The 133244-nt window shown below is 29.6% G+C and overlaps 13 protein-coding genes and 6 long non-coding RNA genes across 21 annotated transcripts; 3 read left to right on the top strand and 16 right to left on the bottom strand.

The window, feature by feature from the left end:
* Window positions 1-2118: 2118 nt before the first annotated feature.
* On the top strand, window positions 2119-2724 carry LOC126265658 (uncharacterized). The gene is made up of 2 exons (XR_007548157.1): window positions 2119-2512; window positions 2568-2724. It is a non-coding gene; the product is annotated as an uncharacterized LOC126265658 (long non-coding RNA).
* Window positions 2725-4858: 2134 nt separating this feature from the next.
* Window positions 4859-9657, bottom strand: LOC126265659 (uncharacterized). The gene is made up of 2 exons (XR_007548158.1): window positions 5827-9657; window positions 4859-5584 (listed from the first exon to the last, which is right to left on the bottom strand). It is a non-coding gene; the product is annotated as an uncharacterized LOC126265659 (long non-coding RNA).
* A 14118-nt stretch (window positions 9658-23775) lies between these two features.
* On the bottom strand, window positions 23776-29137 carry LOC109603441 (nose resistant to fluoxetine protein 6). Its single transcript, XM_049967385.1, has 13 exons — window positions 29050-29137; window positions 26460-26652; window positions 26230-26402; window positions 25987-26177; window positions 25857-25933; window positions 25447-25804; window positions 25232-25397; window positions 24985-25178; window positions 24601-24751; window positions 24368-24548; window positions 24167-24309; window positions 24003-24105; window positions 23776-23955 (listed from the first exon to the last, which is right to left on the bottom strand). The coding sequence occupies exons 2-13, from the start codon at window positions 26611-26613 to the stop codon at window positions 23909-23911; spliced, it is 1938 nt and encodes a 645-aa protein (XP_049823342.1). The 5' UTR covers window positions 26614-26652; window positions 29050-29137; the 3' UTR covers window positions 23776-23908.
* On the top strand, window positions 28363-36287 carry LOC109603442 (uncharacterized). Its single transcript, XM_049967384.1, has 24 exons — window positions 28363-28546; window positions 28599-28765; window positions 28821-29011; window positions 29063-29142; window positions 29208-29559; window positions 29609-29774; window positions 29834-30169; window positions 30221-30404; window positions 30453-30595; window positions 30647-30749; window positions 30805-30845; window positions 30954-31093; window positions 33583-33779; window positions 33827-33990; window positions 34042-34208; window positions 34262-34338; window positions 34395-34746; window positions 34799-34964; window positions 35019-35212; window positions 35291-35432; window positions 35490-35673; window positions 35784-35926; window positions 35980-36086; window positions 36175-36287. Exons 1-24 carry the CDS (start codon window positions 28378-28380, stop codon window positions 36200-36202), a joined length of 3993 nt encoding a protein of 1330 aa, XP_049823341.1. The 5' UTR covers window positions 28363-28377; the 3' UTR covers window positions 36203-36287.
* A 706-nt stretch (window positions 36288-36993) lies between these two features.
* Window positions 36994-41273, bottom strand: LOC109603438 (nose resistant to fluoxetine protein 6). The gene is made up of 12 exons (XM_020019935.2): window positions 41210-41273; window positions 39542-39693; window positions 39296-39489; window positions 39161-39237; window positions 38752-39106; window positions 38535-38697; window positions 38286-38479; window positions 38084-38228; window positions 37854-38034; window positions 37553-37695; window positions 37392-37494; window positions 36994-37337 (listed from the first exon to the last, which is right to left on the bottom strand). The coding sequence occupies exons 1-12, from the start codon at window positions 41271-41273 to the stop codon at window positions 37291-37293; spliced, it is 1818 nt and encodes a 605-aa protein (XP_019875494.2). The 3' UTR covers window positions 36994-37290.
* LOC126265602 (nose resistant to fluoxetine protein 6-like) lies at window positions 38453-39044 on the bottom strand. The gene is made up of 2 exons (XM_049967559.1): window positions 38752-39044; window positions 38453-38697 (listed from the first exon to the last, which is right to left on the bottom strand). Exons 1-2 carry the CDS (start codon window positions 38988-38990, stop codon window positions 38529-38531), a joined length of 408 nt encoding a protein of 135 aa, XP_049823516.1. The 5' UTR covers window positions 38991-39044; the 3' UTR covers window positions 38453-38528.
* A 532-nt stretch (window positions 41274-41805) lies between the features above and the next one.
* LOC109603443 (nose resistant to fluoxetine protein 6) lies at window positions 41806-44361 on the bottom strand. The gene is given in 10 exon segments (XM_020019941.2): window positions 41806-41972; window positions 42028-42276; window positions 42337-42520; window positions 42572-42913; window positions 42964-43129; window positions 43186-43515; window positions 43518-43664; window positions 43718-43905; window positions 43966-44129; window positions 44184-44361. Coding segments are annotated over 10 exon segments (1986 nt in total). The 3' UTR covers window positions 41806-41934.
* A 1719-nt stretch (window positions 44362-46080) lies between these two features.
* LOC109603434 (nose resistant to fluoxetine protein 6-like) lies at window positions 46081-48139 on the bottom strand (the record flags this gene model as incomplete). Its single annotated transcript, XM_020019933.2, has 7 exons — window positions 46081-46355; window positions 46413-46515; window positions 46566-46708; window positions 46936-47116; window positions 47165-47309; window positions 47370-47563; window positions 47618-48139. Coding segments are annotated over 7 exons (1335 nt in total), but the record flags the coding sequence as incomplete, so codon positions are not given.
* Window positions 48087-48952, bottom strand: LOC126265671 (uncharacterized). Its single transcript, XM_049967916.1, has 4 exons — window positions 48748-48952; window positions 48545-48696; window positions 48312-48493; window positions 48087-48262 (listed from the first exon to the last, which is right to left on the bottom strand). Exons 1-4 carry the CDS (start codon window positions 48926-48928, stop codon window positions 48142-48144), a joined length of 636 nt encoding a protein of 211 aa, XP_049823873.1. The 5' UTR covers window positions 48929-48952; the 3' UTR covers window positions 48087-48141.
* Window positions 48953-51115: 2163 nt separating this feature from the next.
* Window positions 51116-57038, bottom strand: LOC109603433 (uncharacterized). The gene is made up of 21 exons (XM_020019932.2): window positions 56861-57038; window positions 56639-56805; window positions 56392-56579; window positions 56261-56337; window positions 55857-56205; window positions 55639-55804; window positions 55241-55585; window positions 54999-55182; window positions 54691-54939; window positions 54601-54632; window positions 53427-53721; window positions 53205-53371; window positions 52963-53150; window positions 52834-52910; window positions 52430-52778; window positions 52211-52376; window positions 51964-52157; window positions 51763-51913; window positions 51522-51705; window positions 51207-51455; window positions 51116-51153 (listed from the first exon to the last, which is right to left on the bottom strand). The coding sequence occupies exons 1-21, from the start codon at window positions 57036-57038 to the stop codon at window positions 51116-51118; spliced, it is 3993 nt and encodes a 1330-aa protein (XP_019875491.2).
* Window positions 57039-60573: 3535 nt separating this feature from the next.
* Window positions 60574-63115, bottom strand: LOC109603431 (nose resistant to fluoxetine protein 6-like). Its single transcript, XM_020019930.2, has 11 exons — window positions 62938-63115; window positions 62720-62886; window positions 62478-62662; window positions 62347-62423; window positions 61944-62292; window positions 61726-61891; window positions 61478-61671; window positions 61268-61418; window positions 61033-61216; window positions 60727-60975; window positions 60574-60669 (listed from the first exon to the last, which is right to left on the bottom strand). Exons 1-11 carry the CDS (start codon window positions 63113-63115, stop codon window positions 60620-60622), a joined length of 1950 nt encoding a protein of 649 aa, XP_019875489.2. The 3' UTR covers window positions 60574-60619.
* Window positions 63116-67230: 4115 nt separating this feature from the next.
* LOC109603430 (nose resistant to fluoxetine protein 6) lies at window positions 67231-69348 on the bottom strand. The gene is made up of 9 exons (XM_020019929.2): window positions 69167-69348; window positions 69030-69106; window positions 68611-68971; window positions 68394-68559; window positions 68144-68331; window positions 67946-68090; window positions 67707-67890; window positions 67403-67651; window positions 67231-67346 (listed from the first exon to the last, which is right to left on the bottom strand). Exons 1-9 carry the CDS (start codon window positions 69328-69330, stop codon window positions 67291-67293), a joined length of 1590 nt encoding a protein of 529 aa, XP_019875488.2. The 5' UTR covers window positions 69331-69348; the 3' UTR covers window positions 67231-67290.
* Window positions 69349-71437: 2089 nt separating this feature from the next.
* On the bottom strand, window positions 71438-78655 carry LOC109603429 (uncharacterized). Its single transcript, XM_049967383.1, has 20 exons — window positions 78487-78655; window positions 78081-78438; window positions 77933-78009; window positions 77521-77881; window positions 77305-77470; window positions 77071-77249; window positions 76875-77019; window positions 76335-76821; window positions 76244-76281; window positions 73809-74019; window positions 73593-73756; window positions 73357-73541; window positions 73222-73298; window positions 72799-73162; window positions 72582-72747; window positions 72339-72526; window positions 72143-72287; window positions 71907-72090; window positions 71604-71852; window positions 71438-71546 (listed from the first exon to the last, which is right to left on the bottom strand). Exons 1-20 carry the CDS (start codon window positions 78653-78655, stop codon window positions 71491-71493), a joined length of 3969 nt encoding a protein of 1322 aa, XP_049823340.1. The 3' UTR covers window positions 71438-71490.
* Window positions 78656-79874: 1219 nt separating this feature from the next.
* LOC109607881 (nose resistant to fluoxetine protein 6-like) lies at window positions 79875-82178 on the bottom strand. The gene is made up of 11 exons (XM_049967607.1): window positions 82103-82178; window positions 81971-82047; window positions 81720-81913; window positions 81497-81666; window positions 81278-81446; window positions 81028-81218; window positions 80840-80975; window positions 80601-80784; window positions 80401-80543; window positions 80235-80340; window positions 79875-80171 (listed from the first exon to the last, which is right to left on the bottom strand). The coding sequence occupies exons 3-11, from the start codon at window positions 81795-81797 to the stop codon at window positions 80116-80118; spliced, it is 1233 nt and encodes a 410-aa protein (XP_049823564.1). The 5' UTR covers window positions 81798-81913; window positions 81971-82047; window positions 82103-82178; the 3' UTR covers window positions 79875-80115.
* On the bottom strand, window positions 81960-82700 carry LOC126265560 (uncharacterized). The gene is made up of 4 exons (XM_049967382.1): window positions 82514-82700; window positions 82310-82458; window positions 82103-82254; window positions 81960-82047 (listed from the first exon to the last, which is right to left on the bottom strand). The coding sequence occupies exons 1-4, from the start codon at window positions 82698-82700 to the stop codon at window positions 81960-81962; spliced, it is 576 nt and encodes a 191-aa protein (XP_049823339.1).
* Window positions 82701-104630: 21930 nt separating this feature from the next.
* LOC126265670 (uncharacterized) lies at window positions 104631-110547 on the bottom strand. Of its 2 annotated transcripts, none has more exons than XR_007548168.1 (2): window positions 110429-110547; window positions 104631-109742 (listed from the first exon to the last, which is right to left on the bottom strand). It is a non-coding gene; the product is annotated as an uncharacterized LOC126265670 (long non-coding RNA). The 2 variants fall into 2 exon arrangements; XR_007548169.1 differs by having other exon boundaries at window positions 104631-109057.
* A 185-nt stretch (window positions 110548-110732) lies between these two features.
* LOC126265614 (uncharacterized) lies at window positions 110733-112327 on the bottom strand. Its single transcript, XR_007548116.1, has 4 exons — window positions 112064-112327; window positions 111471-111740; window positions 111003-111155; window positions 110733-110909 (listed from the first exon to the last, which is right to left on the bottom strand). It is a non-coding gene; the product is annotated as an uncharacterized LOC126265614 (long non-coding RNA).
* Window positions 112328-112709: 382 nt separating this feature from the next.
* On the bottom strand, window positions 112710-114504 carry LOC126265615 (uncharacterized). Of its 2 annotated transcripts, none has more exons than XR_007548118.1 (3): window positions 114425-114504; window positions 113245-113514; window positions 112710-112921 (listed from the first exon to the last, which is right to left on the bottom strand). It is a non-coding gene; the product is annotated as an uncharacterized LOC126265615 (long non-coding RNA). The 2 variants fall into 2 exon arrangements; XR_007548117.1 differs by lacking the exon at window positions 114425-114504 and adding an exon at window positions 113838-114129.
* A 1837-nt stretch (window positions 114505-116341) lies between these two features.
* On the top strand, window positions 116342-117248 carry LOC126265621 (uncharacterized). Its single transcript, XR_007548124.1, has 3 exons — window positions 116342-116433; window positions 116675-116849; window positions 116978-117248. It is a non-coding gene; the product is annotated as an uncharacterized LOC126265621 (long non-coding RNA).
* Window positions 117249-133244: the final 15996 nt, after the last annotated feature.

The raw sequence follows: 133244 nt of genomic DNA, 5'->3' as shown, positions 1-133244 counted from the left end.
AATATATAATATATAATATATAATATATAATATATAATATATAATATATAATATATATAATATATAATATTAAATATATAATATATAATATATAATATATAATATATAATATATAATATATAATATATAATATATAATATATAATATATAATATATAATATATAATATATAATAATATAATATATAATATATAATATATAATATATAATATATAATATATAATATATAATATATAATATATAATATATAATATATAATATATAATATATAAATATATAATATATAATATATAATATATAATATATAATATATAATATATAATATATAATATATAATATATAATATATAATATGTAATATATATTTATTACAAACAAAATTCTGAAGTATAAAACATATATTTTACATTATATGTCATACCATTTAAGTGTTTAAATTATGTGCCACACATTATAATTGTTTTCTTAGAAATGTTTTTGTTATTTATATGAAAATAATATATAATATGCGTAACTGAATATTTCTGTATATATTTTAATGAAAAATAAAATTAGCATTATTATCATTCTTTACACTTTGAACTATTTAAATACATACCACACACACGCACATTAAAGTACAAACTATTTTTTCATACAGTGAGGTACAAAAATGATCAATCTCATAATTTTATGGGGTTATTTGACTAATATTTATAATAATATGATTATAGAATAAATATAATAGAACAAGATGTGATATAAAACCTTTGTTAAGCAACTATCTGACTAAATATTTCTCAAATATTTTTTTTAATAGAAATGGTTATCTTGTGAATGACCCCATTTAAAAGACATAACTCCCCATTGAATGCTCTTTGCTGTCTAAACTCAGATGAGTAGTTCAAAAATTATATGCAATTCATTTAATGTTTCAAATAAACTCTAAAAAATGGGTATTACAGATTAACATAACAAAAAAGTGTTTTAATTTAGATAATATATATCACAGGGGGTGAAACCTTTTATGGCCTAACTGTGTATAAAAAAGTACAAAGTAATTCCAAATATTTTAATATTGTTAACAATAACTGTAATTATATAAATACACTAAATTATCTACCAAATATGTTTAATAATTATTCATTAATTATCATTAAACAATAAAATTATTATATAACATATTTATTTGAAACTTCACTTAATATTAATAACCAAAAAACCCCGATAGAGTATCTGAAATGCGACATTATCACACACTTAAGCCTTCGAATAAAATTTTAACCAGATTTTCCTGCTATAAATTCCTGCCGGAAATTTTACAAATCGACATAAAAATGAAGCAGTTAGTTTTAGTGGTTTTAATTGCGTGTGTTGTTGGTGTTCACAGTCAGACGCCATGTTTCAAATGTTTGCTGTGTCCAAGGCCCAATTGTGGGCCAAACTTTACGTTGGAATCGTTCGGTACGCTTTTGGGGTGCTGTTGTTACACGTGTGTTCCCAATGCTGGTAAATATTATTTTATTTATTTAATTTATATATTATTTATCGCATTTGTTTTAAAGGTGAAAACTCGAGGTGTGGACGAACGACTATTTTACCCTTTAACACTAATTGTAATTCGGGGTTAACTTGCACAAATGGAATTTGTGTAAGAGCTTAATAAATGAAAAAAAAAAATTCACATAGTATGTAATAAATGATTGTTGTTTATATTATTTGTGTAATTATTTTTCCTTTAATTACTTTATATATTTTTAATCTGTAATTTTGTGTTACTTAATATATAAAAAATAGCTTAATTACCATAAGTAACCATTATATAATTAAATCTATTTATTAATCAATTTTTAACTTTTATTTCGATTGAATTGTTCCTCATTATTTAAAAAAAAATGATGTTACATAAAACACATGAAATTAATAAATTACAAAAAACCAAATCATAAAATAGCTTATTAATATTTATTTATTATGTTATATAAGTAAAACAATTATTGTGTACACGAAATGTTGTTTTACAAAATAACTCAGTAGTGAATATAATTATGTCATTCTTAGTTTATAGAACATTTTATCTGATTATGGTACCATGGTAATCGCAGTAAATAGTACTTTGGTACTTTGGTAACCAAAAAAAAAACAATTTTTTTATTTTAATTGGTTCCTTAACCATTTTTTTTTGATATCTTCCACATTTTTCAGAAATATTTTTAGCCAAGAAAACGTGTAATTAAAACATTTTTCCAACCAAAGTCACCTGATAATATTCAACCAAACATTCCAAAGAAGCTTTCTTACTATATAAATTGGCATATTTCCATAGTGTTGTCATACTATTGTTGTTGTAAAACGACACCAAAATGAAATTGTTGCTCCTCGTTACGTTGATAACTTTCTGCGTTCACATTTACGCTCAGGACCAATGCATCAGTTGTCTGCTCTGCCGGAAACCGAATTGCAGACCGGACACCACCCTCGAATCGTTCGGGACGCCGTTGGGGTGCTGCTGCCATTCCTGCGTACCGAATGCCAGTGAGTGTCGTCGAATTTAACATTCTTTCCTATTTATCAATTGCTTAATTTACAGACGAAAACCAACGGTGTGGAAGGATTACTATTTTGCCGGTCACCACCAACTGTAACAAGGGGTTGGTTTGTAAAAATGGAATTTGTGTAAAATCTTAATTCAAATGGAGTACTATGTGTTTTCGTGTGTGTCAATAAAGGGTATTATTATTTTATAATTTTCTTAATTGTTCTAACGTCCTATTTTATACTTTTTAATATAATTAAAATATTTTTTAACAAAAATAATTAATTAAATCATTATTTTTTACCATTTTCGAATTTAATTTACGTATTTTGTTTCACTGGCAAAATATTTATACATTTATATAAATATTATAAAAGATTTTACTGTATAAAACAAAAAATAATTAAAAATCAATATAATAAATATAATAATAATGAATACTATTATAAATAAATAATAAAGTATTATAAAAATAATATTACTTATAAAATATTTCCTTTTAATACAATTTTCTATATTTTAATAATTAACTTATTTATTTTTATTGTATTTTAATTATTAAATTGATAATTTTCAATTAATGAATTGTTCAAAGTTTTATAAAAATCAATATTTCTGTATTATAATATTAATAATTATATATTAAATATATTTTCTTTATAACAGAAAATTTTATTAAAAATCAATATAATAAATAAATTAAATAAATATAATAATAAACAAATAAATATTAGGTTATTAATAAAATACAAAATGTATTATAACAATTAATATTATTTATAAAATATTCCTTTTAATAAGATTTTATATATTTTAATAATTAAGATTTCTATTTTTATTATATTTCAATTATTAAATTGATAATTTTTAATTAATGAATTGCTCAAAGTTTTATAAAAATAAATATTTCTGTATTATAATATTAATAATTAAATATTGAATAATATTTATTTACTTTTCAATTAATATTGTAACGGGTTACCGATGATAATTCAGTTGGTATAACCAAAGTCTTTTTGAAAGACTCGTTACAACAGGTTAAAGGGAGCGATTTAATTTTACACAAAATATTGATGAGGTTAGACTATACAATTCTTACTCCATAATTAATTTCAATATCACTAACCTTTGTTTTTGTTGAACAGATCTTCTTCAACTAAGGTGATGTATTACACTCAATACTCACACCTTTCACCAAACCGAAATATTAGATAATTTCTACTCACTGTTTTATTGTTCTTTAATTTCTAGTTCGGAATTAATTAAAACTCAATTTTAATTAACCTAACTATATTAACAAAATAAATATAAGAAAAACAAAAACAAATAAATATAAATAGAAAAAAATTGAATAATTTAAATTTACTTAAATTCTTGGCAAAAATGTTGAACTTTGACAAACAGTAAGTAAAAACAACTAAAAGAACTTCGATCTCGACACTTGAAAAATTCGGGTAAAAATCTACCAAAATAAATGAATCCCAGAGTTTTATAAACTCGGATTCTAGGAAGGGGTGAAGTAGGTGGTGACTTAAGACCCTTAAGAATCTGAATGTCTCCAACAACGATCCTACTTCAACCAATCAGATGAACTAAACAAATGTTCCTTTTCTCAACATTGTTGCCAAATTAATTTAAGAGTTTTTCTATATGAAACCCTAATCTAAATAATAATAATGTACTTGGTCTAAAAAACCTTAATGCAATTCAAAATACAATACAATTCATTGTTTCAATAATATTACAATTCTGATGTTATTTGCATAAGGAAAAACCATTGTACTTACAAACATTTTCAATCTTTTTTAAAAATCAATTCATTAACTTAAATAAGACAAAATAAAAGAACAAAGTTACAATTTTCTAAAATTTCCTGTTGGGGTAAATTATTACATTTTCCTTTAATTAATTTAATTTAATTACTGAATAAGTTCTACATAGAAATATCACTATTTAAACTTCGAACCCACTGTGCGACCACACCCTGACACTAGATAAGGGTTCGAAAAGAACACATGTGTTAAAAAAAATCAACGAACGTTTAGATTAAGATAAGTAATTTTTAAAATAAATTTTGTATTTTACGACTATTTTACGATTACGAAATGTAAGATTAATTTTAAGAAAACCCATAAAAATATGAAAAAAATTCGTGAGAATCTAAACAAAGTGGTGGTCTAAAAATTCTCCCACGAAGTCATTTATTAACGGTTTTCTAGCTCTGTTACATTACTCCCCCTTTTAGAGAAAAGCAATTCTTTAAGTGACAACGTTAATGAATTGGTTTTATCAAAACAATAATCAAACTCGACATCTAAACCTAAACATCATTACATACATCTCAATACAATTCAAAACATTATAATTTCAATTACATGACCTAAGAACACATAACATTGACCAACAAAATATCATTCAAAATCTAGACAGCTAGGATTTATTTCGTTAGTTGATGGTCCTTGGTGAATCGTTCCTCTTAAGGTCCTGGTAGCTGATTCTGGTTGTTGCTCCTCATTATTGCTGATGTTTGTGCAATAATAATTATACAAAGAAATCCTTTCCTCTTCCAATGCTCTGGTTATCATTTTTCTGTAGACTCGTTCAGTCGTTGACCCGGTACTTGGCCCCTGGTGATTGGTTCCTGGACATCCGCTTCTTCGTCCTTCGTTTCTCATCCTTAATCATAGGCTCCTTGGTCCTTGATCGTTCGTCCTCAACGATACTCTTGGATAAGTAGTTGGTAACCACTTATACTGCAGGCTTCAAATTACAAAATGTGGTGTAGCAGCAACCACAAGTCGTAAACAACTTCTTGGAAATAAAGAAATCTAAATATTCCTTTTCTTCTGTCTGCCTGGGACCCTCATGAAATAACTGTCCAGAGAAATTTCTTCTTTTTCCTCTCGTGGTATCAAGATTTGTAAACTTCGTTTATCGTATTCATCGTGTTGTTGTGTCTAATTGGAAGTCCTCTTGAAAAATCCTTGAGATCCTGGATCATTGATGTTGATAGATCCGTCATCTCGACACTGATGATTTTTTCAACATTTAAGAAAAACTTGGCAAAATAACTAAAACAGATAATAGTTAATATTGTTCTACGAACACATATTTTAAAATCCTTGGAGTTTATTATCGAATTTTTACAAATTCTTCTTTCAATTCATTTCTTCTTTCAATTGCACATGTACATTTTTTACATTGTTATGATCTTGTAAGCGTTTCCGTATTCCACATTTCAATCCACTTTGATTGAAAAATACCCATGACTCACTTCCTCTTTGAAGTAGTCCGGAATACATATTTACTATACCTCGTCTCATTTCGACTCTAACTTCAGCAATTTCTCCAAAACATCATATCTTTCCACATATTTCCACATATTTCGTAAATCCGGTGCTCTGCGTAGGCTGCTATTCGACTTCCTTTAAGTCCTTTTCATTATACCTCAACCCAACTTACTAATGGGTACCTGTAAACTCTACAACTTTTCCTGCTACTTTGTCTACTTTCATTTCATCAATTCATGAGTAACCACTTTTACTCTCACACTTGCACCACATGTGTACATCTACACATACAACTACACCTACGCTAAAAAACTCAGTTGTGCCACGTGATGGATCACCGTAGTACGACGACTACACAAATACAAAGAGTTGCATATCAACCTCTCACCAAAACATCAATTCCGTATTGTGACTGCCAGGACACGTCACCCACTGCAAAACAAAGAAGTCACATTTTCTGCTCATTCAGACTATGTCTTCACGGATAATCCAACAACTGCAGGTACATCTGGAAACCCCTGGATCCACCAAGATGGGGTCACTCCGCGCGCGCGAAGCATTTACTTTTCTACAAAATTTCTAGTCTTCCACTCAAGACCTAGACCACTTAATACCTCTCCTTACCTTTAAAAGGAGGAACCAACTAACAAACGAACAAGTTACCCGAAAGTGTCAAGTTTTTATTGAAATATGTGATATATGACTGAGGTATTGTAAAATCTTGAAGAAATCTAACAACAGAGAATCTATTATTTCTATTTGTTTTCACTGAACTCGAAAACACAATAGAGCTAATAAGAGGAAGTCTTACTAGAAAAAATTGAGTGGTAATAAATCATAGTATTAAGGAATTTGCGCATAATTACGTTAATACTAAACATTAAAACCTTGAAATTTGCAAAAATAAACTACATCTTCAGATAATCTCACCACATTCGGGTGCTTGGAGCTAAAACCAAACGTACAGGAATCAAGATTGATCAGATCTTTACCAACATGAGAATATAGAAGAAAATTACTAATGCAAAACCTGTTGTTGTTAGATTCTTTTGGGCTATTGTAAATCCATTTTATTTAACTGAGCGACACTTCAGAAGACCATCTAATGTGAAAAGATTTTGACTTGTCTTATCACCGCCAAGCAATGAGGGCACGCCATTACCTGAACAGATCGTCTTCCGGTAAACCACAATGAACTGTGATTCATCGGCGTAACCGGAACGTAAACCTGCAGATTGTTTTATGTACTTTGTAAACCAAATACAACCTATAACCCTTCGTTTCGACTCATCATTTTTCTTTCAACAACTCAAAATTCTTAAAGACACTTATTTTCACTTTTTTTTACTAAAAATTTCATTTTCCTTTATGTTTCTTTCTCGTCTATTTTTCTTTAAGAAATAACAATTTTTCGATGTATGAGTTGTACTGTTGCACATTTTACAATTACTAAAACGACAATTAAGTCTATAATGACCTTTTTGACCACACGTATAACAAAATTGATTCTTTAACTTGCTTTTAATTTTTCGATCATTACTCGCCTTTACTTTTAAAATATGAACTTTACCATTATCTCGAACTCTATCATCTCTTTCACAATTTTCTGTCATTAGACTAGTTTTTTCAAATAAATTTTTATCAAATTCTTTTTTCTCTGGGGTCAGCTTTAATCTAAGAAAAATGTCTTCTTTTTCTGACGCTATACGGAAAGCTTCGTCTAAATTCAAAAATATGCCCTCCGCCCGAACCAAATTTGATAGCCTAGTATCTAAACCATCAACAAATTGCTGAGCGACCAACATATTCACAAATCTCGACAACTCGAATGGATCTGATTCTGTGACCATCTTTTCTGCAATTATTTTAAGTCTACACATAAAAGATCCTAATGATTCAAAATCATCTATGAATGTAAGATTACTGTTCATAGCTAACCTTGACAAGGAATAACACAGTGCTTCCATCAAAGTATTACTGTTGGTATTACGTTTTGATGCTAACTGTTCTCTAGATGTTAAACTCAAACAAGTTTCATCAAAATTATTAACTGAATATTTATTAAAACTTGACTCGTCACGACTCATTTCCACAAACAATTATAAGATATTTTTTATATTACTTAATAGACTTGTATTTAGTTCACAGCGTTTTTGACCTTTTGCCCAAAAACAGTACAAATGGAAAATCAGTACTCTTTGCTCCCGGAATTGATAACTGAGTATACTACTAGAAATTGCTACGAAACCTTACAAATCAATGTACATGCAAATACTTTCTTCCTTTTACATACAAAAAAAAACTACGGAAGACAAACTACTAATCAATAAAAATTAAACTATTTCTCTGAAAGAAAAATCTCAATTAATAAATCTGAAATAAATTCAGCGTTAATAATTCCAAATGGTTATGCGAACTTATAATCTTCCACTTGTATTATTGTCATAAGGAAATTTTGTTAAATTCTTACTTAATTAAATATTTTTTTTTTTTTTTTATGAAATACAATCATTATTATTCTTGAAATGTAAAACTACCTCTTTTTCTTTAACCAACCCCTCATAAATCTCAGTGACACTCACTCAAAAGCTTTACTACCTGCTTTTATTTATAGCTTACAGTCAACCACATTTGTCAAATTATAAGTTCCGTAAGACCATCACACTAAATTATTAGAAATATTGTTTCAATATTAAAGAAATAGGATTTTTACTTATATATAAACAATTATCAACAAAATTTGTACCATTTAAATGAACAATACTATCCAACCAAATATTAAAACAACTTCTAACAATTTATAACGACAAATGACGTGATTTTGTCAATGCCGGAGATTTCACCGATTTCCTGTGTCTTTTCTGTGTTGTTAAAATTTTATTTACTTATTCAATATTTTCCAATTACTATAAATTGAAACTAATCATTTTATTCTCAAATTTGACCTAAACTTCGATTTATTTTACAAAACCAATTTCACAAATATTAGCAATTAAAACAACAACAGACAGGTAAATGATACTAAAAATCAGAATAAAAATATGTATAGTCAACCACAGATCTTGTTTACTCTTGAACTTCTTAACAAATAAATTTTAATTTTCTTCTATCTTCAAATCTTTAAATTAAAACAGTCGACTCCAAAATTATGTGAACATTTTACACAAACTTTATACCATCAAATTTTATGTAACTATAATTAACATCAAATTATGTATTAAATTTACAATTGTACAAGCATAACATCAAACTATGTCTCAATTTTTATTTTTAGGGGAAACATCTGACACCAAATTATGTGTCAATTTTTATTTTTTACTTTTTTTTTTTACCATTAGGAGGCACACCTGACACCAATTTATGTGTCAATTTTTAGGAGACACACCTGACACCAATTTATGTGTCAATTTTTAGGAGACACACCTGACACCAATTTATGTGTCAATTTTTAGGAGACACACCTGACACCAATTTATGTGTCAATTTTTAGGAGACACACCTGACACCAATTTATGTGTCAATTTTTAGGAGACACACCTGACACCAATTTATGTAACGGGTTACCGATGATAATTCAGTTGGTATAACCAAAGTCTTTTTGAAAGACTCGTTACAACAGGTTAAAGGGAGCGATTTAATTTTACACAAAATATTGATGAGGTTAGACTATACAATTCTTACTCCATAATTAATTTCAATATCACTAACCTTTGTTTTTGTTGAACAGATCTTCTTCAACTAAGGTGATGTATTACACTCAATACTCACACCTTTCACCAAACCGAAATATTAGATAATTTCTACTCACTGTTTTATTGTTCTTTAATTTCTAGTTCGGAATTAATTAAAACTCAATTTTAATTAACCTAACTATATTAACAAAATAAATATAAGAAAAACAAAAACAAATAAATATAAATAGAAAAAAATTGAATAATTTAAATTTACTTAAATTCTTGGCAAAAATGTTGAACTTTGACAAACAGTAAGTAAAAACAACTAAAAGAACTTCGATCTCGACACTTGAAAAATTCGGGTAAAAATCTACCAAAATAAATGAATCCCAGAGTTTTATAAACTCGGATTCTAGGAAGGGGTGAAGTAGGTGGTGACTTAAGACCCTTAAGAATCTGAATGTCTCCAACAACGATCCTACTTCAACCAATCAGATGAACTAAACAAATGTTCCTTTTCTCAACATTGTTGCCAAATTAATTTAAGAGTTTTTCTATATGAAACCCTAATCTAAATAATAATAATGTACTTGGTCTAAAAAACCTTAATGCAATTCAAAATACAATACAATTCATTGTTTCAATAATATTACAATTCTGATGTTATTTGCATAAGGAAAAACCATTGTACTTACAAACATTTTCAATCTTTTTTAAAAATCAATTCATTAACTTAAATAAGACAAAATAAAAGAACAAAGTTACAATTTTCTAAAATTTCCTGTTGGGGTAAATTATTACATTTTCCTTTAATTAATTTAATTTAATTACTGAATAAGTTCTACATAGAAATATCACTATTTAAACTTCGAACCCACTGTGCGACCACACCCTGACACTAGATAAGGGTTCGAAAAGAACACATGTGTTAAAAAAAATCAACGAACGTTTAGATTAAGATAAGTAATTTTTAAAATAAATTTTGTATTTTACGACTATTTTACGATTACGAAATGTAAGATTAATTTTAAGAAAACCCATAAAAATATGAAAAAAATTCGTGAGAATCTAAACAAAGTGGTGGTCTAAAAATTCTCCCACGAAGTCATTTATTAACGGTTTTCTAGCTCTGTTACAATATTATGTATAAATTATTCCTTTTAATACGATTTCAAATATTTTAATAATTAAGATTTCTATTTTTATTGTATTTAATTATTAAATTGATAATTTTCAATTAATGAATTGTTCAAAGTTTTATAAAAATCAATATTTCTGTATTATAATATTAATAATTAAATATTAAATAATATTTCTTTACTTTATAACAGAAAATTTATTTAAAAATCACTATAATAAATAAATTAAACAAATATTATAATAAACAAATAAATATTAGATTATTAATGAAACACAAAATGTATTATAACAATTAATAATATATAAATTTTTAAAATTTAATATTTAAATTTTTAAAATTTATTATTTAAATTTATAAAATTTAATATTTAAATTTTTAAAATTTAGTATTTAAATTTTTAAATTTTAAAATTTAAATTTAAATATTATTTATAAAATATTCCTTTTAATAAGATTTTATATATTTTAATAATTAACATTTCTATTTTTATTATATTTTAAATATTTAATTGATAATTTTCAATTAATGAATTGTTTATAATTTTATAAAAATCAATATTTCTGTATTATAATATTAATAATTAAATATTAAATAATATTTCTTTACTTTATAACAGAAAATTTAATTAAAAATTAGTATAATAAATAAATTAAATAAATATAATAAGAAACAAATAAATATTAGATTATTAATAAAATACAAAATGTATTATGACAATTAATATTATTTATAAAATATTCCTTTTAATAAGATTTTATATATTTTAATAATTAAGATTTCTATTTTTATTATATTTTAATTATTAAATTGATAAATTTTAATTAATGAATTGCTCAAAGTTTTATAAAAATAAATATTTCTGTATGAAACATATCAATTAAATTAATATAATAATATTTAAATAAATAATATCATGCAAAAAATAAATTTTAATTAACACATTAAAAGAATATATAAATATTATATAAGGGATATTTTCTGTAAAATTGTACTTATCATTTAATTATAGCTCAAATATTGTATTAATATATTTTTAAAACAGTCTCAATCAATTAATAATCAGCAAAAATATTATTTCTAGAGATTAATTGAATACTAACTGTAAAACGAAATTACAGTAGTGTTACATGAGTGTGAAATATTCATTTTTTGATCTTAAACGAAGGTCTTTCCAATCACCATAACTCATAAATGATCTTTTTACATCTGCAATTAACAAATAAACGTTTTTACTGATGTATTTATCCTTCACATATTCATTTAACTACAAAGATCTGTACCATTCATACCTTCCTGTAAAAAAAGAGTATTAAAGTAATATTTTTATATAATATGTTATGTAATATTAATAAAAGAGAACAGAATTATAAGTTAAAATTAGGAAAAAATCAATAAATTATATTTATTTTTGGAGGTGCCAGAGTTAAGTAAATTATTTTTTTACATAAAACAAGGAATAAATGAGGAAACAAAAGCATGTTTTAGTCATTAAAATGTTTGTATTATCGTTAATAAGGAAAAATATTATGACCTGGCGTTGCTTTCAAACAACATTGATAACATTTCCTGCAAACTTCAAATAACATTCATCGTACGCATGTATACAACAATAGTAAGTGAAAACAATTCATAATAATGAATATTTTATGTATAATTCAAACTTTAATTTACAACGTACAGAGTCAAAACGAATGTGTAAATTGTTTGCTTTGTTGAAAACCAATTTTGAACTCCATTTGTGTTCATTAAATGTAAGTAAAAGTTTTCTGAAACAACACATTAATTAAAAAATATATTTCCAGTTGAAAGCTGTGCACCACTCATCAATAAATAATTGACGAGGTATAAGGTAATAAATATTTAACATAAAAATTAACAAACCCAATTTAATTGTGCCCATAAGCTCATACAATATAAACAGTTTAATCATAACTTCATCTGTTCAGCAGGAACTTTTGAAGAGCATGTTAAATCCGTTTAGCCGACAAATTAACACTTCGTGGCGACGTAAAGCGTTTATTAAATTTTTTATTTAATTAAGGGAAACTTCTTTTTTTTTTAAGTGACTTGTATAACGAGCACAATATTAGGCTTGTGGGAATTTCAATTTGATGAAAGTTTTAATTTAACAATTTGCATGGAAACGGTTATTGTTTGCATGCATTAAATAATTCTTTGGTTTTGTAATAAATGTTCGAATGCATTTAAATTTTAGTAATTAACGCGAGTGCATTTAGTCCATGTTAATTAAAATTGTGCTTAACTAAATTATAGTTATCCGAAAGTTTTACATTCCCATTACCAATTGGGTTACTCTATTATTGACAATAATTAAGTTGGATACAAAAAATAAATATTGAACATGTGACAATGATTTAATTTGATTTTAGTTCGCCACAAAATGGTGCAATGATTTGCAGGATTTGTGTAAATCTCTATGAATTGATTGAGTGTGAAAGTACAATTTATATAACGTCCTTTGACTGTTATTTATACACAGTGGCTTAGGAAAAATTTATAATTTATTGATACAAACAGACAGTTACTTATATTACAAGTACATACAGTTAACATTGAATGTATTGTAAATCATGTCATGTGTCATTTAGGCATTCACATTTTAGAAGTTACCTGACCTGATAAAATTTAAAAGGATCATTGAATAAAATTATACTGAAGTCATGTCGGAATTAAATTTTATTTCGTCAGAAAATTGATTTACATAATTTGTAAATTATGATGTCAATTTTTATGACATAATAAATTGTGTCTTAAAGTCTTACGAAGTATTGTAATTTAATTTTAATCATAAATAAAAATAATTTTATGTAGAATTTAATTTATGAACTTATAAAAAAGTAATTATTAATATGTTTTATATTGGTAAATGTATTTTTGAAAATTACACTATTTATTAATCCATTATTTAAAAGCTTTAAAAAACTTCTAAACTTAAGATAATTAGAAAGAACATAAAAATAAATTTTATGGTGTCATAAACAGAATTTATTAAGAACTTTAGAAAGTTTGAAACTAAAATTTTTGGACAGTATAATAAATTTCATTTATTTATATAATATACTTAAAGTAGTATTATAAATATAAATTGTTTTTATATTAATAAAGACAACCGAAGGAAAAAATATGTATAAATTTTGTCATAGTATAAAAAATGGCAAACTAAATATATAAAAAAATATTTTAAGGGGGTGTTATAAACATAATTTATTATTAACTTAATGATTTGTGAAAGTAATTTGAAAGTAAAATGTTACATATTAATTAAGAGAAACAATGAAAAAACATTTATAAACTTTGGGACAGTATAAAAACATAAAAAAATGAAGAATTTTATTTATAAAATATATATTATATTTAACGCAGTGTTATAAACATAATTTATTATGAACTTAATTATTTGTGAAAATAATTTGAAAGTGAAATTTTATATATTAATAAAGTGGACCATGAAAATCATTTATAAATTTTGGGATAGTATAAAAACATAAAAAGGTTAAAAACTTTATTATGAACATGATGATTTGTGAAAGTAATTTGAAAGTAAAATGTTACATATTAATAAAGAGAAACAATGAAAAAACATTTATAAACTTTGGGACAGTATAAAAACATAAAAAAATGAAGAATTTCATTTATAAAATATATATTATATTTAACGCAGTATTATAAACATAATTTATTATGAACTTAATTATTTGTGAAAGTAATTTGAAAGTAAAATATTACATATTAATAAAGAAAACCAATAAAAAACATTTATACACTTTGGGATAGTATAAAAATATAAAAAAATGAAGAATTTCATTTATAAAATATATATTATATTTAACGCAGTGTTATAAACATAATTTAGTATGAACTTAACGATTTGTGAAAGTAATTTGAAAGTAAAATTATTAAAATTATTATTATTAAAATTATTAATAAAGAGAAACAATGAAAAAACATTTATAAACTTTGGGACGGTATAAAAACATAAAAAATGGAGAACTTCATTTATAAAATATATATTATATTTAACGCAGTGTTATAAACATAATTTATTATGAACTTAATAATTTGTGAAAATAATTTGAAAGTGAAATTTTATATATTAATAAAGAGAAACAATGAAAAAACATTTATAAACTTTGGGGCAGTATAAAAACATAAAAAAATGAAGAATTTCATTTATAAACTTTATATTATATTTAACGCAGTGTTATAAACATAATTTAGTATGAACTTAACGATTTGTGAAAGTAATTTGAAAGTAAAATTATTAAAATTATTATTATTAAAATTATTAATAAAGAGAAACAATGAAAAAACATTAATAAACTTTGGGACGGTATAAAAACATAAAAAATGGAGAACTTCATTTATAAAATATATATTATATTTAACGCAGTGTTATAAACATAATTTATTATGAACTTAATAATTTGTGAAAATAATTTGAAAGTGAAATTTTATATATTAATAAAGTGGACCATGAAAATCATTTATAAATTTTGGGATAGTATAAAAACATAAAGAGGTTAAAAACTTTATTATGAACATGATGATTTGTGAAAGTAATTTGAATGTCAAATTTTACATATTACTAAACAAAACATGGTTAAAATTTAGACGAAGAACTTTTAATGGCATGTCTATTAACAATTATAAATTATTTATGAAAATACACAAATATTTTCATTCATTATATGCATATCAGATTTTGTTCATTGTTGTTTAAATATTAACATTTCATTTTAAATTAAATTCGTTCTCAACAAAGTAAATAAGAATATAATCGAGTATTTATAATTGACCTGATTAATGTTGTTTGAAAAGCTTGATGAGTTTAAAGTAAACATTCTTATTGTCTTTCCTCGAGAAAATCCGTTATTATTAAATATTTTAAATATAAACAATATTTTGGCAACAAAATAACATTAAATATCCTTAAGCATCATTTCTTTATTAAACGTTATTTAGATTTAAATTTAATTCAATTTATTTTAGAAGAAAGTTTCATAAGCTTTGTACAAGTAGTGAAAGTATTAATTTAAAACTTTAATAAAAACATTTCAATGTTATTTTCTGCCAAGACATTTTACTGTCGTGACTTTCAACCTCCACTATTAATTTCCGTGTTTCTTCGTCAGTTAACGTTCACCACATAAAGTAGTGAGTTTATGAACTGAATAACAACCGTTCGTGGTATTAAAACCGCCCTCCCTCCGTACCTACCCTTTAACTCCAGACCGAAAATATTCCTGAAATGTTTCAGCTTCAGCAGGGTTAAATTTACATGTCGTTTTTGGCCTGTTCGTATTTGTACCGCTGATATGTTTGATGTTTCTGTCTGTGGTCATCTTGGGTCAGTCATAATACCCTGATAATTGATTTCGTTGCGACGTTCAAAGGCGACCGGATCCCCCGTCATCAATCAAACGGGCAGAACTCGTCGGTCATTTGTTATTTCATGATAATATATCGTTTTCGGGGTGACACACTTGCTGAAGAAATATTGCCAACTTGTTAAATACTGCGGTGGTGGTGTACTATCACACATTTTATATAAAACCAAAAAACAACCAAATAGATAAATTCATTTTCAATTGGTCTACAAAAACTAGTAATAAAATAAATCGTGAAATATTATTTTTATGATATACCATCAGCAATAACAATTTTGTACCGGAATTTTATTGGCAATTATTTATTCATTGTAAAGTAAAAAAATCTTTAAACTTTATTGCTTTTGGTGGTTTTAATTAATTGTCATTTTTGTAAATAAAATTTATTTTTGTGAACGACATTTTATTGCATTGACTTAAAATTTTATGTTTATTGAATTTGTTTGTGTTTCCTTCGAATAAAACGGAGAACATTATAACCGTATTTGAACGTGAGGTAAGAGATTTTATTGAGAAGCTCCGATAAATTATGATTTAGCAGGGGGACCATTGCAATGAAAAAATAACGTCGTTTTGTTGTTGGAAACCGTATCGCTGGCGATGTTTTTCCCCCGGAATGAAATAAGGCGAAATTTACATTATTTATGAGCTGAGAGTCCGGGAAAACTATAAAGCATTAAGTTCACCGCCACAGAGGGTACTTGTGAGGAGAAATGGATGTATTAATTGTTTAAAACTCATTGAAAAATTTGTTAACATGATAAACGATGAAATGTATTAATTAAATGCTATTTTAACATTAAAATACAACAATTAATTATCAAAAAGTTTCAAATTAAAAAAATTACATACATTTAGAATATGTAGAACATTTAGAACATTTAGAACACTTTAAACATTTTGAATATTTAGAACATTTAGAATATTTTGAAGACTTAGACACGTTTAGAACGTTTAGAATGTTTGTTTAGAATATTTAGAATGTTTATAATGTTTAGAATTTTCGTTTAGAATGTTTCTTATAACCTTTTGAATTTTTAGAACCTTTCTTTAGAATCTTTAGAATCTTTAGAATCTTTAGAATCTTTAGAATCTTTAGAATCTTTAGAATCTTTAGAATCTTTAGAATCTTTAGAATCTTTAGTATCTTTAGAATCTTTAGAATCTTTAGAATCTTTAGAATCTTTAGAATCTTTAGAATCTTTAGAATCTTTAGAATCTTTAGAATCTTTAGAATCTTTAGAATCTTTAGAATCTTTAGAATCTTTAGAATCTTTAGAATCTTTAGAATCTTTAGAATCTTTAGAATCTTTAGAATCTCTAGAATCTTTAGTATCTTTAGAATCTTTAGTATCTTTAGAATCTTTAGAATCTTTAGAATTTTTAGAATCTTTAGAATCTTTAGAATCTTTAGAATCTTTAGAATCTTTAGAATCTTTAGAATCTTTAGAATCTTTAGAATCTTTAGAATCTTTAGAATCTTTAGAATCTTTAGAATCTTTAGTATCTTTAGAATCTTTAGAATCTTTAGAATCTTTAGAATCTTTAGAATCTTTAGAATCTTTAGAATCTTTAGAATCTCTAGAATCTTTAGAATCTTTAGAATCTTTAGAATCTTTAGAATCTTTAGAATCTTTAGAATCTTTAGAATCTTTAGAATCTTTCTTTAGAATCTTTAAAATCTTTAGAATCATTAGAATCTTTCTTTAGAATCTTTAGAATCTTTAGAATCTTTAGAATCTTTAGAATCTTTAGAATCTTTAGAATCTTTAGAATCTTTAGAATCTTTAGAATCTTTAGAATCTTTAGAATCTTTAGAATCTTTAGAATCTTTAGAATCTTTAGAATCTTTAGAATCCTTAGAATCTTTAGAATCTTTAGAATCTTTAGAATTTTTAGAATCTTTAAAATCTTTAGAATCTTTAGAATCTTTAGAATCTTTAGAATCTTTAGAATCTTTAGAATCTTTAGAATCTTTAGAATCTTTAGAATCTTTAGAGTCTTTAGAATCTTTAGAATCTTTAGAATCTTTAGAATCTTTAGAATCTTTAGAATCTTTAGAATCTTTAGAATCTTTAGAATCTTTAGAATCTTTAGAATCTTTAGAATCTTTAGAATCTTTAGAATCTTTAGAATCTTTAGAATCCTTAGAATCTTTAGAATCTTTAGAATCTTTAGAATCTTTAGAATTTTTAGAATCTTTAGAATCTTTAGAATTTTTAGAATCTTTAGAATCTTTAGAATTTTTAGAATCTTTAGAATCTTTAGAATCTTTAGAATCTTTAGAATCTTTAGAATCTTTAGAATCTTTAGAATCTTTAGAATCTATAGAATATTTAGAATCTTTCTTTAGAATATTTCTTTAGAATCTTTCTTTAGAATCTTTAGAACATGTAGAATTTTAGAATCTTTAGACTGTTTAGAATATTTAAAAAATTTAGAACATTTAAAACATTTAGGACATTTAGAATATGTTGAATATTTGCTAGATTTAGAATATTTAGAACGTATAGTACAGTGAGATAGTCATTAATGTCATTAATTGCAGTGCACATTCTTCAATAAACAAATATCTGGTTGGTATTTGATTGGATTTTCAGATCCCTTTGAGCTTATCGGTATTTTGTGAACGCCACATTAATGTAATTTTCGGTTTAGTTGGTACAAAGTTGACAAAGGAAGTGCGCATTATAATATAAAATATTTCGCTGCAATTTCTAGAAAACTGTTTCAAAGTATTCTTCGGATATGTTTTAAAATGATTGTAACATGGAAACGCCATTAAACATATTTAAGATACAGTGGTAACTTTTGATTCAATTTCGCTGTAAGAAAACGAAATTTATCGTTGAACTTGTAAAGGTTTAAACAACATTTACTAAATGGATTTATTGTGTTTTAATTAATCACTTCGCAATAATATTTTTTTAATATTTTATTGTATGTCATTTCTTAATTTTCTAAATAATTTAAATTTTCTAAATAATATATTAATAAACTTTTTAAATTTTTCAACCTTTTTGAATTTTCCATATTTTATAACTTAATGAAAATTTCTAAATAATCTAAACTTGATAAATTTTCTATGAATTATTTTATTTTTCTATGGTTTCTAAATTTTATAATTTAAATCTTCTAAATAATATAAATAAATAAATATTCTAAAATTTTCAAATTATTGCATAGTTTCTAAATTTTTTAGGTTTTCTAAAATTTCTAAAGTTTCTAAAGTTTCTAAAGATTCTAAAGTTTCTAAAGTTTCTAAAGTTTCTACAGTTTCTACAGTTTCTAAAGTTTATAAAGTTCCTAAAGTTTCTAAAGTTTCTAAAATTTTTTAAATTTCTAAAGTCTCTATAGTTTATACAGTTTCTAAAGTTTCTAAATTTTCTAAAGTTTCCAAAGTTCCTACAATTTTTTAAATTTCTATGTCTCTATAGTTTCTAGAGTTTCTAAACTTTCTAAAGTTTCTAAAGTTTCTAAAGTTTCTAAAGTTTCTAAAGTTTCTAAAGTTTCTAAAGTTTCTAAAGTTTCTAAAGTTTCTAAAGTTTCTAAAATTTCTAAAGTTTCTAAAGTGTTTAAAGTTTCTAAAATTTCTAAAGTTTCTGGAGTTTCTAAACTTTCCAAAGCTTCTAGCTTTTTTAGAGTTTATAAATTATTTAAAGTTTCTAATGTTTCTAAAGTTTTTAAAGACTTTAAACTTTGTAGAGTTTCTAAAATTTCTACAGTTTCTAAAATTTATAAAAGTTTCTAAATTTTCTAAGTAATCTAAGCATTAAGTTATTTTCTGAAACTTCCACTTAATATTATACTCCACAATAATGATTTATGTTGTGTTAAACCGTGTCAGTGTTAATGAACGTCTGGAAAGCATAAATATGTCTGGGCTTAGGCCACAATGTTTAATATAATAATTGTATTTAACAAAGATTAATATTTGCACGCAGGTTGTAATGCTCGAAACTCTAATGACGTACACAATATGGTCGCCCCCGTGTTTCGACGTTTCAGAAACAACCGACCATTTATTTGTCGAACGTTTCGTGCAGGGCAAAAAACCCAAATTGAAGGGCGAAACAGAATTAAACCCGAATTGTAAACGAACTTAGATAATTAATGGCTCGTGGTGCTCACCACAATCGCCGCCGCCTTAAAGGACGGCGTCCTTTGGTCGGGAGGACACAAAAATGAATTTCTTATAAATTTATCGCCGAGACGGGGACGTATTTTGCGGGATAGTTTACCGGAAAGTCTCGATTTACGAGCGGTTTCGGCTGACATTCGATTTTCGCCGTGAAAAACTGGAAAAGTCAAACGCAGACGGAGTAACAAGCTGACATGGTCGCAATGTACCGGAAGTTTACGCCACAAATATGATGCGACTCAGCAGGACGCACTGCAACACGTGCCACTCCGACCTAAGATTCATAATTTATATGCTAAATTATTTATTGATATGTGCACACGCCCAGCAGTAATATGAACAATAAGACACATGATCAACATCAAATTTGCATGGAAATCATTTGATCCCTGACGTGGACATTAATGTAAACTGATTCAGATTGTTATCTTGTCTGTTATTGATTATTAATTACAGGTATTGTAAAGTTAACGATGTTTACATCAGTTATGTGACCTTTAGGTATTTTGGAAAAAATCTTACACGGGTTGGAAGATTGCAATCAAATGTTACTGTTTCATCATCCCTTGATATTAATTAAATGCACAAAAACAAGTTATTTATACAAATATTTTAGTTTGCATACTAAAATCTGCCCATGCGCAGCTTAGTTCACCCTTTCCTGCTGCGCAGACTCCTATACAGTGGTTTTGATAACTAATATTAAGAAAGGATGGTTATTTACGGATCAGTGATGGGGATAAATTGATATAAAATTGAAACCACCATAAAATAAGTGAAGTTTCGGGCTCCTGCGGCCGCGATTTCCTGAAATACAAATTAAATATAAACTTTGGCAAAGGACGTCCTTTAAGAAACTTATGGCAATCTAATAATAAAGTTAGAGAGTAGTTTATATTGCCGGAGATCGGAAAAAAAAATTAAATCTAAATTTATTGGGGAGTTTCGGAAAGTTTCTGTCTAGCCTTGTGATGATGTATAATATGCTGTAATGTGAATAAAATCTCTTCTAGAGGGGTGACGAACAGCAAATTAAATTGAATACAAATTGTCTACAGATTGTCTACAGTAACAAATGTAATTTAAGATAATTAAAATTAAATTACGTAATACGTACATACATATAAAAAATATACTGAACAATTTAGATTAGTATTATTCATAATTTATAATAATTGTAATTATATATTTTTTGACATCGTAAAAATTCTTAGAATTGATTGGGGATCAATAAAAATTTAAAATTATAAATATATAAAAAATACTTCATATATTAAAATAAACTGATTTTCTAAATATTTTAAACATTATAAACCCTCTGCACATTCTGAATATTCTAAATGTTCTAAATGTTCTGAATGTTCTAAATGTTCTAGATGTTCTAAATATTGTGAATATTCCAAATAATCTAAACATTTTAAACATTCTAAACTTTCTAAATATTCTAAACATTCCAAATGTTTTAAATGATCTAAATGTTTTGAATATACCAAATATTCTAAATGTTCTAAATGTTCTAAACGTTTTAAATATTCTAAATGTTCTAAATGTTCTAAATATTTTACATATTCTAAATGTTATAAATGTTCTAAACGTTCTAAATGTTCTAAATATTCTAAATGTTTTAAATATTCTAAATGTTCTAAATGTTCTTAAAGTTCTAAATGTTCTAACAGTTCTAAATATTCTAAATGTTCTAAATGTGCTAAATATTCTACATATTCTAAATCTTCTAAATGTTTTAAATATTCTAAATTTTCTAAACATTTTAAATCTTCTAAACGTTTTAAATGTTCTAAATGTTCTAAATGTTCTAAATGTCCTGAATGTCCTGACAGTTCTAAATGTTCCAAATGTTCCAAATGTTCTAAATGTTCCAAATGTAAAGTCTAAATATTCTACATATTCCAAATCTTCTAAACGTTTTAAATGTTCTAAATGTTCTAAATGTTCTAAATGTTTTAAATATTCTAAATGTTCTAAATGTTCTAAATATTTTACATATTCTAAATGTTATAAATGTTCTAAACGTTCTAAATGTTCTAAATATTCTAAATGTTTTAAATATTCTAAATGTTCTTAAAGTTCTAAATGTTCTAACCGTTCTAAATATTCTAAATGTTCTAAATGTGCTAAATATTCTACATATTCTAAATCTTCTAAACGTTTTAAATATTCTAAATTTTCTAAACATTTTAAATCTTCTAAACGTTTTAAATGTTCTAAATGTTCTAAATGTTCTAAATGTTCTAAATGTCCTGAATGTCCTGAATGTCCTGAATGTCCTGAATGTCCTGAATGTTCCATATGTTCCAAATGTTCCAAATGTTCTAAATCTTCCAAATGTAATGTCTAAATATTCTACATATTCCAAATCTAAACGTTTTAAATGTTCTAAATTTTCTAAACATTTTAAATCTTCTAAACGTTTTAAATGTTCTAAATTTTCTAAATTTTCTAAATATTCTAAATGTTCTAAATGTTCTAAATTTTCTAAACGTTTTAAATCTTCTAAACGTTTTAAATGTTCTAAATTTTCTAAATATTCTAAATGTTCTAAATGTTCTAAATGTCCTGAATGTTCTAAATGTTCCAAATGTTCCAAATGTTCTAAATGTTCCAAATGTTCTAAATGTTCTAAATGTTCTAAATATTCTACATATTCTAAATGTTCTAAATATTCTAAACGTTCTAAATGTTCTAAATATTCTAAATTTGAGTTTGTTTAATTGACAGTAAACCTGAAATCCTTAACAACACGTCCACACATGACAGAGTTTATCCAAACGTTCTGTATTATGTGTAAGTGTGTGTAAATCCGCGTGTTTTGTGCCCCCATTAGACTCAAAACAGCGCTTCAAGTGATCTAACCGGAAGTTTCCGAACCGATTACCGCATTTGTAATTCTAATTGTCGGACAGTGTTTCGCCCTTTGCATATTCCCGTTCATCCGCGTTCGTGTATTAATATTTGAATAATATTTAGGATGCGGGGGATGATAGTGAGATGTTCTGTTGTTTAATTGAAATGGTCGAGTGGTGGAAGAAACTATAAATTTAATTTTAATTATTTTTGATGGAAATTTAACTGAGAAAAAAGTACGGTCCTAAATTAAATTTGTGATCAATATATTTTTTTTTTTTGCTAATAAAAAGGTTTATTAAACTTTTTTTTATATGTTTGTAACTTTGTTAATAATAAAGTTGGCTTATTAAAACAGAATATTTGTGTACAAAGTCTAAAATATTAAATCAAAACTGTTTTTATTCATATTTACACAGTTGAGCTTTCCTACAAATGAAAAATATATTTATTTATATCAAAACACTTCTTCAATGAATATTTCATTCGTAAAAAAATATAAATAAATTATTATTAGAGAATATTTATTTTGAATATTTTGAATATTTTGAATATTTAGGATTGATTTTAATAGTTTTTCTAAAACATTTTTATGTAATTATTAGATACTCTGATGTTCTAATAAGTAAAAAAAATACATTTTTATATAAAATATATTCTATACAATAAATATAAAAGTACATGTTAAATTTAGTTCCTCCTCTATATTGTTGATAAAAAGATTTTATTAATTATGTCTTTGGAAGTTGGATATTTTTAAAATTGTAAAACAAGTCAGTGTAATAAGAACAATTAATTAATTGTTTACATTAATTACATCAATTACAATTATTACATCTAAAATAATAAATAAATAAAATAATTTATGTTAAAACTCTTCTAAGTTGAGTTGTTTTTTGATGTTTTATCAGTTTTCTTACGTTTTCCTAAAATAAAAAAATGTTATAATTATCAACCAAATAAAAAATCTTACCAAAAATGTATTTTTCAATAATTATAATAGGTGATTCGAATGTAACACATAAAAGAATAGAGAAGAATATGATTGTCACAAAATCAATCCAAAATCTATTCATCTGCAATATTAATTAATTGATTAATACGATTAATTTAGAATTATTAATGAGGGCAACTTACAACATCGTACCAAGAGTAATGGAAAAGAGTCTTTTTCCTCATCATTCTCACACCAATTACACTATAATGCAGTAAATACATACTGTAAGATATTTTTGACAAAAACTGAAAGGCACCAATTGACAAAAACTTATTAATAGGGCCTAAAATGTTATAAAATATAAAAATGACTTAAACAATCAATAAATTAATAAAAAGAACCTCCATATCCTAAGGAGCAAAGTACAATAACAAGTGACACCAAAACAGCCCAGGCGTTCCTATTAAAACCATTAAAGAAAGCACGTGACAATTTTGATGGAAGCCCTAAAACAACATCTGCACCACCGTACGTGCAGGCGATGACTGCCCACAAAATTAATATCCAAACGCCGGCAAAAGCCTAAAAACAAATAAAATTAATAACTAACTTAAAACTACTTACAAGACCTCACCAAGATTTCATTTCGTTTCAACACCTTCTTACAGTTTTCAGTTCGTTTTAATTTATACAAGACGTAGCCGAAAATCATACCTATCACGTAAGGACCAAATCTGGCGTAACTTTGGTAGTAAAAGTAGATCGAGAATATCCCCAATTTTTCTCTGAAATATAAAACGTTGCAGGATTAAGTCCTGTCCAAGACACACTTGTTAAATTAAATTTATTTCTTTTGTGCAATTCCTTTTGTTTGTTTTACTACTAGGAGAGATTTATGCCTCCAGTAAGCCACCCTTTTTAATTAAAACGTTGGATAAAGAAATTACACATGCAAATCGCACATTTATAATTTTTATTTTCTTAAAATTAATTTAAATAATTCATTATTGTGGCTTACTTTTCTTTTGTGAGGGTGGAAACAGGAAGATCCAACACATAGGTAATTGTAAAAGGTACAATGCACCCCAAAATTGTACAAAACATCAAAATACAAAGACCAGTTTTAGGCCACCTGGATAGGGGGTAAAGAATTAGTGGTGACAAAATGTAATACTGCATGTCAGCAGAAAGGTACCAAGTTGGGGAGTTGCACTAAAAGCAAACTATATAGAATATTGTACTTGTCCAACATTAGTGATAAATACAAAGTGACTTATGTTAACAAAATTTTGAATGTAAAGCAAAGTCGACCACCAATATTTCTGACAGGGTTGAGAGAACTCCCAGACTGCCCCCCAAATTGGGGCTTCTCCTAAATGTCTAATTAAAGTGGCGTTGAATAAAACTGTGGCAGCCAAAGCAGGTGTCAACCTACAAATATATTTTAATTGCCAAAATTGTTACAAGTTTAAGTTTTTACCTTATAAATCTGTGAAGGTAATAAATGACCAAATTGAACTCCTTCCCCTGCTCCAAAGACTTCAGATAAACGTAGACTGACAGTAAGCCACCAATGGCGAAAAACGAGTCGACTGAAAGTTGTGCTGATAAAATGTACATGTTTTCCTTTTGATCAGCAAACTCCAAAAGGCTCTTGTAGTTGTCCACCCCCGAATACAACAAGGTGCTGCTGTACTCGTGGCCGTACATCACCCACATCATGCTTAAAGCCTTCATTCCATGAATGCAAGTCAATTGGTCACCAGTTGATGAAGTTTTGAAGATTTTTCGTCCATTTTCAATGATGGAGAAGCACAGAAGTATTGGGTGTCTAGGTTCTGTACAAAAATAACGTCACTTATTGGTTACGTTAATAAAATGGCTACTTGCTTTGGTTGGTGTAATACAGGTACACTCCATAACTTGTTGATGACACAAGAAGTGCTCCAAAGACTCCAAATACCATCCTGAGGAAGATCAGATCTTGTAACAACTTCTCAAACTGTTTAATTTAACTTACAAAGCTATTATGTCACCCGAGTCATATTTTTGTGGTTTGGCTTGGCTGTAGCAGAAAGTTTCACTAAACTCCATTATTGGATGACGTGCTTTGAAGTCATTGGTGGTGCAACTGTTGGGTAAACAATAACCAAAGTGGTAACCTGGGATTGAATAACCACCAACCATCCTCTTCCTTCTTGAATTCGAAGACTACAATTACAATTTTAATTGATGTAAGGATTTAAAGGCTGTTATTAAGTACGTGGTTTAAAATTTCTGGTAGTTGGTCGAACTGCATGGTGCCCAAACAGTATTTACCGTAAATGTCTTCGTTGTCTAAGTGTTCGAAGATGTTGTAGCACTCATCGAAGTTGCCAAAATCAAAGACGTTTGAGTCCAGAAGACCTGAGGGTACTTTGGCACTTGCATCCAAGACTAGAAAACAATAATAAGCACTAAAATATTTAATTACTAACTAAGTAAGTCACTTACGTTTCAGTCGTGTTTCTTGAGATAATCTGGAAATGTTGCATGTTGGAGTATCAATTTGATTCACTAAATTATATTGAAAGTTTTGGTTTTCAATGGTACAGTCAGCAACAGTTAAACATATAAGTAAGAGAGACACAAGTTTTAAGCTGTCCATCTTCAACCTAAGACGGTATCCAAATCGCACCAGATTATCCTTAAAAATAATAAAAGTTACAATATTTAAAGATAAATAATTGAGATAAGGTCGATGTCACTGACACTATAAAACCATTTATGAATTCGATTAAATAATAGTGTAATAAACTTTTTTATTGTTTGGTTTAACTATTTTAGCAATTTTTAAGGCTGATATTCATGACATAAACAAATTAAAACGATTTAAATTATTAGGTGCTATAATGTAGTTCTTAAGGTAATAAAATCTTTAAGGCAGAGAAGCTGACAAAAATAAATATGTCTAAATTAATAGATCTAACTTATAAATAAAATTGAAATTCTGTTTGTTGAGGCTCAAATTACTGGTTATTGAGAGATTAAGAATATATAATTTTGTCTTTATATTTTAGCTTTAATTTTATTATTTCTTTATTTTGACTGGCTTGGAACTGGTGTATCAGGTGATTCACCAGTGGTGCAACGGTGTAATCTTGGTTGCATCCATAAAATATAATAATATATAATTAAATTGTTTCGTGACTGTATATTTATACAGTATGTCATGCTGGAGACACGAATCTATCTAAAAACAACAACTATTAAAATAAAAAAAATTACTAATATAAATTGATTAATACTTTTTAAAAATATTGAAATGTTTTTGTTTTTAAACAATATCAGATTTTCATTAGAAATGAAAAAAGACATTATTTATACTTAGATAATAAAGATAAGAGCAATGTCATTGACATTATAAAAACCAAATGGAATTTGATTAAATAATGGAGTAATAAACTTTTCTATTGTTTGTTGTCATCAATGTAGCAATTTTTATAATGTTTAATTATACTATTTCAGTCTCAGTAACATCAAAATCAATTTAATTTCTTTTTAAATTAAAAACAGAATATTTTTTACTCATTATTGTATTTATTTATAGTTACTAATTTTAAATTCAGCTACAATGTTGCTGAAAATTAACATTTAGACTTCAAATTTTGTCATTTATAAAAATTATTAAGTAGCCTTGACTCTTGAGTCTAGTAAGAGGTACTTTTTTCACCTACAGGTGCATGATTAACAATAAATTGTTTATTGTGAATTAGACACGACCTTGTTTGGGTGAATGAACCTTTATAATTTATTTATTGACATTAAATTGCCCCAATGTATAATTTTAGCGTATCATCGTGTACGTGATGACTAAATTTTATTAAAGATTGATAAAGTTTAATGAACTATTAGGACAATTGTTTATTAAAAGGATGTAAAGAGAAATGAAGAAGAGATATATAACAGTCAGGAGAAGAACAAAGTGGAAAAGAAGAGGGCAAAATAGAAAATAGGATAAAAGAAATTGGAAAAGACGAGAAATGGAGAAAAGAATAGTTTGAGGAAATATGCCACTGTCATGAAATTTCATGAATAATCCCCCTGAAGGGAAAATAATAAGGCAGAAGACTTCTCCTGCAATATCTTGAACCAGTTCAAAAATACCAAGCAAAGAAATTGCATCATAACAACTTTCTATGAATGAACAACAAATTATAAATTCATCAGTCAGAATTACAATTTTTTTGTGCACATTTCAACCTTGATTGCGAAAATTTATATTGTACTCAGAAAACACAAATATTCCAGGTAATCAAACTAACCTCTCAAAGTTTCAATAACCTTTGTTAATTATCATAATTTTTTTATCGCCTCCAGTAACTCTATAAATAAAAACAAACGTGCATTTAGATTTATTTCAACTTCAATAATGCTATCGATCGTTTTGCTTAGCGTTTTGCTGAATGTCGGTGTTTTCAGCTATGACGAGACGAAGTTTTTGGATCACTCTTTAAACAACTCCCTGAACTTACAATTAAATAATAGTTATGCTTGTGACAGTGCATTAATAAGTTTAACCAGTTTGGAGAAGTTTAACTGTAAGTAAAAATGAATGGTCTAAATAATTTAACAATCATAATTGCTTTTTAGTGTTTGATGCCAGTGCCAAAATTCCAAATGGTATTTTCAGCTTGAACTTATTTGATCTTGGAAGTTTCGATGAGTGTCTGGAGTTTAAAGCTGCCACATTAGAGGATGTTTATGGGAAGTATTGTTTGGGGTCGGTTGTTGTGGATCCCACAAAGTTGTATTCACAGGTGAATTATTAAAAAAAAAAGAATAAAAACTAACTTTAAATTTTGTCGTTTACAGTTTAATAAAACTTTGTATCCCAAACTAAAAGAGGCCACTTCGACATTAGTCTTCAAATTGGGGTACTGCCTTTTGGACGTGTGCAGTACGGAAGACTTTCAAAGAATATTACCTTGGGCAACTTTTACAGACACTTTGTGCTACGCCAAAAGGGATAAAGTCCAATTTGATGCAGTGGATGCAACAGCCATGTAAATAAACTATAATCAACAAGTTTTAAAATACTCACCGTTATCTTACAGATCAATATTTTCCATAATAGCTTCCATTGTCATCCTATCAACGATTTACGACGTTTACTTATTCTATCAGCAACAACAAAGTATGTTCCTTCATCCATTCAGTTTTTATTTTATAATTAGCATTATCTATGGAATTATTATCTAGAACCTTGGCATACATTACTGGTGGCCTTTTCACTTTGGACGAACGGCAGGAAAATATTGCACACCTCCTCCAACTCAAACCAACTAACCTGCATAAGCGGCATAAAGGCTTTGAGCATGGTATGGATAGTTTACGCCCACGTAAACTTATACCTACTCTACTTCGCAGTCGACAACATCAAATACATGTCAGCATTCTCCAAAAGCCGAAACAACATGCACTTAATGTCCGCCACTTTGACCGTCGACACCTTCTTCGCCGTTGGAGGGTTGCTCTTGACCTACACCTTCCTGAAGTCCCAAAAGCTGAAGACGTTCAACGTGGGCATGTTTTATTTCCACAGATACCTGAGGTAGTAGCTGAAAGTGACACAAGGCAAGGTTTTTTTGGTTGCTTTTTAGACTGACTCCACCTTTTGCTGCGGTCGTCTTTTTCCACGCCTCAATTTTTAAGTATATTGGAAGTGGGCCCTTGTGGGGGAGTGTGTATGCTCTTCAGCAGCCCTGCCGCGACTACTGGTGGTCTTCCTTACTCTACATACAAAATTTCATCAACGTTAACAACATGGTACTCCCTTGGTCATTCCACCATTTAGTTGGTTATTAACAAATTAATTATTATTTTAGTGTACTGGACAGTCTTGGTATTTGAACGCTGACATGCAGATATATTTGTTCACTCCAATTATTTTAGTACCCTTGGTAAAATGGCCCAAATATGCCTTGGGTGCTTTATTGGGGTTAGCAGTAGCTGGTGTTGTAGTTCCTTTTGGAATATCTTATGGATTAGACCTGCAATCATCTTTGGCTGCTGAAGACAGGGATAATATGAATGACTACATGGATTACTATTATCTCCAAGCTTACGCCAGGTTTGGGCCTTATGTTATTGGTATGATTTTTGGTTACTTCATCTACTTAGTCAAACATAGGGATGAGAAAACCATAAAATGGAACAGACCAGTAAGCATAGTACCACCTTGTTAGGCACAAACTCACAAAGTTTTATTTTAGCTGGTCATCTTCTCCTGGTTGGTTGCCTTAGGAGGGCTTCTGGCCTGCTCTTACGGTAATGGTGAGATGTTTACAGGCCTAACAACAGACGTATGGTCCAAGTCATTCCACAATGGGCTTAACAGAAATGCCTGGGCTTTAGCCATCTGTATCATAGTTATGCTGTGCAGCTTAGGATATGGAGGTCTGCCATTTAAACATTTTTACCACAACACTGAAGTGTGAGTTCCAGGTCCCATTAATGCCTTCCTGTCGTTGCCACTATTTCAAATAGTTGCCAAACTGTCATATTCTATTTATTTGCTGCACATAACTGTAATAGAATCGAGGCTCATGAATAACAAAATTATTGAACACTTTTCAGAAATGAGTGTTGTAAGTTGAGTCTGAAATTAAGTTGTCAGGATTTTTAGTTTTTGTTTTCAGATTTCAACGTTTTGGGGGGACTTTATGAATACTTTAATCATTTCCTTCTTCCTGAGCACCATTTTTGAGTCTCCAATAATTGTTATAGAAAAAGTCCTCTTTGGTATGTGATAAATGGCTTTTTTATTCTTTCATTGGTAACTCTAATTTAATTTCAGGAAAGAGCAAAAAGAAGGAAGTTGATGGTGATACAATAAAAGCATAGAAATATTTGTGATATTAGATTAAAGCAATAAAAATAAATTTAGTTTAAGTGATTTGCTTTTTTTATTTAGTCAAAGATAAAGAAGTTTTCATTAAGATTCAGCACCAGCTGAAACCGTCAACGAAAAAATGGCACAGTGAACTCCCCTTTTATCGAGAAGCAATAAAAATGTTTTATTTGCCGTTGGCAAAGAAATATTACCGGCTGAGCACGAAGGAAGCAGGAAGCACCGGAGTGTTAACGTAATTAGTCCTGAGTGTGGCACGGGGTTAGGTGCCATGTGCGACCCGGACGGACAAAAGGGTTCTCGGTCATAAACACAATAAATTCCACGGGAAATCGGCCAAGTTTGTCGAAACACCTGCGGGATTTCTATATTTATTAACGTAGATTTGTTTTTACTGCACGTTTTGATTACATGATTCGAAATAAAAGATTTCTGGAGTTTATTGTTATGGCCAGGGGGAGGTTTTATTGTTTCGATATTAATCATTGATAAAGTTTGATGAACTAACTTACACCATGATATCCCACAAATACAATTATGCATTGAGGAAGCCACAACATAATATTATTGGTAGGACACCATGATTATGTAAATTAACATTTCTTGATCAAACAAACACATTAAGCGAAACTAACAGATACATTTCCATCCGATCAATAACCAAATTTATGGCCGGGACTGAATAAAACAGTCCATAGAAAATTATCGGAGAAGTTTTCAGCAGGAAACGATTGGCACTGATACAATTAACTCGATTTTGGTTCCGGTTTTATGGTCAAGTTTGTCGTCTCGCGGGACCTTCAAGAATATTGACTGGTTAGTTGAAACAGATGAGGCGCAAACTACCCCAAAACTTTGTAAGAACGCCAATCTATTCAACTGTGTGTGTGGTGTGAAGTTCACTTTCAGGAAAATATATCCATTGTCACCTTTAATTTATAAATTATGAATTAAGCTTGATATATTTGTATAAAACATTCAACCCTAAGCAAACAATATAAATTTATTTTCCCGTTGACTCCCTCATATCCAAAAATGCATCGCAAAATGGCCTCCCTTATCTTGAAAGTGCATCGCAACTTAAAGCTTCTGTATCAAAGATAAGGCGGACCAAAACGTATCCTGCGTTGCTTTCGAAAAGGAAATAAGCTTTGCGGGTGAAAGGCTGTAAAAAGAGTCGGTATCAAAATTGAATATCATTCGTAATATCGGGTCAGCCTCTTTTTGTGGTGTAATAAAATTTCCCAATGATGTCGAATGTTTTATCAGTCGCAGTGGTTTAATTTTATTACTTGAATGTAATGGGATTAATTATTCATAGATTACTGAAATTTCATATCAAAAAAAGGAGGAACGTTTGTTTTAATTAGACAAATTAACTGAAAATGGGGGAAGTAAAAATGAGAAGAGAAAATAAGTTAAAAGAGAGTAGAGTAGAGAAGAGAAGAGAGGAGAAGAGAAGAGAAAAGAAGAGAAGACAAGAGAAGAAAAGACTAGAGAAAATAAGAGAAAAGAAGAGAAGAGAAGAGGTCAGAAGGAAAGAGAAGAGAGGAGAAGACAAGGGGAGAGAAAAGAAGAGAAGAGAAGAGAAGTGAAGGGAAGGGAAGGGAAGAGAAGAGAAGAGAAGGGAAGAGAAGAGAAGAGAAGGGAAGCGAAGAGAAGAGAAAAGAAGAGAAGACAAGAGAAGATAAGAGAAAAGAACAGAAGAGAAGAGGTCAGAAGGAAAGAGAAGAGAGGAGAAGACAAGGGGAGAGAAAAGAAGAGAAGTGAAGGGAAGAGAAGAGAAGAGAAGAGAAGGGAAGGGAAGAGAAGAGAAGAAAAGAGAAGAGAAGAGAAGAGAAGGGAAGGGAAGAGAAGGGAAGGGAAGGGAAGAGAAGAGAAGAGAAGACAATAAAAAAGGAGAGAAGAGAAGAGAAGAGAAGAGAAGAGAAGAGAAGAGAGGAAATCCTTATAATTCTTTAATGTTATTTCCTATTTTCTACATTAATTTTTATTCAAAACTAATTGTAAGTAAATATAGTGAAAATTAATATAAAATAGATTTGGCTATTTTCTAAAATCGTAACAGAGAAAGTCCTCATAGTTTTCAATTTGCTGTCACTTTTTCAAGTTTAAAACTTTTAAAATAATTCATCCCCCGTGTACTATTTCCTTATAACCCCAGATATTAAGTTGGGGACTCGAACGAAATTAAACATTTCAATGGCATTTCGTGTTTTCTTTTTGTTTGTTTCCTTTGGCTTTATAAAGGGAAACCACTTTATAAAAGGGACCGGTATATGAATATTTAATATGCGACTTGAGGTAAAGAAGTTTCTATTTTTAAATGCGGTTTAAGGAAGCATTATTATATTATAGAAAAATGCTAAAATAACCTTCAGTTTTAATACTGCAGTGTGCACACTAAAAAATAAATCACACTTAACTTATAGTTAAATAAAAACAGTCAGTATACCTTCGAACGTTTCCAAAACCGAGAACAAAAACCACAAACATCGTCACTTCTTATCAATCAACTGCAAATTAAACACTCAGATCCATTGGACTCGTTAATTGTTGTTTTTTGTGTAAATGTCAACCTTGATTTTATTTAGGTATGATTGTGAAAATTTGTTATTGTAATGTCGTTAATATTACCTACTTTTCAGATAACCACACTGTCGAAGTTTCAATAACCTTAGATAATTTTTTTATCAACTGATTTTATAAATGAATCAAATCTAGATTGATCTTAACTTTGATGGGGGTAGATATGAGGATTTTGAATGCTTTCCTTTGCACCTGGCTGAGTGTGGGTGCTTTAAAGTTTGATGGGAAGTTTTTGAATTTCTCATTGGGCAACATAAAAGAGTTACATTTAGACAAAAGATATACGTGTGATAAGACGCTTATAGATCTAAGCGACTTGGAGAGGTTTCAATGTAAATAAAATCGAATGCGTTGAACAATTTAACAATTAAAGTTTCAGTGTTAGATGCAAGTGCCAAAATTCCAAATGGAATATTCAAGGGGAACTTGTATGATTTTGGAAGTTTCGAAGAATGCTTAGATTTTGAAGCTACTTCTGTAAAAAATGTCCAAGGAAAATATTGTTTGGGATCGATCCATGTGGATCCCAAACTATATTCACAGGTGGAATATTAAACAATTCGAATAACTTCCTTAAACAAAGACTTTTTGTAGATTGATAAGAATTTCTCTGCTCAAACGTTCAAAATGGGGTACTGCCTTTTGAATATTTGCACCAAGCAGGACTTCCAAAGGATTTTATACTGGGCCACTTTCAAAGACACGTGGTGCTACAAGAAGAGTGATCCAGTTATTGTGGATGCAGTGGACATTACAGCCATGTAAATAAATTATCACCATCAAGTTAACTGAGAAACTAACCTACATTTTACAGATCAATATTTGCCCTAATTGCTTTCATTGTCACCTTATCAACGTCTTATGACATCTTCTTGTTCTACCGAAAGAAACGTATGGTCCTTCAAGTTACCCCTGACTTAACACTATTTATGAAATTGTTTTTGTAGAACCAAAGTATGCAGTACTGGTGGCGTACTCACTTTGGACGAACGGCAGGAAAATAGTGCACACCTCCACAAACCCAAACCAACTAACCTGCATAAACGGCATGAAAACTTTGAGCATGGTATGGATTGTTTACGCCCACGTAAACTTATACTTACTCTATTTCGCAGTCGATAACCTCGAAGACATGGCCGAATATTCCAAAAACCAATTCAACATGCACTTAATGGCCGCCACCTTAACTGTCGACACCTTCTTTGCCATGGGGGGGTTGCTTTTGACCTACACCTTTCTGAAGTACCAAAAAGTGGACAAGTTCAACTTTGCCGTGTTTTACTTGCACAGATACCTAAGGTAGTGCTGATTGAAAGTGGGGGATTACAAGATTTTTTCGTTGTTTTTTTAGGCTGACTCCGACTTTTGCTGCTGTCATTTTGTTTCACGCCTCCATTTTTAAGTTTATGGGAAGTGGGCCTTTGTGGGGTAATGTTTATGAGCTACAGCAACCTTGTCGTCGTTACTGGTGGTCTTCTCTGCTCTACATTCAAAATTTTGTCAACGTTGATAACATGGTACTACCTACACCAAACCAATTTATTGGTTGTTAACAAAAATCATTGTTTTAGTGTGTTGGACACTCTTGGTATTTGAATGCTGATATGCAGATATACATGTTCACCCCAATTATTTTAATTACTTTGGCAAAGTGGCCTAAATATGCCTTGGGTGTTTTATGTGCTTTGGCAGCTGCAGGAATTGGAGTTCCTTTTGGAATTTCCTATGGGTTGGACCTACAATCTTCCATGGCGGCTGTAGACAGGTATAACGTCTTTTCCCGTATTGAACTCTCTGGAAGAACTCAAATAAAGTCATCAGCAAATTTTTCCATTTTTTTCAGAGGCAATATGGCTAACTTCATGAATTACTATTACGTCCAAGCCTATGCCAGATTTGGACCTTACGTTATTGGTATGATTTTTGGTTACGCCATCTACAAAATCAAACAAAGAGAGACTGAAAGCCCCAAATGGAAGAAATGGGTAAGAATGTCCCTCCAGTAATGAAATTTGAAGACATAACCAAAATTGTATTTACAGCTGGTCTGCATCTTGTGGTTGGTTGCCCTGGGCATAATTTTGGGCTGCACTTACGGCAACGGCGTAATGTTTACGGGTCACACAACCGATATTTGGTCCAAATCGTTCCACAACGGTTTGACCAGAAACGCGTGGGCGTGGGCCATCTGCCTCGTTATTTCTCTGTGCAGTTTAGGATATGGAGGTATATAAATTTAATATTTATCCTAGTTCAATCCTTTTGTGGCGCCGGATATCGATTTTAAAACAACGGCTTCGTTTAATTGCAAAGTGAGGTGTGAATTTCCGTTTCAGGACCCATCAATGCATTCCTGTCGATGCCGTTGTTCCATATAGTTGCCAAGCTGTCCTATTCTATTTATTTGTTGCACATTGTTGTGATAGAACTAAGACTGATGAATAATAAAATGGTTGAGCACTTTTCTGCATCAAATATTGTAAGTTATGATTATCTAATTGTGTTGTCCAGATTTGTATAATTTTTTTTTAGAATCAAGCCTTTTGGGGTGATTTTATATATACTTTAATTTTTTCGTTTTTCGTCTGTGCTATTTTTGAAAGTCCGATAATTATTATTGAAAAACTTATACTTGGTAGGTAAGTTTCTTCATCTAAAGCTTTAACCTCAAAATTTGTAACGAATGAAGATAATTGAAGACAATTAATTAACAAATGTTATTTTTAGATACGAAGAAGAATCAAATAAAACATGATAAAAGCAAGTTTGTGATATTTGTGATTTATGTAAAATTTTTAATTATATATTGTCATTTACAACTAATTATATTTTTATCTAGAGTTCTTTTGTATTAATTCCTCTAATCTAATTTTCATGGTAGGCAACCCAGATTTCTACACGAGCCATCTTTAATAAATTACTGCAAATTTTGCTGCTTATAATGTCTTTTTAAGTTGTTTTAAAGGGCAAATTGAGTACAAAAAATATTCAAATATCATTTATTCATTCGTCCTTGACATTAAACTATTTACTTAGGAGTAGTTTCCCTTTGTTCTGATGAAATGAATTATCCTGCAGTACTTTCAGGAATTGGAACGAAAGTTTTACAATGGTAAATAAAAGTTGCGCAAACTACACTATTAAAGCCAAATGAATATTAGAGTAAATTTAAATAAAATATTCAATTTACTGATTTAAAATCTTAATATTTCAGCATTCAATTCAATTTCAGCAATTGCAGGAAGTAATATTGGAAAGTACATTTATAATAAATTTTACGTCGCATAATTTTTGATTTATGCATTTGATTGTGGCAAAATATTACACAACATTTGCATTTAAAATTGTAGTTAATTTGGGCTCAATAACATGAAATTATGATGGACAATATAAACAATTCACTAATGGCCTTTAAAACTTTAAACTACTACAAATTGCCAAACCCAAAAGTCTTTAATATCATCGATTTTTGAATAAATATTAAAATGAGTTAATTTTCAGCTTTTGTTTCTGAAAGAATTTACCATTTTGAAGAAACACCTGAAACTGAAATATCTCCAAAACGGTCGAAATAATCAAAATTTATCAAGAGTTTTTTATTTTCAAATTATCAAATATAACATGGAAAGCTTGAAAATTAAAAAATAAAGTCAGTGGCGTAGAAAATAGGACGAGAAAAAGGGAGAATCCCCCAGAATAAGTACTACCATTAATAAAAATTAACAAATTTTACCAATTTTCTTTGTTTAAATTGATTTTAATGAATTGTTTAATGTTTATCATTAATTAAACAATAAATATATATCCCTTTATTTATTTTATTATCAATATTTAATAAAAAACTCATTGTTTTTCATTTATTATTGTTGGCTTTGTCTTTTTAAACCCACCTAAAATATAAGATAAATTTAATTTATTAATTAAAAATTAAAATAAGATCTTACCGAAAAGGAATTTCTCTAGAATAATAATTGGAGATTCAAAGACTGCACAAAAGAAGAAAGCAACAAAAACGCTGACCATAAAGTCACCAAGGAAAATATAAATCTGAAAAATTGTAATCAAATTATTTAATTATAATTAGAATTGTTTTTCGTTTACTTACAACATCATACTCTGAAAAATGAGTGATTATTCTGGTGTTCATTATTTTAATGTAAATTAATGTTATGTGCACAATATATATTGAATAAGATATCTTGGACAGGAACTGAAACATCGGTATTGAAAGGAATCCATTGATGGGTCCTACAACAAATTCAAATCAAATTAAACAACAGTTACACGTGTACTAATTAAAACAACATCAGAATTCCTTTATCAGTTAAACACTTATGTTCTCCTGAGATACGATCACAGACATTGATCGCCTTCACTGATTATTGGGGTATTTCCCCAAATCATACCTCCAAACCCGAGACTGCACAAGGCGATGACGACGCAGCAACAAACAGCCCAACCATTCCTGAAGAGTGCGTTGAAAATGGACGTTGAAAGCCTCCCCTGATCCACCCCGGTTATAATTGGTGCCCCACCGTAAGAGGTGGCTGCCAGGCCGGCCAGAGCAAAAATCCAAAGTCCCAAAACCTTGTTTCATTTAAATAATAAGTTAGTTTTTCAATATTTAATTCCTTACCACCAAGTTCCTCCTTGGAATTGTGTCCACCAGCTCAGGCTTCGATTTGAATAAATATATGAAGTACCCAAAGATCATACCGATGACGTAAGGGCCAAATCTGGCGTAAGTCTGTATATAATAGTAACGCATGAAGTAGCCCTCCCTGGAATGTTGGAAATTAATTGGTTTGGTGCTTGGGTGATTGGTATAAAGTACTTACGTGTCCACATATCCATACGACAAGTTTAAGCTTAAGTCGTAGGTGATGATGAAGGGTGCCACACAGCCAGCAACTGCTAAGCAACACAAGGCATACAGTGTTTGCTTAGGCCATCTAATGAAGGGTATCAATACAAGAGGTGTCAAAACGAAGAGTTGCATGTCCACCATCAAATACCATGACTGTCCCACACACTACAATACAACAAATATACTAAGATAATATTTAACCCTTTAAGTCATTTTATACCGATTTGGTGGGTTCAACGTAGTTTTGTATGTAGAGGATGGTTGACCACCAATATTGTCTGCAGGGGTCAGACAAATTCTCAATGGCTGAGCCAGGTCGATTAACGGCGTACCTCACTAAGGTGGCCTGATAAAGGATCATTGCCATCAAAGCTGGAGTCAACCTGAACAACAATCACCTTAGTACTAAACCATTAAAGAAAAGGAAAACTAATCACCTTAAGTATCTGTGAATATAAAATAAAATCACATTGAATTTGACTCCTTTTTCATGGGCCTTGAAGAAGGTGTAAATGGTTAAAATACCACCGATGGCAAAAAATGTATCAACAGACAGGGGGGCTGCAAGCATGTACATGTTCTTGGCGTCAGTTATAAAGTCGGCTACATCAATAATGTTTTCTAATATATAGGACTGAAACATTGAATGTGAGTGCCCAAACACCACCCATATCATACTTAGGGCCTTAAAACCGTTAATGCATGACAGTTGTCCTTCACCAGAGCTTGTTTTAAAAAGCTTCTGGCAGTTGGTCCACAAGGAAAAGGCTGTGAAGGTGTAATGTATTGGTTCTAAAATTAATTACTTGATTAGTGTTCTTAATAATGAGCAAATTATGAGCTTACTTTGGTCTGTGTAGTAAAGGTAAACATCATAAGTGGTACATAGTACAACTAGGGCAGCTATGACTGAAAATACTGATCTAAAAGTCCACATTATTATAACATATCTGAAATATTGTAGTGAGTGAGTGAACTTACATGGCTGCTACGTCGGAGGCATCATATTCTTTTACAATAGCTTTGGAGGCACAGCGACTTTCATCAAAGTTGGCCCAAGAGTAAACCTGGTTGAAGTCTTCAGTACTACAGGTACTGGGAAGGCAATACCCAAGATAAAGTTGCAAACTCAGGGAGTCCCTTTGGGTTTGGTTCAGGATTTCTTCCTTGTATTCCTGAACACTTTAATTGTAATATAAATATATTTTATACCGAGTGATGACCTACCTCAGGTATTGTAATGGTAACCTGCCCCAAGCAATACTTTCCAAACACGTCTTCAACACCAGTTTTCAAATAGTAACACTCATCATACGAACCAAGATCGTAGGTGTTTGAGTTTAATATTCCACTGGGGATTTTTGCGTTAGCATCAAGGACTTAAAGACATAAAATTAAGCCAAATATATTTTAATATTTAACCATTACTTACTGAATATAATGCGGTTCCCCAAGGCTTCAATTGATGATTTACATTCTGTGGAAAGCTCAACGTTTTCAAAACTAACTTTCGAATTAAAACTGATCAAGTCTTGTATTGTTGTGTTACAGGATGCATCCTTAATTAGAAATATTAATGTGAATATAATTAGAAACCACGTGTAGCAACCATGATTTTGGTTTGAAAACATTTTTAATACTGATAGTTAAACATTTTAAGTGTCCAATTAATAAACACTTAAAGATTATATTATTAATCGTTGGTTACTATTATTATCTGTTACATATTTTTGTACTAAAAATTGTAAATGCGATGAAATCTTTTGCAATATGAATACATACTTCAGACTAGACCCTTTTTCTTTTAGCACTTTTTATTAACATGTTTCAAAATAACAGAACGAAAGAATGAATAAATATAAAAAATATTTTAAGCAAAGGGTCTTCAACATCTTAAGATCTAAAATGGTTGGGATTTCCTTCATCAGATTCTGATTAGTTGATAAAGTAGAGTTTCCTGTTCTACCATACCAGAAGAAGCAAACATGTGGAAGATCATTTGTGGTTCCTAATTAGTTGTTGATGGTGTATCATCAGGGTTGTTTAGAAGCTGAAAAAATTTTGCCACATACTAAATATAGATGTAGATGCATTTTTTCCTTGATTAGTTGTTTTCTTCCAAAAGAAATTACTTCCATGACATTTCTGTTTCATATAAAATCCCAGATTTAGCTACTTCAATTCCAGTTTCGTTTTCCTGCTGTCCATCCATAAAAGATAACCTGATGATGGTGTGTGGTTTCTAGTTAAGACTTTTGACATTTTACAAGCTTCAGATATCTCATCTTCGGTTGAAAAGTTTTTGAAGCTGACATCTTTGATTTTAAGCAAGGATTTGAAGTACCCAAGATTTATTTTAACAATTTTATGAATAGTTTCACCATTAGATTCAAAACTATAAATAAATGGAAGAGAAAAACTAAATTCAGAAGTAAAAATATTGATCCAAATAATTTTTATAATAAAATTATTAATTCTAAAGAAATAAAATTTATTGGTAGTTCCTATTTGGAAGTGTGATAATCCATTATTCATTCCTATCTTGAACTGACTTGGTTTTTGGATTTATCCTCTCATTTCTTTGCTAATATGGCAATTAAAGTAAATTTCTCTTATCTATTTTATTGTTGCTGGTTTTGTCTTTCTAAATCTTCTAAAAATATATGTGAATAATCAAAAGTGTTAATCAAAGATAAACACAGCTTAACTAAAATAAACTTCTCCAAAATGATTATTCATTCAATTTACATATTCATTATCGTTGGTCATATTGACCTTCAATCAAATCAGATGTAATGATCTATTTAAAAAATCGGAATTTCTATGGAAGATCATAGGTCATGCTCGTGTTTTCTTCAGATAAGATTATCTTATGGTATTTCCAAATAATTGTACCTTCGACCCCCTTCAGAGGCATCATATTCTTGTACAATTGCTTTGGAGGTACAAAAACTTCCATTAAGGATAATCCAAGAGTAAACCTAGTTGAAGTCTTCAGAGCTACAGATACTGGAAAGGCAATACCCAAGATAAAGTTGCAAACTGACCCTTTGGGTTTGGTTCCGGATTTCTTCTTCTTCTAACATCAAGGACTTAAAGGGATAAAATTAACCCAAACATATTTAAATATTTAATCATTACTTACTGAATATAATGAGGTTCCTCAAAGTATCAATTGATGATTTACATTCTGTGGAAAGCTCAACGTTTTCAAAAGTAACTTTCGACTTAAAATTGATCAGGTCTTATATTGTTGTTTTACAGGATGCATCCTTAATTAGAAGTTGTTGCAAAGTACATTATTAATCATGACTTTGGAATTAAAACTAAATCTAATCCTGACTAATGAACACTTAAAGATTATTAATCGTGATTTTGAGTATTATTTCCGAAAATTATATATTATATTATCTACTTAAATTTTAGATATATAAAAAAAATAATAAATATTGACAATTGTGATGAAATATTTTGAAATAAAAGTTAGATAATGTGTTTTTACATAATTTTTATTATTTCAAACTAATACAGTGGATAAAAATAAAAAAATCATAGAAAAATAAACATTTTTTAATCCTATAATAAATAAATAAATAATATTCACAATTTCTTATTTAATCCTAGACCGGAGATTTCTCTGATGATTTTTTCTGATCTCCTGTAACATACATAAAATTAAAACAAAATAAATGGTTATTATAATCAACATTTACCGAAGATCCACTTTTCGATGGTGATGATTGGAGATTCAAAAATAGTACAAAGGAAAAATGAGTAAATTAAAGTAACTATAAAATCACCAAAGAACGCATGAATAACATTACCAACTGAAAAGTAGAATAAAACCTTTGCTGATAAATATCTTTGGGTCACCACTAAACTGAAGTGCACCAAATACATTGAGTATGATAATTTTGACAAAATTTGGAAGAGAGGAAGAGAGAGTAAACCATTAATTGGACCTAAAATTATAACACAAGTTTAGTACAACAATAATAGATGTATTGTTTAAAATACCATACCTCCATATCCAATTGAACAAAGAGTTATCACCAAACAGACTGCCAAAGCCCAACCATTTCTGTTGCAGCCATTAAAAAAGGATCTGGCTATTAGGCCATCTTCTTTGTTGGTAACAACATTGGCTCCGGCATAAAGACAAACAGCAAGGCCCACCAAAGCGGTTATCCAAGTGGTGATGACAAGCTGTAACTTCTATAATGTACAAAAGATAATTAGATAAATTATTGGACTTACCCATTTTCTTTTAGTTTTATCCATTGATTGAATCATGTCTTTTTTCCTTAAGTTGTAAATGATCCAACCAAACAACATACCTATGACGTAAGGACCAAATCGTGAATAAGTTTGGAAGTAGTAGTACTTCATGTAGTCCAATAAGGTACTCATGTCACCCAACATGGTAGCAGGCAACTCCATTGTGTAAGTTATAACAAAGGGTACAATATTACCAGCCAAAATAAGTAACCCTAAAGTTACAAGCCCAATAGTTGGGTACCAAACCAATAGAAGCAAAACTATTGGTGACAGGACGTACAATTGTGTATCCACAGACAAATACCAAGATTGTGCCACACACTAAAAACAATTAATTAAAAATTATCATACTTAAGAATGGGGCAACGAACCATCTCTTCAGGATTCACATAGTTTTGGACGTACAACAAAGCGGACCACCAATAATCGTGGCAGGTATCAACGTAGCTTTGGATGGTCCCCCAGAGTGGCCCACTCCCCATGTGCCTCAACAGGGTGGCATTTAAAAGCACAATAACAGCCAGAGCTGGAGTTAACCTAAAAATTAATCAAGAGTTGACAACTTGACTGAAAACCAGAGGGAGTTAGCCCACCTTAAGTATCTGTGCACATAAAACATCGGAATACTAAACTTGACACCCTTATCCATTGATTTTAGGAAAGTGTACACCGTCAGCAGTCCAGCAACGGCAAAGAACGTGTCCACAGACACTGGTGCGTTCATCAAGTACATGTTTTTGTTGTCTCTCATGTAAGTTTGTACGTCGTTGTAGTTGGTGGTTCCTTCCATGTTGCTGTTGACGTGTCCATAGATGACCCAGGCCATGCTGAGGGCTTTAATTCCGTTAATGCACGACAGCTGGTCTGCTCCTGAGGTAGTTTTAAAGATTTTTCGACCGTTGGTCCAAATGGAAAAGGCAACTTGCATCGGATGTGAGGGTTCTGAAAATATTTCTCTGTGGGTTCCATTGTTTGAGCCTCATTTTTACACTTACTTGACTCGTTGTAAAAAAGGTACAAGTCATAGCCGGTTGAGACAATTACAATGACCCCAAATATTCCAAAGATGACACTGGAAGAGCTTGAATTAGTACCAGGACTTAAAGATTTTTTGTTGTAGCTTACATGGCAGTTATATCTGATGCATCTAACTCTGGTTCAGTTGCTTTGGAGTAGCAAAACTGCTCATCGAACTCACTAAATGGAATTAGGGAAAAGTCTTCTAGTGTGCAAGGACTTAGTAAGCAGTAAGCCAGATGCACCCCAACATGTGTTCGTCCAAGCGTCCTAGTACTTTGATTTCCATCTAAGCTCTATCAAAAGTAGGTTAAGTTGAGAGACTGGCATAAATCAATTAATCAACTAAATCAAACCTTCATCATATCAACTGGAATTGGTATAGTTCCAATACAGTATTTGCCATAAAGGGTTTCACCATTAACATCCTCCTCCAAGTTGTAACACTCATCGAAGTTACCCAAATCGAAGCCGTTTAAGTTTAGCACTCCCGACGGTATTTTAGCACTGGCATCAAACACTACAACACCATGAAAGTTTTAGTTACTTCCACAATTAACAGGCTGTAACTTACTTTTAATTTTCGTCTCGACAGACGACGCCTTAAGGGCACTCCAACACGCACCACCTTCTTCCTGCACATTTTGGAGGTAATTAATGTTGCGTTGCCTGAAAAACTCTTCTAAGGGGTTAACGTCACCCCGGGCCAGGTGTAGTGAGGCCACCACTACAAAGCAAATTAACCGCTTCATCTTCCGCAGCAGTACTAAAGGTGCTCTTAATTACATCCGATTTTATATTCCCAGCTAGTTATCTGGGGAACTGGAATTTGTACTCTAGATGATAGATTAGGAATCTCGTCATTGGTTTAATAATTTTTCACAGCATTATATTATGGTTTATTGACCTACATATTGATGATTTTTTCGTCATTGCAGTCATACGAATTCACGACTCATCGCTGGTACTTATCTGATTTTATTTTTGTCGTTATTAATTAATGGAAAATTTTATTTGATATGATGACACATTAAAAAATACAAATGATGTATTAATTGCAATTATAAATTCAAAAGGGTTTAGTGTTATTTTCAGCAACTGAGTTCAGACTCCATGTTTAAAATCTTTGAGTAGTAATACCAAATTTTGTAAATGTTACACGTCAATTTTATTAAGATAAAACTTAAATATAATAATACAATTTCCACATTTACTCAACAATTCTGAAAACTAAAAATTATCCAATTTTTTACTTTTTAGCCGATATAATTCTATAGAGGAGATAAAAATTGAGGTTAATCTTGTTCTTCAGTTTCAACAAACCATTTTTATTCTCGTAGCATCAATATTTTTATAAAACATCATCAAAAATGTTTGTTGTTGTCCAATTTTTTGTATAATCACCAGTTTAAATCTATAGAAGAAGTAAAAATTGAGGTTAATCTTGTTCTTCAGCTTCAACAAACCATTTTCATTCTTGTAGCATCAACATTTTGACAAAACATCATCAAAAATGTTTGTTGTTGTCCAATTTTTTGTATAATAACCAGTTTAAATCTATAGAAGAGGTAAAAATTGAGGTTAATCTTGTTCTTCAGTTTCAACAAACCATTTTTATTCTTGTAGCATCAATATTTTCATAAAACATCATCAAAAATGTTTGTTGTTGTCCAATTTTTTGTATAATCACCAGTTTAAATCTAAAGAAGAGGTAAAAATTGAGGTTAATCTTGTTCTTCAGCTTCAACAAACCATTTTCATTCTTGTAGCATCAATATTTTGACAAAACATCATCAAAAATGTTTGTTGTTGTTCAATTTTTTGTATAATAACCAGTTTAAATCTATAGAAGAGGTAAAAATTGAGGTTAATCTTGTTCTTCAGCTTCAACAAACCATTTTCATTCTTGTAGCATCAATATTTTGACAAAACATCATCAAAAATGTTTGTTGTTGTCCAATTTTTTGTATAATAACCAGTTTAAATCTAAAGAAGAGGTAAAAATTGAGGTTAATCTTGTTCTTCAGCTTCAACAAACCATTTTTATTCTTGTAGCATCAATATTTTGACAAAACATCATCAAAAATGTTTGTTGTTGTCTAATTTTTTGTATAATAACCAGTTTAAATCTACAGAAGAGGTAAAAATTGAGGTTAATCTTGTTCTTCAGTTTCCACACTCCTTTTTTTTCTTGTAGCATCAATATTTTGATAACAACAATTATCAAAATATTAAAGATATTTATCGTTGTCAATTTTTATATATAATAACCAGTTTAATTCTACAGAGGAAGAAAAATTGAAATTGAGGTCAATTTTTTCTTCACGTCGAATAATTCAATTTTTTCTTTCGTCATGAGTTTGCTTGTATAACGTGCCAAAAAGATGTTTTTATAATATTACGTGACAGACAGTACAGGTTTTTCCAAAGATGGTCTGATTTCATTATCTAAGATAAAATATTGATATCAATAAAAAAATAAATTTCTTTATTTATTCAACTCTGAAGACTACTTAACATGTTTTCAAAGTATGCAATCATATTTTAATTAAGTTTAAATATAAGTAATAATAACATTACTGATTGACTATGTATAATTTATACATTTACATTTATACATTTGTATCGCCCAAAAATTGTTGAAAAAATCACACTTATTTAAAATGTATTTTTAACAATTTGAATACAAATATTTATAACTATTGTTTTGAATTTATTATTGTTGGCTTCGTCTTTCTAAATCCACCTAAAATTGATAAACATTTTAGAACCAACGTACTAATTAACCATGACTACAACTTACCCAAAAGAAATTTCTCCAAAATAATGATTGGGGATTCAAATATGGCGCAGAAGAAGAAGGCAATAAGAACACAAACAATCAAATCACCAATGAAGACGTACATCTAAAAAATCTTAATTAAACCAAAATTTTAAGACTTACTCATGTACTTACAACATCAAACATTGAAAAGTGCATAAGTATTCTGGTGTTCATTATTCTAACATTAATTAATGTTATGTGCACCATGTACATGGCGTAAGAAATCTTGGAGAGAAACTGGAAGATTGGCATTGAAAGGAATCCATTGATGGGCCCTGAAAAAGTTATAGAAAATTTTGTTTGTCATGGTCCATTGTTATCGTAAATCAATAATAATCCTATTGTAGTTTTTTGTGACCTCCAACTGATTCACGTGCAGTCTGTACTGATGAATAGAATTTCTAGACCTTAAATACTCTCGACAGATAAGATCGCAGAACATCAGATTATCTCCGGTGATTTATTAAGACAAGATAATTAAGGTATTTCTAATCAAACATACCTCCAAAACCGAGACTGCACAAGGCGATAACGATGCAGCAGCAAATCGCCCAGCCGTTCCTGAAAAGGGCGTTGTAAATTGAAGTTGCCAGTCTTCCTCCTTCTTCGCCGGTCAAAATCGGTGCTCCGCCGTAAGATGAGGCCGCCAGCCCGGCGAAGGCAAACAGCCAAAGACCGAAAATCTTGTTTGCGTATTACAATTTAGTCGTTCTTAACATTTTGGGACTTACCACCAAGTTTTTCCTTGGGATTTGATCCATTAGCTCCGGCTTGGACTTGTACAAGTAAATGAAGTAGCCGAAGATCATTCCCACGACGTAAGGCCCAAACCTGGCGTAGGTCTGGATGTAGTAGTAACGCATGAAGTAGCCCCTCCTGAAATACATCAAATTAACACACTTGGTGCTTGTGCAGAAGGTGGAAGAAACAGCTTACGGGTCAGTGTATCCAACGAACAAGTTTAAGGTTAACTCGTAGGTGATGATAAAGGGCACAATGCAACCAACGATTACTAGACACCCCAAGGCGTAAAGGGTACGTCTGGGCCACTTAACGAAGGGTAACAGCACCAGAGGTGTTAAAATGAACAGCTGCATGTCCACCATTAAATACCACGATTGTCCCACACACTTCAAACAAAATAATTAGACAAATTTAATGCACTTACTATTAGTAAAACTTACTGATTGGCTAGGTTCAACGTAGTTTTGGATGTACAGGATGGTGGACCACCAATATTCTCTGCAGGGGTCGGATAGTGTCTCAATATTGGTGTCAGGTCGGTTAGCTGCGTACCTCACCAAAGTAGCCTGATAGAGAATCATCGCCATTAACGCTGGTGTCAACCTCAAATATCTGTGGACATAAAACAACCCCAAGTTGAACTTGACCCCCTTCTCGTGGGCCTTGAAGAAGGAGTACACGGTCAACATCCCACCAATGGCGAAGAACGTGTCCACAGCTAAAGGGGCTGCGAATATGTACGAATTCCTCGCCTCAGTCACGAACTCAGCTAGGTCTTTTATGTTTTCCAACATGTAGGAGGAGTAATTTTCAAACACGTGCCCAAATATCACCCACATCATGCTGAGGGCTTTAAAACCGTTAAGGCACGTCAACTGGCCTTCGCCTGAGCTGGTTTTAAGAAGTTTCTGACAGTTGGTCCACAAGGAAAAGGCCGTGAAAGTAAAATGCCTCGGCTCTAAAATTAAATCATTAATTTGGTACTTACTGAGTTATTTGGGCACTTACTTTTGTCTGCGTAATAAAGGTAGACGTCGTAAGAGGTGCACAAGACCACCAAGCCACCAATTATCGAAAATATCGTTCTAAAAGTACAAGTTATTATAAAGAAAGGGTTGTGTTACTTGAACTTACATGGCTAGTATGTCTGAGGCGTCATATTCTTGTACAACAGCTTTGGTGGCACAAAGATCTTCATCAAAGTTTGCCCAAAAGTATACTTTGTTGAAGTCTTCACTGGTGCAAGCACTGGGAAGGCAGTACCCGAGCTTTAGTACCAACTCAAGGGAGTCTCTTTGAATTACTTCTTTGTATTCCTGAAGACTTTTGTTGTAAAACATATCACATCATATAGGTTGGTGACTTACCGAAGGTACTGAAAGTGGGACGTGTCCCATGCAATATTTCCCATACAAGTCTTCAACACCAGTTTCCAACTGGTAACACTCATCGTAGGAGCCAGCGTCGTAGAAGTTGGAGTTCAGTATTCCACTTGGAATTTTAGCGTTGGCATCAAGGACTTAAAACAAAAACTTAGACTAAAGATACTACAACAATTTAAGTTACTTACTGAATATAATGCGTTCTCCTAAGGCTCCAATTGCTGCGGTACATTCAGGTGAAACATTGTCGAAAGTTATTTTGGAATTGAAGGTGATCAAGTCTTGAATTGTTGTGTTACAAGCTGCTCCACTGATTAAAAATATTACCGCAAGTATGGTCACCAAACACATTTTGCACCTTGGACACATTTTTGTAACTAATGGTAAAATCAATCGGAGTGTCCAAGTAATATGTATGAGGCTTGTTATATCTTGGACGATATGGTAAACCTAAAGATAAGATATTGTGCATAGTAGGCGGAGCTTTATGTACTAATAACTGAAAGATATTCAAGAATTAGATATTAAACCAAACTAAACTTGAAACTGAAGACCACTGTAAGACTTTCAAGAACAGTTCTTACAAAAATACCCTTGGTGTGACCTAAGTCATACAAAATTTGATGATTTTGTCCAATTACCACTAATTGGTCATCAACATAAGAGCTACAAACACGTCTTCAGTGACCAAAGAACGTGGTGGTGCTGAAAAATTGTCTTTCAGCACTGAAGTAAAAGTACTGGTCACCTTGTGTTACCATGCACTTACACAATTAAGATTATCGCCTCAGATGTCTCGGTGATTACCTTTCGACGGCCTATGGAAACCTTAAATTCCTTTTTAATCAGTATTAGTTTGTCAAAATAAATAAGCTCTTATCTATTTTGTATTGTTTATATTAACAAATAATAATAAATCACAATTATGATAAAGTATTGTGAAATACGTTTAAACTGTCGTGGATATTTAAATTTTATTAATTTATAAAAATGAAACAATAAAATTAATTAAATATGACCTGTGATTAATTATTATTAAGTATTAATGCCATTACAAGGAATTTTAATTATTATCAATCCCACACATGTATACAATGTGTGTAAATGAAATGCAATTAATATAATTAATACAATTCAAATTATTAGTATGGGGTTGGCAAGTCAAATAACTAATTAAAATAGATAAGATACTTAATTAAAAAAACAACAATAATAAATAATACAATATACACAGAGCTGCAGGAATAGCATGAATAATGACATCCTTCGTCGGATTAACTGAAGTCGTGAAACTAGTGTGGGTTCTTATTAATAAATGAGGTGTTTTCAGCTCATTTATTTCAAATATATCATTATATGTTATCAATATTTAAGTACCTTAATGATGTACCCAAAACAAAATGTACTTTGTAATTGAATAGACACTTCCATAATTTGCCACTTTGACGAAGTTTGAAACAAGAAGCACAGCTCAAGTTGGAGTCCTTAAGTAGACCTAAAGTCCTGCTTGAGTTTCCAATGCTGGTGAAGCATTGTAAGAGATTTATAATGTATTATGTGACGTTCTAAAATTTACTAATTGGGTTTTAGTGTTCAGGAAAGAGAAGTGGACGTCAGTGTGGACGTCTCAATTCAAAGTGCAGCTTATTATATTCTGGACAGCTTTCACCTGAGTCTTTGACAAATTAGAAAGTGTCCAACACACGAAGTCACCTTTATAGATTATTAATATATTATTATTCTCTCTAAAATAACTTTGTGGATTAAAAGGTTGAGATATAGCCAATGGAACACTTTGATGGGGTTCAAAGATGAGCTATCCATTTTTAATTGTAAATAATTCTATGATAATTTATCTACTTTGATAATTTTGGGCTGTAGTAATGTACAAGACTGATACAACAAATGAATGAGACAATATATAGTATCAAATCAGGTTTGTACTTTTTCATTTTGGTCACACTGTGTACAGAGGAAGAACTTTTTTGTGGGGAAAATTTGATGAAGTCCAACTTTCCATTTTTACCATTTAAATCACCTTAGAGATAAGTTAATAAATGTAAGTCCTTGATAAGATTTCATTTCAGTCAATTGATCTTTGATATCTGGGTTGCCTACCTTTTCGTATTTCCCCAAAAATTTGTTTAGAGCCATTTGTGGAGCTTCAATCTTCATTCTAAGTGATGTTGGAGGTATAATGAACCTTCATAATCACCTGCAGATGTACAGGGATAGATGAAGCTCCTTTAAAATTCCCCAGAATACTCCTGTTCAACTACAAGTATCCAAATACTTCAGCTTAAGTCCTTAAGTATTAGGTGGTATCTGAATGAAGAACGACCATGAGAAACAGGAGTCTTTACTGTACAAAAACTTAAAAAATTATCGGAATTGAATGAATGTACCATTGCCAACCATTTTTTAAGGCAAAAAGATGTTGGATTTTCAAAAAGAGACATTATAAAAAATAAATATTTTATATTTTTTATATTTATATAATAAATATAAATGACTCATACATACATGTACAATATATACTCTTATATGCTATTTATTTTAGGCCGGAGACTTTTCAGGTGATTTTTTGAGGTCTCCTGTAAAATACATAAAATTACAACAAAATACTTCAGTTTTATTTAACACTTACCGAAGATAAACTTTTCGATGGTGATAATTGGAGATTCAAAAATAGTGCAAAGGAAAAATGAGTAGACTAAGGTAACTATAAAGTCACCAAAGAATGCTTGAAAGATATTACCGACAGAAAAGTAGTACAAAACTTTTGCTGAATAAAATCTTTGAGATATAACTAAAGAAAAATGAACCAGATACATGGAGTATGATAATTTTGACAATATTTGGAACAGAGGGATGGAAAGAAAACCATTAATTGAACCTAAAATTTAAGCTCTATTATAATACTGTTATATATTAATAATAAGTGGATAGTTTAAGAAATTACCTCCATATCCAATTGAACAAAGTGTTGTCATCAAACAGACACCTAAGGCCCAACCATTTCTGTGGAAACCATTGTAAAACGACCTTGCAACTAAATTATCTTCTTCTTCAGTTACAACATCAGCACCACCATAAAGACAAGCACCAAGAATAGCCAAAGCTACTATCCAAGTTGTAACAACAAGCTACAATTTATATAATGTAGTAGTACAAATTAAATTGTCAAAAATTTAAGGACTTACCCAATTTATTTTACTTTTGTCCATTGATTGAATAAGATCCTTTTTCCTTAAATTGTAAATTATCCAACCAAACAACATACCGATGACATAAGGGCCAAATCGGGAATATGTTTGGACGTAGTAGTACTTAAAATACTCCATTAAAGAAGTCCTATAATAATGATATTTAAATATAAAATATTAATTGATAGCTAATCGTACCTTCCAGTACTACTTAATGTAGCAGGCAAATCCATTGTATAAGTAATGACGAAGGGTACAATATTTCCAGCCAAAATAAGTACTCCTAGAGTCACCCGTGCAATTTTTGGATACCAAATTAATAAAAGTAGAACTGCAGGTGACAAAACGAATAACTGCGTATCCACAGACAAGTACCAAGACTGTCCCACACACTAAAAACAAAATTGTTATTTAAAGTATATAAATTAATAAGGAAGCAACACACCATCTTTTCCGGATTGACGTAGTTTTGAATGTACAACAACGCTGACCACCAGTAATTGCGACAGTTATCAACTTCGCCCTCTGTCAACCCCCAAAATGGGCCGTTTCCCATGTGCCTGTACAAAGTGGCATTCAAAAGTACTATAACTGCTAGAGCTGGGGTCAATCTAAAAATTATATATATAAATATAAGTTTCAGTGCCTGGAAGCTCCAAGTGACCTTAAGTATCTGTGCACATAAAACATGGGGATGCTAAATTTGACCCCTTTGTCGGTTGCTTTTAAGAAAGTATACACGGTCAATAACCCAGCAATGGCATAGAAAGTGTCGACGGAGACTGGTGCATTCAACATATACATGTTGGAGTTGTCTTTCATGTAATTCAGTACGTCTTCGTAGTTGATGGAGCCCAACATTTTGCTGTTCACGTGTCCGTAGATGACCCAAGCCATGCTCAGAGCTTTGATTCCGTTGATGCACGACAGTTGGTCACCTCCTGAGGTTGTTCTAAAGATTTTGCGACCGTTACTCCAAAGGGAAAAGGCGATTTGCATTGGATGGGAGGGCTCTGAAAAAGTTACCCAGGTGGTACCCACTGGTTGTTGCATTGTTTTTATACTTACTTGATTCGTTGTAATAAAGATGCAAGTCGTAGCCAGTTGAGATGATTACAATGGTGGCAAACACACCAAGAATAACACTGGAAAAATGTGAATTAGGATTTTAATTAGAAATAGTTTTGTGCACCTTACATGGCTGTTATGTCTGAAGAGTCTAACTCAGGTTTGGTTGCTTGGGAGTAGCAGAATTTTTCGTTGAAATTACTGAAGGGAATTTTGGAAAAGTCCTCTACAGTGCAGGAACTTAATAGGCAGTATGCCAAGTGTACACCAACATTGTTGCCTCCAAGTGCTCTAACGTTTTGATCTTCATTTGATCTCTATAAACAAAATGAGTTACAGAATTGGACAAAGGTAAGTTGAAAAGTTTTTACCTTAGTCAAAAGATCTGAAGGAATGGGTATGGTACCAAGACAGTATTTACCATAGACAGCTTCATCATTTACAACGTCTTCCAAATTGTAGCACTCATCAAAGTTGCCCAAATCGAAACCGTTGAAGCTTAATAACCCCGATGGTATTTTAGAACTGGCATCAAACACTACACCCAAAGATGATATTTAAATTATTGCCACAATCAACTAGTTAACACTCACTCTTTAATTTCGTTATCTCAGATGATGCATTAATGGCACTCCAACATGGGCTACCCACATCCAGCACGTCTTGCAAGTAATTAATATTACTTCGACTGAACAACTCTTCAATTGGATTAAGTTCAGCAATTGTTAGTTGTAGAGAAACCAATATTATAAAGCAAGTTAACCCCTTCATCTTGTCGAGTGGAACTGAAGTGTTATTTCTGTGGCCCCCTCCTTTATATTCAAGATTATCAAGGGATTTGGGTTGTTGTATCAATGATAGATTAGAAATCGCCACAGCAAATTGTTTCTAAACAATTAGTGTGACGTGGAAAATTTAACACTTAAGGGGCTACTGGACTTGTGCTAAGGATAATTAGGACCAATTATTCAGTGCACTAGTGTATACTAATCCTAATCAAATTTGTGTTTTAATTTTTAATAGTGTGAATATAGTTTATTGACCTAAATATTGATTTGTTTTTTACAATCCTGACGAATTCACAACAACTTACTTTAGGTGGGTACTTATCTGATAAATTATAACTATTTAAATTTCCGTTGTTATTAATTAACGGAATATTTTAAGAGTTTAGGATCAGATTAGAAATTAATTACACCTTTTATTTTGGGTTATAAGAACTGTTTTAGCAATGAATTCAGAGTATTAGATATATTTCATTCAATTTAAAAATAATTTAAGCTGTACTAACCTGAAGGACCTATCAACTGAAGGTACCATCATGTGATTTACCTTAAAATAACCTTAGTTTACATAGAAGATGAATCAGCTTAATGATTCTTCAAGAAATTATCTTATATTTTGTTTTCTTTGAAGAGCTTCTTACTGAAAGTGAGTGTGAAGCTTACCCAATAAAGTTACAAGAACTTTGAGTGTACTGGCAGAGTTTTGAGTCCAAAATATCTCTTAAAACTTGGCTAGGGCATTAATTTATTACAATTAATATTCAAATATTTACATAAAATTGTTATTTACATAAATATTAATTTTGTTTTTATATATATGTGAAAAACAAATGAATTAATTTATATTTGCCTTCATTTGCTTTTGTTTTTCTACGATTTTTGTTCGGAGCTCATAAATAAAACAATATTTTTATATTTTTTATTTTTATATAATAAATATCAATAATAATATACATAAATAAATAATGCATTAATTTTAAGCAGGAGATTTCTCAGATGATTTTTTGTGGTCCCCTGTAAAGCATCAAGAATTAAAAATAAAATAAAATATGGAGTTTCAATGGACACTTACCGAAGATAAACTTTTCGACGATGATGATTGGAGATTCAAAAATAGTACAAAGGAAGAATGAGTAAATTAGAGTAGTTATAAAATCACCAAAGAACGCATGAAAGATATTACCAACAGAAAAGTAGAATAAGACTTTTGCTGACAGAAATCTTCGAGATATAACTAAGGAACCGTGTGCCAAATACATCGAGTATGACAATTTTGACAAAATTTGAAAAAGGGAAATGGAAAGTATACCATTAATTGGACCTAAAATTATTAGTTGTGTTAATAATAATAGTAATAAATAGATAGTTTTATGTAAGTACCTCCATGACCAATTGAGCAAAGTGTTATAACCATACAGACACCTAAAGCCCAACCATTTCTGTGGAGTCCATTGTAAAATGACCTGGCTACTAAACTATCTTCTTCTTCAGTTACAATATCAGCACCACCATAAAGACAAGCACCAAGTCCAGCCAGAGCTATTATCCAAGTTGTGAAAACAAGCTACAATTTTTATAATGTTGTTTGTATAAATATAATTGGCATAAATTAAGGCACTTACCCAATTTCTTTTAGTTTTATCCATTGACTTAATTACTTCCTTCTTCCTTAAGTTATAAATTAACCAACCAAACAACATACCGATGACGTAGGGACCAAAACGTGTGTATGTTTGGAAGTAGTAGTACTTCAGATAGTCCATTAGGACAGACCTATCATTACTACTTAAAGTACCAGGTAAATCCATTGCATAAGTAATAACAAAGGGTACAACATTCCCAGCCAAAATGAGTAGCCCCAAAACTACAAGGGCCATTGTTGGGTACCAAAGAAGTAGAAGTAATACTATGGGGGACAAAACGAATAACTGGGTATCCACAGACAAGTACCAAGATTGTCCCACACACTAAAAACCCAGTTAATTAAAAAAATACTAAAACTGATGACGAAGTAACAAACCATTTTTTCCGGGTTAACGTAGTTTTGAATGTACAACAATGCGGACCACCAATAATCCCGACAGTTATCAACGTCGGATTCGACCATCCCCCAGAGTGGGCCGTTGCCCATGTGCCTGTACAGGGTGGCGTTGAAAAGCACAATAACCGCCAGAGCTGGGGTCAGCCTAAAAATTAAACACACTTAATAAGTTTGAAACCCTTTTAGAATTAAAGCACCTTAAGTATCTGTGCACGTAGAACATGGGGATGTTGAACTTGACCCCCTTATCGGTTGCTTTCAAGAAGGTGTAGACCGTCAGCAATCCGGCGACGGCAAAGAAGGTGTCCACAGAAACGGGTGCGTTTAACATGTACATGTTTTTGCTGTCTTTCATGTAGTCCAGCACGTCTTTGTAGTTGGCGGAGCCCTCCATGCCGCTGTTCACGTGTCCGTAGATGACCCAAGCCATGCTCAGGGCTTTGATTCCGTTGATGCACGACAGTTGGTCACCTCCTGAGGTTGTTTTGAAGATTTTGAGGCCGTTGCTCCAAAGGGAAAAGGCGACTTGCATTGGGTGGGAGGGTTCTGAAACAATTGCCTAAGTGGAACCCACTTATTGTTTTCTTGTTTTTACACTTACTTGATTCGTTGTAATAAAGATACAAGTCGTAGACAGTTGAGAGGACTACAATGGTGGCAAACACACCAAAAATAACACTGAAAAAAGTTGAGTTAGGACTTTAATAAATGGAATAATTTGCTACACCTTACATGGCTGTTACATCAGCTGCATCCAACTCAGGTTTGGTTGCTTTGGAGTAACAGAACTTATCATAGAAGTTACTGAGAGGAATTTTAGAAAAGTCTTCTGTGGTACAAGAACTTAATAAGCAATAACCCAAGTGTACCCCAACATATTGGCGACCAATGGCTCTGATGTTTTGATCTTCGTTTGAACTCTACAGACAAAATGAGTTAAATTTAGAGTTGGTCGAAGATAGGTTAAACAGTTTCTTACCTTCGGTATAAGATCTGAAGGAATGGGTATGGTTCCAAGGCAGTATTTACCATAAACAGTTTCATCACCAATGACCTCTTCTAAATTGTAGCACTCATCAAAGTTACCCAATTCGAAACCGTTGTAGTTTAATAATCCTGATGGTATTTTACCACTGGCGTCGAACACTACACCAACAAGAGATGTTTGAGTTACTTTCACAATTAACCACTAAAAACTTACTCATGAACTTGGTGATGACAGATGATGCATTAATGGCTTTCCAACACGGGCTCCCCACATCCAGCACATCTTGCAAGTGATTAATATTTGTTTGGCTGAAAAGTTCTTCAACTGGACTAACATCAGCACTGAATAGTTGTAGAGAAACCAACAACACAAAGCAAGTTAACCCCTTCATTTTGTCGAGTGGAACTGGAGTGTTCTTCCTTTTGCCTTCTCTTTTATATACAAGATTATCAAGGGATTTAGAGTTAGGTCTATCAATGATAGATTAGAAATTACCATATTTATTGCTATGTGGAAAATTTGTTGGAGGTAAGACATTTCAGGACTAACTAAGATGAACCAGCAAGATACAAGAATCAACAGTTCTGGTAAGTATTATGTTGTATCTAATCAAAGTTTATGCTGTAACAATTTGTCAAAATGTAAAGATAGTTTATTGACCTAAATATTGGTTTGTTTTTCCTATCCAGACAACAACACCTAATACGTAGGTTCTTATCTGATAAATTACAATAATTTAGTTTAAAATTGTGTTGTTTTTAATAAATGGAATATTTTAAGAGATCAAAGTATAAAATTAAGTTTAATATATTAATACTACAAGAAAAACTAATACTACAAGAAAAAAATAAGGATTAATTTGGGGAATTATGTGTATTTGATTAAAATGAAATTCTCTCCACGTTTATTTCTAATATTTTAAGAACATTAAATTCATCAAAATCTTTTTAAACTATTTATGTTTTTTATCAATAATGTGAAATGTATTAATATTCACTTTTTAGATTCCAATTTATTAATAAATAAGCCATAAATGACAAATTTGAAAATAAATATTCATGGCAAAATAATTTATTCATGGGTCCCATAGCAATTAAAAATTTGGTTCCTGTTAATCTCAGTTTGTATAAATTTTTATCGTATATTGATATTAATTACGGTATTTCAAAGTCCAATTGATTCACGTGTAGTCTGTTAAAAGGATTAGATTTTCTAAACGACCTAAATTATATTTGAATTATTATAGTTTTGTTATTGTATACAAATTTTTATTTTATTTATATGTCTGGATGAGATAATAACACTAAGTATCCAAGTGTAGAAGTTTTGGAAAATGTACAGTTGATATTTTTAAAATATCTTGAGTTTCCATCCAAATATATACCCAGAAGGAGGAGAATTATAATGGGGGTTTATTTTCCTTTATAAACATTTACACAACATGATGGATTATCCCTGTTTATTAAAACAGCTTAATTTCCTAGTTTCTGGCCAGGATAGTAGACATAAACTTATTTAAATCAAGCCATGCCAGAACACATTTCTGTTTTTCTTTTATGATTTTGTATCATTAAAATTTAGTTTTCAGTACTTAATATAATAATTAATTGCCCTTAAAACTTTTAAAAATATAAAACGTCAATTTACTTAAAATCTGGATGAGTTAATCATTAAAATAAACCGATTGATTCCTGCTTAAATATTTGTTTTTAAATTTTTTATCGTATTTTGTTATTAATTATTATTTTGGTCAAAGTACAAACTATTCACGTGTAGACTGTTATAAGGATTATGAGTTCCAGACCATCCAAATAATATTTAAGTACTTGCGTTGTTTCGAGATAAGATCACGGAACATTAAAAAGATATGAGGATTATCTTCGCTGATTCATTAGGGACTTTCCAAATAAACGTATGAATACCATGATCTTCCTCTGTTAAGAAGATGTATCCTTTGGCACAAGGTGTATCTGACTATTTGGCAACAATAAATGTCCAAAGCTTTCTTAATCCCTAATTTAGTCTTCCCTCTCCTTCAAATAATTTAATTATTTTTTATTGATTTGGTTGAAAACAGTTCTGTATATGATCTGTTAGAATAAAATAACCTTTTTGGCTGCTTTGTCAGAGTTATCACATTATTTTCAAAAGATTTGGAAGCTTTCATGAAAAAGCCAGGAGTACACTTCTGTGTGTGAAGGATTTTTGATAACATATTAGAATAAAGTAACTTTCTTGGCTACTTTGCCAGAGTTATCATATTATTGCCCAAAAGCTCTGGAAGCTTTCAACAAAAAATGTCCGGAGCAAACTTCAGTATGTGAAGGATCTTTGATGCTCTATTTGAATAAAATAACCTTCTTAGTTGCTGTGCCACAGTTAAGATATTAAGGTCCAAAAGCTTTGGAAGCTTTCATAAAAAAGTCAGAAGTACACTTCTGTGTGTGAAGGATTTTTGATAACATATTAGAATAAAGTAACTTTCTTAGCTAGTTTGCCAGAGTTATCATATTATTGCCCAAAAGCTCTGAAAGCTTTCATCAAAAAATGTCCGGAGCAAACTTCAGTATGTGAAGGATCTTTGATGCTCTATTTGAATAAAATAACCTTCTTAGTTGCTGTGCCACAGTTAAGATATTAAGGTCCAAAAGCTTTGGAAACTTTCATAAAAAAGTCAGAAGTACACTTCTGTGTGTGAAGGATTTTTGATAACATATTAGAATAAAGTAACTTTCTTGGCTACTTTGCAAGAGTTATCATATTATTGCCCAAAAGCTCTGGAAGCTTTCAACAAAAAATGTCCGGAGCAAACTTCAGTATGTGAAGGATCTTTGATGCTCTATTTGAATAAAATAACCTTCTTAGTTGCTGTGCCACAGTTAAGATATTAAGGTCCAAAAGCTTTGGAAGCTTTCATAAAAAAGTCAGAAGTACACTTCTGTGTGTGAAGGATTTTTGATAACATATTAGAATAAAGTAACTTTCTTGGCTACTTTGCAAGAGTTATCATATTATTGCCCAAAAGCTCTGGAAGCTTTCAACAAAAAATGTCCGGAGCAAACTTCAGTATGTGAAGGATCTTTGATGCTCTATTTGAATAAAATAACCTTCTTAGTTGCTGTGCCACAGTTAAGATATTAAGGTCCAAAAGCTTTGGAAGCTTTCATAAAAATGTCAGAAGTACACTTCTGTGTGTGAAGGATTTTTGATAACATATTAGAATAAAGTAACTTTCTTAGCTAGTTTGCCAGAGTTATCATATTATTGCCTAAAAGCTCTGGAAGCTTTCATCAAAAAATGTCCGGAGCAAACTTCAGTATGTGAAGGATCTTTGATGCTCTATTTGAATAAAATAACCTTCTTAGTTGCTGTGCCACAGTTAAGATATTAAGGTCCAAAAGCTTTGGAAACTTTCATAAAAAAGTCAGAAGTACACTTCTGTGTGTGAAGGATCTTTGATAACATATTAGAATAAAGTAACTTTCTTGGCTATTTTGCCAGATTATCATATTATTGCCCAAAAACTTTGGAAGCTTTCATCAAAAAGGAGCCAGGAGTACTTTATCAAAATGATCAACCTGGAAAACTTTTTTATCATATTTAACAATAAATAAGAATAAACGAGATTTACAAAATGAAGACATCAATTAGTAAAATTAGTTGTCATCACAATGAATCATATTAATGAATGAGATATTGGCATATTATTATTAAGAGTTATTAAACAGATGTTTAGAAATAAAGTGTGGATTCCCAAGTAGCAAACAAACACTTCAAGATTAAATTACAAATCATCGTTGATTATTTTGTTTATTACTTGCAATAAATAAACTTTCTAACTATATTCTATATTATTAGTCAGCCACCCTAAAAACCAAGGAAGGGTATTTCATTTAGAAAACATAAACAAAACGTTCTTTTAATTCTTTTATTACTATAATAAATATCACATAAATAAATATTTACTTAGACTTAGGCCGGAGATTTCAACTTTGGCTTCTCCGAAGACTTTTTGTGATCTCCTATAAGACATGTAGAATTAAAAAACAGTTCAGTGATTGTCTTAAATCAACTCTTACCGAAGATGACCTTTTCCACAGTGATAATTGGAGATTCAAAAATGGTGCAAAGGAAGAAGGCGTAAATCAAGGTGATCATAAAATCACCAAAGAACGCATGAAAAACATTTTCCACCGAAAAGTAGAACAAAACTTTTGCTGACAAATATCTTTTGGTCACAATTAGAGTGTAGTGAACCAAATACATGGAGTAAGACAACTTGGATAAAATTTGGAAGAGTGGAATCGAGAGGAAGCTGTCAATAGGACCTAAAATTATTACCCATGTTTATACATTAATAATACATAAATACTTTAGGAAAGTACCTCCGTATCCAGTTGTACAAAGTACTATAACTAGACAGACAGCCACAGCCCAGCCATTCCTGTTACTACCGTTGTAAAATGATTTGGCTACTAAACCAGTCTCTTCTTCAGTCACAACACTGGCACCAGCATAAAGGCAAACAACAAGTCCAACCAAAGCAACTATCCATGTTGTGATGACGAACTGCAATTTTTATAATGTACAAAAAGAAATTAGAAACATGGATAGACTTACCAAGGTTCTTCTACCTTTCTCCATTGACTTAATTGAGTCATTCTTCCTCAGGTTGTAAATGATCCAACCGAAGGCCATTCCAATGACGTAGGGGCCAAATCGGGAGTACGTGGCGAAGTAGTAGTACTTTATGTAATCCATCATAACATCCCTTCAATAACAGTCCACATAAGTAAAATATAATTTTGGCAATAACTAATTTAATCTTACATATCTGTGCTGGCTAAGGTAGCGGGCAACTCCATGGTGTAGGTAATGACAAAAGGTACAATGTTTCCAGCCAAAACAAGTCCTCCCAAAGTAGCTAGCCCAATTTTTGGGTACTTAACCAGCAGGAGCAATACTATAGGTGACAAAGCGTACAACTGAGTGTCCACCGACAAATACCAAGACTGTCCAACACACTAAAACAACCCTTAATTAAAAAATCCATCAAAAATAATAATGAAGTAACGAACCATCTCTTCCGGACTGACATAGTTTTGAACGTATAATAACGTTGACCACCAGTAGTTGCGGCAGTTGTTAGTGTCCATGTCTATTGACCCCCATAGAGGGCCCTCCCCCATGAACCTAGTCAGGGTGGCGTTTAGAAGTACAATAACAGCCAAAGCTGGGGTCAACCTAGAAGCCATCTAGTTAATAATTGATTAACACTAGGCTGTACCAACTGTACCTTAGGTATCTGTGAACGTAATACATGGGCAGGCTAAACTTGACACCCTTATCGTGGGCCTTAAGGAACGTGTACATGGTGAGCAGCCCAGCTACGGTGAAGAACGTGTCAACTGAAACTGGGGCGTTCAACAAGTACATGTTCTTCTTATCCTTCATGAAGTCCATCACGTCGAGGTAGTTGTAGGCTCCCTCCATGTTGCTGTTTTCGTGCCCATAGATGACCCACATCATGCTGAGGGCCTTTATTCCGTTGATGCACGACAGCTGGTCACCTCCGGAGCTGGTTTTGAAGACCTTTTGGCCGTTGGTCCACAGTGAAAAGGCGACTTGAAGTGGGTGTGAGGGCTCTGAAAAATTAAGCAGTGATACAATTGATTTTTTGGATTGCTTGGTGTACTCACTTGACTCGGTGTAGAAGAGGTACAAGTCATAGGCAGTGGAAAGTACCACAATGACCCCAAAAATACCAAAAATAACACTGAAAAGCAACAAAATTTATTGGTACTGTTTGTAATTATTTGTTGGATCTTACATTGCTGTTATGTCTGCCCCATCCAACTCAGGTTTGGTTGCTTTTGAGTAGCAGAACTGCTCATCGAAGCTGCTCAAGGGAATCAGGGAAAAGTCTTCAGCCGAACAAGGACTTAATAGACAATAAGCCAAATGATAGCCAATATTTTTACGTCCAAGCATCCTGGACTCCTGCTCACTTGCACCCTAATACCATAATAAACAATAAGTACTACTAACTAATTCATGAAGTTTGTGACGTACCTTCATCATCATGTCTTTGGGAATCGGTATCGTCCCAAGACAGTATTTACCGTAAACAGTCTCGTCATTTATAACCTCCTCCAAGTTGTAGCACTCGTCGAAGTTACCCAAATCAAAAGCGACAAAGTTCAGCACCCCCGATGGTACTTTGGTGCTGGCGTCGTACACTGAAACACAAATCCTTTACTAACTTCCATATTTAAATGATGGTGACCTACTTTTCAATTTAGCCCCAACAGAAGCTCCAGCAACTGCGGCCCAACAGGAGTTGCTCCCGTTCAGTGCATCTTTCAGGTATTTAATATTGCGTTGCTCAAAGAACTCTTCCAAGGGGTTGATTTCGGCCAAGGATAGGTTTAGTGAAAGAAGCACTAGGAAGCTAGTTAGCCCCTTCATCTTGTCGATTAGAACTAAGGTGGCATTTCTGTTACTTACGTATTTTATACATATAGTTATCAAGGAAATCGGATCTAGTCGAGTTCTACGATAGATTAGAAATCGTGTTAGGTAAAGTGATTAGTTGATTTTTATTGAAGACTCATTTTGTTACTGGAAGTTTGATCAATGATGAACATTTTAAGGGCTACTTTGAGGTGAGAACTATAATAGTTTGAGGTATAATTAAATTGTAGTTTTCAGCAATCATTTTTATGGTTTCTTATGTTTTAATAATTTTATATATCTTCTTATCTGATAGATTACTACTTGTCTTAAATTTTTATTGATGTCAATTAATGGAAAATTTAATAGTGTCTAATTTAAGAAAGTTTAAAATAGAAACGATTAATTAGTATTAATCACATTTTTTCCACTAAATACAAATTAACCAATTAACTGAAAATTAGTACTCAACATTAAAAGTTATACTAAATCATTACAGTGTTTATAAACTTTTAATTTTTTTTTTTTGTAAATCATCCAGTTAAATATAACTTATTCTAATATTTGTTTATTTTTTTTTAAATAACATTTTTTTACAGAATACAAAATAGAATCCATTTAAGTTAATGGGATATAATTAAATATTGTTTATATAAAAACAACAAAACATGTAAAAGTTTGACAAAACATGAAAAATTGACTCTTAATTAATTTGTCAAACTTTACTTTTATTGAATTAAAATATATAAAGTATGAGAAAAATAAAGTTTAAAAATTAAAGGGTAATATATTAAAACTACAAAAAAAAAAATTAAGTACTAAGTATGTATTTAAAATTTTATTGAGTTGGGTAGTTTAGATTAAATTCGATTTAAATATAAAGGAATTCTGATCTTAACTTTTGCAGATTAATTAAGTGTATTATGATGTCAATTAAAATTAGATAGACATTACTAAATTGTGGACTTTGGACAGTAATTTAGTCATTTTCTAGTCATAAATCTGGTTATAACCAACATAATGAAAAACCCTGTTATTCAGAGTTTTATCAGATTATAGATTAAGTTAATTAATTGTAAAATATTAATTTTAACCTAAAAACTTTAGCTACAAAGCTTTATATAAATAAAATACAGTAATAAACTTATTTTATTTTTACACATCATCAAAATTTATATAATAATATTTTTTTCTTACCCAAAAATATAAAATACATAAAAACTAAGTAAATTATAAATTTATTAAGTAATACTAAAATTACATTAAAATTTAACGTTGTGTCTTTAGCTGGAGTTCACATTATTCTGTGAAAGTTTGTCAGTGCCCAAAACATTTTACATTTTATAATCATAACTAATACAGTGAATCCTAAAGGTACTTCAACAAGAGAGGATCCAACAAATTTTGTTCAAATTTGTACTGAAATGTGGAGAGAAGTTAACCTCAATACAAGTACCAACAGCAACTGGAGTTAGAAATGACCTCATTACTTATAATACAATGATTCCTTAAAATTATAATAATAAATCACGTTTTGTAGTGCTTTTTTATCGCATATTGTTATTAATTATGTTCCTGGCCGAAGTCCAATCACCTACAATCGATTCACGTGTAGTCTGCTGAAGGGATTACAATTCTAGACCATCTAATTAAATTTTAAATACTCATGGTCTATTGAGATAAGATCTCAGACGGTTCGACAATGTCTTATTATATTTTAATATTTTTCTATGTTTTATTTCTTAAAATATTTGCTTTATTTTTTAGTTTTAAGCACTAAAGCTTTGATAATTTTGAGTGACTTTTATGCCTTTTAATTGGTTAAAAAAGATTTACTTGTGAAGAAGTTATTTAGGTAGAAATAGCTTCACCACCATTTCAGCTATATTGAGGAACTTATGCATTTTCTCTTTGGAAATACACAAGACACAACTTGCTATACTTAAATTTGGATTTTTTACATTAAAAAGAAAGCTATCAAATTCTGCAGTAAGACTGAAGCTTTGACCTCGAGAAAGAGACTCCAAACATCAATGTTTCATACTGTAGATCTTAATTTTCAAATAAAAATGGAAAAAGAATTGAAGGAAGTTGAGTTCATCTCTCCATTGATTATGTTTCTCTTAAATCTGCATGACATGATTCAGAAGTAGTGAGAAGAACTGGACCCACTGACGTCATTACCCAAAGTTTTTTCAGGGTAATCTCATTAAACCAGTACTACTTTATGTAGGGAAAAAAGTTTACAAAATCTCTTAATTGTATTGTTTAATTAGTTATTCTTAAGTAACCCAATTCTTGTTGTTTTTTATTTCATTTATCTACAGTCTATTAGATATTAGATAGTTTATTATCTAATGTCTAATGTTTATCTACTTATCATATTTTTATCAGATAAGTCAGTCTTATCTAATGTAGACAGAATGTAGACATGGATGTCAGGTATTTATTTTCCAGTTTAATTGACTATATGGCGTCATAATTTTAATATTTTATTGATGTAACAAATGATTAATAATTATATTCAAATTTTTATTTATTATTTTATTATTCAAAAAAAAAATATTTAAAATTTTTTATGAATTTTTATTATAAAACCTTTTATTGATGTTTTATTAATAATAAATTATAGTTTAAATTAATTGAATGAATTGTATTAATAATTTATATACATGTTTACTAATAATTATTATTTTTATTCATAAAAATTAGAGTTAAGTTAAATATTTAAGTAGTAAACACTTAAGGCTACACCTGTCAATTGCCACTGATTTACGAAAATTACTTATCTTTTATCTTTTGTAAATACGCAGATCCAAATTAAATATTTTCTTTAATTTTTATAATACTTTAATAAATATTAATAAATAAATTTTATTTACAATTAATTTTAGGGGGGAAATTTCAACGTTGGCTTCTCAGATATTTTTTTAATAATTAAAATATTGATTAATAATTAAGTTAATTAAAACCAGATTATTAAATTATTTAAATATAATTTATTAAATAAAAATTTAATAATAACAAAAGATCATCAAAAGAAGAATAATCGTTTGGCCAAAAAAAAAAAATAAATCGGTGGTTTATTGCTCATGGATTACACTCTAATTTTAATAGTGTAATGAACCATGTACATGGATAAGTTATTAATAATATTTGGAACAATGGAACAGACAGGAACGCATTAATTGAACCCGAAACAAAACCATTAGGAAACGTATTCGTTATATCATTAACTAACCCATCCAGTGCAGCATAACGTGCTGTTAATGCAGCAGGAAAGGGCCCAACAGTTTGCGTCGAAGCTGTTGTAAAAAGATGCTGCTAATGTGCTTGTGTTACAAGATCTCCTCTTGAGCTTCGTTGCCAACGAACTATTACAATCTAAAAACTAATTTTGTTAACTTTTGAACAAAATAATCATAAGAAATTGATATATAAAAGGTCTGTGAACATTAAACATTAACATTATAAGGACTTAAAAACGTAATAAATATTAATCTATTGGAAAAAATATTAAAAAAATCAAATAAACCTAAAATGTATATAGTTTGGATTGGTTTTTGATTTCATTTGCTTTTATGGCATCGACACCTCCAATACTTCAAACAAACATATTTGTTGCAGGTAAAGTGAGATTTACATGTTTTGATGTTTTTATTTATTGTGTTTATTAGTTGACTCATACTGTACGTGTGTGATGATATTATTTAATCTTAATTGTTTAATTAATTAATTTAAAGGACAGTTACTCATCAGATTATGGGGGGATTATTTGTAAATTCATTTTATATTATAAATTGGAAAAAAAATTGTAGATAAAACTTATTTTATACAAAATTAAATTTAAACTTTATTAACATTTGGTTCAAAAATCTAAATCTATTTCACAGTATATTCTAATTAGAGTTAAATAAAATTGTGAAATTGATGAAATTATATTTAAAAGAAATCAGAAATTAAAATTAACAACACATGATTACAGAATAAAAAATTCATTGTATTAATTGACATGATTTTGTCATTTAATCTTAATTACATGTAATTAATTTATAAACTTTAGTTAGTGGCTAAATCTGATTGTGATAGATTAAGTAAATTATTATGAGTAATAATTAGAAAAAAACAATTTCTAAATAAAAATAATAATTTATTAATATAACATAACAATATTTAAGTATATCTAAGTATTAAATTTTATTTTTAATTGGAGATTTCTTTTCAGTCTTGGAATGGTTTTCATTACCTGAAACAAAATTATCATTAAAAAATTGATTAAATAATCCCGTTAATGTCACTTACCAAATATGAATTTTTCTATGATAATAATGGGAGATTCAAAAATGGCACACAAAAAGAATGCCCCAACTAACGTCAATATAAAATCACCAAAAAACCCATGAGCAACAGACCACCAGGAAAAATAAATGGGGGCCTTCACGCTCATATATCGGGCCGTAATTACAATAGTGTAATGCACCAAATACATGGAATACGATAATTTCGCCAACGTTTGAAACAATGGGATCGAGAGGAACGCATTAATTGGACCTGAAACAAAACCGTCAGTAAACATAGTCGTTTTGGCTTTAACTGATGTGCATGCCTCCGTATCCGATGCAGCACAACATGATGATAATGCAGCAGGATAAAGCCCAGCCGTTCCTGTTGAAGCCGTTGTAAAACGACGTGGCTAAAGTACTGGTGGTGGCTCCCGTCACAAGGTCTGCGCCTCCATAAAGACAAGCTGCGGTGCCAGCCAGAGCAACCGGCCACAAAACTATGGACAACTACAACAACAGGAAAATGGTCATCGTTGGGTATTAATTGAGTTAAAGTGTTTACCTGACGCATAGTTTTTTTGCTCAAAGTAATTTCGTCAGTTTTTAACTTGTAAATGAGCCATCCAAACAACATTCCAATAAAATATGGGCCACATCTTGTGTAGGGTTGGGCATAGTAATATTTCATGTACCTTTCACTTGATTCCCTGAAATTATTAATGATTATTACCGATTTTTGGTGTACTTTTAGAGTACTTACATGTCAGTTTGAGCCACAGTTAGATCTAAACTGTAAGTAACAGAAAATGGTATGATAATTCCAGCCAAAATTAGTAAGCCCAAGAAGGCAAGTCCTATAGTTGGCCAAAAGAGTAAAGGAATTATCACCAAGGGTGAGATGGCGAATAATTGTGTGTCAACATACAAATACCAGGATTGAGGGACACACTAAAAAGAGACAAATTGATGGAGTCTAAAAAGTAACTTAAAGTATTTTTGTTGTTACTTACAGTAGACATAGGATCTATGTAGTTTTGTATGTATAGGATGGATCCCCACCATCCCTCCCTGCAGGTATCAACATCATTCTGCACATTTCCCCAAAATGGCCCACTTCCAACAAACCTCAACAAGGTTGCATTAAATAGAATTACAAAGGCAAAGGCAGGAGTTAACCTAAAACCTCAACTGCCAACAACTAATCACTTGAAAAAGCTTCAAACATACCTCAAGTATCTGTGAACGTAAAACATTGGAAGCCCCCGAACAAACTTCATCCCTTCAACCTTAGCCTTAAGAACCGTGTAAACAGTTAAAAGCCCGGCAATGGCGAAAAAGGTGTCGACCGAAACCGGCGCCGCAAGTAAATACATGTTCTTCTTCTCCCTCATGAACAGGCTCACTTCCATGTAATTCATGGTGCCGCTGCTCACTAAAAGGCTGTTCTCGTGCCCGTAAATCACCCACATCATGCTCAGGGCTTTGAAGCCGTTGATGCAGGACAACTGGCTGTTGGACGAGTTTGTTTTTAGGATCTTCCGGCCGTTGCTCCAAAGGGAGAACGCCAGGAGTACGTCGTGTAGGGCTTCTAAAATTTAATTAAACGAATCACAAGACGTGTATTAAATTAATTTTGTTGAGATTACCGGTTTTCGTGTAATAAAGGAACAAATCGTAGGCTGTGGATGAAATTACCAGCAGGGCAAACACACTAAAAATAACTCTAAAACAAACAAAATCATTTAGAGTTAGAGTTTAACTCAAACGAAACACAATAACTTACATAGCTGTGTAGTCACTTGCGTCCAGTTCAGGATCACTGTCTTGGGAGTAACAATATTGGTCCTCAAAGGTGGTCCATTGAAAAATTTTGGCAAAGTCTTCGCTGGTGCAAGGGCTGAGCAAGCAATAAGCAAGGTGCAACCCTAAGTTGTTCCTCCCCAACATTCTTGTATCTTTGCTGTGGTCACCCTGATTTAATAGAACAATTTAATATCAAAAATCACTTTTGGAAACTTGCTGTGCAGACTTACACCAAATAATGTATCAATATGGACGGTACTCAGACAATATTTGCCATAAATGGTTGTGTTGTCAACCTCCTCAGACAGTTTATAACATTCATCAAAGTTACCCAAGTGAAACATGTTCAAGTTCAAAAATCCCGATGGTATTTTGGAACTGGCATCGAAAACTAACAGAACATAACTTATGGTTGTGTTGAATTACTTTGAAGGAAGTACTTACGTTTTACCAGAGTCATACTAGAAATCTTTCCTAAGGCTTTACTGCAACCCTCACTTATGCTTTCATCTTGTAATCTTTTAAAATATTCATTTTCTATCAAACCTTTCATCGAAGCTACATCGAAACTTGCTGCACACCGCAGCAAAGCTAAAATAAACAGGATTGCAAGCTTCATGACTGCAAAATGCAGGTGATGGTTCTATGAAATAATTTATATTTTGTCTTATCTAACTAAAGTAGATGCTACTTCAAATTTTTATCCCGAATGAGTGTTTCGTTTAATAGATAATATTTTGCTTATTGTAATAGTATTTTCCATATATATGACTCACTAATGAACGTGCTTTAAAATAAAGTTGTCACGTTCCATATTGATAAAATAAAAAAATACGTACATGCATTTTTATTTAACTTAACTTAACTTTAAAAAGTGATCTTAAGTTTTATTTTTAATTTAATTAATGCCCAAGGGTAAATCATTAATGAATAGATGGACAAGAAGGTGTCCAAGATTGGACCCTTGTGGCACCCCAAAGGATGCCAAACATTGTAGCCAGGTATCCAATCCTTCACATTAAAAAATACAATCAGTCAAAATAATGTAATATTAATTTGACAAATTAATATTAATTTTTAATTTTTTAACCAACATTAAAATTATTTTCATATTGTAAATTTTATTTGATGCATCATAATCCTTCATCTAGATATATCTGGTTGTGTTATTAACTGATAAAATGTACATAAATTATTAGTAAGAGATTAATTTTTGTACTTATTATTAAAAATTTAAATGACTCATAGAGATATGTTATTTTTTAGGCAATATTATCGTAATGTTATATAATAACATAACACTTTGATGTTGAAATTCAATCTTGAAGGAGATCATCAGCAGGACCTGAAATTTACTCGTTTTGTCCTTCAATGTTGAAGCTGTTGTTGAAAAATGCAGCTAATGTAACTGCCCATAAAACTGTTACAATTGAATTAAGTTAAAGGGATCACAATAATCCCCCTGACGGGGAGGGAATGCTAAGAAATTGTAAAAAAAGAACCATAAGATTATTAAACTACTTCAAATAAACTTATCAATTTCCGAGTAATAAAGTATTAAATAATACGTGATAAAATTATCAACAGATCATAAAATATGTCTAATAAAAAACAATTATAACAAAATATATGGATCATTAATTTAAATAGTATAGAATAGATTTTATTTTATTTGGACATGCTAAATAAGGAGCTTGTGACGTCATGATTGCCCACTTCTTGACTTTAGTGTGATATCCTGAGTGGTTAACTAAAAATTGATAAAATATGTTTATTCATTTGATATTTATTTAACAGACAACTTATTAATATTGACTCTTTATAATAGCAAAGTAATTTAAATATTTAAGTAATTAATAAAAGCAATAATTAGCTCATTGGAAGGTGGAAGAAAATATTAATAATATCAAGATTAAGTAACTAGATAAAGCCAGAATTCTGAAGATTCTGGATCCTTGTTTAAGATTTCATTATGTTTATTTAATCTTAATTAATTTATGAGCTTTAGACTGCAGCTCTTAAATCTGATTGTGGACATGTGTATATATTTATCATTAGGTAAAAATTAAGTTAATTGTCTATAAGAATAACAAAAGATTTGCATAATTAAAAAATATTTAAACTTTAAAGTAAGATAGATGATAATTATTATAAGTGATAGCTAGACGTCAATTGGTACTTGTGCCAAAAGTGTTCAGGACTTGTTATCTCTTACAATTTTAGTAAATTTCCTAATAAAACAAATTGTAAGTAAAAATAATAATTTATTAATATAATATAACTTAATTTAACTAGATTTAAGTATTAAATTTTACTTTCATCTGGAGATTTCTTTTGAGTTTTTGGACGGTTATCATTACCTAAAACAAAATCACCAATAAGTAATAACTAAATGAATGGTTAGTTGGTTAACTTACCAAATATGAATTTTTCGATAATCATAACGGGAGATTCAAAGATGGCACACAAAAAGAACGATCCAACCAAAGTTAACATAAAATCACCAAAAAATGAGTGAATGAGTGTCCAAAACGAAAAATAAGTTGGTGCCCTAATGCTCATGAAACGTGCTGTGATCACAATGGTGAAATGAACCAAGTACATGGAGTAAGACAACTTGGCTAGTATTTGAAACAGTGGGATCGACAGGAAGGCATTAATTGGACCTGAAATAAAACTATTCTTTAAGGAATTCTTTAAGCCTTAACTAGGGGGCTTGCCTCCATATCCAATAGAGCATAACATGATGATGATGCAGCAGGATAGGGCCCAACAGTTCCTGTTGAAGCCGTTGTAAAATGATGTGTCTAAAATGTCGGTGTTGACGCCTGTTACAAGGTCTCCTCCTGCATAAAGACAAGCTGCGGTGCCAGCCAAGGAAACTGGCCACAAAACTATGGACATCTAGAAGAAGAAAATGATCACCTCTGGAGTCTAAGTAAGATAAAATATTTACCTTGTGCATAGTTTTTTTGCTCACAACAATACCATCAGTTTTTAGTTTGTAAATGAGCCAACCAAACAACATTCCTATAAAATATGGGCCGCATCTTGTGTAGGGTTGGGTGTAATAGTATTTCATGTACCTAAGACTTGTGTCCCTGAAATTATATAATTTTTATGGGTTTTTTGTTTATTTTTTTATCTCTTACATGTCAATTTGAGCCACAGACAAGTCTAAATCATAAGTGACAGCAAATGGTATAACAAATCCGGCCAAAATAAGTAACCCCAGGAAGGCAAGTCCAATGGTTGGCCAAAACAGCAATGGGATTATCACCAAAGGTGAAACTGCGAATAATTGTGTGTCAACATATAAGTACCATGACTGAGGAACACACTAAAATAATGGTGGAATTAAAAGAAATTGTATTAATACTTTTATTGTGACTTACAGTAGAAAGAGGATCTATGTAGTTTTGGATGTATAACATGGATCCCCACCATCCTTCCCGACAGTTATCAATATCTTCTTGTACGTTACCCCAAAAGGGTCCACTTCCAATAAACTTCAACAGGGTTGCATTAAATAGGATGACAAATGCAAACGCAGGAGTTAACCTAGAACCTCAACTTCTAACAACTTCTCACCAACAAAAGTACTAAACATACCTTAAGTACCTATGAACGTAAAACATCGGAAGATTACGAACGAACGTCATCCCCTCAACCTTAGCCTTAAGAACCGTGTAAACAGTCAGCAGTCCTGCAATGGAGAAAAACGTGTCCACCGAAACCTGCGCAGCCAGCACGTACATGTTCTTCTTGTCCTTCATGAACGAGCTTATGTCCAGGTAATTCACGGCGCCGCTGTTCAGTAAAATGCTGTTCTCGTGCCCGTAAATCACCCACATCATGCTCAGGGCCTTGAAGCCGTTGATGCAGGACAGCTGGCCGCCGGACGGGGTCGTCGTTTTCAGGATCTTGCGGCCGTTGCTCCAGAGGGAGAACGCCAACAGGATTTGGTGTGGGGCTTCTGTGAAATTTAATTGTGAGGCATGAATTTTATATTAAATTAAATTAATTGTTAGTTACCTTTTTTGGTGTAATAAAGGAGTATGTCGTAGGTGGTTGATAAAATTACCAAGAGGGCAAATATGCTGAAAATAATTCTGAAACACAAAATACACCATTACAGTCTCTTTGTGATTAAAAGAGTAAAACACTTACATGGCAGTACAGTCACTTGCATCCAGTTTAGGATCAGAGTCTTGGGAGTAACAGTACTGGTTATCGAAGCTGGTCCACTTAAAAATACTGGCAAAATCTTCGGTGGTGCAGGGGCTGAGTAAGCAATAAGCAAGGTGCAACCCCATGTTGTGCTTACCCAACATTCTTGTACTTTTGGTGTCGTTCTGTTTTAATAAAATAATTAGTGCACATTAAGGAAAGTTGGGGGCACTTACAAAGAGTATAGATGGGTCAATTTGGATGGTACTAAGGCAATATTTCCCATATATAGTGGCGCCAGAAATCTCCTCAGACAGTTTATAACATTCGTCGAAGTTTCCCAAGTCAAACATGTCCACGTTCAAAATTCCTGATGGTACTTTGGAGCTGGCATCGAAAACTAATAAAATACAAATATTATATTGAGTTGTTTATAATAAGAGAATACTTACGTTGTATCAAAGTTGAAAAAGAGGCACTTCCTAAGGCTGCCCTACACAACTCACTCACGCCTTCATTTTGTAATTGCTTAAAATATTCACTGGAAGTTACTTGTACTAAATCTTTAATGGATGTAGTGTTAAAGCTTACTGCAAGTTGCAGTAAACTTATTAAGACCAACACCACCAGCTTCATCCTTGCGAATGTAACTGAGGTGAAGCTCTAGGAAATAATTTATATTTTTTCTTATCTATACTAATTGCCCGCCTATTTTAAAGTGGATACTCATTTAAATTTTTGTCCCGCCTGGTTGTAGTGGAAATATTGATTCGTTGATTTTGCCAGATAATAATTGAGTTGTTGTATTTTTCATAGCAAATTTATAACTAGGAGACATCATAGCAATGCGTGGCTACTAAATTGTCACGTTTCACTTTAAACAAAAGTAAAAAAATATATTACAAAATTCTAAAAATAAAATTTAAATATTTTGTACTACATTTTTCTTGTTTAAAGGTAAAGAAGTGAAGTTAGAGTTGAAAATTAAGCTTTAAAATTCAGGATGAAATTTTTGTTCAAAATTACTAAAGAAAATACTAAAAAGACTAAACAAAAACTTTTTTCTAACTATTTTCTTAGTATTAAGAATTTTAATAATTAACCAGCTATTAATAATTTTAGATAAAATGAATGATTATTATATGTTATCTTGATTTTGTCTGAAACCTAAAATGACTAATACTGTTAATAATAAATGGTCATTACACATTTTATTTCTAATAATAACAATTAATCAATAGAAACGTGGAGATAAACTTATGCTATAATAAATAATTAATGAAATTAGAACTATTTTCCAAATTAAATTTATTGTGCAGTTAACTTAAATATATAAATTTGGGTTTCTTTTTAAACAATTTTCAAAAAAGTGAAAAATTAAAAAAACTCTAAAAGTTTCATAAAAATATACAAAATAATTCTGGTACAACAAAAATAAATATTATTATTATTATATAATAGTTTAAAATTGTTATACATTGTTTTTAAAGTTTAATTTATTTAATATTTATTTCAATTGTTATTTCATCTAGTAATTACTAACATATTTGATTTTGGACAATTAGACAACCTAGATTATCATATTTCTAATTTCCTATTATAATTACAGAAAAATAATTTACAATTTTTTAAATTTAAAATGTTTGGTACTGTTTTTATTGTTCTTTGGTTTTTACTTTCTTGACCAATTTTGTATAATTAAATAATTAAGAATTAATATTTCAAAGCTAATTTATAAAAATTTTATTCAAAAGGAACATCAGAGTATATTTAATTATTATTTTATAATTAAAACCATTTAAATATATTTAATTATGTGATTATTAATGTACAAATTAAAAATTTAAAACTTAAAGCTTCATATTTCAACGAAATTTGTTAGTAGCTTATTACATCAATGTTTATAAACTTTAAAAACATATTGTGTTGATATGCAAGCCAAATTACATTTGTTAAGTTATAAAACTTTCCTAAATCTTATCACAATGATAAAAATCAATATCCATATTAATAAGTACTAAGAATAAATTGATTGAGTAGAGATTTGTTAGTTATTAAATATAAAAGTTTTGTCAGAATTTAAAAAACTGACAATGAGAAGAAGCCTTAGAAACTTTAGAAAACTGAATTAAGGCTATTGTGAACTTCAATAAAGTGTAACTATGTACAGTTCTGACATGTAAAAGTACCAAACTTGACAACCCTATATAAATGAGTTGTCTAAATGTTGAAATTAAAGATTTTTTTCAAGAAACATATAAATTATCATGTTATGCAGTGAGAATAAATGGACTGAGATAGATATATTAGTTATTAAATATAAAAGTTCTGTCAGAATTTGGAAAACTGGCATTGATAAGAAGCCTGAAAACTTCAGAATACTGAATTAAAACTATTGTGAACTTCAAGAGTAAGAATCCTATATACATTTTTAACACATAGAAGTCTGAAAACTTCAGAACACAGAATTAAGGCTATTGTGAACTTCAAGAATAAGTATCTATACACATCTCTAACACATCTAAGTACCAGACTTGACAACCCTAAATAAATGATTTGTCTAAAGGCTGAAATTAATGATTTTTTTCAAGCAATATATAAATTAACATGTAATGTAGTGAGAATAAATTGATTGAGATAGATATATCAGTCATTAAATATAAAAGTTTTGTCAGAATTTGGTAAACTGGCATTGAAAGGAATCCTCAAAACTTCAGAACACTGAATTAAGGCTCTTATGAACTTCAAGAATAAGTAACTATATACATAACACTAAAGAAATAATTAGGTCAACTTTTTGTATTTTTTTATGGAGAATAAATACACAAATAATATAACAACAATATTATTTATTTAATTATTATTATTATTAAACATTATTTTTAACTGGAGATTTATTCTGAGTCTTTGAGTGGTTATCATTGCCTGAAACAAAAGTGTCAGTTAATGTGTTAGTTAATCACTAATTAAATACTCACTGAATATGAATTTTTCAATAATCATAACGGGGGATTCAAGTATGGAAGACAAGAAGAACGCCCCAATTAACGTCAACATAAAATCTCCCAAAAACGAGTGAACAACTGACCAAAACGAAAAATAAATCGGTGCCCTAATGCTCATGAGTCGAACCGTAATTACAATGGTGTAATGAACCAGGTACATTGAGTACGATAACTTTGCTAAAATTTGAAACAATGGCAGAGAGAGGAACGCATTAATTGGACCTGAAACAAAACTATTAGCAGACGTATTCATTTTAGTATTAACTGATGTGTTGCCTCCATGTCCGATAGAGCATAACGTGATGATAATGCAGCAGGATAGAGCCCAACAGTTCCTGTTAAAGCCGTTGTAAAAGGACGAGGCCAATATACTTGTGTTCTCTCCTATTACCAAGTCTGCTCCTCCATAAAGGCAAGCTGCAGTGCCAGCTACAGCAACTGGCCACAAAACTACAGCCATCTAAAAGAAGAAACTGGTCATCCTTTAAAGATTAATTAAGTTAAGATGTTTACCTGATGGCAAGTTCTTTTGCTGACAACAATTTCATCAGTTTTTAGTTTGTAAATTAGCCACCCAAACAACATTCCAATAAAATATGGCCCACACCTCGAGTAAGGTTGAGTATAATAATATTTAAGGTAATTTTCACCTGTTATCCTAAAAGCACACAATTACTGACAGGTTTTTGTTTATTGGTCCACAACTTACAAGCCTGCAGATAAGTCTAAGCCGTAGGTAATGCTAAATGGTATAACAATTCCAGCCAAAATTAGAAACCCCAGAAAGGCAAGTCCAATAGTTGGCCAAAGCAACAATGGAATTATTACTAAAGGTGAAACAGCAAAGAGTTGTGTGTCAACATACAAATACCATGACTGAGGAGCACACTAAAGACAATAAATTGGTTAAAAAATATATATGAATACTTTTATGGAAGCTTACACTAGAAAGGGGGTCTATATAGTTTTGTATGTACAACAAAGACCCCCACCAACCACTTCGACACTTATTAACTTCTTCTTGGACGTTCCCCCAGAAGGGTCCACTTCCCATAAACCTCAACAAGGTCGAGTTGAAGAGAATTATAAAGGCAAACGCAGGTGTGAGTCTAGAAACTTAGCTTTTATGAACCAGCTAGTAAAAGTGTCAAAAACACACCTTAAGTATCTGTGAACGTAAAACTTAGGAAGATTGTGGACGAAGTTCGTCCCTTTAACTTTACTCTTAAGTACAGAGTAAACAGTTAACAGTCCGGCAATGGCGAAAAACGTGTCGACTGAAACCTGTGCCGCAAGTACGTACATGTTCTTCTTGTCCATCGCGAACGAGCTTACATCTTTGTAATTCATCGTGCCCCCGGTCATTAAAAGACTGTTCTCGTGCCCGTAAATCACCCACATCATGCTCAAGGCCTTGAAGCCGTTGATGCAGGACAGCTGGCCACCGGACGAGGTTGTTTTCAGGATCTTCCGGCCGTTGCTCCGGAGGGAGAACGCCAGGAATATTACGTGTGGGGCTTCTGCAAAGTATAATTGTTAGTCTCGAATGCTGTATTGAATTAATTATGTACCTTTTTCGGTGTAATAAAGGAATAAGTCGTAGGAGGTTGATAAAATTACCAAGAGGGCCAATATACTGAAAATAACTCTGAAACACACAATTTATTGTTAGATTCTAAAGACTTGTTTTGTGTCAAATAAATTAAATATTATACTTACATGGCTGTACAGTCACTTGCATCCAGTTCAGGATCAGTATCTTGTGAGTAACAGTACTGGTCATCAAAAGTGGCCCACTTAAAAATATTAGCAAAGTCTTCAGAGGTGCAAGGGCTGAGAAGACAATAAGCAAGGTGCAAACCCACATGTCGTGTTCCCAACATTTTTGTATCTTTATTGCCATCCTGCCTTAATGGTATAGAAGTACCAATATTGATGGTACTTAAACAATATTTCCCATAAGTTATGGTGCCATCATCAATCTCTTCAAATAGTTGGTAACATTCGTCGAAATTCCCCAAATCAAACATGTTCAAGTTCAAAACTCCTGATGGTACTTTCGAGCTTGCATCGAAAACTAACAGAATATAAATATGATAAAGTTAAATTATTTACAAGAACTTACTTTTCAACAAAGTCCAACTAGAAACGTTTCCTAAGGCTGCTCTGCAGGGCTCAGTTAGGCCTTTATTTTGTGTTTTTTTAAAAAATTCACTGAATGTTTCCAGTAAGTCTTCCATGGAACTTACTGCATGTTGCAGGAAAGCTATAATGAGCAGGATCACCAGCTTCATGATTAAGAATGAAACTAGTGAGAAGAAACGGCCCATGAGTTACTTTATATTTTGTCTTATCTTCAGGTTTTGCCCACCTCATCTTAAGTGCTTATCCAATTTAGTATAATGAAAATATTGATTGATTTTAATACCTTATATTGAGATAATTGTATTCACAGTAAATGACTCACTAATCAACTTATAAGATTTATCTAAATAGCCATATATGAAGATGGTTTCACAAAGTTTAAAATAAAATATTATCTGAATAAGCATAAAAAATAAAAAAAAATGTGAATGTGACTGGTACCATCATCAACACTAGAACCTGCATTAGGTTTGGTTTTTTAAAAAATAATTGAAGAAAGTGAAATAAACAAAATTAATAATATAATATACAAATTCAATTTGTTAAGATTTTGAGGAAAAGAAGCAGGAGAAAGACTAGTACCATCACCAAAACTAGAACCTGCATTTTGATTTGTACTTTCGAAAAAAGATTGTAGAAACTTAAACAAAGAAAATAAATAATATTATAAATAAATTCCCTTTGTTATAATCTTTAGGAAAAAGACTAGTACCACCACCAGAACTAGAACGTGCATTTTGGTTTGTTCTTTCAAAAAAATATTGTAGAAAGTTAAATAAAGGAAATAAATAACAAATTAAATTCTGTTTGTTAAAATCTTGAGGCAAAGCAGGAGAATGATTAGTACCATCACCATAACTAGAACCACCACTTTTTGTTTGTTTTTTCGAAAAAGGATTGTACAAAGTTAAATAAAGAATATAAATAACATAATAAACAAATTCAGTTTTTTATAATCTTGAGGAAAAGAAGCTGGAAAATGACAGGTACCATCACCAACAATTGAAGAACGTTAAGTACACATATTTCTTCATTAAAATTATTCTAAATTTTAAACCTCTTATTTATATTATATTTTAATTTGTAATTTAATTATAATTGTACCTTGATTATCAATAATAAAATATTAATTACTTCGTCCTGTACTGTTTAACATTTGTTAGACTGAAGGACGGACTTCCTAATTTGAAATATGCTTACAAAAAATATCAAACAAAACTTTATTGATTTATAACTCAGTTTTCTAATAACCATGTTCACACGTCCTGTTCTCAGGACAGTTTTTGTTTGTTGCTCTCCAGCCATTTTGTGCTTTCCTCAATATCCTTTTGAATTAGTTTCGTTCCTAATTAAATAATAAAGAATCAATTCAGTGTTTGAAGTATCATTTATTATAATTGTAATTAAAAATCAGTGTGTACAAAAATATATTAAGTTAATATCTAATTAAAACCATTCAAATATACTGGGTGAACTGAACAATCTAATTTAGCTGTATTAATAGGCAACCCAGATTACAACATTTTTGAAACCTTATCTGAATGATAAAATTAAATTAAACCAACAAAATATAATATCAAATAAAATGAGAATTTATCGATTGAGTACATTATGGAGATTTTTTACCTGATAAACTTTTAAATTTAACATAAACAGCTTCGATACCTGAAAATATAGACGTTAAAGTTACTTGAGAGGTGTGTTGCATGAAATGTGTATTATTCTTACTTGAGAACAAATATTTGTCCAACGTTACGAAGGGAATTTCAAACATTATTACACAGAAGTAGGATAATATCAATGTTATCGTAAAGTCGCCACAGTAGTCAAGGAACTAAAAATTAATTAATCAAATGATGGCTTCATTTTCATCAATGTATTTAGCTTAATATACCAGTGTTAACCTGCTGAATTTTCTGATGTATACAGTTGATGAAGCTCGAATGACAGTTTCAGCATAATGCACCAAATACATGGAGTAAGACAGTTTGGTCAGGACTTGAAAGACGGGCAAGGACAGGAAGTCGTTTATGAAGCCTAAAAACAATAAAATAAAGTCAAGCCAAGACCAATTTTAGGTGTTTATTGGGCTACCTCCATTTCCAGTCACACACAAAAGTACCAAACTCGACAGCCCCAAAGAAAATACTTGTCTGAAGGTGGAATTGAAGGCTGCATTAGCCCCAACATCTTTCTCCTTACCCATGAAGACAATGGCAATCATCCAACAAAGCACCAATACTGAAATGGTCAACACCCAAACTGGTACTCTAATAAACTAAAGGAAACATGCATTAAATAATTAGTATTAAGTGATGAAAGGATCCACTAACGTTTTGTAAGTTGATGGACTTCTTCTCTTTTTTTATTTGGTAAATGTAATAGCCACAAATCATCCCTATGACATAAACCCCAAATCGACAATGGGTTTTCATGTAGTAATCAATCATGTAGTCATCACCACGTTCACTAAAAATACCTGTTAACTAACTAAGGGATGGACGAAATTTAGGGCACTTACTCCGAAACGTAGCCTGCGTATGGGAACTCCCCCACGTACGACACATAAAAGGGCACAATTATAGAAACAAATATCAAGGTGACGTTTAAGTAACGAGTAAACTTGGGGAAGTGTTTGAGTATTATAAGGTAAAATGGTGACAGGATGAACAGCTGCATGTCCACTGACAAGTACCACGATTGAGGTACGCACTAAAACCAAAAAACCATTGGAGGTATATCTTATAAAACGTTACAAATTTACGTCTTACGTCTTTCATGGGGTTCACGTAGTTCTGCACGTACAACAAGGCAGACCACCAATACTTATGGCACCTACTTGATAAAGTGGACTGGACGTTGTAGTGGGTGGGTCCTTCCCCCACGTATTCCAAGATGTACATGTGCAACAAGATCATTACTAAAAGAACTGGCGTTAATCTATAACAGATTAATATAATAGGCATAAGTGTATTAATCAGGAGGCACACCTAAAGTATCTGTGGACGTAAGACTTCAATATGTCCGCCACACCATACTTTCCGGTCTTGTCGTAGTTCTTCATGAAGTTGTAGGTGACCAAAATGCCAGCCACGGTGAAGAACGTGTCAACAGCAATCGACATTTGTAACACGAACATGTTGGCTTTAGTTGTTATAAACTGGAAAGTCACAAAGATGATTTTATTATCCATTGGGGTACTATAAATTAAACCTTTTGGAGGTCCAAAAAGGTGGCAAAGGGCCCCAGGAAGTTGTTCTGGTAGACGTGGAAGAATATGATGAGCATCATGCTTATCGCCTTCAGCCCATTGAGGCACAACAGTTGATTTGGGTCGCTGCTGGACTGGAAGATCCTCTTGGTGTTCCTCAGAGCGGAGAACCCAATAAGCACTTCATGCTTAGGGGCTGCAATTAATTAATTAAGTCAACCGAAGACTCCTAAAAAGGTTACCTAGGATTTACCCTTGTTGGTCTTAAGCAAATAGTACTCGTACACTGAGGAGGCCACAGTTATTAAGGCGAAAAGGGCGAGGATCGTACTGAAAACTTAAAACAATTAAGCCCATTGTTGTAATTTTGAACGTAGGTACTTACATGGTTATAATTCCTCCAGTACCAATAGGATTGTCGTCGGCGTAGCTGTAGCAACTTGCCTCGTCGACCTGATTCCCGAATATTGAGGTGACATCTTCATGGGTACAAAAACTTGGGACGCAACGTGCCAATTTGACTGGAAAAAAAGAGACCTGAAACCTCAAGACGTGATGAAAAGTCGCTGACTAATTACCGGAATGAATTTACGGTGTAACTGGAGGAGGTCAAGCAATATCTTCCTTGGAACTCCTCATCCTCGAACACCCCTTTGATTGCCATGCACTCGTCGTACATCCCCAGGTTGTATATGTTCCCCTGGAGGACTCCTTGGGGATAAATCGCTGAAGAATCGAACACTACGAAGAAATTATCACAGTTATCTTAGTTTTGGTACTTTGTTGATTCACTTACTGTACTTGAAGGTGTCAATGTTTGAGGCGATGTTTAGGAAGTACCTGGAGCACTTAGGCGACACTTCTTTGAGGTTGTAAGAGGCAGCTTCATTTTCAGCACGTTCACGTAGTAGTTCACTGAAGTTTTGGCAACTTACAAAATTCACAGAGATCAGAACGAATATAAAAAACTGAATCGCAGCCATCTTCGTTCCAATACTTGCGAATTGTGTTTCTATGATTCCTAAATTTTTATTTCGATCTCTTATCTTATCGACCGATTAAAATATGTATTATTAAAGTTCACACCGTGTTATATTGTTATTTTATCTGGATATTAACTGAGTAATTACATAAATGTTGATGGAAACTTATGATTATATTTACGATATGGTTTATTATCAACTACTGATAATTTACATTAATTTTATTAACTGTTTTAATCAATATAATCAATCAACCAATTCTTTAAAATTTGTCCAGAAGTGTTCTTGACCACCTTGTACATTAATTAGTGTTAAATTAAGTAATCCCTCCAATTTTGGAGACACTTTCGTTTTTCCTCAGCTTAGGCGGAGGCGTCGCGACGCCCCGGGGAAACTAACTCCACACTAAATAATTCTATTTCGCATTTATCCGACAACTTTAAGTCACTTAATGCCGCATAAAATTTACATGAATCCAGAAAATTATCTGCGACTGTGGTTTCATTTGTTACGACTGTATTTCGGTCGGTGAATCTTTTATAGAAATTTATAGACTCGGATTTTCGATGTCGGTTTCGGTTTTTGACTCGGCGGTGAAGTTTTGGTCGGAGTCAACGTGGGATTAACCGAAAACCATTTGCATAATAAGAATATGCGAATTATCATCACAATACTCACATTTATTTAATTACTTAATCTTGTATTGATATGAAGATATCAAAAAGTCAATTTAATTATCAATTATTTTAGTATTTAAATTCTTTTTTATTCAGAAATATTTTAAATCTTACATTGTTTAATGAATTTTTAAAAGTTTTGTTAATACTATTGTTATAGTAATTATCACAGTAAGGTTATTTTTTCAGATAAGATTAACTACATCTTTTTAAAAAGAATGAAATTAGATTCTGAACTACTTTATTACCTTTTATGTACTTTTTTATTATTATAATCTACTAATTTTACTTATGGCAGCTTTAAAATTTCTGTTTTTAAACATACATTAATAAATAATCATTCTTTTTAAAAGTTGACAACTTTTTCAAATATGAATTTATTAGGTTCAGTTTCTTTCAAAGTTGAACTTATTAAAATTATAGATTGCTAATTATCATATAACTTTTTATATAAAAATATTTATCCGTTATAACACATATTTTTTAATTAAATATTTATACTGATATATACATTAAAAACTAGTTTAACATTTTATAAAGTAACAGTACTTTTTCAAATAAGATTAACTATATATTATAAGTGTATTTATTATTGTTTAATTATATTGGATAAGAGGAATTATAATTTTTTTGAATTATTTTAATACCAGTTAAAAATACATTTTGTAAAAATATTTTATTCATTTATAAATGGAATAAATGAAATAAATGGAATAAATGGAATAAATAAAATAAATGGAAAAAATGGAATAAATGGAATAAATAAATAGAATTAACAGCACGAACAGAATAATCAGAATAAACAAACAGAATGAACAGAATGAATAGAATGAAGAGAATGAACAGAAATAACAGAATGAACAGAATGAAGAGAATGAACAGAATGAGCAGAATGAACAGAATGAACAGAATGAACAGAATGAACAGAATGAACAGAATCAACAGAATGAACACAATGATCAGAATGAACAGAATGAATAGAATGAACAGAATGAACAGAATGAATAGAATGGACAGAATGAACAGAATGAACAAAATGAACAGAATGAACAGAATGAACAGAATAAACAGAATAAAAAGAATAAATAGAATAAATAGAATAATGAAATAAATAAAATAGATAAGATAAATAAAATAAGTAAAATAATAAATAAAATAAATAAAATAATCAATTAATTTGAATTCTATAAAATAAACAAATTCGTTGTTCTTTTACATAAATATATTTTACAAATAATAATTAGTAATTCAATAATTTAACAAATATAAACTAATATACAAATAAAAAAATAATTATACCATATTAATAACAATACAAATTTAAAAAAAAAACTTCAATTATTCATACTAAAATAATAAAATGAATGAGATAAATTAAATAAAATAAATAAATAAAAATCAAAAAAGAAATCAAAATGTAATATAATGTTTCATTAAATATTGCCTTAGGTTCTTCAGTTTATTAGTGACAAACTGAATATTTCTATAAAACAAACAAATTTTTTGTTGTTTTATTGAATATCATAATCTCAATTAATTCAATAATCCAGTTGTTTTTTTAATGTTATATTTTACAAAAAAAAAAAATAAGTAAATAATCCAATAATCAAGATTTATTATTATTTATAAAAATAATATTTATCTGACGCATTTCATCAGTTGATTAGATTGTGATAACGATTGAATATATTTATATCTGATTGAATTGGTATATTACTGTAAACAACAAAAAGTAAATAGAATATAATATACAGCTGACGTAATAAAACATCGCAGAATATTTATTAAAACAGGGAAACAAAAATTCTATTTATGTGCAGAATTAATTTTCCTCCTTACATTTTACGATGACGTTCGAGTAAGAAGGCTGAAAAATGTACGACCGTTTTTATTGGGCCCTCAAAGGCCTTATTTGCATTGTGCCTCGGACCGGCAATACACTTTTTTATGGCTTAGTTAACGCCCACCGTTCTTAATAATATTTAGGTCATAATATATTTTTACTGGTGCATAAAAATAAAATATACTTTCCGGCACCCCGTTCCATGGTCACTTACGAGGAACACCACCCCTTAGTGTCCGGGGTTAAATAAATGACGTGACGAGCTTTTTTTTATGATGACAGCTGTTAAATTTGACTAAGAGTCTATCTCAAATTTATTAATACCTGAATAAAATATGTTAATATATTTATTTAATTTGTATATTAATTTTCTAATTTTAATTAATCAGAAGTAATAAAGTACTTAATAAAAATTTTTCTATATAATATAACCAAAAATTAAATTTCATACTTTTATTTTTAATTATTTGGATTAATTTTTCAATTTTAATGTTAATTATATTTTATTAAATTTACTATTGTGTACTTATGTAAGTAAAATTAAATTTAAAGTTGATTTTGTTCCTATTAATTAATAATATATATTATAATTATTAATTAATATAATAATACATATTTCTAATTTTAATTAATTAATAAATAAAGTACTTAATGAAAAATTATTTTATAAACCTATCTAAAAATAAATTTCTTACTTTTATTTTGAATTATTTGAATTATTTTTTTAATTTTAATGATAATTAAAATTAATTAATTAAATATATTATTGTATACTTAGAAAAAAATTTTAATTGATTTTTAAAAATAAGTAAAATTAAATTGAAAATTGTCTATTTAAACTTGTTGTCCCTTATATATAATATAAGTTATTAATTTACATTATAAATAATATGAAAAATACATACTATTTAATTATTTAAATTAATATTCTAATTTTATATAATTTATAATTAAGGTTCTTAAGGAAAGATTTCAAACTTTTTGAGTCTATTATTTTATATATCTAACTAAAAACAAATTTCTTTCTTTTCTTTTTAATTATCTGGATTAATTTTTGAATTTTGTTAATGATAATTAAAATTAATTAAATTAATTTAATATTATATACATAAAAAATATTTTAAATTAGTTTTTAAAAATAAGTAAAATTAATTTGATAATAATTTATTTAAACTTGTTGTTCCTTATATATAATATAAAATATTAATTTACATTATAAATAGTATAAAAAATACATATTATTTAATTATTTAAATTAATATTCTAATTTTAATTAATTGATAATTAAAGTACTTAATGCAAACTTTTTGAGTCTATTATTTTATAAATCTGACTAAAAACAAATTTCCTTTTTTTCTTTTTAATTATCTGGATTAGTTTTTGAATTTTGATAATGATAATTAAAATTAATTAGATTAATTTATTATTGTATACATATAAATATTTTTAATTAGTTTTTAAATATAAGTAAAATTAAATTGAAAATTGTTTATTTAAACTTGCTGTCCCTTATATATAATATAAATTATTAATTTACATTATAAATAATATAAAAAATAAATATTATTTAATTATTTAAATTAATATTCTAATTTTAATTAATTGATAATTAAAGTACTTAATGCAAACTTTTTGAGTCTATTATTTTATAAATCTGACTAAAAACAAATTTCCTTTTTTTCTTTTTAATTATCTGGATTAGTTTTTGAATTTTGATAATGATAATTAAAATTAATTAGATTAATTTATTATTGTATACATATAAATATTTTTAATTAGTTTTTAAATATAAGTAAAATTAAATTGAAAATTGTTTATTTAAACTTGCTGTCCCTTATATATAATATAAATTATTAATTTACATTATAAATAATATAAAAAATAAATATTATTTAATTATTTAAATTAATATTCTAATTTTAATTAATTGATAATTAAAGTACTTAATGAAAGATTTCAAACTTTTTGAGTTTATTATTTATAAATCTAACTAAAAACAAATTTCCTTTTTTTATTTTTAATTATCTGGATTAATTTTTGAATTTTGATAATGATAATTAAAATTAATTAATTTAATTTATTATTGTACACATAGAAAATATTTTTAATTAGTTTTTAAAAATAAGTAAAATTAAATTGAAAATTTTTTATTTAAACTTGTCTCTTATATATAATATTAAATATTAATTTACATTATAAATAGTATTAAAAATACATATTATTTAATTATTTAAATTGAAAATTAAATTACTTAATGAAAAATTTTAAACTTTTTGAATTTATTATTTTATATATTTAACTAAAAATAAATTTCCTAATTTTATTATTAATTATTTGGATTAATTTTTGAATTTTAATTATAATTAAAAATCAATTAAATTTATTATTATACACTTTAAATATTTTTAATTAGTCTTTAGTTTTTGAAAATAAGTAAAATTAAATAGAAAATTGTTTTTATTAACTTTTTGTCCCTTACATAAAATATTAATTAATAATTCATATTATGATTACTAATTAATGTAAAAAAATATATTTATTTAATTACTTTCATTAATTAATTAATAATTAAAGTAATTTTATTTTTAAATACTTGAACTAATTTTTTAATTTTAATGTTGATTGAAATTAATTGTATACTTAAAAAATATTTGAAACTAAGTAAAATTAAATATAAAATTGTTTTTGTTAATTTTTTATCTCTTATATATTTAATATTAATTAATATTTTGTATTAAAATGATGAATTAACATAAACCAGATAAAAAATCGACGTGTCCAAATAAGAACAATAATAAAATTAAGCATCGTCGACACCGAGATTGGCGCAGAATCTGAACGGGGATGCCGCACGGCCGGATTCAGGGGGTAGCGCGCGACAAAATCCAGTTTGCGCGCAGATTTTCCACGTTGCGGTCCACGGCTTCGGATGCTGGACGATTTTCCGGATCGCTTTTCGCGCCGCTCACGATCGACGGTGCGGGAGATAAACGCGTCGCTTTTCGAACGGGTTTCTTTGGTTAATTGGGTGGCTCGAAACTTTCTTGGGCTTACTTTCTGACTAAAGTAGTTTTATATATATATTTTTTTCCTTTTTATTCCATTAATTGTCTGGTGCGGGATTAGTTTGTTGGTTGGTGATTGTTGCTAGTAACTGTTGAAAACTGTTTGGAATTGGACCGGAGTTTTTCTTCTTTGCGAATTTAAAGGTAGATCAATTTTATTTAATTAATTAATTAGTTAATTATTAAATTAAGTGGTAAATTTACATAAAATTAAAAAAAAAATACTTTACAGGTGACTGATGATTTTTAATTTTGTGATAAAAATATAAAAAATCATTTAAAAAGTTTTTAAGACATAATAAATAGTACATTTTATTTTATATTAAATCATGTACCATTATAATTAATTTAAAGTAATTTAAATTATCAATAATGAAGAAATAAAAATAAATTTAAATATTAGAAAATATTAATTTCCAAAGAATTTTAAACAAATTATGTAAAATTGTATTTTATTTTTTAAATCTTAATTTTAAATGTATTATTAAATAAATATTACTCAACTAATTTAAAAAAAAAAAACTCAATATTGAAAGTTTTTATTGTAAATTATAAATATTCATTTATTTTTAATTAATTAAAATTGTATAGAAATTGTAATAATTTAAAATGCAAATTTTATAACAAACTGAAATAATTGAAAATTTAATTTACTTTTTAATTATTTTAAACTAATTTTAAAAAAGTGAATATTGAATGAATTTATTATATATTTTCATTTTATTTAATTAAAATATTAATATTGAATATTTTTATTATAAATTATTAATTCTATTTTTTTTTTAGTTAATTAAAATTGTATTGAAAAAGACTTTAAAATGCAAAAAATAACCTCTTTTATTTTATAACTTAATCTAAAATAAATTTTTTATTATATTAAACTAATCTTAAAAAAATGAATATATAATATTTTTATTATAAATTCTCATTTATTTTAATTAATTAAAATTTAATTTATTTCTTATTTTTTAAATTAACTAAAATATTATAGAAAAAGCTAATTTAACAATTGAAAATGCAAAAATTAACGTATTTTATAACCAATTGAAATAATTGAAAACTGTCTAAAATTGTATACAAAAACTTAATTTAGTTTATTTTTCGACTATTTTAAACTAATCTGGAAAAAGTGATTATTTAGTTTTTATTATAAATTCTAATTTATTTTATACAATAAAAATTTTATTTATTTTTTAATTATTTAAACAAGCTTAAAAAAATCAATATTTAAAATTTTTATTATGAATTATAATTATTATAATGAATTATTTTTTTAATTAATTAAAATTTTATAGAAAATAGCTTATTTAATTATTTAAAATGCAAATATGACATATTTTATTTTATAATATAATATAATTTAATTATTTTAAACTAATCTTAAAAAATGAATATTTTAAGTTTTTGTTATAAATTATAATTTCCCATTTTTTAAAATACTGAAAGTTTTTGTTATAAATTATAATTTATTGTCTATTTTAATTAAAATTATACTGAAAAATTAAAAAATATTAGTTTCTAAAGATGACCGGAAAAAAACTTAAGAAAATTAATATTGAAACTTTAAAGTCTCATTTATTTTCATTAATTAAATTTATATAATTATATTTTATTTTGTAATAAATTACGTACAAATATAACTGAAAATTAATAAATTAAAATTATATGTAATTCAAAATATTTATTATTAATTTAAAATATGGATAATTAATGTAATTTATTGTAATATTTGTTTTAAATTCAGAACATATAAAATTTAATTTGTATGTTAAGAAATGTAAGTTTCTAAAGATAATCTGAAAATATCAATTTAGAAGATATTAATTTTATATTAAACTAATTTCAAAAAAAAAAAAAAAAATTGATAATGAAACTTTTTTGAGTCTCATTTATTTTCATTAATTAAATTTATATAAACAAAAATTTAATTAATAATTTAAAATATAATAAATAACGTATTTTATTTTGTAACAAATTACAAATTATATCGGAAAATTGATTAATTAAAATTATATATAATACAGAATATTAATTATTAATTTTAAATGTGGATAATTAATATAATTTATTGTATTAATTGTTTTAAATTCAAGATATTAATTTTAAATTTATTATTATTAAATAAATATTATTTTATATTAAACTAATTTCAAAAAAAAATCATACTGAAACTTTTTTAATAATTTTTGAAGTCTCATTTATTTTCATTAATTAAATTTATATAAACAAAGATTTAATTAATAATTTAAAATATAATAAATAAAGTATTTTATTTTATAACAAATTATGAACAAATATAATTGAAAATTGATTAATTAAAATTATATATAATACATTATATTATTTACTAATTTAAAATATGGATATTTATTTATAGTAATAATTATATTAAATTAAAAACATAAAATTTAATTTGTATATTAAGAAATGTTAGTTTTTAAAAATGAATGAAATAACTTAAAAAATAATAAATAATATTTTATTTTATAACAAATTAGTATTATTAATAATATTTACTTTTAATTTATTTATAATTATCTGAAAGATTAGATAATTTTCTCAATTTTGATTAATGATATTTATGATTTTAATTTTGTTCAGATTATATCAGAAAATTCATTTTTTTATAAGTTTCAGTTTCAGAATATTCAGTTAAACATTTGTTAAAAATTGACTGAAATATTATTTCACGAACGTAATTCTAGGATGTGTGTTGTCAAAAGTTTGATTTTTTACTGACAATCAAATTTTGTACATTTTAAAAGGAAAATTTCCATTTTGTATTCATTTCAATTAATGAGAATCCATTTTTCAATTCTCCTCCATCATTTATCCATTCGGCCGCATTTTAATTTTCCATGTTGTTTTAAGGAAAAAAAATCAATCAATTCACTAGAACATTAATTATTTTCTAGTTTATTTTTTCGTTCGTTTTGGTACCGCAAAAACGCAAAAATGAGCGATCGCACTCGATTTATTTGAGCTTGAAACCTGTTCATTTATTATTCCCGGTACATATCCTGTTTTCCCCGCATGACATAATCCGTGTAGGTATATTTTTTTACGAACACGCGCAATAAATAATCCACATCCAGAGTTTCTCTGTACGAGCCCCGCGAGTCATAATAGAAACACGGCTTTTATATTACCCTATAGACACATATAAATTCGGATTAGTGCCTCCATCACCCGCCGCGTCTTCAATCGTTCCGGAGGGTTGATCCATTCATCGCTAATGTGTTTATAACATAATTCCGCGAATTGTTTTATAACTTAACTTAAGTAAACGCACTTAAATTAATTTACGTGTGCATCTTAGCCAATAGTTTATACACATTTTATGATCAAAAGCCTTCGGGGCATTTGAAAGGCCCATTCAAATTCTCAGCATCCCGATAAATTAGTAATAGAATAAATTTTCTCTGATCTTTCGGTGGCTCAAACAATTTAATTTCGGAAATTGGTTTAAGACCAGGTGGATTTTGATGTGCGCTACTTTTTGTTTCCTCTTTCTAACTGCACGATTTCCTTTCGAGTTATGTCAGCCATAAAGCAAACACATTGGTTATATGATTCGTTTTAAAATATATCCACCTTTCGGGGATGATAGATAAGTCTCCTTTAAAAATATAAAATTAGTAAATTAAAAAAATGTTGGATAAATTATTTTCCACATTTTCCAATTTTTTCTATTAAAATCTTTTTTACAATTACAAAACTTTCATAACGAATATTTTAAATTTAATTGTCGAAAATCTTACAAATACCAAATTCGTCTAGAAAGTTTTATAAATTATTTATTTATATGTAGAAAAGTTAATTAAATACAGATTGCAAAACATAAAATTTAAAATTGTATTTATTATTGAATTGGTGCGCATTCGCCATTTTTAACAACAGTTGTAAAAATGGTGGATGCGAACCAAAAAACTTCAATAAAATATCCAAATGAATTAGGATAAGATATTTGAAAACATAAAATTAATTGCCTTTTGGATATAGTTGTAATTGTAATTATACAATTTGTTTGCGCATTCTCAATGTTTAAACATTTATTAAACATCAAAATCATGTTTTTCATGGTATTTTAAAGGTTACTTTACTGATTAATTAAAAAAAATTAAATAGTATCTGTTACAAATGGATCCAACAGTGTATAAAATAAATTACTTTTAATATAATTAACTTATTATTAGAATTTGTTTAATAATAATTAATTATTGGATTTATGGCGCATCCACCATTTTTAACAACAGTTGAAAAAATGGTGAATGCGAAACAAAAAACTTAAATAAAATATTCAAATGAATTAGGATAAGATATTTGAAAACATAAAATTAATTGACTTTTCGATGTAATTGTAATTATACAATTTGTTTGCGCATTCTCAATATTTAAACATTTATTAAACATCAAAATCATGTTTTTCATGGTATTTTAAAGGTTACTTTACTGATTAATTAAAAAAAATTAAATAGTACCTGTTACAAATGGATCCAACAGTGTATAAAATAAATTACTTTTAATATAATTAACTTATTATTAGAATTTGTTTAATAATAATTAATTATTGGATTTATGGCGCATTCACCATTTTTAACAACAGTTGAAAAAATGGTGAATGCGAAACAAAAAACTTAATTAAAATATTCAAATGAAGTAGGATAAGATATTTGAAAACATAAAAATAATTACCTTTTGGATGTAGTTGTAATTATACAATTTGTTTGCGCATTCTCAATGTTTAAACATTTATTAAACATCAAAATCATGTTTTTCATGGTATTTTAAAGGTTACTTTACTGATTAATTAAAAAAAATTAAATAGTATCTGTTACAAATGGATCCAACAGTGTATAAAATAAATTACTTTTAATATAATTAACTTATTATTAGAATTTGTTTAATAATAATTAATTATTGGATTTATGGCGCATCCACCATTTTTAACAACAGTTGCAAAAATGGTGGATGCGAACCAAAAAACTTAATTAAAATATTCAAATGAAGTAGGATAAGATATTTGAAAACATAAAAATAATTACCTTTTAGATGTAGTTGTAATTATACAATTTGTTTGCGCATTCTCAATGTTTAAACATTTATTAAACATCAAAATCATGTTTTTCATGGTATTTTAAAGGTTACTTTACTGATTAATTAAAAAAAATTAAATAGTATCTGTTACAAATGGATCCAACAGTGTATAAAATAAATTACTTTTAATATAATTAACTTATTATTAGAATTTGTTTAATAATAATTAATTATTGGATTTGTGGCGCATTCACCATTTTTAACAACAGTTGAAAAAATGGTGGATGCGAAACAAAAAGCTTAAATAAAATATTCAAATGAATTAGGATAATATATTTGAAAACATAAAATTAATTGCCTTTTCGATGTAATTGTAATTATACAATTTGTTTGCGCATTCTCAATGTTTAAAAATTTATTAAACATGAAAATCATGTTTTTTATGGTATTTTAAAGGTTACTTAAAAAAATTTAAATATTACCTGTTAAAAATAGATCTAAAAGTGGATAAAATAAATTACTTTTAATATGATCAACATATTCTTATAATTTGTTTAATAATAACTAATTATTGGATTTGTGGCGCATTCGCCATTTTTAACAACAGTTGTAAAAATGATGAATGCCAACCAAAAAGCTTAATTAAAATATTCAAATGAATTAGGATAAGATATTTGAAAACATTAAATTAATTGTCTTTTGGATGTAATTGTAATTATATAATTTGTTTGCGCATTCATGATGTTCAAACATTTATTAAACATCAAAAACATGTTTTTTATGGTATTTTAAAGGTTACTTTATTGATTAATTAAAAAAATTTAAATATTACCTATTAAAAATGGATCTAAAAGTGGATAAAATTAATAACTTTTAATATAATCAACTTATTCTTAGAATTTGTTTAATAATAATTAATTATTGGATTTGTGACGCATTCGCCATTTTTAACAACAGTTGCAAAAATGGTGGATGCGAACCAAAAAACTTAATTAAAATATTCAAATGAATTAGGATAAGATATTTGAAAACACTAAATTAATTGCCTTTTGAATGTAGTTGTAATTATATAATTTGTTTGCGCAATCTCGATATTTAAACATTTATTAAACATCAAAATCATATTTTTTATAGTATTTTAAAGGTTATTCTACCGATTAATTCAAAAAATTTAAATAGTACTTGTTAAAAATGGAGCTTTCTTACCTTTACAAAAGCTTTATAACAAAATTTCAAATTTAATTCTTAAATAATAACATAAATACCAATTAATAATATATAATAATAAATAATATATTTTTCGAAAATGTTAAGTATTCCAAATTTGTCTAGAAAATTTTTGTAAATTATCTACAACAAAGTTAATAATAATAAATTTAGAAAAATGGAGCTTTTGACAAAATAATTTTTTGTATTAAAAGCTTATCGACTTAAAAAATAATATAAAACTTAATTTTCTAGAGCTTTCAAGAGCTTTCTTACAATTACAAAAGCTTTATAACAAATATTTCAAATTTAATTTCTCAAATAATAATATAATAAATAATAACAAATAGTGTTTTTTAGTTTTGTTGTAAATCTAATAAATTCATCTATAAAGTTTTATAAATTATTATAAGTAATAAAGTTAATAAGAATGTAGATTGTAGAATGAAAACTTTAATTTAAAAGAAAGTTTCTTTAAAAATGATTAATTGGACAAACAGTAACAGCTTTTTTACACTTTACAAAAGCTTTACAACTACTTTATAACGTATTCAAAAGCCAATAAGCCTAATTAAATTTTAATTTACAATGAGGTTACTGTTTATCTTTTACTATAAAATAACAATTCTTCCACTGTAAATAAAAATGATTATCTTAGTTTAATGAGATGAAATTAGTGGAAATATTAGTACAATATAGCTCTTGAAAACATCACCGTCTGCAATTTGACATGCTTCCAACAAAGTTTAGTTTGTTTACAAACTCTTGACCTCATTAAGTCAAAGGACATAAAAGTTTCGCTCTAGTATTCCACCTCAGAAATAAATTTTATCTGCACGTCATCTTTTTTCGATCATTGCCTTGATTTGAAACTATCAAAACTTCCTATCGATTTTACTTAACCGGAAATTTGTTTAACCAAAAAAAGTCCCTTCTGTCTGGATGAAAGGTTGTTCTTGTATCTTTTTACGGACGATTACGTCAAAATTATATTTTACCCATAGATTATCACGTTCTTCCACTGCCAAAGAGCTTTACATTTATCTCACCTCCAACACAATGTGTTTCCGGTTAGAAAAGTTTCAATCAAATCCCCGATAATGTTATTAAATTTAAGCGAACGACAATATGCTAAGAATCTTATTATCATTCACTCAACCCTTGAAGCATTGTTATGGGAAGCACTTAGGGAATTGCATCCCTTATATATATATAAACGTATTTCCATCGAATTTGTATAAATTTGCCATAATAAATCGTTTTATCATAAATGAAATGGCCCCGAATCCTCTTCGATGCACTTACCTACTTGATATGGAAATATATTATTCCCAAATTGATTTATGGACAGTCACAAAACAAAAAAAATTGGATTGTTCTCCATAAATTTGAATGTCTGAGACAATGAAAGTTGTTTTAAGGGTTGTCTCGAATAATTACTTTTATTGTTCGGCCTCTTATCTTCTTCAATTTGTAAAGAATAAAGGAAGTGATTTATTAAAATTTGATAATATTAACAAATGCACTTTATTTTAAGGGGCTGAATTTTAAATTTACTTTCCAATTCATGTGCCACAATTAAAGATTACTGGGAACTTGCACTGAACTTTCATGGAAGAAGATTAATAGTAAGCTGATTAAAATTAAATTTTAATTTGTTTGGCTAAATTATCCAGGGCAATTTTATTCTATATTTAATTAGATATTAAAAGAAACTTGTGTTTCACAAATCTTATCTTGACTGAACCCAATTTGTTATTTGGTAATTTCTTCTCTTTCTTCGAAGGCCTGTTTGTCCCCTTTGTCAATAGTTCTTTCAATGGCTTAAATTTAATTTTTCTTTCCTTTCCTTTGGTTGTTGTATTCCAACATTTTTTCCTTCAGAATCCAACAAGTTCCACAAACCTTCAAGTTGGTGAGGACCACAGTTAATATTTTCTGTCCATCCTCCATCGACTTATCTCGTCTGAATCCAATTTGTTTTTACTAATATTTGTATATTAAGGTGAAAATATTTAAATTATCAGAGTTTATTATATGTAAAGTTATTACATAATAAATAAAAACTGGTATTTCATTATTTTTAACACGTTCAACAAATTTTTAATTGAAAATGTAAAATTACATATTTGCACAATGTAAATTCCCCCACATAAAATGTTTTCAACAAATTATTGTCATAGTTAACCAAATATTTGTTTATGTAATTACATTTTAATTAAACCCAATATAAAATAAAATAAACTTATTAATAATAAGTAAAAAAAAATAAATAGTTGTAAAATAAATGAATTTTATAAATTTATGTTGAACAATAAAAAGCAGCAAAGAGAAAAAGTATTTTCTCTAAATATTTGCCCATAAAAAGTTATGGTACATTTTTTGTTGTTTAAAAATTTTATTGTTTGGTGAAATGTTAATAAAATAAAAACTTTTATTCTATTATTTTATTGAGTAATGTTTGCACTTTTATTATTAACAAATAGGGTTTAAATTAAAACCATCAAATTGGAGTGAATGAGCATTAATCAAATTTATTAATTACCACTCGACTAAATCTCGATTCACAACCTGTTTACGATAATTACAATCAGATCTCAAAGTGCATTCGTATTCGATATTAGCTGTAGTGTGTGATTGGAATTCCTGACGGCTCATAATGTTCACATAATCCTCGACGGAGTTTAATAGACCCATAACTCTTTATCTAATGAACTATCAAATTGATGGTCCAGTTAGTTGTTATATGGGTTAACTTCCTAACTTTAAATTGCTTTTATGATGCATCGGGTTATACTTTTAACATTTTATTACCCAGTTCCTTGTTAAAACTTGTCACATGAAAATATTTACATTTTTTGACGGTTTATTTTCGCTGTACTTTCAGCAGTAAAAGTCAACTGATTAAATTTTATGCCTCCATTACGAACAACAAGTAATTGTTTCAACATTCCAGCTGCCACAACAAATAAGTTTTGTAGGGAGCACGTTCAAAATTTGGCCTCGCATCAAAATATGAAGTGTGATGTAAGATACATATAAAATAGGAATTTAAAATATCTCTCAAAACGTATTGACTAAGGAGATATTTTATTGATACATTACGTGCTTAAATTTCGCAATTGGGACGTCTTTCATTCAAAAATTCTGCAGATAAAGGTGAATGCGCTTTTGAATGTCTCTCGTGTTAAGCTTTTGTTGCTCTTTGTTGACCGTCACACTAAAGGAATGTTCATTTACTTTCTTGAAAACCACTTTAAGGCGTTGAGGTTTTCATTACGTTCCAATATTTATTTATAGAAGTTACATAAAAGGATTTACCTAAATATATTTTGTTTAGTTATGATGTTTTATGAAACTAAAACATAATTTTAAATACGTATTAATTTATTTGAATATTTAAGCCTCAATAATATATAAGGTAAATATTACTGTAGAAATTTATATATATTATAATATAAAATACACAACTTTTAATCTATTTTTATTTATTTTATTTATAAGATGCTAACAATAAATTAAAGAAAGAGATATAACTAATTATAAAATCATATTATATATATTTTGAGCCTTTACAATATTTCATATAAATTAATGGTATCTGTAAATATTCCAAATAAATCATTGAGATTAGTTTAATGATCAATGATGACAGATAACATTTTCTATAATAAATTTACACACAATACAATACTTATGAAATATTATAAAAATTTGAAAATATTTTAATCGTTTGTAGTTTTAAAAAAATTATGTTTAATTTATTATATTATATATATATATATATATATATATATATATATATATATATATATATATATATATATACTGTTTAAAAAATCTAAAATAATTTCAATAAATTTTAATAAATACATATTAAATTTTAATTTCAATTATTTATTAATTCATCAAATGAAATTAAATTATAATAATATTATATAATATTTTTAATTGTTTATATAGTTTTATAAATATTTTAATGAGTCTAATTTAAAATTAAAATTTTTTAAATAATTTCCATGAAGAAAAATATTTTTTTATAATAATTCAAAATAAAAATGATTTCAATGATAAAAATAATTTTTATAATAATTAATGATAATAAAAATTTTTGTTTATTTTAGTTTAAGAAACAGTTTACAAAATCTAAAATCAATTCAGTAAATTTTAATTTCAATTACTGATTAAATAACAATTAAAAATTAATTTTAATTAATATCATCATTAATGAAAAATTTTTTTTTAGATGATTAAAAATAATAAAAATATTTTATTAATTAATTTTCCTATTTTAGTTTAGGAAACAATTTTAAAAATCTGAAATAATTTCAGTAATTTTAATAAATATATAATAAAATTTAATTTCAATAACTGATTATAAACTAACATTAAATTAATTAATACCATTAAATATTATTGAAGTATAATAATTTAATATAACATTTTTAATTGTTTATATAGTTTTATAAATATTTTAATGAGTCTCATTTATAATTAATGATTTCCAAGATGAAAAATATTTTTCATAATAAAATATTTTCTTAGAAAATTTTTCTATTTTAATTTAGGAGAAAGTTTTAAGAAACTAACATAATTTCAATAAAATTTATATTAAATTAAGTTTATATAAAGTGTGAGAAGAAAACAAAATAGAAACCTGTAATTGATTAACTATGGCTATTCTCGGACAGATGGCGGTGCGAACATATATAAATTTTATTTAAACTTTTTAATAACATATATAATAAATTTTAATTTCAATTAATGATCTAAAAATCTAAAATAATTTCAACAATATTAATAAATATTTCAATAATATTAATATTTTTTAAAAATCCATAAATAATTTTGAGTAAATAAAGAATATTTTTTTATAATTATTAATGGTATTTTAAGTGATAAATCCAGTGTTAGAATAGTTTTCAATTTTGTTTTTAATGCAATGCATGTAAAATATTAATAAAAGCTTAAGAAGCTTAAAAGCTTTATTGTATGTTACATCTATATCTATGGTAACTATGGATTTCAGTTCTTTTCAGCTGAGGAAATGCAAACTAACAAACTTCATTTTCGTTTTAATTGGTAAAGTTGATTCTGCAACAGAACACAATGCGGGCACGAATCATCCAATTTCGGTTTCAAATTTCCAACGGTCCGACGTATTAAAAGCTCTTCGGACGAACGAAGTGACCAAGATAAATAACGTGCGTTCGATGTCGCATCGTAAATTACACGATGCACCAACTAATGTGAACTCGCCTATAATTTACTGAACCGTCCATAATTTGCTCTACAATTTATTCAGGGTGATTTCAGCTGAAAAATCCCTTTGTAAGTTGAAAGTATGGTCATAATTTTATAATGTTCCAGATTATTCCAATTGTTAATACACACAGTAGATACAATTAATAGACAATACACAATCATGAATGAATAGAAGAAAAGTAAGGGGCCCAAGATTGGATCCTTGTGGCACTCCAGAAGGGCCAAGTTGCCAAGAATTTCTACTTAAATCCATTGTAACTAACAATACATAATAAGAAAAGGACAATTCAAGTACGAAAATAATTCAATTATTTATTTGTATCAACGTTAAGTATTTAGCTTTTCAACTTTGAAGATGAATAAAATATTATTTCCTTGTTAAGTAACCATAAATGGACGGATAAAAAATAAATACCACCTTATCCACGAAGTGAAAATCTCCAGCTGGGATGCAAGACATTCACATTGCCCTCACGTCCCCATTTTATGTCCATAATGTTGCGGCTGGTGACGAAGAAGTAGCAGATCAGCCGCATAACCGCCACGATTTTCGATGCCGTAAACTTTAATTCTTGATATCGAAACAAAAATTTATCCTTTTTTTACGTTCAATTTTGGTGCAAATAAACGATGAAAATAAGCCGGCATAAATATTTTTAATACGTGTAACGTATTCGTGTCGAGTCCTCCCTCTATTGATTTATGTATCGCATAAATAGAGATCTTTGAGCCCGACATTTCGCATGGAAATAGGTTTAATGCTTGGCTTTCTTTCTGCAGCTATTTCAATAAAGCATTGTGGCACGTCTCAATCTAAAATGGAAAGCAAATTATAACGCTCCTTCGTTGTGAGGTTAAGAGCTGCACTAAATTTTTGTTGGGGCTGAACAAGAGTTAATAACTGTTATTACCCACTTTAAAAAAAAATCATTAAACCACACTAAAATTTGAAAAATAAACTATACTTCTTTGTGGCCTTAATACTTGAGGACAGGAGAAACCTAATAATTGTTAATACCCACTTAGGTGACAAATTTTAACAGACTAATTGAGTAATATTATTTAATAATGATCACCAAAGAAAATTACGCAGCAGTAAACCTTAATTTGAGGAGATGTGTTGGAAATATTGAATAAAAAAATGAGAAATAAATTTTTGAAGGTGGCAGAAACAGTGTAATACTTAACAGACACTTAATAATTGTTATTACCCACTCAGGAGTCTGATTTTAGCACCCATGGAGTAATATTGTTTAGTGATGGGTACTAAATAACCAGACAATAAATTAAGCGGCAGTAAACGTTAGTTTGAGCATCCGTGTTAGAAACACCAACCAAAAAAAACCTTTAAAATGTAGTTCGTTGTTGAACAACCTTAAAGGGAATCAGTTTACAGAGACTAATTTATGTGGAAAGTTTACAGACGGCGTGACCCCGCAAAAAAAAAGGAAATACAAATTTCACCGGCAACCAAGAAACTGGATCCCGCCGAAAATGAACAAACGCAACTTTTTACATCTTACGACGAACGAACAATATTCGTAATCTGTTCCGTTTTGTTTGCCGAACTCAATTATTCAAAATCGGCTCCGGTTGTGTCCCCGTTCATTAATAATTCGGAGGCGCCTTTGCCGAGATAAATTAATTCGCCGTGTCGAAAGGGACATGATCCTTTTACCAATAACCATAAATAGTTTTGGGGATCAGCTGCGGGATAACAAGTTCATTTAAAAGTACTCCAGCGACCTTGCCTCCACTTATGAACAACTTTTATTCACACATTTACACATTTTAATAATAATTTACTACATATTTGATGTTTTGAATCCAAATTCTATGTTATTTATCACATTTTTTGCATAAAATTATATTTTTATTTATAAATAATACCTAAAATTTCTCTGTTAATAATAATATTAATATAAGTTATAAAGTGTGAGAAGAAAACAAAATAGAAACCTGTAATTAATTAACTATGGCTATTCTCGGACAGGTAGCGGTGCGAACGTACATAAATTTTAATAATAATTTAATAATTTAATACATATTTAACATTTTAAATCTAAATTCTATTTGCTTTACGACATTTTTTTGGATAAAATTTTATTTTTATTTATAAATCATACCTAAAATTTCTCAATTAACAATAACAATGATACTTTCTAAAACAAATTTTGTTTCTCAGCTACAAAAAAATTAAGTTTATGTAAAAGTGTGAGAATAAAACAAAATAGGAACCTGTAATTGATTAACTATGGCTATTCTAGGACAGATGGCGGTGCGAACGTATATAAATTTTATTTAAACTATTTAATAATAATTTAATAATTTAATACATATTTAACATTTTAAATCTAAATTTAAATTAAATTAAATTAAATTTTATTTTTATTTATAAATCATACCTAAAATTTCTCAATTAACAATAACAATGATACTTTCTAAAATAAATCTTGTTTCTCAGCTACAAAAAAATTAAGTTTATGTAAAAGTGTGAGAAGAAAACAAAATAGGAACCTGTAATTGATTAACTATGGCGATTCTCGGACAGATGGCGGTGCGAACGTATATAAATTTTATTTAAACTATTTAATAATAATTTAATAATTTAATACATATTTAATATTTTAAATCCAATTTTATTTGTTTTATCACATTTTGTTGGATAAAATTATACTTATATTTATAAATTATACTTAAAATTTATCAGTTAACAATAATATTAATACTTTTTAAACAAAATTTTGTTTCAGAGGTACAAAATGTTATGTTTATATAAAAGTGTGAGAAGAAAATAAAGTAGAAACCTGTATTTGATTAGCTTTGGCTATTCTCGGACAGATGGCGATGCAGACGCCTGATTTAATTATATTATTATAAAATTATTTTTTTTATTTTAATTAATAACAAACTTATCAACAATCATCAATAGTAATTCTTGGTAATAAAACTTAGGCTTTCATTAGGAGGTTAATTAATAAGACAAAACAATTATTCTAATAATTTATTTTATTAAATATTGGTAAAAAATTAACAATTATTCATTTTGTTTGAATTAAAATAATACCCAATAGCCTAAAAGTCCATATTAAATATCTCTGACATTTATGACATGTCAATTTAGTACGCCATATTAAAATGATCCTCTCCAGCTTTAAACCCATTAAACATTTGAAATTTCATTAAATAAGCATTATCCTTTAATCCGTTTTTATCTATCCGTATAATTTACAGAAAGTTGTTGTGGAAAAAATTCAAATTTTACCTTTGACGAAATATAACGTTAAAGATTGGCGGGTTTCTTCCAAAATGTCCTTTGTTACAGCGATTGCCTTTCAGGATTTATGTCGGAGACACAAACAAACAATTACAATAACTGTAAGCGTTTGATGTAATTACAATTTGTAGTGTTTACGCAATACAACTCAAAAAGCAATCGATAATTTTAGTCTGAGTTCTGTCTACAGATTTGTAGTCGGTCATCAAAAAGTTTCAGCACTGAAATATATGTCAGGTTTTATTGTCTAGACTCTGCTTTGGTTTATGGCTAAATAAAAATGTGTGTCACTGACATAATTATTGGTCCGCTTTATAAACTCAGGGCATAAATCTCGAAAGGTAGACATTGTAACGAAGGTTGTTTACTGGGAAACACCCCTAAATTATTATAAAATTAATGGCGGACATCGATAAATTATTATTTTATGACTACGAATTGTACAGCCCACAGATTGATTAATAGTTATTGGTTTGAAGCAAAACAGTTTTTGTTCCCGGCGTAATCGATTTACAAAAAACACACACAAAGAACAAATGATCCAGAAAACTTGGGGTGTTAAGCCCCCGTAAGTCCCGTCGCAGACAACCCTTTAATCGGCACTCGAACCGATTAGTTTCCGTAAACGGCGACCTTCACCCGACAGCGAACTTATCATTTAAGACCCGTGTCCCTAATTAGGGCGGCCTAGGTGCGCCGCCCCGAAAATCTTCTGATTGATGTTGAGCCGGTCTTTGTACACAGGTGCCGCATCAAGTGCACGAGAAGCGGGGCCGGGATGTAATTGGCAGTTGTTCCTGTTGACAGGCGTTTGTCGTTTGACATGGGAGGTCGCAATTGTCATGGGCTGGTTCATTTTATGGGGTTGCCGCAGATCAAACAGTATCATAATAATTAATAAGATGCTTACCAGAGGCTGGGACATTTAAATTCAGTTCATCACAATTATCTGAACACATATAATTAGGAGAATTTTATCTCAGAGCCACAAAAAAAGTTAAAAGTAAATAAGACAGAGAAGAAAACAAAATAGAAACCTGTATTTAATTATTTATGGCTATTCTCCGACAGATGGCAGAGTGCAATCGCATATGAGTTTTATTAAATTAAAATAATTTGTTCTAAAAGACTCATTTAACAAATATTAAATCAAGACAAGTATGTCATTGAGAACTCAGTAAATTATAACTGAAACTTGAAGTATTTTATTGAAATATATAAGAATACAAACATGAAACAAACTAAAAGTTTTCTTATTAAAGAACCATGATAAAAGTTCCAGTGTACTCTCCGAAACAAAATAAAGAACAATTTAGGTATATTAGAATTCTTTGAGAAAGTTTTAAGAATGTATAAGATATATTTGAACGGATTTTGTTATCTAAAACGTTTGTATAAAGATTTCGAAGAGATAATTAGGGATTGGGTTGAACGACATGCAATCAAGATTTCATTTCATTCATGAAAATTCAGTTTTCCTTTACTTTTTTGGGCAAATCCTTAAAAAAAACATTTGTATATTTAATTAAACTTAATACACAAGTAAATAAATAAAAGACATTTTAATTTATTCTGTTCTTTATTCGTTCTTAATAGTTATAACACTGATTTATTACACAATATATTAATAAACTGAACAAACAGTCACATACAATTACTCCAGACTCTGGCCTTTCTGAGGTACTGAGACCTCCTAGGTCCTCCAGTTAAATGTTTTTAAGGGAAGGTTTCTGACAGTAAGAATAAGCATTAGAAGATTATTTATTCTTCACTAATTTGTCTGTGCTTCTTGATACCGTTGTGACCCGTGAATGTACAGGGTGTTTACGAAAATGTCAGCAACTGAGGGGTTGCAGTAAGATCTAATATATGAGGGAAACCATTTATGAACACGAATCAGTAAATAAACTAAGTCGGAGACATCGAGGATTATTGTTTGATGTGGCAAATATATAGTACCCTAAGGGGTAATCTTTGCTTAATTGGCCTCGAAATGAAGATTTTTCGCCGAAGATACAACACAATGATATATATTTACGAACAAACACAGAATACATTCAAGAAGAATGACAAAAATTGACACAAAGGATGAATCCTCGAGTCTTCGAAATGGTTTATTTACTGAGCCATGCTCATTAATAATTTTCCTCATATCGTAGTTCTTACTAAACTCCCTTTGAATTACTGGCACTTTTTTTAACACCTTGTATGTGTAAGGTTCCCAATCAAAAATCAAAGTTGATTGACTCACTGCCTAAGAAAGACCAGAGGACATCTTTACTCAATTGTTTTTGAAGAATTATGTTGGCAAAGTGGGTATTTGGTACCCTAATTATAAGGATAATTTCTTTCACCATTACTTTCATTAATTTGTCTGTGCTTCTTGACACAGTTGTGGCCCCTGAATGTACAGGGTGTTTACGAAAATGTCAGCAACTGAGGGGTTGCAGTAAGATCTAATATATGAGGGAAACCATTTATGAACACGAATCGGTAAATAAACTAAGTCGAAGACATCGAGGATTATTCCTTTCTGTTACATTTGTGTAATTCTTTTGAACGCCTTCTGTGTATATTCGCAAAAATATAACATTATCGTGTCCTGGGCAACACCGGTGGTTTGATGTGGCAAATATACAGTACCCAAAGGGGTAAACTTTTCTGAATTGACCTCGAAATGAAGATTTTTCGCCGAAGATACAATACAATGATATATATTTACGAATAAACACAGAATACGTCCAAGACGAATGACAAAAATTGACACAAAGGATGAATCCTCGAGTCTTCGAAATGGTTTATTTACTGAGCCATGCTCATTAATAATTTTCCTCATATCGTAGTTCTTACTAAACTCCCTTTGAATTACTGGCACTTTTTTTTAACACCTTGTATGTGTAAGGTTCCCAATCAAAAATCAAAGTTGATTGACTCACTGCCTAAGAAAGACCAGAGGACATCTTTACTCAATTGTTTTTGAAGAATTATGTTGGCAAAGTGGGTATTTGGTACCCTAATTATAAGGATAATTTCTTTCACCATTACTTTCATTAATTTGTCTGTGCTTCTTGACACAGTTGTGGCCCCTGAATGTACAGGGTGTTTACGAAAATGTCAGCAACTGAGGGGTTGCAGTAAGATCTAATATATGAGGGAAACCATTTATGAACACGAATCGGTAAATAAACTAAGTCGAAGACATCGAGGATTATTCCTTTCTGTTACATTTGTGTAATTCTTTTGAACGCCTTCTGTGTATATTCGCAAAAATATAACATTATCGTGTCCTGGGCAACACCGGTGGTTTGATGTGGCAAATATACAGTACCCAAAGGGGTAAACTTTTCTGAATTGACTTCGAAATGAAGATTTTTCGCCGAAGATACAATACAATGATATATATTTACGAATAAACACAGAATACGTCCAAGACGAATGACAAAAATTGACACAAAGGATGAATCCTCGAGTCTTCGAAATGGTTTATTTACTGAGCCATGCTCATTAATAATTTTCCTCATATCGTAGTTCTTACTAAACTCCCTTTGAATTACTGGCACTTTTTTTTAACACCTTGTATGTGTAAGGTTCCCAATCAAAAATCAAAGTTGATTGACTCACTGCCTAAGAAAGACCAGAGGACATCTTTACTCAATTGTTTTTGAAGAATTATGTTGGCAAAGTGGGTATTTGGTACCCTAATTATAAGGATAATTTCTTTCACCATTACTTTCATTAATTTGTCTGTGCTTCTTGACACAGTTGTGGCCCCTGAATGTACAGGGTGTTTACGAAAATGTCAGCAACTGAGGGGTTGCAGTAAGATCTAATATATGAGGGAAACCATTTATGAACACGAATCGGTAAATAAACTAAGTCGAAGACATCGAGGATTATTCCTTTCTGTTACATTTGTGTAATTCTTTTGAACGCCTTCTGTGTATATTCGCAAAAATATAACATTATCGTGTCCTGGGCAACACCGGTGGTTTGATGTGGCAAATATACAGTACCCAAAGGGGTAAACTTTTCTGAATTGACTTCGAAATGAAGATTTTTCGCCGAAGATACAATACAATGATATATATTTACGAATAAACACAGAATACGTCCAAGAAGAATGACAAAAATTGACACAAAGGATGAATCCTCGAGTCTTCGAAATGGTTTATTTACTGAGCCATGCTCATTAATAATTTTCCTCATATCGTAGTTCTTACTAAACTCCCTTTGAATTACTGGCACTTTTTTTAACACCTTGTATGTGTAAGGTTCCCAATCAAAAATCAAAGTTGATTGACTCACTGCCTAAGAAAGACCAGAGGACATCTTTACTCAATTGTTTTTGAAGAATTATGTTGGCAAAGTGGGTATTTGGTACCCTAATTATAAGGATAATTTCTTTCACCATTACTTTCATTAATTTGTCTGTGCTTCTTGACACAGTTGTGGCCCCTGAATGTACAGGGTGTTTACGAAAATGTCAGCAACTGAGGGGTTGCAGTAAGATCTAATATATGAGGGAAACCATTTATGAACACGAATCGGTAAATAAACTAAGTCGAAGACATCGAGGATTATTCCTTTCTGTTACATTTGTGTAATTCTTTTGAACGCCTTCTGTGTATATTCGCAAAAATATAACATTATCGTGTCCTGGGCAACACCGGTGGTTTGATGTGGCAAATATACAGTACCCAAAGGGGTAAACTTTTCTGAATTGACCTCGAAATGAAGATTTTTCGCCGAAGATACAATACAATGATATATATTTACGAATAAACACAGAATACGTCCAAGACGAATGACAAAAATTGACACAAAGGATGAATCCTCGAGTCTTCGAAATGGTTTATTTACTGAGCCATGCTCATTAATAATTTTCCTCATATCGTAGTTCTTACTAAACTCCCTTTGAATTACTGGCACTTTTTTTTAACACCTTGTATGTGTAAGGTTCCCAATCAAAAATCAAAGTTGATTGACTCACTGCCTAAGAAAGACCAGAGGACATCTTTACTCAATTGTTTTTGAAGAATTATGTTGGCAAAGTGGGTATTTGGTACCCTAATTATAAGGATAATTTCTTTCACCATTACTTTCATTAATTTGTCTGTGCTTCTTGACACAGTTGTGGCCCCTGAATGTACAGGGTGTTTACGAAAATGTCAGCAACTGAGGGGTTGCAGTAAGATCTAATATATGAGGGAAACCATTTATGAACACGAATCGGTAAATAAACTAAGTCGAAGACATCGAGGATTATTCCTTTCTGTTACATTTGTGTAATTCTTTTGAACGCCTTCTGTGTATATTCGCAAAAATATAACATTATCGTGTCCTGGGCAACACCGGTGGTTTGATGTGGCAAATATACAGTACCCAAAGGGGTAAACTTTTCTGAATTGACTTCGAAATGAATATTTTTCGCCGAAGATACAATACAATGATATATATTTACGAATAAACACAGAATACGTCCAAGACGAATGACAAAAATTGACACAAAGGATGAATCCTCGAGTCTTCGAAATGGTTTATTTACTGAGCCATGCTCATTAATAATTTTCCTCATATCGTAGTTCTTACTAAACTCCCTTTGAATTACTGGCACTTTTTTTTAACACCTTGTATGTGTAAGGTTCCCAATCAAAAATCAAAGTTGATTGACTCACTGCCTAAGAAAGACCAGAGGACATCTTTACTCAATTGTTTTTGAAGAATTATGTTGGCAAAGTGGGTATTTGGTACCCTAATTATAAGGATAATTTCTTTCACCATTACTTTCATTAATTTGTCTGTGCTTCTTGACACAGTTGTGGCCCCTGAATGTACAGGGTGTTTACGAAAATGTCAGCAACTGAGGGGTTGCAGTAAGATCTAATATATGAGGGAAACCATTTATGAACACGAATCGGTAAATAAACTAAGTCGAAGACATCGAGGATTATTCCTTTCTGTTACATTTGTGTAATTCTTTTGAACGCCTTCTGTGTATATTCGCAAAAATATAACATTATCGTGTCCTGGGCAACACCGGTGGTTTGATGTGGCAAATATACAGTACCCAAAGGGGTAAACTTTTCTGAATTGACTTCGAAATGAAGATTTTTCGCCGAAGATACAATACAATGATATATATTTACGAATAAACACAGAATACGTCCAAGACGAATGACAAAAATTGACACAAAGGATGAATCCTCGAGTCTTCGAAATGGTTTATTTACTGAGCCATGCTCATTAATAATTTTCCTCATATCGTAGTTCTTACTAAACTCCCTTTGAATTACTGGCACTTTTTTTTAACACCTTGTATGTGTAAGGTTCCCAATCAAAAATCAAAGTTGATTGACTCACTGCCTAAGAAAGACCAGAGGACATCTTTACTCAATTGTTTTTGAAGAATTATGTTGGCAAAGTGGGTATTTGGTACCCTAATTATAAGGATAATTTCTTTCACCATTACTTTCATTAATTTGTCTGTGCTTCTTGACACAGTTGTGGCCCCTGAATGTACAGGGTGTTTACGAAAATGCCAGAAACTGAGGGGTTGCAGTAAGATCTAATATATGAGGGAAACCATTTATGAACACGAATCGGTAAATAAACTAAGTCGAAGACATCGAGGATTATTCCTTTCTGTTACATTTGTGTAATTCTTTTGAACGCCTTCTGTGTATATTCGCAAAAATATAACATTATCGTGTCCTGGGCAACACCGGTGGTTTGATGTGGCAAATATACAGTACCCAAAGGGGTAAACTTTTCTGAATTGACCTCGAAATGAAGATTTTTCGCCGAAGATACAATACAATGATATATATTTACGAATAAACACAGAATACGTCCAAGACGAATGACAAAAATTGACACAAAGGATGAATCCTCGAGTCTTCGAAATGGTTTATTTACTGAGCCATGCTCATTAATAATTTTCCTCATATCGTAGTTCTTACTAAACTCCCTTTGAATTACTGGCACTTCTTTTTAACACCTTGTATGTGTAAGGTTCCCAATCAAAAATCAAAGTTGATTGACTCACTGCCTAAGAAAGACCAGAAGACATCTTTACTCAATTGTTTTTGAACAATTGTGTCGACAAAGTGGGTAATTTGGTACCCTAATTATAAAAATAGTTTCTTTCTCTATCACTTTCATTAATTTGTCTGTGCTTCTTGACACAGTTGAGGCCTCTGAATGTACAGGGTGTTTACGAAAATGTCAGCAACTGAGGGGTTGCAGTAAGATCTAATATATGAGGGAAACCATTTATGAACACGAATCAGTAAATAAAATAAGTCGGAGTCATCGAGGATTATTCCTTTCTGTTACAGTTGTGTAATTCTTTTGAACACCTTCTGTGTATATTCGCAAAAATATAACATTATCGTGTCCTGGGCAACATCAGTAGTTGTTTGATGTGACAAATATATAGTACCCTGAGGGGTAAACTTTGCTTAATTGGCCTCGAAATTGAGATTATTCGCCGAAGATACAACACAATGATATATATTTACGAATAAACACAGAAGGTGTAGAGAAAGAATGACAAAAATTGACACAAAGGATGAATCCTCGAGTCTTCGAATTGGTTTATGTATTGAGCCATGCTCATTAATAATTTTCCTCATATCTTAGTTCTTACTAAACTCCCTTTGAATTACTGACACCCCTCTAACATCTTGTATAGTTTTATAGAATGAAAATGGGCATGTAGTTACGTTATCCGGAATAAGTTCAGTTCATTGAAGCTTTCTGCTGCTACCTCCTCTAAGGATTTCTGTTCAGTTTCTTTTTTCTGTTAGTAGTGTTGAGTCTTTGAATAATTCGACGCCTCTGTGGACAATATAAAAAAAAAAACATTTAGAACTTCTTTCAATAGGTTCAGTGTAATAATATATTTCCAAAACAAAAGATTAATTTACTTACTATTTCTCAAAATTCACCATGGACAAATTTATCAATTTCCAAAGACTTCTTATTTCTTATACACTTAACACTTCTAAAAGTTAATGTATTGGTTTGTGTGCTTCCATCTTCATTCATTTCTTTATTGTTTTAACAGCACCAGTCACGAAATATCTACAATAAAATTAATTTGCTAATTTTGGTGATTGGCTCCCTCTCATCGTGACAACTTAATAAAGACTGAACAGAATGGAGGAATGTTACTCAGTTTAAATGTAAACTATGGCAACAACAACGACAAAACAAAAGCGTAATTGTTTTAAAAGTGAAAGTATCAGTAACTAGGCAACTAGAAGTTAGAAGTACCAACTGCTACTAGATTGTAGCTACTTATTTTATGAATGAGGTAGGCCCCAGCTTAGGCCTTTTTGTTATTGTAATTTTCTTTGAATTAAACATTTTCTAAGAATTAAAGGTGTATTAACTTACATTTCTAAATAATTCCACTCTTGGAGGTGTGGGTCTTGAAGCTTAACACGTCAATCTGAGAGCTTGGACCTTCCTTCTATCCCGTACGTTGTGTTCCTTAATTTAAATTTGGCCCCTCTGAACAAAATTTCTATGTTGTAGTATATTGTTGAAGGGTCTTCACTGTTGCCTCCGGAGTTGTGGCTTCTGGAAGTCCATCTACTTAGGTCTGCACGTGTCTTGAGCTTCAGCCAGGTTACTTAAATTCTTCTTATTGTTCGGGATGAGACACTAATTCAGAGAAAAGGTGCACTTGTAAACTTTGACTCATCATGTCTTAGTGAGGACGGAGCAGAATACTGAATGATATGGCTTGAATGAGTTGCTGCATTTGATTCAAAACTAAGGCAACAACAGCCATAAAACAAAAGAGTAGTTGTTGACAAAGTGAAAGTAGCTGTAACTAGGCAACTAGAAATAACTGCTACTAGATTATAGCTGGTAATTTTATACATTAAGTAGGCTCTAGCCTAGGCCACCTTTTAATTAATTGCCATTATAAAATTTCCTTTGAATTTGAACATTTTCTAAGAATAAAAGGTGTATTAACTTACATTTCTAAATAATTCCACTCTTGGAGGTGTGGGTCCTGAAGCTTAACACGTCAATCTAAGAGCTTGGACCTTCCTTCTATTCCATACGTTGTGTTCCTTAATTTAAATTTGGCCCCTCTGAACAATATTTCTATGTTGTAGTATATTGTTGAAGGGTCTTCACTCTTGCCTCCAGAGTTGTGTCTTCTGGAAGTCCATCTACTTGGGTCAGCACGTGTCTTGAGCTTCAGCCAGGTTACTTAAATTCTTCTTATTGTTCGGGATGAGATCCTAATTCAAAGAAAAGGTGCACTTGTAAACTTTGGCTCATCATGTCTTAGTGAGGACGGAGCAGAATACTGAATGATATGGCTTGAATGAGTTGCTGCATTTGATTCAAAACTAAGGCAACAACAGCCATAAAACAAAAGAGTAGTTGTTGACAAAGTGAAAGTAGCTGTAACTAGGCAACTAGAAATAACTGCTACTAGATTATAGCTGGTAATTTTATACATTAAGTAGGCTCTAGCCTAGGCCACCTTTTAATTAATTGCCATTATAAAATTTCCTTTGAATTTGAACATTTTCTAAGAATAAAAGGTGTATTAACTTACATTTCTAAATAATTCCACTCTTGGAGGTGTGGGTCCTGAAGCTTAACACGTCAATCTGAGGGCTTGGACCTTCTTTTCCCTACGTTGTGTTCCTTGATTTAAATCTGGCCCCTCTGAACAATACTTCTATGTTGTAGTATATTGTTGAAGGGTCTTCACTCTTGCCTCCGGAGTTGTGGTTTCTGGAAGTCCATCTACTTAGGTCTGCACGTGTCTTGGCTTCAGCCAGGTTACTTAAATTCTTCTTATTGTTCGGGATGAGACACTAATTCAGAGAAAAGGTGCACTTGTAAACTTTGGCTCATCATGTCTTAATGAGGACGGAGCAGAACATTGAATGATGTGGCTTGAATGAGTTGCTGCATTTGACTCAAGACTAAGGCAACAACAACCACAAAACAAAAGCACAGTTGTTGACAAAGTGAAAGTAGCAGTAACTAGGCAACTAGAAATAACTGCTACTAGATTATAGCTGGTAATTTTATACATTAAGTAGGCTCTAGCCTAGGCCACCTTTTAATTAATTGCCATTATAAAATTTCCTTTGAATTTGAACATTTTCTAAGAATAAAAGGTGTATTAACTTACATTTCTAAATAATTCCACTCTTGGAGGTGTGGGTCCTGAAGCTTAACACGTCAATCTAAGAGCTTGGACCTTCCTTCTATTCCATACGTTGTGTTCCTTAATTTAAATTTGGCCCCTCTGAACAATATTTCTATGTTGTAGTATATTGTTGAAGGGTCTTCACTCTTGCCTCCAGAGTTGTGTCTTCTGGAAGTCCATCTACTTGGGTCAGCACGTGTCTTGAGCTTCAGCCAGGTTACTTAAATTCTTCTTATTGTTCGGGATGAGACCCTAATTCAAAGAAAAGGTGCACTTGTAAACTTTGGCTCATCATGTCTTAGTGAGGACGGAGCAGAATACTGAATGATATGGCTTGAATGAGTTGCTGCATTTGATTCAAAACTAAGGCAACAACAGCCATAAAACAAAAGAGTAGTTGTTGACAAAGTGAAAGTAGCTGTAACTAGGCAACTAGAAATAACTGCTACTAGATTATAGCTGGTAATTTTATACATTAAGTAGGCTCTAGCCTAGGCCACCTTTTAATTAATTGCCATTATAAAATTTCCTTTGAATTTGAACATTTTCTAAGAATAAAAGGTGTATTAACTTACATTTCTAAATAATTCCACTCTTGGAGGTGTGGGTCCTGAAGCTTAACACGTCAATCTGAGGGCTTGGACCTTCCTTCTTTTCCCTACGTTGTGTTCCTTAATTTAAATTTGGCCCCTCTGAACAATATTTCTATGTTGTAGTATATTGTTGAAGGGTCTTCACTCTTGCCTCCAGAGTTATGGCTTCTGGAAGTCCATCTACTTAGGTCTGCACGTGTCTTGAGCTTCAGCCAGGTTACTTAAATTCTTCTTATTGTTCGGGATGAGACACTAATTCAGAGAAAAGGTGCACTTGTAAATTTTGGCTATCATGTCTTAGTGAGGACGGAGCAGAATACCGAATGATGTGGCTTGAATGAGCTGCATTTGACTCAAAACTAAAGCAACAACAACCACAAAACAAAAGAGTAGTTGTTGACAAAGTGAAAGTAGCTGTAACTAGGCAACTAGAAATAACTACTACTAGATTATAGCTGGTAATTTTATACATTAAGCTCTAGCCTAGGCCATATCTTTTAATTAATTGCCATTATAAAATTTCCTTTGAATTTGAACATTTTCAAAGAATAAAAGTTGTATTAACTTACATTTCTAAATAATTCCACTCTTGGAGGTGTGGGTCCTGAAGCTTAACACGTCAATCTGAGGGCTTGGACCTTCCTTCTTTTCCCTACGTTGTGTTCCTTGATTTAAATCTGGCCCCTCGAACAATACTTCTATGTTGTAGTATATTGTTGAAAGGTCTTCACTCTTGCCTCCGGAGTTGTGGCTTCTGGAAGTCCATCTACTTGGGTCAGCACTTGTCTTGAGCTTCAGCCAGGTTACTTAAATTCTTCTTATTGTTCGGGATGAGACACTAATTCAGAGAAAAGGTGCACTTGTAAACTTTGGCTCATCATGTCTTAATGAGGACGGAGCAGAACATTGAATGATGTGGCTTGAATGAGTTGCTGCATTTGACTCAAGACTAAGGCAACAACAACCACAAAACAAAAGAGTAGTTGTTGACAAAGTGAAAGTAGCTGTAACTAGGCAACTAGAAATAACTGCTACTAGATTATAGCTGGTAATTTTATACATTAAGTAGGCTCTAGCCTAGGCCATCTTTTAATTAATTGCCATTATAAAATTTCCTTTGAATTTGAACATTTTCTAAGAATAAAAGGTGTATTAACTTACATTTCAGAGTTGTGGCTTCTGGAAGTCCATCTACTTAAGTCTGCACGTGTCTTGAGCTTCAGCCAGGTTACTTAAATTCTTCTTATTGTTCGAGATGAGACACTAATTCAGAGAAAAGGTGCACTTGTAAACTTTGGCTCATCATGTCTTAGTGAGGACGGAGCAGAATATTGAATGATGTGGCTTGAATGAGTTGCTGCATTTGACTCAAGACTAAGGCAACAACAACCACAAAACAAAAGAGTAGTTGTTGACAAAGTGAAAGTAGCTGTAACCAGGCAACTAGAAATATTATCTACTACTAGATTTTAGTTAGTAATTTTATGGATGTGGTATCATTTTTTCAATCAATATCAATTTTTTAGTGATTTTATTTAGGAACTAAATTGGTAGTATTTATATTAGATACTAGATTGGTATTATGAGAAAAAATTAGTGAACAAACATTGTGGAAATATTAACCTCACTTATATATCTAATATTGAAGATGATGAGTCATATGTCAAAAGTTGTCTTTGTCTTCCATCACAGTTTTTTTTAAGTGAGGATCACAATTTATCCTTTATTCCCAAAGTAACAAATTTTACTGGTTTGACTTATAATCAATTGATGAAATACATAAACCCATTTAATGGAACGCATTCTCAATAATCGAAGCTGACACAGAAAACACTCGAAGCTTTCATTTTTCCATCATCCCAACGAAAGCGTTTGCGATGGTCATTGCCTTTCGGAAACGTTTTCCCCCAGCTACACATTTCCAGCGTCACATCCAGTCGCCGTGCTTGAAGGCGTAACGGACATTTTTGAACTTCGACGCCATTTATGTAAGTCGATCGGATTTGTAATTTGTCCGTTTGTTGCTCGCCTAGACTGCATTTCCTTTCATGCAGTCCATCTGTGGAATCGCGTGCACTACGTCGATATTAAAATCCTGAAATGCGCCAAATTACACATATTTTTAGAGTCATATTGAATTCCGGAACTTGGGGGAAGCCAACCGTTCCACATGACCACTTCCCTCAGAAACGATGTCTTCCGGACCTCACAACGGATGCTTGATTGAAAACTTCCTTTAACCAACCCCCCATGACTTAAACCTCTTTATTTCATTGATGAAATCCATTATCTGCTGCCAAAGTTCGTATCCGTTTCAAAGACGTATCTTGATTGTTTTTTGGTCCAGATTTCAAATGGAAGTAAGCTACTAAAATTCATTTTGAGATGCAAAACGTTTTCCGGTGTATTTATATTGAAGGCAACTTAATTGGAGGTTGTGCACAATCTGATGTACCCCATACTGGGCTGTTTGATTATTTTTTTAATCGACTTTCTTTGAAGCCGGGACGAAATTGTGAAACCTTTGTAAAATGATTTAATAGACAGAAAATGTAAAAGTAACTGAAAGGATGCGATGGTAAGAGAGATTCTGGAATAATTGAGTGCGTGACTATCTGATAATTTAACGATTAAGGGTCAAATGAACAAGAGACCCCGAAACTTCATCGTCCTTTCGATGTAATCCAAACCTTAACAAGTAAAAAAAATCTTACTGGAACATTTAATATACATTAAATATTATTTTACCTAAAAATATTAATAATAATGATGTACTCAAGTACTGAATCTTGAATCTTGACTGAATATTTCAATTTCAGCCTCAAGCTGTCGATTTTACTTGATTGGCCATTGTAAAATATTTTCCGGTGAATTTAAACTGATGTGACCCTAATTGGAGATTGGCTAGACACGATCTGATGAGGACGGATCGAAGCGATGGGCTCACATACTGCCCTGCTTAATGATATTTCCTTTAATCTAATTAAAACTATGGTAAATGAACAAAATCCTGTTTGATATATAAAATTGAAAACCTGAGTGTGTAGGCAAATTCACAGAAGAGTCTGAGGATTATCTGAGGATAATAATAATTTCATTATAATGCTTTATTTTTCTTTTAGCTTTCTCCACTTGTCTCAGTTAATTAAATAGCTTCGAGCCTTGTTTATTGAGGAAAATATGGAGCTCTTCAAAGTAGCCATCAACTGTTGACTTTTCAAAGGTACCAAAGAGCCAACATATTGAAAGGAAGCAACCATTATCCAAGAGAAGTCATATTTTGATGTTGTTGTGTTAAATAGCTTCAGCATCCTGATCATAAAGGGAAAAGTGGAGGTTCTAAAAGCAGCCATCAATTGTTGTCTTTGCTTCCTCATTGTTGGCAAGTCTGGAAAACACATGAAGGAATTTTAACCCCCTTTTTACTTATAATCATTGATCCTTTTTGAGTTTAATCCTTTAAATGAATATTAACGTGTACTTTCTTTTAATTTGTGCAATTTACAATGGTTGACGTCAATTTATTTGCCATTATAATGACATAATAATTAAATTGTACCCAACTATCCTTTAATTGAACTTGTGGCTTTATCTCAACATATTCAGCTGGAAACCAGTGCAAATGAACCGCAAGATAATAGTTTGCCAGTTCAGTTAAAGTGATTTCGCATCTTAATTGGTCTATACGCATATTTGTCCCGCAATACCACAATATTAATGTTGCAATTACTTAGTAAGATTGTTTCGACATCAAATATATAGTTTCATGTGGATGTCACTTAATCAACTCACCATGGAAATGTTTGTGCTACTTTAGATAACATAAAATAATACTTCTAAACTCCTCTAGGGTATTAATTTGAACACCAAAATTCTGTATTTTACTTTTTTAATTATCATGTTTAGTCGTCTGTGTCTCTTAATAATTAAGTCTACAGAAATATAGAAGGAATAACATTCTAACCTAACTTAACCAAACCTAACCTGCCTTAACCTAACCTAACCTGTCTTTGTATTCCATAATTAATTTTAGAAAAGTCTACAGAAATATAGAAGAAATAATCTTCTAACCTAACTTAACCTAACCTAACCTATCCTACCCTAACCTAACCTAACCTAACCTAATCTAACTTAACTTAACCTAACCTAACCTAACTTAACCTAACCTAACCTAACTTAACCTAACCTAACCTATCTTTGTATTCCATAATTAATTTTAAAAAAATCAAAGTTTTCTGAGTGATTTTGAAAGAATTTTACTTTATAGGAACATTTGCACTATTCCTAAAAAATCTTGTAAGCATAAAATATAATAATAACCCAATTAATCTAAAAACCAAAATTTTGTATTCATCATCAGTCTTTGTTTTAAAGATTAAGAGCACAGAAATCTAGAAAAAATGACCTTCTAATCTTACCTAACCTAGTCTAACATAACCTAACCTAACCTATCTTTTTTATTTCATAATTAATTTAAAAAAATCAAAGTTTACTGAGTGTACTTGAATGAATCTTATTTTATGGCACTGTTCTTAAAAATTATTGGGGCATAAAAAGCAATAACAACAATTCCCAATGGATTCCTATAAATCATAGTGTAAATTGGGTGTAGTTTCGAAACTTAAACTATGTGTATGTAGTTGTAAAAATTCGGTTGTTGTCAACGTTGGGGGGACAAGTAACTGGCTGAATAAAATTGAAGTGGTATGTGGGACAGCCATAAATTGACTACTGAATCGCTGAACGAGGAAAACGTCGGAAACATTTGGTTCAGAATGGCAAATATTATGCGAAAAACGACTCCAACATGATCCCGCTAGATTAAACCGAACGTTAAACAATTTCAGTCGAATCAACTGAAATTAATTTATATAAAAACATATAAGGAACCAGCTACGTTTGTTTTAGTTCGTACAATAAACATTTTAGCAATGTTATTGTTTTGGTGAAAGTGGATTCTTACATTTTAGAGTGGTGTTTTTGTAAACTTTGTGAATTTATGAGTCTCCTTTTATAAAAGCCAAGCTAAACATGGTATGTGTTTTATGGAGGCACAATAACTGTAAATCAGTTTCCACGTTCCAAGTTCAATGGCGTGTCAATGCACGTGAAAATTGAATTTTTGTCACCAGACATGACACATATATTTCGTCTGTCTGACACGTACACAATAATTTATACGACATATTAAAAAGCTTCTCACTTGTTATCAAATAAACGAATTTTCAGTAATGTTACATAAAAATTTAGTTAAAAAATTCGTCTCAGATTTTGAACCAGCAATGCTAAATCCCCTTTCCTTATTATCAGGCGGATGCATTTTGCTGTACAACAGTTAAGAGGCATTAAAAGCTTTAATGGATGCAGTAAAGCTTCGAAAGGTTTGTAATTAGTCTTTTCAAATTGGAGAAACTGCCGCTAAGAGACAGGCATTGTAACTAAAAATTGTTGAACTTTCATTTCAATAATGTTTAAACGTTTAGAAATGTTCCACATTCAATAAATTTATGCATTAATGAAAATTTAATGAAATTTTTAATTAATAAAATTATTAAAAAGGTATATAAATGTTTTTTATCAAAACCTTCATTTTATTTTGTATAGAAATCACTTTAACTTTCTTCACATTAAAACTAAAATATCTCAAAAATGGCTAAGATAATCAAAATTAATCAAGAGTATTTTTTTTTCTAAATTATGTAAAGTTTAAAAAAATATTTACAGCCGTAGAAAATAGGGCGAGAAAAAGACTAGTTCAGTTTTAAAATTTACTTTAGTTTTCTTCAAACTTTCAAACTGAAATATTTCAAAAACGGTTGTGATAATCAAAATTAATCAAGAGCACTTTTTTCTTCTAAATTGTACAAAAAATGAACAAAACTTAATAGTTTTAAAAAATATCCAGTGGCGTAGAAAATAGGACGGGAAAAAAGAAGCTTCTCCAGACCCTCAAATGTATATTTCAAAAATTGTTTTTTCCTCATATTTCGACAACGTTTGGTCCTATCGTGTTTAAATTTAGTGTGTTTTATCCTAAAATACATACCTACAATTTAATAAAATAAACTTTTACCATAATGATACAGTGGCGTAGATTTTAGAAAATTCCCCTTTGTTTCGTCCTATTTCCTACGTCACTGAATATTTTTTTAAACTATTTATTTTTTTGTAAGATTTACATAATTTATAAAAAAAAGTTACTCTTAATTAATTTTGATTAGTACAGCCGTTTTTGAGATATTTCAGTTTTAAGATTTACTTTTTATTTATTTTTGTGAAACATTTAAACTGAAATATTTCAAAAATGGCTGTGACAATCAAATTTAATCGGAACCACTTTTTTCTTCTAAATTGTGCAAAAAATATGAAAAACTTAATAGTTTTAAAAAATATTCAGTGGCGCAGAAAATAGAGCGAAATAAGAGGGAAACCCCCAAAACTCTACGCCACTGTTTCATTGTGGGAAAAGTTTATTTCATAGAACTAACTTAAGCGTAATTGACCCACAGGTTAAATAAATATAAAGAAAAAATAATTTTTGGAATTTAAATTTGGGGGGCTTTATTTTTTCAGGAGTATCTATTTAGATTTTGTTTATTATTAGATATGTTTTACGTACTTCCAAATTTTGAGCACCAAGTTTATATATTTTTTGTACAAATTGTAACGTTTTGAACAGAACAAACATTTTTACAATGTAAAGACATTAACCAACACTTTATCTGGATTCAGAAAATGTAGCACAATTCTAATAATCCCGAAATCCCCATTATTTTTTTAAGGAAAAACGAATGCACTTTCGCGTACAAGAGTAAAGCGGCATTAAAAGCTTTAATAGTTGCAATAAAGCTCCGAAAGATCTGTAATTAGTCTTTTCAATTTGGCGGTCGGCGAGGAGATATGGATTTTGCGGATCGCCGACGCTCAGAGAAAGTAGAACGGGCAAAACGAATCCGGAAAGTCGGAAAAAAGCTCGACAAAAAGTCGACCGATAAAAGGATTAAAAAATAAGGAAACGGCCAATGATAATTAAATTTAAGCTCATGTCGTGCCGTTAATTTTATTAATGTTAACCAAAAAACGGATTCATTTTATTGCGTCAGTTTAATTAATTCAATTTCGTCAATGGATGCGGTTTCGTGTTAAGGACCAATTTAATTTGATTGCAGGGAAGGCAAATAAGTTGTACAAACACCGTTCGTATATTCACGTCAGTTTTAAGCTATAAATCAAGCTAATATATTTAATAAATACGAGGAAACTCCCGATAAATCAGTATTAAATTAGTCTGCATGTCATGATATAAGGGTAACACATGATAAAACGTGCAAAAACATGATTTTGCATAAACCCCTCTCTGTTTTCCTTTCCTGATATGTTAAAACGTTGTTTAGATTGTATGAGATATTATTTTTTTAGACAGCTTTCATAAAATATAAGTTTTAAACAATTTTTATTGTTTTTGTTTTACTATCGACTATTTATTCCTGATAAAATATTTTTTCAAGTTCGTTTAATAAAATAAAAACATTTATATAAATAATAAAATTTAAATACAAATATAAAAGCTCTTATCTCTAATAACTCATATTATTCAATTATTTCTCAGTCTTTTCTTCATAATTTTAAAAAATTAAGACTAAAATATCTTAAAAAATACTGTTTTTAATGACCAATTTGTGACACAAAGTACACAAATTGATTTTTACTTGCTTTGTGGGATTTCATTGCCTAAAAGTTTCATTCATTCATTCATTTTTGATTACTCATAGTTACTGAACTACATATGATGGTTTAAAATGTTCGTGAAGCCTTTTTGTATAATTTAAATAAAAATAGACTAAAATATCTTAAAAAATTTTGTTTTAGTGACCAATATATGCCACAATGTACACAAATTGGTTTTCACTAGTTTTCTATGAGTTTATTGCTTAAAAGTTAGAATATATAGAAAAGAACTAAATAAAACTACTTTTTTATATTTAATTACTCTTAATTACTTAGTTTTTATTTCATTACTGTGATTTCATTGCCTAAAAGTTAGAATATATAGAAAAGAACTTAAGAAAACTACTTTTATTCATTTTTGATCACTCATAGTTACTGAACTACCTCACTTACGGGGTCATATAATGGTTTAAAATGTTCGTCAGCCCTTTTTGTATAAATTTATAAAAATTAGACTAAATTATCTTTAAAAATACTGTTTTTATTGACCAATAGGTGCCACAATGTACACAAATTAGTTTTCACTAGTTTTCAGTGAGTTTATTGCTTAAAAGTTAGAATATATAGAAAAGTACTAAAGAAAACTACTTTTTTATATTCGATTACTCTTAATTACTTAATTTTTACTTCATTTATATAATTCCATTGCCCAAAAGTTAGAATATATAGAAAAGAACTTAAGAAAACTGATATTATTCATTTTTGATCACTCATAGTTACTGAACTACCTCACTTATGGGGTTATATAATGGTTTAAAATGTTCGTCAGCCCTTTTTGTATAAATTTATAAAAATTAGACTAAATTATCTTAAAAAATACTGTTTTTATTGACCAATAGGTGCCACAATGTACACAAATTAGTTTTCAATAGTTTTGAGTGAGTTTATTGCTTAAAAGTTAGAATATATAGAAAAGTACTAAAGAAAACTACTTTTTTATATTTAATTACTCTTAATTACTTAGTTTTTATTTCATTTCTGTGATTTCATTGCCTAAAAGTTAAAATATATAGAAAAGAACTTAATAAAATCGATATTATTCATTTTTGATCACTCATAGTTACTGAACTACCTCACTTATGGGGTCATTTAATGGTTTAAAATGTTCGTTAGTTTCTTTTTGTATAAATTTATAAAAATTAGACTAAATTATCTTAAAAAATACTGTTTTTATTGACCAATATGTGCCACAATGTACACAAATTAGTTTTCACTAGTTTTCAGTGAGTTTATTGCTTAAAAGTTAGAATATATAGAAAAGTACTAAAGAAAACTACTTTTTTTATATTCGATTACTCTTAATTACTTAATTTTTACTTCATTTATATAATTCCATTGCCCAAAAGTTAGAATATATAGAAAAGAACTTAAGAAAACTGATATTATTCATTTTTGATCACTCATAGTTACTGAACTACCTCACTTATGGGGTTATATAATGGTTTAAAATGTTCGTCAGCCCTTTTTGTATAAATTTATAAAAATTAGACTAAATTATCTTAAAAAATACTGTTTTTATTGACCAATAGGTGCCACAATGTACACAAATTAGTTTTCACTAGTTTTCAGTGAGTTTATTGCTTAAAAGTTAGAATATATAGAAAAGTACTAAAGAAAACTACTTTTTTATATTTAATTACTCTTAATTACTTAGTTTTTATTTCATTTCTGTGATTTCATTGCCTAAAAGTTAAAATATATAGAAAAGAACTTAATAAAATCGATATTATTCATTTTTGATCACTCATAGTTACTCAACTACCTCACTTATGGGGTCATTTAATGGTTTAAAATGTTCGTTAGTTTCTTTTTGTATAAATTTATAAAAATTAGACTAAATTATCTTAAAAAATACTGTTTTTATTGACCAATATGTGCCACAATGTACACAAATTAGTTTTCACTAGTTTTCAGTGAGTTTATTGCTTAAAAGTTAGAATATATAGAAAAGTACTAAAGAAAACTACTTTTTTTATATTCGATTACTCTTAATTACTTAATTTTTACTTCATTTATATAATTCCATTGCCCAAAAGTTAGAATATATAGAAAAGAACTTAAGAAAACTGATATTATTCATTTTTGATCACTCATAGTTACTGAACTACCTCACTTACGGGGTCATATAATGGTTTAAAATGTTCGTCAGTCCTTTTTGTATAAACTTATAAAAATTAGACTAAATTATCTTAAAAAATACTGTTTTTATTGACCAATATGTGCCACAATGTACACAAATTAGTTTTCACTAGTTTTCAGTGAGTTTATTGCTTAAAAGTTAGAATATATAGAAAAGTACTAAAGAAAACTACTTTTTTATATTTAATTACTCTTAATTACTTAGTTTTTATTTCATTTCTGTGATTTCATTGCCTAAAAGTTATAATATATAGAAAAGAACTTAAGAAAACTGCTTTTATTCATTTTTGATCACTCATAGTTACTGAACTACCTCACTTATGGGGTTATATAATGGTTTAAAATGTTCGTCAGCCCTTTTTATATAAATTTATAAAAATTGGACTAAATTATCTTAAAAAATACTGTTTTTATTGACCAATATGTGCCACAATGTACACAAATTAGTTTTCACTAGTTTTCAGTGAGTTTATTGCTTAAAAGTTAGAATATATAGAAAAGTACTAAAGAAAACTACTTTTTTATATTTAATTACCCTTAAATACTTAGTTTTTATTTCATTTCTGTGATTTCATTGCCTAAAAGTTATAATATATAGAAAAGAACTTAAGAAAACTGCTTTTATTCATTTTTGATCACTCATAGTTACTGAACTACCTCACTTACGGGGTCATATAATGGTATAAAATGTTCGTCAGCCCTTTTTGTATAAATTTATAAAAATTAGACTAAATTATCTTAAAAAATACTGTTTTAGTGACCGATATGTGCCACAATGTACACAAATTAGTTTTCACTAGTTTTCAGTGAGTTTATTGCTTAAAAGTTAGAATATATAGAAAAGTACTAAAGAAAACTACTTTTTTATATTTAATTACCCTTAATTACTTAGTTTTTATTTCATTTCTGTGATTTCATTGCCTAAAAGTTAGAATATATTGAAAAGAACTTAAGAAAAGTTCATTTTTGATTACTCATAGTTACTGAACTACCTCACATAATAGTTTAAAATGTTTCTGTATTATTTAAAAAAGGACTAAAATATAGAAATATGTATCACCATGTACTCCTATTTTCAAAATTATTACTCTAAAGTACTCAAAATTTACAGTGGAAAAGCTCATTTCCACGTAATGTCTTCTTCCGTGTAAACCAGAATTTTTTGTAGCTCATTAGTCAGAAACCCCACAGAGTTTTTAATTATTTTCAGGCTTCATTTTTTCATATTATTTAAAATGCGAATCTAAACAAAGACAGAGACATATGATACGGTATAAAATTAAATTTAAATATGCACATAAAAGAACGGGATAAAAAAAATAAAACAAAACGAACGCATTCGTGTGCAGCAATTAAAGTCCCCCCGGGTGAGGCTCCAAGTGCACCTCGAAAACTACTTCTAGAATTAAGCCGGTGCAATATGAGATATCTTTCGACATTTTTCCGGTCGCACACGTGTAAAATGTCTTTTTTCCAAAGTCGGTATTGTGCGACAGACGTATTTTTAACTTTTAACGGGACGGAAGACATATCAGAACGAATTGACAACATCTGTTTTCGCCGTTTTATTTCTCACGTCACTCAAAAATCCGGTGCCCCATTCGTCCTTGTCCGGGAATCGATGTCGGGAATGATTTACCGTATTTTATTTTTTGTCGGTCAGATTTTAAATTAGCCCCGCATTGAATTTGAAATTTACAGTTTACAATGTCACCGTGTATTTAACTTTGATAGTGCGTATTGTCAATTGTGAATATTGGATCCAATTTGTGGGTTGCTGTTAAACCGCGTTGGTCAATTTATTGAAACTTGATTGATTGTGCGTTGACGTTCTAATTTTTTGCCATAGGCGAATGTGATCATGAATTTTTTGTGTGCATCCAGAATTGATATTGTTTGTTAATTCACTGCTAAACTCCATAAACGTGTCTGAAACTATTTTCAGGATTTTATTTCCCACTGAAAATAACCAACATATTTTTTAAAAATAAACGTGAAATCAATATGTGAATGTGAACGTAAACGTGAATGTGAATGTGAATGTGAAAGTGAACGTGAATGTGAATGTGAGTGTGAGTGTCAATTTTCTATGAATTAGTACATAAATAATAATGAGTTAATTAGATATTTTAGACAAAATAAACTAAATTAATAAAGAACTAACTACTTCATCCAACATAAAAATAATTAAATTTTAAAACTTGAGATCTATAAAATACGTATGATGATTAAAGAAACTTATCTGTGTAAAATATACTAATGGAAGTAAATATTAAATTTGAGTGAATAAATGTTTAAGTATGATTCGAATTCATTACAGTTTACTACAAAACTTTCTGAAACTATTCTAGAATGGTTTAATTTTGTTAAATTGTTGGGATAAGTTTCTTCAATTTATTCGATTACATTAAGGAAGTTTAAAATGCATAAAACCTGAGATTTACCTAATTCTCAACTTATCAATTATTTATATTTTATTTCATTTCAAATTTTTAAAAACATATTAAATAAAAAGTTTTAATTAAATTAAATATAAGCTTAAAGATATTGACATTTTTTAGTTAATTACTCTAATTGGAAGATTTAACTTTAATCACTTCTTAGATCTTATTAATTAAAGCAAGAAATTTATAACCAATTAACAATGAATTGTTACTAATTATGACTTTTAATTACAAAATTAAGTTTTTTTGTAAAAATATATAAAAATGTAATTTAAAACTATTCACAAACTCTCGTTTTACTTCCCATTCAATTCCTTCAATTTGGAAGATGTAAATTACAAACAGCACATCCAATTACTAATCGATGTAATTAAGTGCAAACATTGATGTGCCACGAACAAAATTCTTTAGATAAATTAAATGTTTAATCTGCACGACTAATTGACAATTTAAAATAAATTTAAAACAAGGATTTTCAATCAGTTTTAAAACCAAAATCCAAAATTAAGTTTGTATCAAAAAAATTTGATTGGAAAACTTAAACGTAATTATCTGTACAAATATTAAATTTGAGTAGACAATCTTTTATGCAATTTAGTCGAAAACAAGAACAACAAGTTAATTGTAAAATAATATTATTTGTTCAAAATATAATAAGCAATTTTAGTAGTAGTTCAGTTTGTTATAAAACTTTCCAAAGCTAATTTAAAATGTCTCAACATTGTTATATTGTTTGAGTAAGTTAGTTTAACCACAATTTCAAATTACGGAAACAAACCTGGGGAATTGTTTGAAAAAATTAATAGTAAAATGAAATAAAATGGACACATTAAAATTGATAAATAAAATATTTATTTATACGACTGATTCAGATGTGAAATTATACTTATTATAAAATAGAATAAGTCAGTACGTCAATCTGTAGAATTTGGCAGATTTTTCAGAGAAAATCACAGTTTAATCAGTAAAACTGACGGATTAATTAGTATATTGATTAGTTGGATAATGAACTTACTAATTATGATGAAATTACTAATTAATCAATAGAAATTGGGAGATTCGTCAATGAAAATTACTGATTAATAAGTGAAACTTACTGTTTCATTAATATAAAGGCAAAAATTAATGTTTAATCAGTAGAAATTATTAATTAATGACTGAAATTTACTGCTTCATCAGTGAAACAGGAGAAATTTACATTTAATAAGTTGATTTTACTGATTAATAAGTGGAACTTATTGATCAATTAGTAGAAATTTGATGAATCTACATTGAAAATTAATGATTAATCAGTGAAACTTACTAATCAATGAGTAGAAATTAGGAGATTCTTCATGAAAATTAGTGATTAATAAGTGAAACATGTTTAAGGAGTGATTCCACAGTGAAAATTACTGATTAATTAGTGAAATTTACTAATCAATCAATAAAAATTAGTAGAATCATCATTAAAATTACTGATTAATAAGTGAAACTTACTGCTTCATTATTGGAAGAGCAAAAATTAATGTTTAAACAGTGTAAATTACTGATTAATAACTAAAATTTACTGCTTCATCAGTGAAACAGGTGAAATTTATATTTAATAAGTTGATTTTACTGATTAATAAGTGGAACTTATTGATCAATTAGTAGAAGTTTGATGAATCTACAGTGAAAATTAATGATTAATCAGTGAAACTTACTAATCAATGAGTAGAAATTAGGAGATTCTTCATGAAAATTAGTGATTAATAAGTGAAACATGTTTAAGGAGTGATTCCACAGTGAAAATTACTTATTAATTAGTGAAATTTACTAATCAATCAATAAAAATTAGGAGAATCATCATTAAAATTACTGATTAATAAGTGAAACTTACTGCTTCATTATTGGAAGAGCAAAAATTAATGTTTAAACAGTGTAAATTATTGATTAATAACTAATTTACTGCTTCATCAGTGAAACAGGTGAAATTTATATTTAATAAGTTGATTTTACTGATTAATAAGTGGAACTTATTGATCAATTAGTAGAAGTTTGATGAATCTACAGTCAAAATTAATGATTAATCAGTGAAACTTACTAATCGATGAGTAGAAATTAGGAGATTCTTCATGAAAATTAGTGATTAATAAGTGAAACATGTTTAAGGAGTGATTCCACAGTGAAAATTACTGATTAATTAGTGAAATTTACTAATCAATCAATAAAAATTAGTAGAATCATCATTAAAATTACTGATTAATAAGTGAAACTTACTGCTTCATTATTGGAAGAGCAAAAATTAATGTTTAAACAGTGTAAATTACTGATTAATAACTAAAATTTACTGCTTCATCAGTGAAACAGGTGAAATTTATATTTAATAAGTTGATTTTACTGATTAATAAGTGGAACTTATTGATCAATTAGTAGAAGTTTGATGAATCTACAGTGAAAATTAATGATTAATCAGTGAAACTTACTAATCAATGAGTAGAAATTAGGAGATTCTTCATGAAAATTAGTGATTAATAAGTGAAACATGTTTAAGGAGTGATTCCACAGTGAAAATTACTTATTAATTAGTGAAATTTACTAATCAATCAATAAAAATTAGGAGAATCATCATTAAAATTACTGATTAATAAGTGAAACTTACTGCTTCATTATTGGAAGAGCAAAAATTAATGTTTAAACAGTGTAAATTATTGATTAATAACTAATTTACTGCTTCATCAGTGAAACAGGTGAAATTTATATTTAATAAGTTGATTTTACTGATTAATAAGTGGAACTTATTGATCAATTAGTAGAAGTTTGATGAATCTACAGTCAAAATTAATGATTAATCAGTGAAACTTACTAATCGATGAGTAGAAATTAGGAGATTCTTCATGAAAATTAGTGATTAATAAGTGAATCTTGTTTAAGGAGTGATTCCACAGTGAAAATTACTGATTAATTAGTGAAAATTACTAATCAATCAATAAAAATTAGTAGAATCATCATTAAAATTACTGATTAATAAGTGAAACTTACTGCTTCATTATTGGAAGAGCAAAAATTAATGTTTAAACAGTGTAAATTACTGATTAATAACTAAAATTTACTGCTTCATCAGTGAAACAGGTGAAATTTATATTTAATAAGTTGATTTTACTGATTAATAAGTGGAGCTTATTGATCAATTAGTAGAAGTTTGATGAATCTACAGTCAAAATTAATGATTAATCAGTGAAACTTACTAATTAATGAGTAGAAATTACTAATCAATCAATAAAAATTAGCAAAATCATCATTAAAATTACTGATTAATAAGTGAAACTTACTGTTTCATTATTGAAAGAGCAAAAATTAATGTTTAAACAGTGAAAATTACTGATTAATAATTAAAATTTACTACTTCGAAGAGAAATTTATTGATTAATAAGTGTAACTTACTGATTAATCAGTGAAACTCATTGGTCAATTAATAGAAGTTGGTTGATTCTACAGTGAAAATTACTTATTAATGAGTGAAAATTACTAATCAATCAATAAAAATTAGTAGAATCATCATTAAAATTACTGATTAATAAGTGAAACTTACTGCTTCATTATTGAAAGAGCAAAAATTAATGTTTAATCAGTGGAAATTACTGAGTAATTAGTGTAACAGATCAGTCAGTGGACATAATTAATCATTTTCTTCCAAAGTAACTAAAAATTTATTGACAATCAATAAATTCACTGATTAAAATTAAAAGTTGAACAATTAGTAAAAGAAGTAATATACCCAGAATCTTGTCACCCCTTCTTTAGCCGCTAAATCGTCCTAGACTAAACAACCCCTCCCGACAATTTAACATACAAAACACGCCGCAGCGTTTGAAACGCTCGAACAGCCCTTAATACAGTCGGTTTTTACAAGTAAAAAATAATCGCCGTCGAATCCCTTCAGCGTCACGTGGGCCGCGATAAAACCGCCTCAGACGGTCCGATTCGGATAATCCACCCGGGGGACTCCCCGGACGTTCTTGTTCTCGGATTTGACCTTCCACCCGACCGGTGATTGCGTTACCGACCTTATTATCGCAACGAGGTGCATTTTTTTTCACCTCAATCGTCGCAACTGGAATTTAATTTATGGTCTGGGGTATTTTTTTCGGGGGGGGGCCATTAATCACGGGACGTCGCGTATTTCTTTTGCGGCATGTTGGGAATTTGCGGGGGCAGAAAATGCGAAAGACGACAATGCAAATGATCATTACGAATTATGTACGTGTCTTACAAATGATGCTTTTGTTATATCCACCGAATATCAGACATTTTTCTTCTGTTATTCATTGCTACAATAAATTCAAGCCATTGGTGTGTCCTGAAGCCAATAATTCGATTGAAATTAAGTGAAATAATTCCCTGACAAGATTGTAAACGGTAATTTTTACAACCCTCAAGTGACGTCTGTTGCTGCCCAAAGTGGCGATTAAAATAATCGTCGGTAAGCTTTAAAACGTGTGCCAGTCCATAACGGGAAGCTTTATGTTTTTTATTACCTCGTTCCACGTTTAATTCCTTCCGTAAATAAATATTAACACACAGTATATTGCGTATTTATTTGAATGGACTATAGTAAGTTACAGTTTAATGGTTCAGAAAGTTGATTCAGAGCACATTATTCTAATTACTGTTCCACGGTTATTCACAAACCTTTATTATATTTGTTTAATTAACATAGAATCACAATATGTATTAATTATACACACAATACGAAATTTAATTCTGAAACTAATCTAAACAAGTTTTTTCTGGCTTGCATGCCAAACTAAATTCACGATTTTATTAACATCTATATGTAAATTAATGTGCATTTTAATCAACACACTTATTTTATCTGGAGTTTACTGTTAGATTACTTTTGGATCTAATATGCTATTCAATTTGCAGACTTTACAGGGAATATATTACGAAGGTTATTTCCACAATGTTACTTATAAAGAGTTTTATTTTTAAATATAAAATGATAAGAATATTAATATGATTAAGTATTTGGATTAAAAAAATAATTTCAATAAATGTTTCTGTTATCAATCAGTCCATATATTATTGTAACCTAACTTAACCTAACTTAATGATTTCTAATCTAACCTAACCTATCCTAACCTAACTTAACCTAACCTAACCTAACCTAATGTAACCCAATCTAACCTAACCTTAACGTATCTACACAATACTTAAGCTTATTCTAACGTTATCTTAAATATAGTTTAAACCTCATCGGAGCTGTATCATTATTTATTAATTTTGTATTTTAATTACCTTGTTTATAAACTAATTAAATGCTTACAACGATAGTAGTTTTATCTACCTCACGTATAGTTGATTTCTCTAATTACTGTTCCACGAATATTTAAGTTCATATATTATGTTTGGTTAATTAACGTAACATCAACGAATGTATATTAATTATTCTGACAATTTAACACTGAATCCTGAAACTAATTCACCAATGTTTTTGCACACATACAATGTCAAACTGTTATTAACATAACAGTGTAACTTATAATGAATTTTAATCAACGTGCCTGTTTTATTTGTTTTTTTTTTTTTAATATTTCATGTTCAATTTGAAGATCTGCCTGTCAGGGCTTAAAGGAGAATTAAACAAGATGGTTATTTACTTATCTTATTTGCTCAATTTATTTTAAAATAAAGAATACGACTTAAACATCATATGATTTGAATTTCTTAATATGTAATTGTTTGTTTTAAAATATTAAATATTAAATTAAATATTATTTAAATTATTTATAATCTATTATTAACTTAAATCAATCCTGACATAAATTTAATTTGACTTAATTAACCATAAACCTCACCTAGGAGTAACCTTCACGTAAACTAAATATATCTAAACATAATCAAAATGTAATGATTTACGTAAACGTAATCTATACAAAAATATAAATAATCTAACGTTACTTTGGTCGAGCTAAACAAATAATACTGAATGTCACCTTAAAACCATTCTTTCTGTAATCTAAACGTAATCCTTAAAGTACTCTAAACAACAATTCAAGTATTCTAAAGTAAAGGAAATCAAGTTAAACTAAATGTCCTGAATCTGACCTAAGAGTAATCTTGACGTAATCTAAATGTATGTGAACATAATCAAAACATAATAATTTACGTAAACATAATCTAAACAACAATATAAATATTCTAACGTTTCTTTAGTTGAGTTAAACAAATAATCCTGAATGTCACCTTAAAACCATTCTTTCTGTAATCTAAACGTAATCCTTAAAGTACTCTAAACAACAATTCAAGTATCCTAAAGTAAAGGAAATCAAGTTAAACTAAATGTCCTGAATCTGACCTAAGAGTAATCTTGACGTAATCTAAATGTATGTGAACATAATCAAAACATAATAATTTACGTAAACATAATCTAAACAACAATATAAATATTCTAACGTTTCTTTAGTTGAGTTAAACAAATAATCCTGAATGTCACCTTAAAACCATTCTTTCTGTAATCTAAACGTAATCCTTAAAGTACTCTAAACAACAATTCAAGTATCCTAAAGTAAAGGAAATCAAGTTAAACTAAATGTCCTGAATCTGACCTAAGAGTAATCTTGACGTAATCTAAATGTATGTGAACATAATCAAAACATAATAATTTACGTAAACGTAATCTAAACAACAATATAAATATTCTAACGTTTCTTTAGTCGAGTTAAACAAATAATCCTGAATGTCACCTTAAAACCACTCTTTCTGTAATATAAACGTAATCCTTAAAGTAATCTAAACAACAATTCAAGTATCCTAAAGTAAAGGAAACTAACCTAAACTAAATGTCCTGAATCTCACCTAAGAGTAACCTTGACGTAATCTAAATGTATGTGAACATAATCAAAACATAATAATTTACGTAAAAGTAATCTAAACAACAATATAAATATTCTAACGTTTCTTTAGTCGAGCTAGACAAATAATCCTGAATGTCGGCTTAATACCACTCTTTCTGTAATCTAAAGGTAATCCTTAAAGTACTCTAAACAACAATTCAAGTATCCTAAAGTAAAGTGAACTAAGCTAAACTAAATGTCCTGAATCTCACCTAAGA

Source organism: Aethina tumida, chromosome 5 (genome assembly GCF_024364675.1).
Source record: "Aethina tumida isolate Nest 87 chromosome 5, icAetTumi1.1, whole genome shotgun sequence".
Classification (NCBI taxonomy): domain Eukaryota; kingdom Metazoa; phylum Arthropoda; class Insecta; order Coleoptera; family Nitidulidae; genus Aethina; species Aethina tumida.
The sequence above is the reverse complement of the archived record's forward strand: the minus strand, read 5'-3'. Positions and strand labels throughout refer to the sequence as shown.

Bases quoted from the DNA above. Each gene is read 5' to 3' on its own strand.
- LOC109603441 (XM_049967385.1), bottom strand. From the start codon at position 26,613: ATGGACAGCTTAAAACTTGTGTCTCTCTTACTTATATGTTTAACTGTT. The intron at 25,179-25,231 runs GTATTTATCACT...GTTTGCTTTTAG, and splicing joins TTGTTAACATAAGTCACTTT to TGCAACTCCCCAACTTGGTA. The intron at 24,549-24,600 runs GTGAGGTCTTGT...ATTTGTTTTTAG, and splicing joins TGAAACGAAATGAAATCTTG to GCTTTTGCCGGCGTTTGGAT.
- LOC109603442 (XM_049967384.1), top strand. From the start codon at position 28,378: ATGCTATCGATCGTTTTGCTTAGCGTTTTGCTGAATGTCGGTGTTTTC. The intron at 30,405-30,452 runs GTCTGCCATTTA...TGTGAGTTCCAG, and splicing joins GTGCAGCTTAGGATATGGAG to GTCCCATTAATGCCTTCCTG. The intron at 35,213-35,290 runs GTATAACGTCTT...CATTTTTTTCAG, and splicing joins TCCATGGCGGCTGTAGACAG to AGGCAATATGGCTAACTTCA.
- LOC126265602 (XM_049967559.1), bottom strand. From the start codon at position 38,990: ATGATATGGGTGGTGTTTGGGCACTCACATTCAATGTTTCAGTCCTAT. The intron at 38,698-38,751 runs GTGATTAGTTTT...ATTGTTGTTCAG, and splicing joins TATATTCACAGATACTTAAG to GTTGACTCCAGCTTTGATGG.
- LOC109603438 (XM_020019935.2), bottom strand. From the start codon at position 41,273: ATGGAAGTTTTTGTACCTCCAAAGCAATTGTACAAGAATATGATGCCT. The intron at 39,238-39,295 runs GTAAGTTCACTC...GTGGACTTTTAG, and splicing joins GCCTCCGACGTAGCAGCCAT to ATCAGTATTTTCAGTCATAG. The intron at 38,229-38,285 runs GTAAGTACTTTA...CCAACATTCCAG, and splicing joins TCGTATGGATATGTGGACAC to GGAGGGCTACTTCATGCGTT.
- LOC126265671 (XM_049967916.1), bottom strand. From the start codon at position 48,928: ATGTGTCCAAGGTGCAAAATGTGTTTGGTGACCATACTTGCGGTAATA. The intron at 48,697-48,747 runs GTAAGTAACTTA...TTTTGTTTTAAG, and splicing joins AGGAGAACGCATTATATTCA to TCCTTGATGCCAACGCTAAA. The intron at 48,263-48,311 runs GTAAGTTCAAGT...TTGTACTTTTAG, and splicing joins GCCTCAGACATACTAGCCAT to AACGATATTTTCGATAATTG.
- LOC109603433 (XM_020019932.2), bottom strand. From the start codon at position 57,038: ATGAAGGGGTTAACTTGCTTTGTGTTGTTGGTTTCTCTACAACTATTC. The intron at 52,779-52,833 runs GTAAGTATAAAA...TAACTTTTTCAG, and splicing joins TCTTTATTACAACGAATCAA to AGCCCTCCCATCCAATGCAA. The intron at 52,377-52,429 runs GTCACTTGGAGC...TATAATTTTTAG, and splicing joins TATGTGCACAGATACTTAAG to ATTGACCCCAGCTCTAGCAG.
- LOC109603431 (XM_020019930.2), bottom strand. From the start codon at position 63,115: ATGAAGGGGCTAACTAGCTTCCTAGTGCTTCTTTCACTAAACCTATCC. The intron at 62,424-62,477 runs GTAAGATCCAAC...GTTGCTTTTCAG, and splicing joins GGGGCAGACATAACAGCAAT to TGTTATTTTTGGTATTTTTG. The intron at 62,293-62,346 runs GTGAGTACACCA...TTAATTTTTCAG, and splicing joins CCTCTTCTACACCGAGTCAA to AGCCCTCACACCCACTTCAA.
- LOC109603430 (XM_020019929.2), bottom strand. From the start codon at position 69,330: ATGTTGGGGAGGAACAACTTAGGGTTGCACCTTGCTTATTGCTTGCTC. The intron at 68,560-68,610 runs GTATGTTTGAAG...TTGAGGTTTTAG, and splicing joins TACGTTCACAGATACTTGAG to GTTAACTCCTGCCTTTGCCT. The intron at 67,347-67,402 runs GTAAGTGACATT...ATTTTGTTTCAG, and splicing joins CATAGAAAAATTCATATTTG to GTAATGAAAACCATTCCAAG.
- LOC109603429 (XM_049967383.1), bottom strand. From the start codon at position 78,655: ATGAAGCTGGTGATCCTGCTCATTATAGCTTTCCTGCAACATGCAGTA. The intron at 73,757-73,808 runs GTAAGTATTCTC...GTATTTTATTAG, and splicing joins TTTTTCAACTTTGATACAAC to TTTTCGATGCCAGCTCCAAA. The intron at 73,299-73,356 runs GTAAGTGTTTTA...TTTGTGTTTCAG, and splicing joins GCAAGTGACTGTACTGCCAT to AATTATTTTCAGCATATTTG.
- LOC109607881 (XM_049967607.1), bottom strand. From the start codon at position 81,797: ATGATGCTCATCATATTCTTCCACGTCTACCAGAACAACTTCCTGGGG. The intron at 81,667-81,719 runs GTTTAATTTATA...GTGACTTTCCAG, and splicing joins CCTTTTTGGACCTCCAAAAG to TTTATAACAACTAAAGCCAA. The intron at 80,976-81,027 runs GTAAGTGCCCTA...AGGTATTTTTAG, and splicing joins TACGCAGGCTACGTTTCGGA to TGAACGTGGTGATGACTACA.
- LOC126265560 (XM_049967382.1), bottom strand. From the start codon at position 82,700: ATGGCTGCGATTCAGTTTTTTATATTCGTTCTGATCTCTGTGAATTTT. The intron at 82,255-82,309 runs GTAAATTCATTC...TTGAGGTTTCAG, and splicing joins TGACCTCCTCCAGTTACACC to GTCTCTTTTTTTCCAGTCAA. The intron at 82,048-82,102 runs GTAAGTACCTAC...TTAAGTTTTCAG, and splicing joins ACTGGAGGAATTATAACCAT to TACGATCCTCGCCCTTTTCG.